Raw genomic sequence first — 121,896 nt, forward strand, 5'->3', positions numbered from 1 at the left:
GCTTAAGCTTGACAGACCCAGGGGTCTGTCAATTGTTTCTGATTTGTCATTTGCTAGCACATGTCTGTCATAGACCATCCTCCTAAATACTTAATCCTTAAGTATGGGTGTAGACATTCCTGTTTTTGTTAGACTAAGTAGGGTGGAGTAATCTAAAGTTCACAGTATACAGATGATGAAACTAAGGCAAAGAGAGGTAAGTGACTTGCCCAGGATCACTGGACAGATTTGAACTCAGGAAGATGAGTCTTCCTGACTCTAAACTCAGCACTATCCACTGAGCCACTTACTTGGCCTAATCCAAACGAACAAAATAAACATATAATTCACAAGGGATGGAAGTCATACCATCCCCCAGAGTCTTGGAGAAATGAAAGAATTTAATAACATAATCTTTCTCTACAAACTATAAATAATAGAAAAGAGGATCCGGGAGGCAGAGAGGTAGGCAAGATACCTACAGAAGACATGTAGTAGGGGACACAAGTGAACCCAGACCTTTCAGAAACATATGGAAGGAAGAAAGCAGGACTGTCCAAAAGCTGAAACTGAGAGCCCACCATGGGGGAGGCAGGCTAGCCTGAACTGGTTGGAAAAAACTGCAGTGGCAATATCTTGACAGAGGAAGATGCCAAGAGCAACAGTTATTATTTTGAGCAAAAAAAAAAAATCTGTTTTCAAAATAGCAAAGAGATCAGAACCAGGAGGGAGGCAAATACAGAAAAATTAGTTGATGATACAATAGCAAAAGGATCCCAAGACAGATCAGCTCAATAAACTTAAAATTTATATGAAGACTTTGCATGCAGTTCGACTCAACACAATCAATATAACTGCTTCTCAAGGACTAGTGGGTGGTCTTAATCCTGCTGTCCATGAAAAACTCCTGACAGCTTTGAGGGTTTTCCACACAAGAAAATAGCCATATTTGAGTATCAGCATACAATTTTATTTTCTCAATGGGCTGATCCAACTGAAAGTGTCAACAAAGTATTGAAAAATCATCCAAAAAAGATATTAAAAATAATACAGAAAGCCTTATAAATTCATACCTGGAATATGCTATTGCTAAAAAATGCTAACCATCATGTGAACCTTCAGCCAGTCTTCATCTTTTTGCTGGTGGAGGGTCTTGCTTTAATGCTAGTGGCTGCTGACTGATCTGGATGGTAGTTACTGAAGATTGGAGCATCTGGGGCAACTTGTTTTAAAAAAGACAACAGGGAAGTCTGCCACACTCAATGACATTTCCTTTTGCTTGAACAGTTAGAGACCATTAAGGGGTTAGTGGTTGGCCTAATTTCATTACTCTTGTGTCACAGAGAATAGGGAGACCTGAGAAGAGGGAGAGGGAAAGAAATGGGGGACAGGCTATTGTTGGAGCAGTCAGAACAAAAACAATATCAATTAAGTCTGCCTTTTATATGGGAAAAGTTCATATTGCCCCAAAACAATTAGAAAAGTAGCATCAAAGATCACTGATCACAGACAATCCAAACAGATATCATGATAATGAAAAAGTTTGAAATATTGCATGAATTACCAAAATGTGACACAGAGGTACAATGTGAACATAGGCTATTGAGAAAAGGGTGTAAAAATTGTTCCTACATGTAATCGGTCAAGGCCAGGGAGTATAAGAAAATATTATTGGGAGGAAAAAAGTGATGATAGATTTGCTCAATGCAGGGTTGCCATGAACCAATCTAGAAAAAAAAAGCAATATTTCTGAAGCACAATAAAATGAAGTATGCTTGTTCTACAAATAGAGATAATTCAAAGAAGTAAAAATGGATAGCTAGGTGGCCCAGGGGATAGAGCACAGGATTTGGGACAGGAACTACAAATCCTACCTTAGTCATTTACTAGCAATATGACCCTGGGTACATCATTAAACATCTACTTCAGTTTTCTCATCTGTAAATACCTTGCCTCCTCAAATCTTAAAATTATGGGTATATATGTATGCATGTATGTTAATTATGGTTATTATTAAAAATCAAGGGAAGTGAGGGAAAGACTTCTATATCAGGAAAAGGCTGACAGTCCATTATGGTAAAACAAAGGCAGAGATGTTATATGACCAGAATGATTAAATATTATGAACAGAATGGATAAGACAAACATTAACTTATTCACTAAATTCTGAAATAGTAGCACTATTTGGGTTCCTTTTAAAACTGAGTGAGTTAAATTTAAGGCAAAGCAAAAGAACACAACTTCTTACAGTAAGTATTAAACTTAGGGAGTTGATGATCTCCATAGAAGTAGTATAGGCAAAACATATAATGGATTCAAAAGAGTTTGGATAGATTTCTAACAATGAATGATCATTGACAGAAGCTGGACTACATATAATCTTTTAAGTTGATGTGAGCAAAGTCCTAGAACTATAAGACCATTAAAGCTGGTTGGGACCTTGGACAATATGGAGTTCAACCCAAAAAAGAGAATGAGGAAAATCAGTTAAAGAAAATTGTTTCCCATAGCCCATCTTTTGTGAAGAGAATATTGGACTGGGTAATCATGGGCCTGGCTCACTATAGTAATTGCTATGTTTTATGGCACAGTATATAGAGTTGGCCAGAGGTATTCTCAATCCTTAAGATCACAGGCAAATTTCACATTGATCACAAGTAGTGAAGATTTCCAGTAACCAGAAATCTTTAGTAATAGCCAGAGAAAACACAAGAACTTCTGTGACCTTGGCAAAGATGCTTGACACTTTTCCTTCTCAGCATCCTCGATTATTAAATGGGTGTAAGAATCCTGCCCCTAACCAATTCTTAGAGATTTCAGGAAAGGCTTTAAAATGCAAAAGCATTATGTTCTGTTTGGAAGCTGCCTATGTAAATCCAATGCATTAATATTAATATCATTACTCAGCTTGATAAACAGTTCCTCTCTTTAAGAAAACCCAAATTATAAACCTGATGAATTAGGGAATGATTTTTTTTCACATTACAAAAGAGTTCTTTTCTTTACAAAAGGATTCACCAGATGTTTCTTTTAAATAGTAAGATCCTCTACTATATTCAAAATTATATAGTGTTGTTACTTCATAACTTTAATTTTCCCACTTCAGCTCCCAAAAGTTATTCCCTTCTGGGGAAAAAAAAAACCTACAATTTAAAGACAGGAGGACTTCTGAATTCTTAAAGCATGATTTGTGCTTTTAAATATTCACAGTTTACCATGCAGATCCATACTCTTTCTCCACCAAGAGATGTGTTTGTTTTTTTTAAGTCCCATGTGTTCTAATTGTTAAGCACTGGAGAGGAAGATGGAGGAGTTAGAAGGGATTGGTTATTTGAATACTGAAATCAATCTGTAATCCTACAGATGTGGAAAATAATAAATGACATTTGTTAGTACTTTACTTACATGATCTAAGTTGATGTTCACAACTCTACTAGGTAAAGAATATAGTTGTTAATATGCCCATTTTACAAATGAAGAAACTGAGGCGTAGAGAAGTTAATGGCTTGTCCATGGTCAACTGACTAGGAAGTATCAGAAGCTGGCTTTGAATCTAGGTCTTTGCTAAGGGGGGAAAACCCTACACTTGAAATTCAAGAATACTTCTGAATTCATAAGCCATAATTTGTGCTTTTAAGTCTTTACAACTTACTATGCAAATCCATACATATGCAAATACAAGAGATGCATTCATTTTTATCAAGTCTTATGTGCTCTATTTTTAAAGTCATTGTTTGTCCTTCATTTTGAAAAGGACCAATTACATTTTGGGGTGATGTCCTGACTTTCAGTGAATTGGATTTTAGTGACTCAGAGCTGCACCATCATCAGCCTCTCTCTCTTTCAGTTATCAAAGTCGAGACACAAGACAAAAGTTGAGATGACTGCTGATGGCCTGGGATGCACCTTGGGACCTTTGATGTCTAACCAAGTTCTGAGCACTCCAAGTTCAGAAGCACCTGCTTCAGTCACCCTGGTGGCCTTTGGAACCAACCGTTCTCATCTGCTCATTCCACTGAGTGGAGTCTTCACATGCTTGGGGTAGGCATCCCCCTAACTCACTGGCAGATTTGAGGTCCATCTGTTGCATTTAACCTGGTTTAGCCTATCTGCCAATGAAGTTCCACTGAAGTGTGGCTGCTGTGCATGCAACAAATTCTTGGAACCACAGCTGAGACTTGGGTGAAAGGTAGACACCAAGGTACATGCGCAGCCCAAAAACGGTCTCAGCAAGCTCTCACACCAGAGGCACCAGTCTTCCCTGAATGACTCGTACATGTAAATATAGAGAGTATCAGAGGGATGGAAGGAAGGAGGTGTTTGAGGGGGTGATATTCAAATATTTAAATCTGTAATCCTACAGATATGAATAGTGATGAATGGCATTTTAGTGCTTTGTGTCCATGATTCTCACAGCAAACCTGTAAGGTAGGGACTATAGGGGTTAAAATGCATTTTACAAAGGAGAGAACTGAAGCCAAAAAAGGCTAAATGGCTTTACTCATGGAAACATATTTAGTATCAGGGACAAATTTTGAATCCAGGAAGCAATAGATATCCATTTTTTGGAACTAGATAAACAAAATGTGATACATAAATATAATGGCATATTATTGTGCTATGAAAAAAGTTGAATGTGATAGACATAGATAAGCATGGAAAGACGTACATGAACTGAATCACAGTGAACTAGGAAGGGCTGAGAAAATAATATCTATAATGGCTACAACAATGAAAATGGAAAAACAGCCACAAACCAATAAAGAATAAATGTTGCAAAATTACTACGAGCAAGTATATCTCTAGAAAAGAAACATGAGAAGGTATTCCCACTCTCATCCTTTGCAGAGGTGGGAAGTCCATAGCTGTGATGCATCTCACATGTTTTCAGACTTTTTCAGTCCATTTCTCTTTTACTGATTTTTCTCTTCTTTTTCTTTAAAATCTTATTTCTTACTGGGATAGAATGTGAAAAAGGTGTAGGGAAGAGATACTGGGTAAATTTTTCAGTGTGGAAACCAATAAATAGCAATAAAAATTTGATTTCAAACAAACCCTATGGATTATGATTAAGATTAAACTTGACAAAAAAAAAATTCACTTGGCAGGGTAGCTCAATAGCTCAGTGGATTAAGAGACAGGCTTAGAGATAGAAGATCCTAGGTTCAAATTTGACTTCAGATACTTCCTAGTTGTGTGACCCTGGGCAAGTCACTTAAACCCCTTACATCTAGCCTAGCCCTTACATCTCTTCTGCCTTGGAACCAACACAGTATTAATTCTCTGATGGAAGATAAGGGTTTGTTTTTTTTTTTAAGTAAAAAAGACTAAACTTGGAAAAATAAACTGTTGCATATACTAAGCAATGTAATAAAAATACACTGTAATTTCATGATGAAGAATTAAAGAATGTGTATCAAAATCTGGTGAAATACTACATTGTTTTAAAAGGAGTGATCTCAGTTAAAGAGACCATATTACATTTATATCAAATTATTTCTAAGGATATGAAAATGTATAAAAACCTATATGTTTAAGTCAATAAATTTAAGTCATTTTAAGGACAAAAGGAAAATGTATATAGCTGAAATGTCTTTTTCCAAGTATTTCTATATATTTACTGGTAAAGCGGCTGTGTATGAGATGGGGCCAAAATAGAAGAGGAAGAGAATTTGTTACAAATACGTACTTTCAATGAAAAATAATAATGCTATCATATCAAACTTTTCAAGTAAAAGTTAATCTGGAGGCTTATTGCCAGATTTTTAAGCATTTATCAGTAAAGAGAGAGGAAAGAAAAGGGGGGTTCAGCTTTTCTAACTTTCAGTAGAAATCCAGTCCTCCATTGTACATGGCAGAGGCAGTGGTATGTCAGAGATGGCCTGCTGAGATAAGAGAGGAGAGCCAGAGATGGGGCGGGGGGGGGGGAGGGAGGGAGAGAGAAAGAGAGAGAGAGAGAGAGAGAGAGAGAGAGAGAGAGAGAGAGAGACAGAGAGACAGAGAGACAGAGAGACAGAGAGACAGAAACAGAGACAGAGACAGAGACAGAGACAGAGACAGAGACAGAGACAGAGACAGAGAGAGACAGAAGAGAGAGACACAGGGAGAGAGACAAAGATCCAGCCCAGGGAGCCAGTTAATTCAGACTCATCTGCTTCTGCTTTTTGGGCTGGCTTTTCAAAAAGTCTGCCCTCCTCCCATCATCATAGGCGACCAGCTTTCAAACATCATGAGACATCATGCCTGAGCGCTGGCATTGACGCTGGGGGACACCCCGCAAGAGGCCAGGACACGTGATGCTCAGACTCCTATGTCCTGCCACTGGGGTGGGAGGGCTCAAAGCTGGGACGTAGGCATTTTACTTCAAACACTATGACTTCTATACAAAATCGCCTCCTTTTTACAGATGAGGAAATTAAGACATTACTTAAGAATGCTAAGGTCGCAGTTCTGTTCTCTAAGAGAAGTACTGAAATATTTTGCTTAAAACCATGTTATTTATCTATATTTATTGGGTCAGCTAAGTGGTACAATAGATAGAGCACCAAGCCTAGAATCAGGAAGTCCTGAATTCAAATCCAACCTTAGATAATTACTTGCTGTGTGACCTTGGACTTTTCACTTAACCCTGTTTGCCTTGGTTTCCTCATTTGTAAAATGAACTGGAGAAAAAAATAGCAAACCATTCTAGTATCTTTGCCAAGAAATCCCTTAATGGGGTCACAAAGAGTCAGGTGCAACTGAACAACAATGTTATTTCCTAAGAACTATACCAGGTATTCAAACATTAACCTGCCAATATTAGAGAATGGCACAGGTCAATGACATAATATTATATTTTATTACTTACCTAAAGGATGGATAATGGACTTCCAACACAATCCCTCTAGAAATGCAAATGGGTATCTTCCAGACATTCTAAAGTCTGAGAAAGTTACCTAGATCAGTGAGAAAGGAACCAACTTGCCTCCTATTACAGTCAACATTCATCAGAAGTGAAACTTGAGATGAGACCCTGGTTTTCCTGATTCTCAGAGTGACTCTCTATGAACCGCCGCTTGGTTGCCTTAATTTTCCCTTGGTCGATCTGTCCAGAATGTTTGTGGCTTAAAAGGGGAAAACACAACTTTTTTAGGTATGTCATGCTTGACCTTCAAGATTTTTCAATATCAAAATATCCCGCCACTTCTCTCAGTGATCAGCTATCTTCCTTTTGTCTCAGCCAAAGGTAATCTACTGAAATTATCTAGGCAGTTTCCATATGGAAGTTTCCTGTTGAAGACCTCAGTTTATCTTGCTGTATTCAAAGCCCATTTTTCATTTCACTAAACACAACAGAAAACTGAAGAGAAACAGAGCAGAAAAGAAAAAGCATGGGGAAACCAAAGCATGACACTTGTGGAAAATTAAGCTGTTTTTTCCTTAAAAAAGAGAAATGGATAATTTTTCTCTTTATGATGTTTTAAATGTTCTCTTTTCTCATCCACCATTAATTTTTAGCTGATCTCAATATAATCTATTTCTTTAATTCAGTTACTACTAGCAATGGCTTCAGACAGTAGCTTTGATTATAAACTGCTTCAGTTAAAAGATACATATATCCCTTAAGTGAAACACAAAATATGGAATAACAAATCTCTTTTTAGAAAATGTGTTTTGAATGGAGATTTATTTTCATCAGAGAATCAATTTTTAATATTTGATTTATACACTTTTCATAAACACATATATTATAGAAATTAAGACACAGCTATTTACATGATGTACCTGCTCACACAGTAACAATAATTAGTTTAAAAGTAGGTTTAATACAAAAAAAAGGGTTTTTTAGGTCATTAAAAAAATAGTAGATAGTGAAATATTTAACTTAGTCTCATTCATTTTGATAACGCTAAGATGAAATGAAAGATAAAAATCAGAAATCTCTAATTAAACACCAAAAATGAAAACATGAACTTAGAAGGAAAGAGTAATAAAACAGGCATGTAATAGACATGGCATTGGGTGACACATATATGCCACTGTGTGGTGTTTCTGTGCTGTATACATGTTATTGTGTGTTGTAGCATATTGTGCACATGTTATGTGACTAGGGTGTTGCCATGTGTTGTGTGGCATGATATACTATTGTCTGAGAGATATATCATTGAATGACACATGTGTTACATGGAAATGTGTATCAGAATCTCATTGTATGATATGTATGTCATTGTGTGACTGGCAAGTTCGTGTATGGCACCAGCTATCATGATATGTCTTTGTATGGCATTTCATGTCTTTGTATTGTACTGTTTGTCATGAGTATATCTTTGTATGACAAGACATGTTACAGAATGTTGTGCACCATCACATATAACTGCATGTCATTATGTGATATGGTGTGGTATATGCATGTCACAGCATGAAACAGCACATCACAGTCACATCATTGTGTGGCACTAGGTGCCATGGACATGTCATTTATGATAACTGTGTGTGGCGGTATGACATTTATGGCACTAGATCTTGTCTCATGTCATTGTGTGATAAAACATGTGACTTGCATGTCATGGTAGGATGATGTGTTATAGATGTGTTGTGGCATGGCACAGGTTTTCATATTGTGTCATTTTATGACATTGCCATAAGTGGGCATGTCATGTGACACTAGTGTGTCATCAGTGTGTTGTTCTATGGCATGACATGGCATCTGTGTGTCATAAATTAGAGAGGAGCTAATATGTATGTCCAAGGAGGAGTATCTGCACCATCATGCTTACAGATGCTTAAAATAATCAAAGGCATTTTATAGAAACTCAATAGTCAAGATGAGATTAAAGAAATGAATTAGAAGAATTTTTGCCTCAACTGAACATTTTGAGCCAACAATAGCCCTAACAAACCCCTAAACAACTATTATCAAATTAATCCAAACCATTAAAACTATCCTTGTACAAGTGATAGAACAGATATAATAGGTGCAATAATGACAGTGGCCAAATTTTTAAACTATGATCACCTCTGAGAAACCATCGTACACCTATAGATTGAATAAAATGATAAAGCAGCAAAATCATAAATGTTGGTAAGGATATGGAAAAATAGAGAAACTAAGACACTGTTAATGGGATTGTAAATTGATCCAACCAGGCTGAAGAACAATCTAGAACTAAGCCCTCTACAGACAGTAGGCATCTAATAAATGCTTATTTAATTATCACAGTTATTTATTGTATTTGCTAAAAATCTGTGCAATAAGAAATAATTTAGCTATTTTTATTATTTATTCATTATTATTTGGTTATTTATAATTTATTAAGAGAAATATCTATAAGATTCTTCCTATGTCCAGCAAGCAATAGTAGTACTGTAAGGGTTAAAAAAAATTAAGGTTGGACCAAATATATGAGTGTGGTCACCAAAATTAATATATTTCAAGTCAAAATTACTTTATAGCAGTATTTATTTACAAAATAGAGGGAAAGAGTAAGGTAGAGAAATGAGAAAGAGGGTCGACCAACACCCAGATCAATTTAGGATACATGTTTGAGTTATGGGGTATATGAGTCAATTACCAGAAGAAAAACCAAAAACATAAAAAGAAAAACAAATAGAAGAAAAAATTAAACTTTTGGAGAAAGAAAAAATCAGAATCAAAATATCAAAAATCTATGTATATAACAATTTCTGAGTAAATAAGAATAAATTCATAACAGTTTTAAGGTCTAATTAAAGTAATTTCTCTCCCACAAGTCTATAGGACAAAATGCAGCAATATTGCACTTAGGTGTTATCAGCCAGGACTACAAGAAGTTGACATACTATAAGAGAGAAAAATGGACTAGATTTTTGTGTGTAAAACGGAAGTATGTTTCCTTGGTCTGATTTTACCTTCACTCTCAGGGGTAGGGGAACCAGGATGATAGCCAAACTTTGGTACTTGTCTGAATGTGGCACAGGGAAGACCTGCACCTGATGTATGTCAAACAACCACAACCTTGAACCTCAAATAAGTCCTCTATCTTGGCAGAAAATCTCATCAATCCCACATACCAATGGTTGGTCTTCTTGACCTTGTGCTCATGGGCAGATTCTCATCAATCCCATCAGAATTGGTTGGTCTCCTTGACCTTTTGCTTCTTGGCACTTTATAATGGCTCTCCTGTTCCCTTCTCCTGGAATCAGACACAATCATTAATCACAGTCCCAAAACACTTATCAATAAATGGCAAGTTTCCATAGTCTAAAGCTTTGAGATATGCATTAGCATTACAGTACATATATATTTTAAATTTATATTACTGCAAAATCAAAAAAGATTAATATTGGTAATATGTGCTTCAAGTACAAAAAATGAGAGAAAAAAGAAAAATCAAATACTCTAATAAACATACAAGAAAAAGCAATAATAAATTTTTTAAATCAAAAAATATATAGTTCACAATCAGTGATACACTGTGTTTGCCCAAGGAGAGGCAGAATACAGTACTCATCTGAGATAGTTATACTCCAGTATTCAAATAGATCTACATTTTCATCAATATCAGTATTTCTCCAACAATTTGCCCTGCAATAAAGCCCTTAGTATAGTACCTGGTGTACATTACATTATATTGCACCACCCAAAAAAGGAAAATGTAAATAAATCATGAAAAAGAATAAATCCTTACCATTTGGTAAGGGAAATTTATCTTGTCACATAGAATCCAGAATCTCTTATTTCAGTTGTTCACAAAATGTTTTCATCGACAGATCAGTTAAGCAGAGGAAATAATTACACAGACCATAGGATCATAGTTCTAGAGCTAGAAGGGACTCATAGCCCATCTAGTCCTACTCCTTCATTTTACGCATGAAGTAGCCAAGACCCATGGAGATATAGTGACTTGTCAAAAAGTCACACGAGTAGTTAGTATCAAAGATGTGATTTGAAGGTCCTCCTGATTCAAAACCAGTGTTCTTTATGCTGTCACATGTTTTCACTACATTCTATTTAATTCCTCTTGCTACCCCAAAAAGATCTCAGGAGAATGAATAGGCCTCTCTTTTTGAATAATAATAATGAGTTATAAAAAGTTATTTTTATCCATACCAATAATAAAAATATTAATTATGTAATATAATAGACAGAGATAGATAGATAGATAGATAGATAGATAGATAGATAGATAGATAGATAGATAGATAGATAGATAGACGGACAGACTGACGGATAGATAGATAGATAGATAGATAGATAGATAGATAGATAGATAGATAGATAGATAGATAGATAAATAGATAGATAGATAGACGGACAGACTGACAGACAGATAGATAGATAGATAGATAGATAGATAGATAGATAGATAGATAGATAGATAGACGGACAGACTGACAGACAGATAGATAGATAGATAGATAGATAGATAGATAGATAGATAGATAGATAGATAGATAGATAGATAGACAGCATTGTGCTAGGAATAAATTAATTGATAACTTTAACCAAGCACTCTTAAGATTGTTAGGTGCTGAGACTTCCGGTTAAGATGGCGGCTTAGAGAAAGCTAAAGCTCAGATCTCCTGAAAACCCTTCCCGACCGATCTCAAACGATAAGCTCCTAAGGCGCCGAAATTCAAAACGATCAACAGCACAGACCCTGGGAACCCTCCTCCTGGACCTGGACCCGGTTCAAAAGGTACGGCTCCCCTTAAAAGCCAGAACCCGAGATCCCTCGGACCTCAGGGGTAGGAGCGCAGAGTCCAAGGCTCCCGGAAGCCGCAGCCCGGCCGGGCTCAGAGAGCAGAACCCTCAGGGCCTTCTACAGTCCCGGTGAAAGTTACTGCCTGGGGCTTCCGCTGCAGAGAGCTGGTCGAAACAACAGCAACCCTCAGGGCGGGCAAGACAGCCTCACGGGCTGGATCCTGCTATCCAAGTCTCAGTGAAAGTCCTCGCCCTCGGAGCTTGGGCTAGCTGCAGCCCATCCCCCGCAGGCCTACGAAACAGCCTCACAGCCAGCGATTCTGAAGGCAACTTCCGGAGGGGGGGGGGGGGGGGAGAGTGTGGCCTCGTGGTCCGACCCTTCCATTCCAGTTCCAGTGAGGCATATTCAGTTTAACCCAGGGAAAGCTCATAGAACCATCTGCCCAGGACTAAAGCCTCTGAACACCAGACAGAGACAAGAAAAACTAATCCTCCACATTCAGAAATGGCAAACTCCACAGAACCACAGAAGCCCCAAAATACCAAGAAAAATAAGAAGAAAGGGGCGACTTTGGACACATTCTATGGAGCCAAAATACAAAATACAGAGCAGACAGAAGATAATATAAAAGAAAATGCTCCAAAACCTTCCAAAGGAAATGGAAACTCTCCACAAACCTATGAAGAATTTGAATCAGAAATGACCAAAAAGATGGAAGCCTTCTGGGAGGAAAAGTTGGAAATAATGCAAAAGAAATTCACGCATCTACAAAACCAGTTTGACCAAACTGTAAAAGAAAACCAGGCTTTAAAGGCCAGAATCAGGCAGCTGGAAGACAACGATCGTGTAAAAGAGCAAGAATCAATAAAGCAAAGCCAAAATACCAAGAAATTAGAAGAGAACATAAAATATCTCACCGACAAGGTGATAGATCTGGAAAATAGGGGGAGAAGGGATAATTTAAGAATAATTGGACTCCCAGAAAAGCCAGAAATAAACACCAAACTGGACATGGTGATACAAGATATAATCAAAGAAAATTGCCCAGAGATTCTAGAACAAGGGGGCAATACAGCCACTGACAGAGCTCACAGAACACCTTCTACACTAAACCCCCAAAAGACAACTCCCAGGAATGTAATTGCCAAATTCCAAAGCTATCAAACAAAAGAAAAAATCCTACAGGAAGCCAGAAAAAGACAATTTAGATATAAAGGAATGCCAATCAGGGTCACCCAAGACCTTGCAAGTTCTACTCTGAATGATCGTAAGGCATGGAACATGATCTTCAGAAAGGCAAAAGAGCTGGGTCTCCAACCAAGAATCAGCTACCCAGCAAAACTGACTATATACTTCCAAGGGAAAGTATGGGCATTCAACAAAATAGAAGACTTCCAACTTTTTGCAAAGAAAAGACCAGAGCTCTGTGGAAAGTTTGATACCGAAAATCAAAGAGCAAGGAATACCTGAAAAGGTAAATATTAAGGAAAGGGGAAAAATGTTATCTTCTTCTTTTACTCAAACTCTCTTCTATAAGGACTACATTTATATCAACCTATGTATACTAACATGTGGGGAAAATGTAATGTATAAATAGGGGGTAAAGAAAGACCAAATAGAATAATCATTCTCACACAAAGATTCACATGGGAAGGGGAGGGGAAGAAAACTCCCATAAGAAGGAGAGGAAGAGGGGGGGGGGTTACTTAAACCTCAATCTCAGGGAAATCAGCTCTGAGAGGGAAAAACATCCAGATCCATTGGGATCTTGAATTCTATCTTACCCAACAAGGGTAAGGAGAAGGGAAAACCAAGGGGGGGAGGGGGAGAGGGAGAACAAAAAGGGAGGGAAAGAGAGGGGGGAGGGGGAGGGAACAAAAAGGGAGGGACTAAAAAGGGAAACATCAAGGGAGGGGACAAGGGGGACTGTTTCAAAGTAAATCACTGGACTAAAAGGTAGAGCCGAAGAAGAAAAGGTTAGAATTAGGGAAGGCAATCAAAATGCCAGGGAGTCCACAAATGACAATCATAACTTTGAACGTGAATGGGATGAACTCACCCATAAAACGTAGATGAATAGCAGAATGGATTAGAATCCAAAACCCTACCATATGTTGTCTTCAAGAAACACACATGAGGCGGGTTGACACCCACAAGGTCAGAATTAAAGGATGGAGTAAGACCTTCTGGGCTTCAACTGATAGAAAGAAGGCAGGAGTGGTAATCATGATATCTGATAAAGCCAATGCAAAAATAGACCTGATCAAAAGGGATAGGGAAGGTAATTATATTTTGTTAAAAGGGACTATAGACAATGAGGAAATATCATTAATCAATATGTATGCACCAAATAATATAGCACCCAAATTTCTAATGGAGAAACTAGGAGAATTGAAGGAAGAAATAGACAATAAAACCATACTAGTGGGAGACTTAAACCAACCATTATCAAATTTAGATAAATCAAATCAAAAAATAAATAAGAAAGAGGTAAAAGAAGTGAATGAAATCTTAGAAAAATTAGAATTAATAGACATATGGAGAAAAATAAATAGGGATAAAAAGGAATACACCTTCTTCTCAGCACCACATGGCACATTCACAAAAATTGACCATACATTAGGTCACAGAAACATAGCACACAAATGCAGAAAAGCAGAAATAATGAATGCAGCCTTCTCAGATCACAAGGCAATAAAAATAATGATTAGTAATGGTACATGGAAAACCAAATCTAAAACCAATTGGAAATTAAACAATATGATACTCCAAAACCGTTTAGTTAAAGAAGAAATCATAGAAACAATTAATAATTTCATCGAGGAAAATGACAATGGCGAAACATCCTTTCAAACCTTTTGGGATGCAGCCAAAGCAGTAATCAGAGGTAAATTCATATCCCTGAATGCTTATATTAACAAACAAGGGAGAGCAGAGATCAATCAATTGGAAATGCAAATGAAAAAACTGGAAAGCGATCAAATTAAAAACCCCCAGCAGAAAACCAAATTAGAAATCCTAAAAATTAAGGGAGAAATTAATAAAATCGAAAGTGATAGAACTATTGATTTAATAAATGAGACAAGAAGCTGGTACTTTGAAAAAACAAACAAAATAGACAAGGTACTGGTCAATCTAGTTAAAAAAAGGAAGGAAGAAAAGCAAATTCACAGCATTAAAGATGAAAAGGGGGACAGCACCTCCAATGAGGAGGAAATTAAGGCAATCAGAAATTACTTTGCCCAATTATATGGCAATAAATACACCAATTTAGGAGAAATGGATGAATATATACAAAAATACAAACTGCCTAGACTAACAGAAGAGGAAATAGAATTCCTAAATAATCCCATATCAGAAATTGAAATCCAACAAGCCATCAAAGAACTTCCTAAGAAAAAGTCCCCAGGGCCTGATGGATTCACCTGTGAATTCTATCAAACATTCAGAGAACAGCTAACCCCAATACTATACAAACTATTTGACATAATAAGCAAAGAGGGAGTTCTACCAAACTCCTTTTATGACACAAACATGGTACTAATTCCAAAACCAGGCAGGTCAAAAACAGAGAAAGAAAACTATAGGCCAATCTCCCTAATGAATATAGATGCAAAAATCTTAAATAGGATACTAGCAAAAAGACTCCAGCAAGTGATCAGAAGGATCATTCACCATGATCAAGTAGGATTCATACCAGGGATGCAGGGCTGGTTCAACATTAGGAAAACCATCCACATAATTGACCACATCAACAAGCAAACTAGCAAGAATCACATGATTATTTCAATAGATGCAGAAAAAGCCTTTGATAAAATACAACACCCATTCCTATTAAAAACACTAGAAAGCATAGGAATAGAAGGGTCATTCCTAAAAATGATAAACAGTATATATCTAAAACCAACAGCTAATATCATCTGCAATGGGGATAAACTAGATGCATTCCCAATAAGATCAGGAGTGAAACAAGGATGCCCATTATCACCTCTACTATTTGACATTGTACTAGAAACACTAGCAGTAGCAATTAGAGAAGATAAAGGAATTGAAGGCATCAAAATAGGCAAGGAGGAGACCAAGTTATCACTCTTTGCGGATGACATGATGGTCTACTTAAAGAATCCTAGAGATTCAACCAAAAAGCTAATTGAAATAATCAACAACTTTAGCAAAGTTGCAGGATACAAAATAAACCCACATAAGTCATCAGCTTTTCTATATATCTCCAACACAGCTCAGCAGCAAGAACTAGAAAGAGAAATCCCATTCAAAATCACCTTAGACAAAATAAAATACCTAGGAATCTACCTCCCAAGACAAACACAGGAACTATATGAACACAACTACAAAACACTCGCCACACAACTAAAACTAGACTTGAACAAATGGAAAAACATTAACTGCTCATGGATAGGACGAGCCAATATAATAAAAATGACCATCCTACCCAAACTTATTTATCTATTTAGTGCCATACCCATTGAACTACCAAAATACTTCTTCACTGATTTAGAAAAAACCATAACAAAGTTCATTTGGAAGAACAGAAGATCAAGGATATCCAGGGAAATAATGAAAAAAAACACATATGATGGGGGCCTTGCAGTCCCTGACCTAAAACTATATTACAAAGCAGCAGTCATCAAAACAATTTGGTACTGGCTAAGAAATAGAAAGGAAGATCAGTGGAATAGACTGGGGGAAAGCGACATCAGCAAGACAGTATACGATAAACCCAAAGATCCCAGCTTTTGGGACAAAAATCCACTATTCGATAAAAACTGCTGGGAAAATTGGAAGACAATGTGGGAGAGACTAGGAATAGATCAACACCTCACACCCTACACCAAGATAAATTCAAAATGGGTGAGTGACTTAAACATAAAGAAGGAAACCATAAGTAAATTGGGTAAACACAGAATAGTATACATGTCAGACCTTTGGGAGGGGAAAGGCTTTAAAACCAAGCAAGATATAGAAAGAATCACAAAATGTAAAATAAATAATTTTGACTACATCAAACTAAAAAGCTTTTGTACAAACAAAACCAATATAACTAAAATCAGAAGGGAAACAACAAATTGGGAAAAAATCTTCATAGAAACCTCTGACAAAGGTTTAATTACTCATATTTATAATGAGCTAAATCAATTGTACAAAAAATCAAGCCATTCTCCAATTGATAAATGGGCAAGGGAAATGGATAGGCAGTTCTCAGATAAAGAAATCAAAACTATTAACAAGCACATGAAGAAGTGTTCTACATCTCTTATAATCAGAGAGATGCAAATCAAAACAACTCTGAGGTATCACCTCACACCTAGCAGATTGGCTAACATTACAGCAAAGGAAAGTAATGAATGCTGGAGGGGATGTGGCAAAATAGGGACATTAATTCATTGCTGGTGGAGCTGTGAACTGATCCAACCATTCTGGAGGGCAATTTGGAACTATGCCCAAAGGGTGCTAAAAGAATATCTACCCTTTGACCCAGCCATAGCACTGCTGGGTCTGTACCCCAAAGAGATAATGGACACAAAGACTTGTACAAAAATATTCATAGCTGCGCTCTTTGTGGTGGCCCAAAACTGGAAAATGAGGGGATGCCCATCAATTGGGGAATGGCTGAACAAACTGTGGTATATGTTGGTGATGGAGTACTATTGTGCTAAAAGGAATAATAAAGTGGAGAAGTTCCATGGAGACTGGAACAACCTCCAGGAAGTGATGCAGAGCGAGAGGAGCAGAACCAGGAGAACATTGTACACAGAGACTAATACACTGTGGTATAATCGAACGTAATGGACTTCTCCATTAGTGGCGGTGTAATGTCCCTGAACAACTTTCAGGGATCCAGGAGAAAAAAACACCATTCATAAGCAAAGGATAAACTATGGGAGTGGAAACACCGAGAAAAAGCAACTGCCTGAATACAGCGGTTGAGGGGACATGACAGAGGAGAGACTCTAAATGAACACTCTAATGCAAATACTATCAACAAAGCAATGGGTTCAAATCAAGAAAACATCTAATGCCCAGTGGACTTACGCGTCGGCTATGGGGGGTGGGGGGGGAGGAAAAGAAAATGATCTATGTCTTTAACGAATAATGCTTGGAAATGATCAAATAAAATATATTTAAAAAAAAAAAAAAGATTGTTAGGTGCTTTGTTTTTATCTGCTCATTTGATTCTCACAACTACCTTTGAGGCAGGTACCGTAAGAATCATTAGCTACATTTTAGGAATGAGGAAACATTATTTAAATATACATTAAATCTATAACACATGTTGTTATATATTTAATACATAGCGTATATACATTTTCAATAAAAATTCAACCCTGAGCTACTTAACAATAAAAGTAGTTTCACAAACCACAAATCAAAATCAGTTTCCTTGTGTTCGTCATAATGCATAGTGTCACCATTCCAAAAAAAATAATGATTTAATGTGCCAGCTTACAATGATGTTCACAGAATGGCCAAATATAAGAGCTGGATAGGACCTTAGTCCTATGCATACATAAAGGGTGTGTTCTTAATTGACTTATTGATTACTCACCTAAGGAAAACCACCATTACCCAATAAAGAGTCAATTGCTGGAGGGTTTTCCATTTGTCTAATGACAAACATATTTAGAAAAATCATTTCTGCATGACCTTGAAAAAGACAGCATAAGCTATTAGATTACGTTCCTTGTGGAATCTTATAATGTCAGGGCTCAAAAGTCATTGAGTACCTGACAGCTTAAAAATAAATGGTTTCACAGATTCCGGTCGCTAAGGCAGACAGGCTGTTAAAGTGTGGAGGCATATCTCACCACGAGAGAAGTCAGATGCACCTCCAGGAGGGTATCAGATGACATTTTGGAGCAGCCAGTACCTAGCCTTCATTTGCTAATATATGTAAATGATCACAACCAGGGGACCAGCTGTTGTGTGTTGAAATCTGCTGATGAAACTAAATTGGGATTCTAGTGAACACAAATCAAATTGTAAGCAAAATTACTGAAATACACCAGTCTTCCTTTTAAGCCTTATAGGCCAAACCATGAAAAATGACTAATGCGTAATAATGCACAGACCTGACAGGAATCACAAGCTAGGAAGGAGGTTGCATGTAAAATAATAATAAAGAATATTAAATTGACACCAGACTCGGCTGCAGCAGTCATAGGTAAATGGAACTGCTTCTCATAACCAGCCTTTACCCACTCCCATTTTAATGTACCAGAACAGCAGAAAAAGAATATTTTCCATGTTCAATGTTCCCTTACCTCTGGAGTAGAAAGATTGAAATTTGCCTCTGCTTCTTATGATCTGGGTAACCTTCAGCAAGTCACTGAACATCCCCCGGTCTCAATTTCCTCACCTATAAAACAAAGGGATTGATCTAGATGACCTCTAAGGCCCTTACTGGCTCTAAATCCTATAATCCTGTGATCTAAGACTGTACAAGCAGAAATGATGTCCTTGGCTAATTTATGCTCTTTCTGCGATGGAAGCACGGCACATAATCTTCTGCAATGAGGATCTGATATGATCGTATTCATTTTTTGTGATACATGCAACATTCTGCCGTTGCTATTCCCTTATAGATATCACTCATTTTCCCCTCCAGTTCTAATAGCATTCTATCCCTGGTACCACATGAATAGAAGCATTTATCCTAAAAATGTTCTCCCTGAGATTTCCATGAAGAAATCTGAAAGCTAAATATGACTCTCTTTAATTTTACATTGAAGTTCTTATATTGACATTTTTTAAAGATAAAAAACATTTTTAAATATTAACCTGATTAGTAATGCTTCAGTTCTGGAACTCTCAGAAATGTAAATCCACATTTGAATTCATGCTGTCTTTTAGCATTCACGGAACCATACAATTTGCCATTCAAGACTCACCTGACATTTGTTATGTGTGGCTTCGTGCAAAACCTTCTGGGCCTTGATTTCCTCATCTGAAAAGTCAAAGAGTTGACCTACGTGGAAGATGAGGTCTCTTCCAGGACTATATCTGTGATACTATGAAGCTTTCTACAAAATGTTACCTATATCAATCCTTTCTTCTCTCTCCTGATTGCTGTCATTCCTGTTCAGAGACCTTGTCCTCTATCTCTACTTATAGCATAATCTAAATCATTTCTGGGCTCACCTCTGGGCATATGCCTCTAATTAGCTAGAAATACACACCTGTGAACTCTTAACCATTCACACAAAACAAAAAGGTAAACCAAAGCAGGAGGTAAACAGTTTTTACCCCAGGGTCATAAAGAAGAAGCCCCTTCAGGGTTCCTCTTTATCCACTTGTCCCTCTCTGCCTTTGTTGACTTCCTAGACTTTGGATTCTGTTCATCTACATGAATCTATGAACCTTGCCTGATTATTCCTGCCTGCACATGAAGGGTCATAGCACTAGAAGGAGAAAAAGCCTTAGATATCCCCAAAATGAGTAATCATCTGTTAACTGTATGGCTACCAATTCCATGCAACTGAAATCAAGACATTGCTTTAATAAATGTAGCATGTTTTATTTAGACATGAAATTTTCTGGATAAATGGAAAAATCCAAAGACAAAAGCCAGTTCTCCCACAGGACAAAAATAACTGTAACCAAAAACAGAACAAATCTCCTTTATTTTACTTAATAATTTTTTTCCTAATGGAGCCAAAACTCTAAAGGAGATTAAAAGCATGTCAAGATTTTTACAAATTAAATTTCTTTAATACAGTGTTCTTGAAAACAAGTAGGCAATGGGTTGTGTTCTGTGTAAATAATGCCAACTAATACCTGGGCTCAGATAAATGAACCTGTCAGAGTTTGCACTCTGTTCAAATAGTCTTTAGGAGGCTAAGGTCGTTTTTTATATAATGGTAAGGCTTCAGAGTAGAGAATTTCCAGGATGGGAGGGCAAGGGTGGGGGGTAGAGAAAGGCCTACATCATTTTGAATAGTTTTTCTATAGAGGCTTTATTAAGTTTTTCAGAGTAGGGCATTTTCTTTCTATTCTGATTCTAGTTCTTACAATTCAAGAAGCATTGTCTACTGTACAAGGACCAGCCTAACTATGTGCAGAGAGGCTCATTATCATTGGTCACAAGGCAATGAATGATTTCATCATGGTATATAAAAATATTTTGTCTGCATCAATTGAAACTGCTCAGGGATCATAGATAAGATTCATACACAAATGGAATTTCTTTAAAGTGTTCACTTTTTCTCAAGGATTAAATTTTATTTTAAATTATATTTAAAGTTTTTAAATTTGAAGTTACTTATTTGTTACATTAAAATACCCAGTTAACTCCCTTTCTCTCCTCCTCTCAAAGAAAGCATCATTTGACAAGATATATAGGAGATAGATATAGTTATAGATATGTAAAGCTATGATTTACTTATTTCTATTTATCAGTTCTTTCTCTGGATATAGGCATACGTAAGTCATTCTTGAAACAATATTTCTTTTGCTATATAGGATTCTACTAGTTTTACTCTTCATCATTCAAGTATTCATATTTTGAAAAATTAAACTAACCATGTCATTTTGTACAAAAAATCTGTTATCCTCCCTGCATTTAGCTGCAACTTCTTCATATCTTAAAGTAAACTCACTTATAGAAAAAAAAAATGCCAATATTGATGAGGTTCCTTTAACCTAGAAGTAATCACAAGTTGTTTATGGTCAGGCAAAGACCTTGCATTCAGAGTACAAATAATTAATCTTTTTAAAATGTAATTATTGGTTCTGTCATTCTTTTTTCCCTTTGTAAAAATATATATTTAATAACCACTAATAACAACATTTAACTACACAAGTACATAAAAATTATGTGTAAAACCACAGTCCATATTGTTTACAATTTGTTGAAAAATATGTAAATTATGTAAAAAAATGTATGTGTTCTAATATAAACATTCTCTGCTTTTGAGTTCCTTTGGATTTCTTTTACTTGCATATTTTTCTCTTAATATAATTATAGTGTGTATCATTCTTATTCTCTTTTCTTTTCATCTCATCATGTATTTCCCTTATTTTCTTTATATTTCTAATATTTTTCATTTTTAATAACAATGCAATCCTTTCATTCAAATAACATAATCTATTCAGGTATTTCTCCTATTTGTTGCATTTGTATTTTCCAATTATTTTGTCATTATGAAGCTTCCATAAGTATTTTTTATACATTTACAGCTTTTTTACTCTCTCAATAATGTCCTTCAGGCCTAATCCTAATGATGATCAATGAGCATGAAAATGAAAATGTATAATTCCATGTTTAAAAATTCAATTCACAGGTGTTCTAGCAATGTAATATTAAGCCTGTTTCTCCATGTTTCTATCATAATTTAATTTGATCACTTTAACCCATCTGGTCTTCAGTTAATATACATTAACAGGACTAGATATAGCTAGATGGATTTTTAGATCGCAGATACACTATTGTCAGGTCTATACTTTTTCCAAAACCAAGTCTTTCCAGCTTAGTCATACCAAGTAGAACTTTTGTTCAAATGTCACAACCCATCAGGAACACAGGGTTATCTCCATAGTATGATAAGTGTTAAAAATAAGCCTTTTGAAGAATATTTATGTCCTCATAACCATTGTTGTTCCATCAGAAACCATGTTTGGGTTATGTATATGCCCAGGCTTAGATCTACTACTAACCTCATTCAGGTAGGTGGGAGCTCTGCAAATATCTATCATATTTACCCTATATAAGGTTCTATTGATCTCCTTAACTGCTCTCTTTTTTATTTTTTGGTTAGATGCATTTAGTTCTAAGAGGTGAAAATTAAAGATTCTCACAAGTATTATTATGTAATCTATTTCCATTTGTATCTCATTTAGATTTTCCTTTCTGGATGCTATAACACTTTGTGCAGACAGGTCCAATATTGATAATGCTTCATTATCTACAATAACCTACCCCCAACATAATATAGTTACCCTGCTCATCCCTTCCAATTATATTCATTTTAACCCCAACTCTTTGGAGATCATGACTGCTACCCCTGTCTTCTCTAGATCAATTGAAGCATAATATATTCTGCTCTAGTCCCTCAACTTTATTCTAGGTGTGTGTCTCATTTTCATTGTGGTTCTCTCTTTCTATCTCCTTTTGACCATTCTGTCACCTGGGCTACATAGGCTGAAGAGCCATTTTGTATTTTTTGTCCATTTCTTGGGTTTTCCATGGCCTTAGAATTCATCATTCAATGGACAACCTACTGGGGATAAAGAATTTCTATTTTGCATGATTGTTTCTTGGATATTAGGTATTCTCTGTTTCCAAGTCTATTTGTCATGATAGAACCTATCAGAGGATATGTTCTAATGTCATAACCTCTAACTACATAAGATCATCTCTATGTCATGATTAAAGCATTACAATAGAGATTTTGTGAAGAAGCAAAATGTTTAAAGTCCAAGAGGAAGATCCTCTAAGGAAAGGGTTGTAAAGATAAATTTAACTCTCCCCTGATTGTGAAAATGAAATTAATTAACTCTCCCCTGATTGTGAAGATATTAACTCCTCTACCCATTTTTAGATTTAATCATAAAAAATGTAAACATTCCACTTAATCATTGAGTAGGGGAAGGTCTATGACACACATGTGCAATAGTGGATGATGAATCAGAATCAAGCTGATTGCCTCCTGGACAGTTCTAAGAAAAGCTTCAACAGTAATTGGTGGACAAAAATTGGAGGAAGGCACAGGAAGTGATGCAAAGGAAAGTGTCTTTAAAAGGGAATCACAACTTCCTGTGGGGGTGATTCGTCTGAGATTCCTCTGAGATCCATGGGAGAATCATCTGAGATCTTCAGAGATGGTAACTTCTTCTAGAGTTCTGAGTTTGAGTTGGAGGCTGGTGAAGAATTTGCTGTCTGGACCTGAGACCTGTACTTGGTGTGACTATTCTTAAATCTCTCCTTTTTGGAATGACACGTGGTGAGTGAAAACAGCTGACTCCTTTCCTGGATTTTCTGAAGAGACTAGATTCAGGAGAGACCTATCTTCTTGAGAGAGGCTCCTTGCATCCCCAGTTCCTCAGCTACAAGGGCCAAAGCCTCTCTGGCTAAGGATTAAACTCCCTTGCTTGTTTTTGAGCCAGGGGTTGAAGCAAAATACTTACTTAGTGCTTAGGCTAGATAGCTTACCTTATCCTCTCTCTGACTTTCTAACTTTGCTCTTTCCATATTTTGTAAATAAATTGTAAATAAATCACTTTGGAATTAATTAAATTCCTGGTGACCCTAATTTTGAATAATCCAGTCCAACCTTTTTATAATTAACCCCTTTTCCCCCTACAGGGTGTAAGTAAGCATAAACAAAAAATAATGGGATAAGATAAAAAGCTATGGATGAATTGCAATCTACAATCTCAGGAGAACTGATGCCATAAGGCAATGGGTTCAATCAAAATAACAAAACAAATGCTTTTTAATATGTATTTTCATTATTTCATATTGCTTATTTTATAACTATCATCTTATAGAAGCTCTACTATCAATCATACAAATAAATACCTTTCAAGTTCAAAACCAGTACCACTAAACTACATTGAGTTTTGGGTGAAAGATGAAAAAACAGGTTTGAGCTTCCAAGCATATTGATTTATTAAGCAATACATACCAATTGCTTAAGAAATTGGGACCAGCTCAACTTTGACACTGGACCCTGAATGTAAGAGGAAACAGATTTTTATATACTAAAAACAATCAAATATGGCCAATTAATTAAGAGAAAACAATTAACCTGGATACAATATTAGATCAACTGGTTTCTAATTGTAGATAAGATTAGAGACTTTCCAAGGTAGAAGATGGAAAGCAAACAGGTTCAAATTTTTCTGAAATCATAAAAAGAGGGACCCTACTCCCTGCAAGTGTCTATATTCAAAAGAACAGGGAGGCAATAATTAACTGACCAGAACTGAGCTAATATTATAATAAGATATATAGGTTGCTTATGTAAAAAATAATAGGCAGACTGTACAAAAAATATAGAAATGAATTAATTATTGAGTATAAACTGATTAGATACTTGCTGTGCTTACAAAATATCTTCAGTTTATATCAATGAAGTGAAGCTCATAAGTGAATTTCTCTTCAGGGCCAGGCACAAGGACACTAAAAAGACTCTTGTTATAAAAAATAAAATATTTATTGAAAATATAAGGATAAAAAAAGATTTCTAACTCTAAGGGATTCTAACTCCACCCAAATAAAACTCCCTGGTTCCATAAGGAACCACTTTGCCCATTTCCACAGGCTACACTGATCCTTCCTGATCTAACCCAAATTTTTACTATTCTAAATAAACTAACACTATTATCCTTATAATTTTAACTTCATCTGCAAGTTATAAAAATAACAAAGGCTAGCTGGCTGAGCCTCATCAAGAACCACATTAGAACTTTGAGCTTTAGCAGACTCAGAGTCAAACCAAAGACCAGGTCTTTCTTTGGTTTTCTTAGAGTTAAAACAATCTGTAAAAAACAGCAATAGATAGTCACTAGTGTTTCCTAAGTTGGAAAAGGAAAACACTTAGCTCCTTAAGGTCTTTCCCTCCTTTCCTTCTACCTCAGATAGTGAGAGAGAGAGAGAGAGAGAGAGAGAGAGAGAGAGAGAGAGAGAGAGAGAGAAATGTTTCCTCCTTCAAGCCTTCAGAGAGAGAGTCTGACTGCCAACTGCCAGAGACCAATTGCTACACCCTGAGAGAGTAACTGTCACAGAAAACCCATTAGACTTGAAACACTCTGTCCCAACTCTGCTTGAAACTCCAATTCTTTCTCAAACCAGTTTCTCTACTTCTTATCTCTAAACTAATATAACAAGAGTTAATTTCTAATATCATCCTTATACTTAAGGTGTATAACTCAGAAAACTCCTCATGCCAATCTTTGGATCTGACTGGGTTTCTGGTCACCATAACCCAAGTCCTTAATTGTCTCTAAGCAATAAGTAGAGGTAATCCAGCTTCCCAGACATGCAGTCTAGGTTTAAACAATGCAATAAAGTTTTCTCACAATTTGACCAATTGAATAAAGTTTTCTCAAAAGATAGAAATTGGACTCTACCTGTAATTTATTAGAAAAGGAACTGAGCTAGATCCAGAACTAAGTCACAAGATGGGAGTCAGTGCACTTCATTTAATTCCTACTACCATTTCCTATTCTAATTCCCTCAAGTGGAATTCCCTAAAACCTTATCAACATTATGAAAACTGGTTTTTGTGACTGGGTACTTAATCCTATCTGCAGTATAAGAGACAAAGCCTGAGGGTTATGGGACTTGCACTAACAAAATATGCTTACTTAACTCAAGTTGCAAGGTAGAAGAGCTTTGGGAAAATATACTTCATGAGATACTAGAATTTATGGAAAATGCTTTGAAAAATATTACTCTGCTATATAAGAAAACTTAACTCCTCTTTTTTTAATTTTAGATAACTAAAAAAATGCAATAGTCCAAGAAAATTGTTGGGGTTTTTTTCTTTTTCAAACAAAAAAAATCCTTTGGGTCTATTTAGTCAAAACAACTAGATTCATTGGCAAAGGTCAATCAACAGGTTCCATCATCCACAGGCTATTTCATTTTTGTAGCCTTAGATCTTAGTGGCTAGCACACAGAAGGCAGTTTAATAAATGTTTTATTGAATGAATAAATTCTTATCCTTTTAAATTTTCTTTCAGATATGCTCTTAGGAGAATCTGGGAGGAGGGAAAGGGAAAAGAGTGAATAAAGTCCATAGTATTCTAGATGTCAATCTTTTGGAACAGTAATACTCTGTTTTACCATTCTCTAGCCTCCTTTATCTATTACTTCTAGAGTAAAGAATACCCTCAGGATACTGGGGATACAGCAGGGAAAGTTTTTCCTGTGTATATTTATATTATAAACTGTGTTTATGCATAAAAAGTGAGACAGAGAATTATAACAAAAACATAGTTAATTTAAATAAACATAAAATATAAAAGTTCTTTCACCTGCTAATTCCAGATTATTCAGACAGAGACCTCAATTTGCCCAAACAGTCCCAATAACAACCTCAATGTCTTATTGAGAATTGTGTGTGAACATATCTCAAGAAAAAATTACTTTTAATTGGATAATATGTTGGTGATAATATGTAACTTTTTCATGGCATTTTCTAAGAGATTTGAAGGTTTTTAGGCATTCTGTGAATGTCAACTAACATGGACAAAGTTTCATTGTATTTTTGTTATTCATGCTTTAAAAGGGATACTCTCAAAGCTGGTGGGCCTAAACTTTGACCCAGCAGCTGTGTTTCAGATACTGGCTCATGTATAGAACTTAACTTTGAACAGACTGACCCAAATGGGAAAAATATCACGTGGTTAAGTCTGAGCCTCTCAGTAGAGAGAAAAACAGTACATTAGCTATGGTAAGGTCAAAACCCATTCAAAAAGATCCTTTTTTGTTGTTGTTTTTAAATAAAGAATGCAGCCTTTGGAGCCTTCATTTAATAAGCCCCCGGGTCTCAGCTGCTGGTTATGGGAATCACGTACCATAACTTTTTAGGTAGGTCAAGTTCCTTTCCTATGCCTTTTAATAATGTTTCTGTAAATTTTTTAGTTAAGATCATCAAAACCATAATCCAAGTAGTTGCCCCAGAGGAAAGCATATAACACGGTTGTCAGTGAGTTTGAGTTCTATCATAAAATGAAAATATTTTCAGCCAGAAATTCACATGAGACCTTGGAACAGTTGCCAACTAGCGAATCGTTATTCAGAAGAAAAAAAATCAAACTCATTTTGTCCGATCAAAACAAGTGATTTCCAAGTCAGATGGAAAAGTAATAATTTTATGAATCCATAGCTATAATTTCACAAAATATGGATTTGGAGGAAGCAATTGTGAATGAGTTTTGACTTATCAAGTGTATGTAGCACAAAGCAAAGTTGGTAAAAATTCACTGTTTAAAGCTTTCTCTAAAATTATATGTAGTACAGTATACACAATAAACCAAATTCTCCCCACTGCACAAGGAAAGTAGGTGGATGCACACAGGCAGCTGAACAAAACAAATAAGCCTCTAAAATATGCATAAAGTAGGTATTATTGTCCAAATCTGACATACAAAGAAATATATGTCAGGGCTAAGCTAAAATTGAGGTCATACAGGGAATTAGGAGCCTTGTAACAACATAATGGGTAGTCAAACTCCTGGTCTCTTGTTCTTGGCATTCTTCTCAAGTTGAAATGGCCTCTTCGTTGTGTCCTTTGAATTTTAAAGAAGGCTAATGACTTAGGAGGAATACCTTTCTTCTCCATATAAAACTAAATTAGGAATTAAATTTGCCTTGGCTTCCAGAAAATTAAAAAATGGAGGGCAGCTAAGTGACTCAGTGGATTGAGAGCCATGCCTAGAGACGAGATGTCCTAGATTCAAATCTTCTTAGTTGGATGACCCTGGGCAAGTCACTTAACCCTCATTGCCTAGCCCTTACCACTCTTCTGCCTTGGAACCAATACATAGTATTAATTCTAAAATGGAAGGGAAGATTTTAAAAAGAAAAGAAAATTTAAAAATACAAAGTTTATAATCAGAGAGATGCAAATCAAAACAACTCTGAGGTATCCCCTCACACCTAGCAGATTGGCTAACATGACAGCTATGGAAAGTAATGAATGCTGGAGGGGATGTGGCAAAGTGGGGACATTAATTCATTGCTGGTGGAGTTGTGAACTGATCCAACCATTCTGGAGGGCAATTTGGAACTATGCCCAAAGGGCAATAAAAGACTGTCTGCCCTTTGATCCAGCCATAGCACTGCTGGGTCTGTACCCCAAAGAGATAATAAGGAAAAAGACATGTACAAGAATATACATAGCTGCACTCTTTGTGGTGGCCAAAAATTGGAAAACGAGGGGATGCCCATCAATTGGGGAATGGCTGAACAAACTGTGGTATATGTTGGTGATGGAATATTATTGTGCTCAAAGGAATAATAAAGTGGAGGAATTCCATGGAGACGATGCATGGAGTGATGCAGAGTGAGAGGAGCAGAACCAGGAGAACATTGTACACAGAGACTGACACACTGGTACAAGAGAATGTAATGGACTTCTCCATTAGTGGCAATGCAATGTCTCTGAACAATCTGCAAGGATCTAGGAGAAAAAACACTATCCACAAGCAGAGGACAAATTGTGGGAGTAAAAACACTGAAGAAAAGCAATGGCTTACTACAGGTGTTGAGGGGAGATGATTGAGGAGAGACTCTAAATGAACACCCTAAGGCAAATACCAACAACATGGAAATGGGTTCGAATCAAGGACACATGTGATACCTAGTGGAATAGCACGTCTGCTATTGGAGGGGTGGTGGGAAGGTGGGAGGAAAAGAAAATGATCTTTGTTTCCAAGGAATAATGTTGGAAAATGTCCAAATAAAATAACGTCTAAATTTTTTTTAAAAAAGGGAGAAGGCACAGGAGGCAGTCTTGTGGGGCACCTAACAAGATGGAGTGGCTTTGTCCTGGAAAAAGAGCTGACAAGGGGGCAGCTAGGTGGTCCCGTAGATTGAGAGCCTAGAAATGGGAGGTCCTGGCTTCAAATGGGACCTCAGACACACTTCCTAGATGTGCAACCCTGGGCAGGTCACTCAATTCCAATTGAATACCCCTTATCACTCTTTTGCCTTAAAAAAAAAGTGAAAGATTGAGTTTTATGTTTGCTTTTCATTTTTATATTTTATTTCCCCCTACTCTATGTAAATAAAAATTTTAATATTAATTTTTTTTTAACTTTGAGTTCCAAATTCTCTCTTCTTCCCACCCACTCCCTGCCACATTCCCTCTCTGAGATGGTAAGCATGATTGCTTTTTAAAATGAGGAATAAAGTAAAAATGTGGCTAATTCCGAAGAATACATAGTTCTCATAAGAAAAAGTAGAAAGTAAGTTAGAGAATTTTCAAATGAGGAAACGCCCTCTACCAATGCAGAACTTAAGAAATTAAATGATTTGTCCAGGGTTCACCAGCCCATGTTAGACCTTCATTCACATCTTCCTAGCTAGTTTTCTATATATTATAAATCTAAAGTGCTCAGTCCAGTCCCTGGCACATAGCGGGTGCTACCCAACTGCTTATTCCCTCCCCATATTCCCACTATACCAGCATGCCTCTCTACAGATTTGGGATAACTACATTTAATCATCAATTCTTGCCTCAAATTCCTCATCCAAGAAAATGGAAAAGTGTCATTTTTAACACAGAAAACTTACCTAGTAGAATAATCATTAGTGTCTGCAAATTCCATTTTCTGCAATGTATTGGTATTGTTATTTTGTTGTGATGTATACATTTATTAATCAAACCCTTACCTTCCATCTTGGAATCAATAGTGTGTATTAGTCCCAAGGCACAAGAGTGTAAAGGGCTAGGCAATGGGGGTTAAGTGACTTGGCCAGGGTCACCCAGCTAGGAAGTATCTGAGGGCATATTTGAACCTCGGTTCTCTTCTCTCTAGGTCTGGTTCTCAAATCCCACGAGCCACCTTCTTGACACTCTGATATATATTTTTTGAAGTCCTTCATGTGCTTCATGTTGATGTGGAAATGACCCAGTGTTCTCAAAGTCTATGCCAATGGAACATGAGGAAGTCCCTACTAAGCTAGAATGGTTTCAGGTAGGAGCCTAGTGATCAATACACCACTCATTTACAAGTATTTAATGTATTCAAGGTCTGCTTTGTACGGAGCCTGGCACTAGGCACTAAGTGTACAAATAAATCATTTAAAAAACACAAAGTGGGGGGAAGGCAGAGAACCCTGATAGATAGTGATCCCAACATGACAGGCTCAAAAGGGATCATGATTAGCCTAAAGCAGGAAAAGGAACGGGATTGCTGCTATAAGTCTGCAATCCATCAACTCTAATAGTGGAAGTGTTGTAGAGAAGCAAATGCTGGGGTTGGAGGGGATATGCACCTCTCCTCTCTTTAAGCAGTCTGCTTTAGGCATAGGTTATTGGCCTGAACAGAAAGAGAATATAAGAGGAACATAGTGTAAGGGAGATGAGAATGGCCCATTTTGTAATGAAGGGGACATTTGGGGGACTTTTAGATAAGAGGCTTCATGTACATGCAGGAGAGATAAAAATCCATTAAGTTCCCCGAGAAATTTTTCCTACACTGTCAATCAGACTAGAATGAAAATTCATACAGGCAAAGAAGAAATGCAATTATCTGTACTTATATATGTGTGTGTTTGTGGGTGTGTGCACATGTGTATTCATGTATGTTTTAAACACATACATGTGATGTTCATATATGTGGATTTGTATTTGTATGACATGGCACATGAGAAAGGCAATATGATCGTAGATAGAAGGCCAGCTTTGGAGCCACAAAGATCTGAATTCAAGTCCTGCCTCAAAGGCAATGTGAACACTGGCAAGTTACTTAACTTCACAGTGCCATGGGCAATTTCCTTTATAGGAAAAACAGCCGTTTGCTTCAGCGGAGGGAGTATCCATCCTTGGAGCTGACTAATGAAACTGCACTAATGAACGGTAAAAAATATATATGCATATGCACATATCATACCTTGCTGGTCCTGTACCACTCTTCCTAGCTACCTGAGCTTACGCTTTGCTGGCATAGACTTGGATAACCCAGGCTCATATGGACACCATAATAAGGCAGCAGAGTAGGACTCCGATTGAGGATTATCTTTTCAAACTAATTCTTATATAAGTAAGGAAATAAGTGAAAGGGGTTACAGGAATAACAAATAGTCTCCCCCCCTTCAAAACATGAAAACCTAAAGCACTCTCTACAAAGAACTTTAAAAACTTGCCTCTCCCTGGTACAGGTTCAAGATTTTTTTTCATCCCAGTCCCACCATCTTACATGACTTCCACAAGCCACACGTTTACTCTAAATGCCAAAAGGTATCCAAAAGTCTTGTTTCCCCTCATGCAGCATTAAATACTAAAGGGAAAGAGATACAGGGAAAAGTTGGCTTATTCTCTTCAAAGACAATGGTTTGCTGCAATAATTCTGTAGCACACGTAGCTACTTGGCATTCTCTAGCAATAGCTTCTTTGAGTCTCCCAATCTGAAAAATGTTGATCTAGAATTCCTCCTGAGAGCAATGACCTCAGAGAATGAAGTTCAAGCAATAAAATCCCCCAGTATTAAAAATGGAGCTAACTACCTTCCTTGCCTCCCATCTTCACCTTTGTAAATATCAGTTTTAATTAAGACATATCTCACTGTTTATATTTCTCCTTTTCTTTACCAACTATAATCCACCGTTCTGCTGTCATCACCACCTACATTCCCCATGTTCCAAAAAAGGCACATATGCTACAGAGTACTGAGGTAAAGGAAAACATTTACCAACCAGCACTCTTCTTTCCATTCTGCACCATGTTGCCTGTGCCTTCTTGGGCACAGACTCATCAAAGGAAGGAGCCTATTCACTTCCTGGCACAGCTGGTCAATTACACAGTGAAAAGTTCATTTGATAGTACCAAACACATCATTATTTCTACAACAACTTGGGAAGCTTTCCCATGATTTAGGAAATTCTTTAGCTGAAATCAGACTAGTTTTTTAGTAAATTAAATACCCAGTAAGCAGGAGGAATAATTAAAGTAGTAAATGATTATTTCGCTTTTAGTATTTAATAGAATACATAACAAGTCACATAATCAAGGATTTATTACTCCACAGTACGAGGAGAAAGACACTATTGAGGATGTTAGTTATACAACTAGTTATGATTAGGGAAAATAAAAAGCTCTAGAACATTTAGGAGATAACTGAAGAATTTATCTCCTTTAGTAAATATAAATGAGAAGGGTTCATAATCAGCTCATTAAAAATGAAGTAGATTCCACCCCCCTTGGCTTCCTATTTACTTAATTCATAATGATGATTTAGATTTTTACATTAAATGACAAATACCAATGAACCATTTCCACAAAAGTTAGGAGAGAAAGGAAAAAAAGACATCAAAACCTGAAATAACCCACTGAAAGCTACAAAAATTGCTGTGTGGGAATTTTACATTCTTCAGCTGACAGTAGAATGGCAACTTTTATTCATAGAATCATAGTGATTTGGGAGCTAGAAGTTACCTTAGAGACCATTTAGTCTAATTTTTCAATAAAAGTGAGGAAACTGAGGCACCAGAGAGGTGAAATCATTTGCTCAAACTCATAGTTAGTTGATAAAGCAGTTCATATATGGCCAGTATACCTGAAAAATTGAAATATCATATGATTATTGAGAGCTTTCAAATTAACATCTATGAAAGAGCCTTGCATCTTTTTTTAAGTTAATGAGTTTTCATAATTTGTTTTCAAACAAGAATGAAGGAACTTTCACCTATTTTTAAAGTTAGAAAGGCAACAGTATTGTCTTTTATATTATAATGATTGTCCTTAAACCCTCATATATGTATATTTGAAGTAAAGAACCAGGTAGAGATCCAAGTTCACTTGGTCCATCTTCAACTTTCTCAAGACTACTCCATTCTTTAGAGTTTCCATTGAGGCAATGAAGTTATCAGGACACACCAGTGTAGAACCTAAATCCTCAATTTTTAATATGTAATTATTGGCAGTTGTTTTGCCCAGCAGTATCACTTTTGGAAACCAAACCAAAGAGGATTTTTGAACAGCCTTATTTTTTCAAAAATAAAGATTTAACAAGTCATCTAAGAAATTACATTCAATATTTGAGTGTCCTCACAGTGAATAAAAATAGCCATTTTAATAATCATTAATGATTAGCTACTCAAAATCCAGTACAAAGAATCTTCCCTAATAGGTTTTTTGTAGCCTATTATTAAAGCAACCCTTCAATCAATTGGGTAAATTTTATTATTTTGCCTGTGAAACAGACTCTTCGAGTTTCTAGTTCTCCCTCAAGATTCTTCTGTGACAATATTCTACTGAATTTTTCATTAACGATGTATTCATTTTTTAAGATAATAAAAATATTGTTATTCTCAGAGGAGAACTTTGTATGATCTGAGTGGTGTATGTGTATGGCACTATGCAAATAAAGTACTTTATCTAAGCTCCATAAAAATTCCTTGCATTAAAACCAATTGGAACATAAGCTATTTGCATTATGAGTTTGCCTCAAAATAAATCAAGTGAAAGCATTCCTCAACTAATAATGAACTTCTTTAGAAGTGGTCATGTACATAGCATGTTTTACAAGAATGTGGGATTGAGAAGCCTTTTCTTGATAGAGATAGAAACACAATAATGTAAAATACAATGTGTTCTAGATTTTTAACATTTTAATCAAAATACAAGCCATATAAAACACAAGAGTAAAGTTAGTATTGAAAAGAAAAGTTTTAATTTGGTCTCTAACATCCTCAAGGGATCTCTCCTACACCATTCAGTCTAAAAACTAGGATGAATATGGCTCATAATCTACATGTATAAAAATAGATATCCTGACAAACATATGGTTGCAAAAGAGAGAAAACAGTATTAATAATAATGGTACCTGTTTTTTTAAACCACTGGTGGACTTGAGATACCCCACCATCACCTTCTCATTTTTAAATGAAACCAATGTTTAAGCAATTGACAATTTCCTGTTGAGTTTCCAAATACCAAAGAATGCATGGATCAACACAGATAGGTTCCATCTAATTTAAATCAATACTATGATAGCTAAAATTACCTAGATAATTAGTGTCACTGCCTCCCTCTCCCTCCCTAATTTTCCCCAAGTTGTTTAGGCATAGGTATTTTTGCAGGGCCTAAACTACCCAAATTAATTCTCTACATTGTCAATATCCATCAAGAATTTGCCAATTTTCATTTTGTTTTGATCTGTAGAGACACAACTAAAGGCTCCATTTCAAAGTGAATAGAGGGTTTGGGAAGCAAATAATGCAGGTGTCAAAGTAGACTTCTGTACCTAAATTACTCAGACTATCAACATAGTCTAAATTCACAAAAAAAGTTACCAGTTTTTCACTAAAGGCAACACTCCAATTTAGGTCATCTCACTTCCAATTTGAGAAGTGAGGAATTCATCTCTTAAGCACAATTAACTCTCCTTAACCATTTAATCCATAGTCCTTCAACTAAAGGGTATACAAAAGATCTGATTTAACCCAAAGACATAATGGATTAAAAATTTGCAAAGTTTGTGAAGATTGCCAATGGAAACTACTTGCTAGATGGATTGGAAGGAATCTTTTGGGGATGTGGACATAAATAAGAATAATCACTGAAATTTTCAGTCATTAAGAACCACTAATTCTTTCAATTACTAAATATGTCTCTTTAGGTCTCCTCTATTGGGAGGCATTAGGTGAGTCAAAGGACCTCCACAAATTATTTCCCTTTTCTGGGCCTGTTTTCCTCATCTATAAAGTGAAAGAGTTGGACTCAATGATCTCTGAATTCCCTTTAAGATACAAATCTCTAAGACTAAATTGTTTATATACTTGTTGAATGAACTAATAACTAAATGTCATTTGGCCCTACTGATTTTTTAAGGTGTTCACATCTAGCCACTAAACACTGAACAAACAACACTAACTCACTTCAGACTTCAGTGAGATTAACATTTTAATAATTACCAAGCCTGAGATGGCATTTTAAAGACTACAAGAAATGAAATGATTCTCTTTACATTATCACTCATTCCTATCATCTAATGTCATTCAATGATTCTATTATAAAAATCATTTTTACTTTGGAAAAAAAACTGTTGCTAGGCAGGCACTGTAATAGAAAACTCTAATCTTCACCATCCCCATTTCAAAAAAGAAAGAAAGAAAAAGGTAGCAGATTAAAAATACAGGTACCTTAATTTTAAGATGCTATTGAACCGACAGAAATTTGAGTATAACTAATCCAAGCAATTAATAGTGGATCAAACTCAGTTGTACAATTGCATTTCTTTTATACTCAATTTTTTCATAGAAATGGGAGTAAGGAAACTGATCAGAACATGTTGCCTTAGTATGTACAGCACATAATATAAGGGATTAGGATCACTTATGACATTTCAGAGCACAAATGAAATCTAAAACTAAATGATGGATGTAAAATGTTCACATACTCTATATATACACTGGGTCATATGTCATTAAAGATTAAAATTGTTTCTATCCTTAATTCTGTTAATGAATATAATGAGATACAGTACAAGGCTCATTTTTTTTTAAAAAGAAATAAAGAAAAAGCACAAATTTAAATACTTTTCCTGAAAACTGTTTCTTACAAAATCTTTTCAAAGGATATTTCTGAGAAAAGTAGTGAAAGAAACAAAAAAATACAAAGACTTGTGGGCCAGGGAATCTCCAGAGAATGACATGTTACACACTCAGGAGCTAGGATCAGTTTCCTTTTACTTATGATATAGATAGGATATGCAAAAGGGGATTTATTTCATTTTAGAATAAAGGCATAAGGCAACCAGGTCTCATTCTGTATTCTGTTGCACAAGCCTCAAGTTACCATTTTATTGCTCAGCTAACTTTTAAGCATTTATTTGCCTTCTTTTAAAAGTACTCCATTTTATAACTCTCTACAACTGGATAGCACTTGGTGCTTAGATTTCTCTGCAAACGAATCACATGTATAGACTCCACCACACTTCTAACAAATTCCATGAAAGAACAATGCAAAAATACTGTTTTCAGATTTACTCAGCAGTCAGACAAGCATTTGGCTTTTAGAAATAACAATAACTGGTCTTAAACCTATGTATAACTAAAATTAAACATATTTTACTCAAGTAAAAAGAGGATTTTTTTTAATTGTCATTTAGAATTCCTCACCAGAATGAGGAAATAAAAGTTTAAAGACTAAATCCCTACTGGGCAGTTCTTTGGTTAGGTCATATAAGCACTAGTAAATTCTAAGTAAGAAATCAGAATAATGAACTTAATAATAATAATAAGCAATAATAAGTTGTTTTTTAGGATCTGTTGTTTCACTGTATATTATTTAAAAACTTCATAAATTGCTGAGCATGTGCTTTCCTGTGCTGTTTGGCATCAAAATCATGCATGTACTTAAATGGATGGTGAAAATGTTCAATTTTCAAACCAAGTGCCTCTTCTGCCTAATTCCCATGTACTTGCTAGGCAGAGCTAAGCAAGGACCAAATCTCATTCACTGTTAGAAAAAGAAACCCCTCCATCTACACCTGGTGCTTTTCTCATCTCCATGGCTCTTCTACTGAAAATACTGACTACCCTACTTTTTTTTTAAACTTACTGTCAAATTATTTCATGTAACACTGCAGACTTGGGCTTACTCATTGTCTTCTCTGGCAATAATATTTTTCCCTGTTGCCAATAATGGCTGCCATGTCAACTACAGTAGAGCAAAGTGCTCTTGGTGAAGGGCCAGAGTAGTCAGTCTCAGGAAGCAGAGTTGTCAACTAGCTCCCTTTCTGCAAGTTTGAATTGCTTGCAAAGTCTATTGTACATTAAAATGGAAAGAACGTAAAAATGTAGCCAGTTGTTCTTTTCTTACTTTAACCTTTAACATTTTAAAAGACCTTATTCATTTATAGTAATTCAATTGTACCACCCAAAGTGACTCAAATTCCAGAACAGTCTCTCACAGTCCCAGTCTATAACAGCCTTTGCACCCAATAAAAAATCTACCAATTAAAGGAAGTCCAAAAAGGCTGTAGTATAACCTTTTAAAATCATCAACTTTCCTCAGACTTTAGTATGACCAATTTAGAACCCTCTGACCACCTATGAGTCACAAGCACTTGAGAAGATTTCAAGGAATGTTATTTTCTCCAACACCCTGGATACTTTCCCATCGAGTTTGAACAGTTCCAGGCATTATCAAGTCCAAAGTATTTGGTGCGGTAGTTTTCTTTTTGTTGTTGTTTTGTTTTTTGACAACCTTGTCTTACTTAATCCAGGTTTAAGAAAAGCTAGAAAGAAGATAGAGGAGGGGGGAAGGAGAGGGTGAGACCTGGACAGAGGAGTCTGATAACCAGGCAGAAAGAGGGAAGGGTGCCTTTCAACCCTTCTCAATAGGAGCCAAAAGATCAGCAAAGAAAGGAATCAAACTTCAAGTTCAAGAGCTGGGATAAAAGTTAAAAGGTGAGGTGGGCTGTTTGGGACAAGGAGTCATAACAGAAGGCTTCTGCTGGAGTGGAGTAAAGGATGGTTGTGGAGGTGGGGAGTAGTGGGAAAAAATAATATCCCTCACAGATGCATGGAAGGGGCGGAGGGAATGGCTAAAAGAAAGAGGGTGTCCAAATGGCTCACTCCCGACAGAAGACGTACTCCGTGTAGCTGGTCCAAATCTTGTCTTCGCTCTGGTCTGTGCTGCTGGCGAAGGCGCAGGTGCCAGTGGAGCTGCAGGCCACCATGTGGAAGCCGGACTCAGAAAGCTTGTCAAAGGCCTGCTCCAGAAAGTTGAACTTGAGGTAGTAGCGAGAGGTGTAACGCTCTGGGGGCCGGTCAGGGTCTCGGCTCTCGTTCAGGGTCTCACCAAACACCTCCTTGGCCAGCGAGGTCTTGCCACAGACTGTGATCCTCGCCACCCGCCGAAACTTGGCATCCGCCTGCGCGTCTCGCCCGATGGTATAAGAGCCCCGGTAGCCGATGGTGATGTAGCCCGAGCGCCGGCTGCCGTCCAAGGACTGGGATGGGGTAAGCAACGGGCCCCCCGCGCCACCGGATGGACTGCGGCTAGCTAGGTCCAGGGTGGGTGAGGGCGCCCCTGCCGAGGCGCCCTCTTGCTGCTCCGGGTCCAGGTAACCCAGGGGCAGGAGCTCGTCGCCTCCGCCCCCCACTGAGCCCTCTTTGTATACCCCACGCCGAGAGTGGGGCGGCGGCGGGCCTGGCCCGGGCTGCTGGGGAGCCCCGAGGCGTCGCACGAGTTCGGGAAGCTGGAAGTACTCAGCCTCCCGCTGCAGCCGGCTGCGCTCCGGGAAGTAGTCAGGCAGCACAAGCTGCAAGTCCCGCAAGTAATCCAAGATGTAGCGGAAGAGAAAGCCGTCCCGGTCCAGAAAGAAGCGACCCTTGCTGTCCCGGGCCAGTTCCTGCGGCTGCTGCTGAGAGAACATACGCCAGAGCAGCGAGTCCGGCACGGACACCACGGTGCAGCGCCGGGTCACATACACCTGGCCCCCCACGTTCAGTTCCACGATCTCGGGGAACAGAGGAGGCTCCGACGAAGACGACGAGGAGCCGCTGCCGCCCCCGCCGCCGCCCCCATTGGGTAATCCACGTGTGCTGTCCGCCAGAGCCATGGAGAAGAGGAGAGTGGGATGGGGATGGAGGAGGAAGAGAAAGAAGAAATAGAAGATGAGAAGAGAACGGCAGTCACCTTTCCAGAGACAGGACTTGCTGCTGATGCCCCAGTTCAGCGCCTCTGCTCCGTACCGGGCAAAGAAGAGAGAGCCCTGGAGGCAAAGGACAGCGCTCCGCTAGTGCGCCCAGGCGTGGGCTACCGGGCGCGACTCCAGCGCACCGCCTCTCCCTGTGACTGCGGGAGAGTCCCGGGCAGCGACCGCTCGCTCTGTGTTTATGTAGAGCTGCCCGCGGTCTCCGCGACTCCCAGGAGGCGTGGGTGGATGCAACGCTGCGGAGCCAGTTGAAGGCAGCTGAGACTCGGGCTCCCTCCTCACTCCCAGGACAGGGGAGGGGGAACTAGAAGAGGAGGAGGCTGTCGCGGAGGAGGAGGGGGAGGATGGGGAATATATTTGCATGTTAAACGCTGACGTTGTGCCTTTCTCCAACCCCACCCGGCTCTCTGCTTCCAGTGGTGCTGTGTTGACCCTTCAATTTGCCCTTCTCCACCCCCGTCTCCTCCCCTGTTCCACACTCAAAACCCTGATAGAGCCGCACTCAGCCAACTTTCTTTCTCTTCTATAGTGAAGGGACAGAGGAGAAGTGGGAGAGGGAAATTGCATGGCTACAGCATTAAAGGGGCGTGGTCCTGTGATTGGATGGAGATCTCTGCATCTCTGGTTAATGCAGGAAAACCGTAAAGGATAGATAAACTTCCTAGAATTTACCCAGGAAAGTTGAAGCATCCGCTCTGATCAGTCAGAATCCTTAAGATGCCGGAAGTTCACAAGGGAAAATCAAAATTGACTAAAATATTCTCCACCCAGTGGCAGCGTGGTTTCTTAGGCATTAAGAAGTGGACTCAATTTTTTCATAAGCAAACTATCTCCATTCAGTATACTGTTGGAGGAGACTTCCATGGCATGTTTTATTTTCAGGTTAAAGAGATTCCTTAAGATTTCAAAATAGAGAAAACAAATTTTGAATTACATGAGTCATTTAGGTTAGTTATAAAGAAGAATTATTCCAAGTTGTACAGTAGGATAGATTATTTAGGGAGATTGAGACATCCTTTTGAAACATCATTAAGATCTGTCTCTGATTATTTCAATAAAATCTTGTCTGGTCTACTACAAGATCTGTCAAAGTCCTCCTGAGACCAAAGAGGCTTTTTTATTTCCAAGAAATTAAATGCCAAACACTTAGTAAAACTGGATTCATTTGGAAATTCTCTTCTTTAGCCTCTATTTCTCCTTTAAGAGCATGTCATGCCAGAGTCTTTCATGTCCTCAGATTTTTTTTTAAACAGGCAGTAGCTTGTGAGAGGGTAGTGTAGTGGAATGATCACTGACCCTAGGAGACCAGAGAACTGTGTTCTTTCTTCCTGGGTTCTAGTTAGTCTCTGCTCCATTACTCATTAGCTTAGTCGATTAACTTCCCTTGGCCTCCTTTGCTGCCCTGAGAATAAGGAAGGACTCAAATCTCCCCAAGCTGGTTTCAAAGCTCTGCAGTTCTTCTGACCCCCAGTGGTGACAGCAAGCAGCTCTGTATGTAAGCAATGCCAAGACCTCTCCTATAGTTCAATGAGAATGTTTCCTTTTACAGATAGTTTTTCTATAAGATGGAGTCAATATTCTATCTCTAGGGTAGATGACAAAAAAGTCACAATTATAGATGCTGCAAGAAATGTGTAGAGGAAAGAATTAAGGTCAAATAGATTATATGTGTCAAAGCAGCAAAATGATCCAGAGAGATGAATAATTAAACTGAGTATAGTGAAATGAACACTGATTTTAGAGTTGAAGGACAATAATGTTTACAAATTTAGAGACAGAAGAGACCTTAGTAATCATCTATTTCAACCAATAGCCTCACTATTAAAAAAATTCAACAACTTTCCCGAGGTCATACAGTTGATTAAGAGACAGAACTAGGATTCTAATCCTGGTTCTCAAACTACACATCAGCTGTACTTCTCAATTTGCCACGCTGCTTAGGACCTGAGTTCCTGTCCTGGCTTGGCTACTTATTTATTAGGTGATCACAAGCTGCTTCTCTCTGGACCTCATGTTCCTCCTCTGGAGTTCCAGCCAGCTCTAACACTCCGAGATGCAATAAACTTGCTCAGAATATGAATAATTATGATAATGCAGACCAAAAAAAAAATCCTTCAGTGATAGTTCTTTCCCCTTATAACTGTCTCATATCACTGCCTAAGATGAGCTTTCCAACTAATTTTCCCAATAAATGTCATCCTTGCTTTTAAATGTTGCCATCTGTGAGAATAATCATATCTGTGATTTGAGAAGTGATCAAGCTCTCAACTAGTTCACAAGTGTACTTCAATGCAAAGACCATTTTATATTAAATATATGTTGTCATTTTGCATGGCATTTTTCAAAACCTGGAAAAGAGGGGATTTGATTGTGTAGGAAGAGTAAAAGAGAATAGATAGTAGGATACTGGACAGGACAAGCAAACACCAAATATTAAAAGCCCTAGAGAAGACCTCTGGGTAAGATTTTCTATGGACGATCTTTGGAATGGAATAAGGGGACACAGTAATTAAGTGAGATGAGAAGGCATGGATATTACAATCTGCAATGGTAGAGGAAATACTCTATGATGAGAGCAGCCAAATATCTTTTCTCATGCTTTTTATTTATTTTTGATGACTAATAGATAACACAGAGTTCCAAATGAACCAATACCAAATTCAGGGGTTGGAGAGAAAGCATTTTTATCATTAGTGGCTATATTTGTACTAGAAAAGCAGCAGAATCTTCAGTTCTATAAAACCAGTAAAATTGTTCTTTACTCTTCATATTATGGAGATTTGGGAGTGTCTCATAGGCATAAACTCTCCAAGTTTTCTAACTGATATTCACTACTAAGGATAATGCCCTTTTCCAAATAGTTTGTGTTTTGTTAAAGGTAGCTAGGTAGTTCTGAGGAAAGAATGATGAACCTGGACATAAACAAACAAATAAATGAGTAAATTTAAATTTTAAAAAAGAGAGAAAGAATGCTGGACTTAGAGTCAGAAAGACCTCAAACCTAGCCTGAAGTACTTATAGTAGTAGCTGTGTAACTCCAGGCAAGTAAATTAGGGTATCTTCGCCTCTATTTCTCAACTTTAAAATGAAGTAACAGGAAGCAGATGGATAGCTCAGTGGATAGTCACACTTCCTAACTGTATGACTCTGGGCAAACTATTTAACCTCCATTGCCTAGCCCTTACCACTCTTCTGCCTTAGAATCCATACATAGTATTGATTTTTAAGGTGGAAGGGTTTTATTTTTTATTAATGGGGTAATAATAGCACTTGACTCCAGGGCTGTTGCAATAATGAAATGAGATAATATTCATAAAGCACATAACACAGTACCTGGCACATAGTAAACACTTAATAAATAATGGTTTCCTTCCTTCCTTCCCTCTGATTTGGAGTTTTGAATAAATTCCCCCATAGAAACAATACTGAAAACTGGGGACAGCTGGGTGGCTCAGTGGATTGAGAGTCAGTCCTAGAGACAGGAGGTCCTAGGTTCAAATCTGGCCTCAGCCACTTCCCAGCTGTGTGACCCTGAGCAAGTCACTTGACCCCCATTGCCTAGCCCTTACCACTCTTCTGCCTTGGAGCCAATACACAGTATTGACTACAAGACAGAAGGGTTTTTATAAAAAAAAAATAATAATAATAATAATAATACTGAAAACTAATAATTAGATATCCAGATTACAAAAGTTTATTCAATCCATAATGGGCTTGATGCATGATACTATACTCAAAGTACTATGGAACCCAAAAACTCCATATAACAATGTTTCTATGGAAAAGTGTGTTCAGAGTTTCCTGTAGGAAAACCAGGAATACAACTCTGATACCTGATCATGTAGAGCTGAATTCTTCTCCTTCAACCTGCCAATCCATTAGAATTGATTTATCAGCTTTACTTATCTACTTACCTGCTTTGTGTCTGCCCAGGTAGTAGGAGCAGGACTTCCCCCGACACCAATGGTGGTGGTTCTACCAGTCATATGACTAAAATCCCCAATTGGTCAAGTCTCAAAGTGGAGCTGGAGTCAAGGATTGAGACAGGATAAAGGATGGAGTTAGTTTCAAGTAGCAACAGGTTGAGGGAAGAGAACTACAAAGTGGGACAATAGAGAGGGAAAAGGCTAAGTCACTAACAAGACAGGAGATTCTGAGTAACAAATCCTCTCTTAAAGATCATGCTCAAACACCCAAATGCTGAAACAGATCTGTGGTATCATGGATGTAGATGGTCCTTTCAAGAGTACAAATTATAACCCATCTATCCTAGGCAATTCTTCAACATATCCTTCCATAAGTTTACCACATGTGGTCCATTTAACACACTAAAAGCTTTCTTTGCCTTCTTTAATGTCATTAGGATTTCAGTAGAGTTCAGGGGCTTTTCAGGGGTTAGGAATTATGTAAATCCTTTACCATAGAATGTTATGGATTTTTTTCAAAAATAAAAATTATTTATTCTACAAATGAGGAAACCGAAGCTCAGAAAAGTAATATGATCAGGGTCATATGGTCAACAAGTGACAGAGCTGGAATGTGTGTGTATATGTATGTATATAGAGATATAGATACAGAAATATGTTGCATTTGTCTCCAAAATCTCATCATATTCCCAGGGAAAGAGAATGGGAATCTTTAATTTGGTAAGTACTCTATTCCCAGAGGAAAGAGTGTATGGCAAATAACCCTTTTCCTGCCTACATACATAGATATATATATATGTGTATACACACACACACATATATATGTAAATATATACATATATATCAGTGTTATTGGCAGGAAAATCAATTTCAGGAGGATAGGCTGGGTGGAAAACATCTAATAATAAATTAAGTCGAATGGGTAGTTATATGATGTGGCTCTGGGAAATTGACTTGCTTGTGAATTCTTCTGGATTTTCTTTTATATCTATTAGTTTGTGTTATGAGTTTCTGGAATAAAAAACGTTCCAAGAACATTGGTGAAGTGAACCGAGGACACACTTGGCACTATGGATTTTAATTCTTTGGCATCCCAAGTGTGTTGTTAACTGCTTTCATCTCAGGGATGAGAACCAGCAAAGGAATAGCTAGGTGGTGAGGTACAAATCAAAACATTATATTATTTCCCTATCCAAATATTATCACATAAGGAAGGAATCACAGGAAAGGGATGAAGAACATAGAAAGAGGCATAAAATAAAGTGGAAGACAGAGAAAGGAAATCTAAAGAACTCTGAGTGCAATAGTAAAGGAAATGGAAACAATAAAATAAATGGGAGTGGGGAGACAAGAAGCAGCATCAGAAAATATTCTGTGCAAATATTTAGGCTATTTATCATCCTCCTTACATCTGTAAATCTCTTTTGCATGCAGACACTTTTGAAAGCTATTGACTTCAAAGGCTGCCCTGGTTATAGAAAAAGATAAGAATTGGACACACAGGGATTAAATAAAATGAAGATTAAATAAATCTGAAAGAAGACAGACACCAAAAGGCTCTTAGAAAAAGATATGCCAACATCTAAACGAAAAGGAGAAAGCTTTCTGTCCAGAGTGCTACAAAAGTGTTGTAACTAGGAAATAAAGCCTTAATATATAGTGACATATTTATTCTTCTACATATCTGTAGTATTGAAACTAATCAAAGAAACAAAAGTTCTCCATAAATATTTTGGGAATCTATTTGGAATGTTCTTTTTTTATCCTTATAAACATGAATTCCATTAGTCAGGTATTTATCATGAATTCCAAAGTGCTTCCCAGGAATGAACAATGATCCAGATGTATTTAATAAACCTCTGGCCCTAGTTCTTTGCTTCAGTCACTATTGGCACCATTGTATTGTCTCTAGTAGGAAGTTCTCTAACAGCATAATTCCCTGGGGCAAAATGTTGAGGCTGTCAACCAAGTGGTTCCTCTAACCCAATTCCCTACTCAGTTGTGTTCTCACAATAAATATGTATGGCATTTAGGAGGCTATTCTTAAAAAGCCAATATCATCTGTGAAGCAGTCATATTCTTAGTTTATTTCTTCATTTTTATCCTGATCTATTAGCTTTGGACAAATTCAAAGTGATCCCTTTAGAAAGTGTTGCGATATAGCTTCCAGAATTCAAAAAGACCAATAATACACAATTTGTCTTCTGGGATTCATTAAGTAGATGAACTCACTCTACTTGTGGCATTACTTAATCATCCAAAGCACATAAACAATTAGGTCACCTATATTGAGAGTCTTGATGGAGCCAGATTGCAATTGCAAAATACATGTCTGTAAGAATGTGAAGAGATGTTAAAAACTATCTGATGTTCATCCTGTGGTGTTTGATTGTGAATATCAATAACTACCATTTCACATGGTGCCTTAAATGCACTGGACATGCACGATCGCATGTGATCATAATACAGATCCCTTGAGGTAGGTATTATTTTTGTTATTATATAAATGAAGAAGCATTATAAATAGTATGATTCCCATCTTACAGATGAAGGAAGAAGGATGCATTGACTTGGCCAATGTTTCACAGATATTAAACATTTGAGTTGGGATTTAAACCTTGGCTTCTGGCTCTAGATCTTAGGTTCTTCCCTATATTCTATAGCCCCTTTCCTAATAAAGCAAAAGGACTGATTTTTATACCAAAAATATCCAAACATAGAGAGATCTAGATGAGTGTTTATTTTCAAAATAGTTACCACAGGATAAACTGATCACCTAAAGTCTCATCACCCTGATTTGACTTAGCTCTTGATGCCCAACATTTTCTCAACCCTCTAAATTGTCTCCCCACTCTGATTGGAAGACTAAAGGATGGAGTAATAAATCTCCACCCTCCCCCACCAAAAAAAAAAGTCTTCCTTTTATAGAACAGTTAGAACTTTCCAAGTAATTTTCCATTTTCTATCAGCATCTCTGCTTGGTTTTGATTCCATAGAATACCTCCCCCCTCCCCACCAGCCCATACTGGATACCCACCATGACCCCTCTCTCACTTTTCAGCTTCCTTTTGTGTGTTTTCTTCCCCCACTATATTTTACAGTCCTTGAAGACAAGAACTGCCTTTCTTTTTCTTATTTGTATCCCCAGGTCTTAGCCCAGTGTATGGTACATAGTAGGTATTTATTAGATGCTTATTGAATTGAAGCAAATTATTTTGGTGATGCTGCCATTCAAAATATTTCTGGGACTCCTCTTTGGAAACTTCCAAAGTTGCAAACCACAGTGGGAAACTAGTCTTGTTACTTCATATTCAAAGTTATAATTACTTTTGTGAGACTGTAAAAGAAAAATTCATCATCCATCATTGAAGTATCTCCCAACCCAAAAGCATGAGTCTAGAGTAGATCTAAGAATAATGGAAAATGGTTTAGACCAGGCCTCTAGGTCTTGGACAATTCTAAGAAGGACAAAACCCCCATATTGCAACTAAAAGCTCCCTGATATCCCCAGGATCACCTCAACTAAGTCCGACCTCCAGATTGGTTCCAAAGTCCCCTTATTCCTCTAAGTCCTAACCCACAAGGGTGAAATTATTTTGGAATGAGACCAGCATCTTTGAGAAGGTAGCTTCTGGTTGGAGTATTTTTTTTGACATTTTATTTGGAGTAGACAATAGGTTTTTAAGACCTCCCATGATAGAGTTCTCTAAGGAGCTGAATGATCCTGAGTTTAGGTTATAAAGAAGGAAGAAAGGCTGAATTGACTGATGAGATTTTAACATGTGGTTCCAGGATGTCTGCATATTTCACTATGAGGTTTAGGACTTCAAGCCAAGCCTCTGGCTAGACTGCCCTGGTCTGCTTCCCATATAATTATAAGATTGTTTGGTGTAATTGGAGGGGGCCAGGGAAGAAAATCTTCTGGCCATTTTATTTCCTAACTAGTTACAGAAAAATGAGCTGTTTTGAAGCAAAAGCACTGCCTCAAAATATGCTGAAACTTAAAATTATTAACTGTTCATTGAGCTTCTTTGCTGCTTTCCTACATTTCCATGACCAGAGAAGCCTTCTTTGGAGGGCTGTTCCCACCAGTTATAGGATTCCTTTCCTTCAGTAAGTGAATGATGATGGAATCCATAAAGCAAAGTGAGAAGTATAAATGGACTGAGGATAATACAGTGTCCTAAAATATGGGACACCCCACATTTTAAGCTTTAATAGTTTAAAATTGCACTAAGACTGTTGGTACACTCCAAATCAATTCCCATCTGTAATTTGTCATATATATTGCACATAAAATTTGCAAACCATTTTCCTTACAATAATACTGTAAGTTAAGTAGTGTACATATTATTATCATCCACATTCAATAAACAAACTGAGACTCTGAAAGGTTAAATCATGTGCTTATGATCACATACCAGGTCTGACTTCCAAGTCTTGAAATCTAATCACTACACCATGTTGTCTCTGGAAGGACTGATCCTCAACCCCACTGAAACTTTATCTGGTATATGAATTTCCCTGAAGAAAGTTGGAAAGTTTAGCCTTCAATTATTTTTAAATGTAGAATTTGTAACTAAAGACGTACATTGTTAAAGCAAACCAGTTACACTTCCTTTATCAAATGTCTAGCACTATATTTCACCACCCCACCAAAAAAAAAGTTTCTATAAATATTTTTGTTCATATGGACCTTTTCCTCTTAAGGAAAGTCTTGAGGGTATACTGTGATTAGGAATTTTTTATGTATAATTCCAAATTTTCTTGTGAATTGTTGCACCCATTTACCTGTAACCTGTTGCACCCATTTACCTGTAACCAGGTACATCAATAAGCCTATGTTCACACAACCCCTCCAATATTTATAATTTTCCTTTTTTACCATCTTTGCCACTTTGATGGGAATAGGACAGAATCTCAGAATTGTTTTAATTTGCATTTTTCTCATTTATAATGATGTGGAGCATTTTTTTTTCATATAGCTACACATAATCTGTGTTTTGTAAACCTCAAATTTCCTTAGACTTATAAATGTTGGAAATTTCACCATTGGGATATTTCATACTTAGAAAATTTCTTACTGATAGTCTATTGGAATGGGAACCCCATTGGCATGGGAGGTTCTTTCTCTTCCCTTCTTAAGATTACTTTAGGACAGAGACCCTTTGCTGAACAATGGAAAGGACTTTGACCTATGCTTAAGCATAGAACAGGAATTTCTTTGAGTCTTGATTGATTTTAGAATTGATACAATGGAGATACTTGGAATAAATCTCCACCCTATTCAGTCCTAATAGGATTGAGTAAGGGCTGCAGCCTAGATCAAAATTTAATTATTCCAATCTCTACCATACTCAAGTTAACAGGATTTAGAAAGGGCTGTAGCAAAGGAGTAAAGATTTAATCATTTGAAAAATATGACCTTCAACAGACATGTGCAAAAGCCAGAAACCTCTGGGCGGTCCTGGGTTAAGCGAGAGCCTCCATTGACAGGGAAATTGATGAAGAGTGATTGGTAGATGTGAGGACTGAGGGGAGGCAACTTGGATGGTTTCCTTAAAGATAGGAGGGTCTGGAGACTCGAGGAGGGGGTTTGAGTTTTTTGGTCGGTGTGGTTCCTGGGCTCTGAGGAAGCTTGCTCTGAAGGAAGCTGAAGGTGGGGGCCTCTGAGACTGTTTCTCCATTTTGGACACGTGAGTAATAGGGACTGATCTCTTTTCTTTGCCCCAGCTATCTAAGGGCTTGGGCCTTTTGGCCCAGCCTAAACAGAAGGGGTATTTAAGCCCTATTCCCTTCTCTCCCCTTTCTCTCTCTATATATATATATCTCTAATTCCTTTCTTGCTCCTATTGTAATTAAACTCCAAAAAAGGCTGACGGCTGACTTGAGTTTTTCATTTAGGAATTACATAGCTGATTCCTTGGCGACCTTAAATTAATATATATCAGTCTTTTAAAGTGATTCCCTTGTAATAGTTTCTTGAAAACAGTTTTATCAATTGGGGAATGGATCTTATTCTTATAGATTTGAATAAGTTCCTTATATATCTTAGAAATGAAACCTTTATCACAGAAACTTGCTTCAAAGTTTTTCCCCTATTATTTACCTTTTAATCTTTATTGGATTTGTTTGTGCAAAAACTTGATCATTTTATGTCTAGTCCCGATCAATCTGTATAAATAACAGAAATGGAATTGGTGAGTTTTTATAAGGCTACCTAAAGATGTCTTCAGTACATAAAGATGTCTTCGGTACTATCAACTGTAACAATCAATCTCTCTAGACCTAGCAGCAATGGAAGATAACAAAGGAGAAGTCTTTGTTAGTAAGAAAAAGAACAAGATGCACATTTTATGCATGTGGCATTGTTTTGGTTCTCAGAATACTATCTTCAGAAGCCAACATGTGGCAAATATAATGAATACCTTGCTAAATGCAAAAGGAATTATAATCTAAATTCTAAGGCTAAGAAATACAAACACTCCTAAAGATGGTAGATCAGGTAGTTCACCTATTCCCAAGTAGACCACTGTTGCAGAATTTCAGTTAGTTTTGAGAATTCGGATTCTGGTTAAAATAAATGTTCCAAGTCAAAATGTAATTGTAGGGGGCAGCTGGGTAGCTCAATGGATTGAGAGTCAGGCCTAGAGATGGGAAGTCCTAGGTTCAAATCTGGCCTCAGACACTTCCCAGCTGTGTGACCCTGGGCAAGTCACTTAACCCCCATTGCCTAGCCCTTAGCATTCTTCTGCCTAGGAGCCAATACACAGTATTGATTCTAAAGAGGAAGGTGAGGGTTTAAAATTTTTTTATTTATAAAATTATGTCAGTTTCATATGATTCACTGATCATCATCATCAAATATTGTTTTCTAGTTCTTTTTGATTAATAATCCATAATTTGTTCTCAGCTTAGCCCATTTTGCTTCCAGGTAACTGGGCTGTGCCCCTTTGTCCATTAAGCAATGAAGCAGCCTGGTTTAGAAGTTAGCTCGCTGGACTAGGAAGACTGGACAAATCCCACCTCTGACACTTACTAGCTTTGTTACTTGAAATCTCTGAACTTCAGTTTAGTCATCAGCAAAATATCATTTACATCCATAACACCTGCATCAATGCATGTGTTTGTGGGTTGTGAGCTGTGGGGCTTAAGTAACATGATGTATGTAAAGTGTGTTACAAATTTTGAATTGCTATATAAAAGACTGATTTTATTAGATAAGCCCCCGCGGGACCCAAGCCATTGTCCTGCGTAATAGAGATACAAAGGCAAAAACCAAATAGCCTTTTACCTGAAGGAGCTTTCGTCCTACTGGACATGCCCCCAAAGCTGATTGCCTCTCACGATGCCGTGCATGAGAATCTTCAGATTGTTCCCAGCGAGGGACCACCGTCAGTGATTATTTGCTTCTGCTGGAGGCCAGAGTATAGCCAGGGACCAACCAAGGTGGAAGAAATCACTGTAGCAATTCTGTTTCTTTGAAACTTACTTTCAATGGAGACTTCACAAGGGAGAGAAAACTTATGCCGAGCCTCAAGGTAAACACAGACTTTGCCAGTCTGTGGCAGATGATACTAGAGAGGGAAAAACAACAGAATGCAGGAGGAAGTGAATCTCTGGTTCATATGCTGGAGGTGCAAAACTCATCCTCAATAAGAGCTGGAAGAGGAATTGGAACTGATCTTAATATTAGATGTGGAAGAGAAACAGTCATCTCCTTTCCAGCCTACCTGCCACAGCGTAGTAGTTGCACATCAGATGGGAAAGACACCGTGAGTTACATAAACATAAACATCAAGAGATATATATTTTATATCTGTGCATATTTAAATATATACATATATCTCCATACACACAATCATAGAGGATTCAAGTTTCGGATCTGGAAGAGACCTCAGAGGTCATCTAGTTCAGCCTCCCATGGGAAGATTGTGTCTTACTCAAAATAGATGTTTAATAAATATTTATCAACAGACTGACCTTAGAGTGAAGGAATTAGAAAAGCCAAGAATCACATTGAGAGGTTCATTAGCAATTTGGACCCTGTATATGCACACTCATTCCCATTCCATAAGCCATTCTCCCTCTGAGTTTGGGGCTAGCATTTTTAGTTCATTAGAATCAAATAGAATAGTCAGGCCAAGAACTATCTTGGTTAGGCAGGTCGGTACCCCAAGCACTTGAAGACTTCTCCCCAGCAGAAGGCTCGAAGGAGAACAATTTGCTAAAGCAGGCACTGTGAAACAATTACAGCTTGGTCAGACATCACAGACACCAAGGTGCCTCCTCCAACCCCAGGCCATTACAAGTCATCTTTACTTTTGTCCTGGAGGTGGCTGGACTTTGATGAATCTGTGAGAGAGAACAAGGCTGACAATTCTGTGCAACTCTACCTCACTGAAATACATTTCATGAACATGTTAAGGCATCACCCCATAGCCACTATATTACCCCCAAAATAATGATGTCATTGGTCCTCTTCAACAAAAAACCTGATCAACCAAATTCATGAATTTCATAAAAAGAAGAAAAATACAGAGCTTGGAACTAGAGATAAACAAATTTCACATTAATGCCAGGTAGAATAGAAGAAAATAGTAATGACTGAAATAGTAAAGCGTTCACTAGAGCAAGTCTTGCCAAACTACCTTCATTTTCTTTTTTGATAAGATTGCTAGACTGTTATAGGCATAATGAATCCAGATATGAAGGCATTTGGAAAAATATCTCATGATGTCCTTACATACTACAATAGTCCCCTGGTGAACCAGGGCTTTGCTCACCCAGCATGTGAAGACTGCTTCAGCTGAACAGATGGAAGAAACCAATAAGAAGGTTCAACGGCTGAGAGGGCGACGCAGCAAAGCACTGTGGAGTGCTCAGGGCGTGTTGGAGCACAAAGGACAACACGGCCATCCAATGCAGCTGAGGAAGTCTCCAGGTGTAACGACTTTTCGTGCCACTGGACCCAGGCTTCCAACGCCAAGAGAGTGGGTCTGTCTCTGTGCATCAACTTTTCCACTTAAATCTTCCTCACACACAAGTGTCTTTGTGCACACTCATCTACATCACAGATGAAAGCGCCCAAAGACAATCGTCATCCTCGGTTACCGAGAGACTACTACTAGTCCAGTGAATCTGTGAACTCATTAATACTGGTATTCTCCCCTAGAGATAACAATCACATCTCATCCATGCTTATTCCTCCTTTGCAGCTCTCAACCATTTCCTTCCACAAATTCATTAGATGGAATTCACCGAGTACACTCAGTCTTCCCTGAATTTTTCTAACATTTCTTAGATATCAATAGAACATGGAGGCAATCCATCCATTATCCCTCGATGTAGGTGAGTGAGGAAAGTTTAGAGTAGTCCAACCACTCTTTGAAGACTCTCCATGAGGAGACATTCAGATTTGGGGGATTTTAGTGAGTGGGATTAGCATTAGGGTTTTCCTGATTTCCCTTAACCTTTTCCTATTAAATTAAATACTTTCCCTAAAAAAAAAAATACCACTTCATCTGTGCAACTCTTCATTCATAATTGAACCTCAACTTCAATTGGACCCCAGTGGACAAGACGGAGAAATATGGGCTGTTTGGAAGTACAATTAGGTTTTGAAGCTAGTTGAATGACTTTATCCAAAGAATACAATTAATAGAATGATGTCATACTGAATGAAGGTGTCTAGTGAAATACCTTGTCCTAGTCATTATTTTTATCAGTAACCTTGTTGACATGAAATATGTGATTATCAAATTTACAGATGTAAAACCTAGAAAAGAGAGTTCATGTAATGCATGAAGTCATTAATGTTCAAAAAGATTTCAACAAGCTGGAACAATAGAGACAAACTGACAAGAAGAGATGTTTTTAAAAATAAATATAAAAGCCTACATTTAGGTTCAAAAAATGAATTGAATAGATTTAAGACAAGTAACTGAGCTTTTCCACTTTTTGTTGTTCAGTCATTTTCAGTCATGTCCAACCCTTCATGGCTCCATTTGGGGTTTTCTTGGCAGACATACTGAGTGGTTTGCCATTTCCTTCTTTGGTTCATTTCATAGACAAGGAAACTGAGGCAAACAGGGTTAAGTGACCTGCCCAGAGTCATACAGTTAGTAAGTATCTGAGGTCAGATTTGAATTCAGGTTTTTCTGACCTCAGGTCTGGTGTTCTATCTACTGTGCCACAGAGCCCTTTACTACTAGATCATATGATAAAAGTCTCAGTGCCAGAATTAACAATAAGCTCGTTATCAGGCAATCTTGTGGCTTAGCAACAAATAAGGATAAAGCAACTCCAGATTGTGTTTGTAGAAGCATAATATCTAGGTCAAAAGGAAGTCATAGGGGGCAGCTATGAGGTTCAGGGATTGGAGAATTGGAGAACCAGACCTAGAGAATGGGAGGTCCTGGATTCAAATGTGGCACAAGACACTTCCTAGCTGAGTGACCCCTAGCAAGTTACTTAACCCCTATTACCTAACACTTACTGCTCTTCTGCCTTGGAACCAATACAAAGTACTGATTCTAAGACCAAAGGTAAGGGTTTAAAAAAGGGGGTGGGGGGAGATCATGATCCCAACAGACTCATCACCAATAAAGCCACATCTAGAATATTGTGCTTAATTCTGGACACTACTTTTTAAAATAAGGACATTGATGAACTAGAGGGAGCAACTCAATATTTATTGAGCTTTCCTTACAGCATCTATTAGTTCCTTTTTCTAAGTTTTGGGGTATTAGGTATTAACAAATGGCTTCTGAGACCACACCTATTTCTATTTCTAGGTATTGGGTATTTTCTAGGTATTATTCTAGATTTTTTAAAAGGAAACAGTTGCTGCCTTTCAGTAGCTTATAATCTATGGAGGCATCCAAAGAGTCATCAAAGGAACTGAAAATATTGAGCTAAGGGGAGAAATTAAATGAAAAAGTGTAAAGCTGTGTTCTAGTACTTGAAAGACCTGGAGCAGGGTTAGTCTATTTTGCTTCAGTGGTCAGAGGAAACCAGTGGTTAAAACTTTAAAAGAGGCAACTTTTAGCTTAATATTTTGCAGAATTTTTTAACAGTTAGAGCTTTCTATATATAATGGTCTCCTTCAAAAATCTAGTGAGCTTATCATCACCGAAAGGATTCGGGTAGTGATTAGATGACATACCATAAATGGAATTCCCTCTTTGGGAGAGAGGTTGAAGCAAATTACATCTAAATTCCCTTGTAACTCCAAGATGCTTTGATTATGAATAATAATTTGCTATTCAAGTTCTTGTCATGAGAATATATATTGCCTTTTTTATTAGCCCTTTCTCTAGACTGGCTGTGTTCTGATGGCAAGAACCTTACTTATTAAACTATGGTTGCTCTGCTTGAAAAAGGTGCTCAGTTCTTGATCAATGTCACATTTATCATTATGATTATTACACGTCTCAAAAATGCTTTCCAATCACTTTAATTTTTTCATTTAAACAAAGCCATCAATACCAATTTGGAAATCTGCTAACTTGGGGGCTAAACATTTACTACTTTTATGAGCATTTACCATAAATATGAAAACGTATTAATGTAATCTAGTTTTAGTGCTCCTAATGTTGGGGCATATTTATTACAGAAAATGATGTGAAAATTATATTTGCATCACATCCTCTCACCCTACAAAAATCGTATTACTTTCCAGGTTCATTTGTTAGTGTCTGCTGGATGATAATTGGAACTGATCAACCATTTCATGAGCTATCGAATTAATTGTCCCTGCCACTAAAATTAATGGAAAGAGATTCCATGAGGGCATCTAGTCTGTCACCCTGAATCTGAGCTCTGTTTCATCTCACCCATCCATACAGGTAAGTACCTACCCTCTTATTAAAGATTCCTGGAAAGAAAATTATGTGGTTCTCCGACAAAGCATACCCCATTGCCTCATGCTCTTATTCTCAGGAAGTTATTCCTTATATCAAAACAAAATCCCTCCTGCTTTAAATGAAGGCCATTTCTCTTGGTCTGCCCTCAGAAAAGGTTGAACATAATCCCCATCTAACAACTTTTCATGAATTTAGAGTCTATTGACTAATAATTTGTGAGAATTTCGTATGAGCAGGACTGATGCTTTTCTTTGTCCTTGTTAAATCAAAATAACATCATCAGTAAGCTTATTGGGGTGCATTTGTTCTGTTTATGCAAACATTGCTTTTATTAATTTTGGAACACCAAGTATGTGTACTTAAATGATTGTGCTTATTATAGATGAGTCATATTTACCTTCACGTTTCTCTTTCTTACACACAATATGAAGAAGACATGTTGAGCAAGTTACTTAACTCTATCTGCCTAGCCCTTGTGCTTCTGTCTTAGAGTTGTTACTAGGACAGAAATAAGCATTAAAAATAGTATTTTTATACGATTTATATTAGTAGTTATATATAAAAATAGTATCTCCCTCTCAACCTTCAGAGTGACCCATTAGAGGAAATAAACATTCCTAGCCACAGTAGGAACACCAGCAATTTACCCCCATAATGAGGAGACTCTGCTTATAAGGAAAGTAAATTAGAATGATATGGACATAGACAGATTATTAGATAGTAAGGTAGATAGTAGAAACACTTAGCAGTCACAGTGCTTGGCACATAGTAGGGGCTTAATAAAAACTTGTTTATTGATTATGGCTATTATTACATACATATATACACATGTATGTATATACATATATATATTTAGACATTTTTAACAATTTTAAATTCTTATAAAATACCATTTTAACTAATTCAATCTGGCTTTCCCCCAGAAACAGTTAAATGCTGAACAGTTACTCTCGGAGCAGCTAGGTGGCTCAGTAAATTGAGATCCAGGAGTGGAGAGGGAAGTTCCTGGGTTCAGATTTGGCCTCAGATGCTTTCCTAGCTATATGTCTCTGGCCAAGTCACTTAACCCCAATTGCCTATCCTTTACTGCTCTTATACCTTGGAACCAAGACTTGATATTGATTCCAAGACAGAAGATAAGGGTTAAAAAAGAAAAAAAAACTTCAGAAAAACAGTAGACAGGACACTCTTTAAAGTTTTGTCTACATCATTAACACCTTTTTCTCCATCACTTTAAGTCTAGACAATCAACAAAACAAGAAATCAATCTCTGCTTCGTAGCATTTGCCCATTTCAAAGGTGTGAATGCTTCCACCGAAAATTTAACAATTGGTTTCTGAGACCATACTAGAGACATTCTAACGATTTAATAACTTGGGAGGGATCATTGCTGGACTGCTTTTAGATTTTCCACAAAGAAAACTGAAATGAGAGCATTAATGACAAGAGCAGGAGAATTACTGCCAAGTATTCCCTCCTGTGTATCTAATAATGATAATAAGAGGAATAGTCATGATAATGATAAGTAATAGTTATATAGCACTTACTATATGCCAGGCACTATGCTAAATGCTATAGCTAATACTATTGATTTTTTACAATGGTATACATTTGACTCATGAAACTATTGTTGAACTCCAGGACTTCTACTTACAGGATCAATCAATAATTCCTTCCACTTGCCTCCATTTTGACTTTCCAAAGTATTCATTTGGAAGTGATTTCCCTTTTGTTTATGTGGAAAGGGGTAAATGCATTTTTTTCTCCTCTCCATATTTATTTTTTGTGCTTTTCCATTAGGAAATAACCCAAGGGGGTAGAATGATATACCACTTTCTTCCTTTCCATGCAAAATTGATTAGATTAGTAGCAACATCTTTAAAAGAAACAAAAACTACAAATCATGTTAATGCTGTTCTAATGAAAGTACATAGTTATAAAGTGAAATGTGGTCTTGCTAAATTCTCTGTCCTGATTGTGAAAAAAATAATTCAGTTCAACAAACATTTCATAAATGTCTATTATGGGTTAGGCACCGTAGGCCTTGGGGTTATTGAGGTAAAAAAAAAAATCAAACAGCCCTGCCTTTAGAAGCTTACATTTTACCAGGGGTATATAACATGTACAAAGATAAGCAAATATATAATAATTCAATTATATTATTATACTAATAAATAAATTTACAAGGGAGAAAATGCTAGCAAATAAGGGTCCAAAAAGCCTTGTATATAAATTGACACTTGAGTTTTGAAGAGAGTAAGGGGGCTGGGGGAGAGCAACTATGAAGAATATACCAGAAAAGTACATGTTCTAGGTATAGAGGGAAAGCCAGAGAAAAGATATTGGTGGAATGTTCTGTAAGAAGAGCTAGCAGCCAGTTTGATTAGAAACATTGATTTTCCCCTTTGGCATCTAGGATACTAGCTGTACATTTTCTGAGCATGAAGTATAGATATGTCCTATTTCTCACCTTCTCCTTTACTCCAGCAGCTCACAGTTTGGGGATAAGGAGAAATCTAGTTTTGCATTTAAAAAAGTAGTTGCGTCTTTTCGTAGAATCACAGAACTTCAGAACTGTAAAAGTCCTAAGAAATCATTTAGTCTAATTCCAGCAAAAAATATAAATTTAGCCTATAATATCTCTGATACATGCTTATATAGTCTCTACTAGAATATCACCAGTGACCAGAAGTTCTTTCTACTTACAGACATTAATTATATACAAATTTTTTTCCTTATAGTGAATTGAAATCTACCTTTCCATTTACAGACATTAATTATATATGAAGTTCTTTTTTCTTTATACTGAATTGAAATCTACCTTCCTACAGTTTCTACCCAATGATTCCAATTCCATCTTCCACGGCTAAGAAAAGCAAGGCTAATCCATCTTTGACGTGACAAACTTCCAAACACTAATATGGGTATTATTACTTTTAGGCGAAACAACCTGGTTCCTTTTAACTAATCCTTATAACATCATTCTGAGATCTCTTCCTGAGCTGGTCCCTGTCCTTAAGTAATATTCTTATTTGCTACCTTCCTTCCTAAAAAGCATTACATCCAGAACTGAAAATGATATGCCAAGGGAGGGCTGCCCAGTACAGAAAGACTATCACCTCCTTCATGTTAGAATTTAGAAACTGGAAATATTAATGCAACCTCTAATGCCATTTGCTTTTGTTCACTGCCATGTCACTTTGGGTTTATGTTGAGTCTACATTCAGCTAAAACTCCTAGATCTTTTTCCCATGAATTATTTTCTAGCCCAATCTCCCCAATCTCTTTATCCTGTACTTGTATACTTAAGTGATTGATTTTTTCTTATTGACTTTAAATAAATTTTGTTTATCTTTCTAGCTTCTTAAGATCATGTTGGATCCCAATTTTTTTTATTCTAGTATCTTGCAATGCATGTGTGTACATGGTTGCTTGCAAAGAGTCTCCCCTATCAGAATGTGAGATCCTTGAGGTCAAGGAGTATTTTGCACATAGCAAATCATAAAAAATGCTTATTGACTTGATAAAGCATTGTTCAGTCTATGACTAAGAATTGCTTGGCACATTCTAAGCATTCTATCTGTTTCTTTTTCTAATTACTGATTAATTTATTTAAAAAGTATAAAAGAACAAGATCAAGCACCAGTCTCTGTAGAACTCCACTAGAGACATCCTTTCGAATGTATACCAGTCTCTTAATCATCATCACCCTTTCTTTCAAACCTATCTAATTATATTGTATATCTTTTAAATTATATTATATTATTATTTTATTATATTATCATTTACATCAATGATATCGAAATGGACTAGCATTTTGACTCAGAAAACCACAAATTAACATTTACTTATTAACATTGGAGCCCATTCTGGTTCCAACTCCAAAGTGTGATGCTGTCCCAAGAAGTTTACTTGACACCTCTTATCGATATGCCTCTATCTTGTTCTATAGTGATATAATTAGAGAATTTGTCAAATGCCTCACCAAAATCGAGATGCCCTAATCTACCTGTCAAGTAATGTTGTCCAGAAGAAGAAAAAAAAAGAAGGAAATGAGATTAGTCGGTTAAGACTTATTCTCATTGATCCCATGCTGGTTCATAGTGATGGACCCTGCCTTGTTAAGTGGTACCAAACCAATCCTGTAAGGATTTGTTCCAAAATGTTGCCAGGAATTGATATCAAGTCCATTCACCTAGAGTTTAAAGAATCTACCTTGTACTTCTTTTTGAAAATCAAAATGTTAGTTCCTGCCCAAACCTGTGCAAAAGAATGTTAGTTTCTGCCCCTCTCTATTTTCCAAAGTTCTTTGAAGATCACCAACAGTAACTTAGAAAGTGCATCAATAAATTCTTTTAGTTCTGTAAATTGTAATTATCAGAACAGATGACTTGATCAAGTAGAAGACAGGAAGCCTGTTGTCATTTTTGTCATGTCAGATTCTTCATGACCCCATGTAGAGTTTTCTTAGCAAAGATACTAGTGTTTTGCCTTCTCCAGCTAATTTTCAGATGAGGAAACTGAAGCAAACAGGATTATATTCTTTGTCTAAGGTCACAAGTAAGTATCTGAGGTCATATTTGAACACAGGTCTGTCTTCCTGACTCCGAACTCAGATCACTATTCACTGGACCACTTAGCTAAGATATATCTATGGTTTAAAAAAATCACTATAGTCACCATCTGCAACCCCTATTCTCTACTATACTTCTCTTCTAAACTAACAATATTTTTAAAACTTTGTAGGCTAAGAAATGTAGAGATACTATTGAATGCTGGAGCAGAACTGATTTTGCTAATAAGCATCCTTCACCGATCTACAAAAATAAAGAAAAAAGATGCTTTAAAATGAAAATAAATGTTGACATATATTGAAATATGCCTTTTATAGGAATAAGAGGTGGTGTGTTTTTATTGTTTAGTTAAAGGTGTGTTTAGAATGACCCTTTATCTCAGCTTCCATGCCCAGAGGAAAAGTTAACATCAAGGCTAAGGAAAAAAGTTTAATTTCTGCTGGAGCCTTTTCAATTTCTTTAGCATAGTAAAATTCTCTTTCTCCCTCCATGAAGACTGGCAGCTAGCCACTTTTGGAGTTTTAGAGAGTTGTCTGAGCCTCTGGGAGACTAACTGATTTGCCCAGAGCAATCTAGCTGGTCTGTGCTGAAGTCAGAACTTGAATTTAAGACCTCTTGACTTTGAGGGCTTCTCTTTGGTCTCTACAACATGCAACGTCTTTGTTAAGATGTATTTATTTGTTTATCATTTTTATATTACAGCCCTTTTAGTTTTTAATTATTTCTTTGTCAAAAAGCATTATCTAAATGGCAACAAACAGCCAGAACTGTGACAAGCAAATTAAATAGGGTCCTGATTTCTTAGGATTATATAAACTAAATCCAAAAGAAAACTGACATGCAAATGACAAACATGCTTTAATTTTTTTTCTTCCATCAGAATAAATATTCCACAATTATGCTAGAGGTAACATTGGGTAGGAATTATATTTGTACTATATTGGAAAAAAATTGAAAGCACGTTTGTCTTTGGGGTGGCAATTTTTTTTAAAGTAAGGTTATTACCCTAGGGTGATTAATGACTGTAGCTTTAGAAGATCATAAAGAAATTTCTGCAAAAAGCCTGTATTGATAACATTGGACTATTTAAAATTTGGTACTTGTGGTGCTGAAAAAAGCAAAAACAACTCATAATTGATTGCTTAGAGGTCAAGCTAATAACATGTTTCCCAAATATTGCCCAGTTCTACTAATGATTAGAATCAAATATACAGAATAAAGTATTGTCTTGCATTTAACTAGAAGCCAGGGTGTGAAGATTTAAGTTTAGTTAACATCGACAATACTGTTTAATCTTGCAGAATCTTATGTGATAGAGAAAGAGTAGCATCTAGTGGTGTGAGGCATAAGCTACAGACCATCAGGCAGTTGACTAAGAGATCTTTTTGTTAAGAAACTCTTAACAATGGTAAACATCTTCTAAGGTCTCCTCCAGCTCTAAGATGGAGTATAAGCTCTGTTTAGCTTGAAGACCTTCACAAACTGGCCCTCACTTACCTTTTCAATCTTATTATTTATTACTCCCTTCTCTGTATTCTACAGTCCATCCAAGCTGGCCTTCTTCCTATTCCCCACACATGGCATTTCATTTCCCATCTCACCATGTTCCATCATGTTTAGAACGCATCCTACCTCTCACATCCATTGAACTAGAAAGAGAATTTGATGCAAAAAAAAATTTTTTTTACTTTGAAATAAAAATTTTCATCCTCTTAGGAGAGTCAATTGATGCAAACTTTTACTTTGAAATTGAAATTTTATCCTATTGCTATGTTCTTTGTTGATTTAAAAAAAATACCTTCTATCAGGTGATATTCTTAGTTGAGGTAGTCTTAAATTAGGTTACCTCTAAGTATTAAAATCCATGGTTTTAAGGGCCAACTAAGTGGTTCAATGGATTGAGAAAAGCCTGGAAATCAGAGGTCCTGAGTTCAAATGTGGCCTCAGACACTTCCCAGTTCTAGCCATTAGCCTTGGAACCAATGCATAATACTGATTCTAAGATGGAAGGTAAGAGTTTATATATATATATATATATATATATATATATATATATATATATATATGATAGAGATAGAGATAGAGATAGAGATAGAGATAGAGATAGAGATAGATGATATAGATATGTCTCAGTCTTTCAGAATCTGCTTTCATTAGCATTATAGATTTAGAACTGGGATGGTACTTTAGAACTTGTTTGGTCCAATTCTCTCATTCTACAGTTGAGGAAATTGAGACAAAAGGGGAGAAAATTTTTTTTAAAGATTAAATTGATTAAATCACAGGTCTGGACTATTTCCCATGGAGTAGTAAATCCTTAAACAATACTAATAGAAAGGACCCATGCTATTTCCATGGAGCAAAAATGGGAGGGAGAAAAATGTTTCAGTTTGCCCAAGATGATAAATTAATTGGCAGAGTTGTGATTCAAATTCTAGTCCTTTGAATCTACAAAACCAGAGCCCCTTGCTTTCCCCACCTCTCAAGCCCTGATGTGAGAAGCTAGAGCAGGAACCTCTCTCCAGTTGAGTTTCTCATCACAGGTTTTACAGCTGAGTTTTCTTCATTCTTGCCTTAGCAGCCATAAACCCTTAAATTCCCCTATGGAGAGTAAAGACAAAGGGCAACTGAACATGATGCTTTCAGAAGCACTGTTTGTACTCATTTGATTACTGTGTCTGAGCAAGAAGTAACAGGAAGTGTGGGAGGGAGGAGATATGGCACAAAAGTGGACCTAGAGGGGTGCCTGGGATTGGCTAAATAAGAAACAAGATAGGCACTAAAGATATAGTTATGGTCTCAGCAGAAGGAAAGAGAAAGGCAAGCTAACTTTCTTCTGACTACCTCTAGGTACCCAAATGCCTCTTTCCTGGAACCTCCATATATGATGTCTTCCTTGTTGAAAATTGCCAACTTCCTGGCTAATTGGTGTTTAATTCATTTTCTTCCTCTGTAAAATTATTAGACCAACTGATCTCTAAAGCCTCTCCCCCCAACTCTAATATTCTATGAATCTATAGTTCATTAAAGCTAATCTCTTCATCAGTGTTCACATAGTGAATAGCTACTCCTCAGCTTGAGAGTCATGAAGGCATAATGATTAGAGAACTGATATTGAGTTCAGGAAGTCATAGGTTCAAATCCTGTTTCTGACACATGCAGATTATGTTATTCTGAAAAAATAAGCAAACAAATAAACAACAACAATGTAACATTTCAGTGCTCCAGTCTAGGGACTGTATATTTGCTTGTTTTAAAATGTATTTTGATAATCATATTTCAAAATAATTTTTCTTTGTAGTCCTACTTTTTTGCTCTGTAGTCCTATTTTTTGCACTGAAAAACATTATTCTGAGAAGGAATCCATAGACTTTATCAGAATGCCAAAAGAGTGTAAGTCATACCAAAAGAAGCTTAAAATCCCTGTTCTAAAAATAATAAAGATCATAAAGTTGCAAAGGCTATATACCATTTGCATTGGAAAATAAAGTTCCTCACTGGAAACCCCTTACACAGATGAAATCATAAGCCCCTTTATAAATAAATCTTTACCAAAAAGTCCTGGAAAGAATTATATGAAGTGATGCAAAGTGGAATGAGCAGAACCAGGAGAATATCATACACATAACAGCAATAATTTATAATGATCATTTGTGACTGAATTAACTTTTATCAGTAATATAAGGATCCAGGACCTCTCTAAGAGACTCATGACAAAAAAGGCTATCCAATGCCCTAGAAGGAACTGAAAGAACCTGAAGGTAGATTGAAGCACACCATTCTTTGCTTTATTTCCTCCATGAATTTTTCTCTAGTGTAAATGATATATGTCTTATTTCACATGATGAATATGGAAATTTGTATTGTATTATAACAACTCTATAGCCTATATTATATTATGTGCTCTCTTGGTGGGCAAGAGTAGGAGAGAGAGAGAGACAGAGACACAGAAAGAGAGAGAAGACTGATCACAAAGTGTGTAATGATGGTAAGTATGGGGGCAAGGAGATGTGGAATTCTGAGATGAGGACTGAAAGAAGTTGAGTGGCAGTTGAGGAGCAAAGACTTCTGGGAGGAAAAATGGTTCTGAGGGGATTCAGAGGAACCTTTGGGTCATCTGACCTCTGACCTGAAGCTGTCAGGACCAGTTTTGGGGGGCTGAGGATATACTGAAGCCACCTGAGAAGATCCTGCTTCTTTCTTCAAGCTGATAGCTGACCTGCCTCCAACATGTCTACCACTTCCCTCAACGGGAAGAAGGATATCTCAGACCCCTAAGGGGGTGGGGGGGGCTGTTAGACTCTCAAAGGAGGGCACAGCTCCCTTGTCCCTCCCTGCCTCCCTGAACTTATTCCTATATATTTCTCTTAGACCAAACTAATAAAGTTAAATAAGTTAATAGAAAGAGTTTTCTCTGGGAAGGGATGGAGACATCTGTTGGGCATTATTACAAGCCCATCAGATCACAGACAGTGTAGGACCTTGGCAGGGCTACCTATTCCCTCTCCCCTCATCCTGTTTACCTGAACTCTAATAATAAACCACCTATAGCAGTCAGATTTGTTTATAGGCCTCTCAATTATATTAGAAAGGGTTACTTCAAGAAACTAGGGACAAATACCTCAAAGAGCTCCTGAGACCATCCCCTCTGTGGTAGGGCCCCTGACTAAGGCCTGTCTGAATCCTCTTTGAGGAAGAGCCATTGAAACCATCTACAAGGAGGGCTGACTGGGGAGAGAAACATCAAATCCCCTCAGCCGGTTCCTCTTGGGGCACTGAGTGATAACTGTCAGCCAGTTATCACAGGGAAAGGGAAGGGAGACAGTTGCATGACTTTCTAGCCTGGGCTTCCTCCTTCACACCTGTTCCTGTTCCTGGAACCCTCTCAATACTTTAGTGATATACCATTATATTCCGTGAACTGAACCTTTGATTAAAACATTGAGCAGATCCAATTTTACAATTATTAAATTATTAAACTAAATTATTAATTATTAAAAATTGTATCAACATGTAGTCTGGAAAAAATTAAAACTGTTAAAAATAAATTTCACCTTGACTTCAGTTAGCTCGCCCAAACCTTTCATATAGCTCCTTAAAATGGAGGAATTATCTTAAAGTAATGAACAATTTCTGGCTCATCAAGGTGCCATTCCCATCTCTCAACCCTTAGGCAGGGGGAGAAGAATTTTGCAAAGAGTCAATCTCCTTCCACATTCTGGTCCCCATTACCCATTTTTGGATGTGATCCTATGAAGAAATGGGGTAAGCCAGAACAAAGTAATAATTCTGGCTCTCTGCTCTTCTGAAACCCTATGAAGCCTGCTTCTCACAAAAAGAGGTACTCACCAAAAGGTACACTGATGTGGGTTTGGAAGCCCATTGCAATAGAAAGTTAAAGGAAAAATAAAATTTAGCTATTGAGTAAAAAACAGAGGGTGAAAAGAGTTAAAGGTGACTCAGAGGTGGTAGTAGTGGGGGGGGCATGACAATGATGAAGTACACTCAATATAGAGGAGCGCTGGGGGATTTCACGTTATACATACTAAATTAGAGGCTGCAGTCAAAAGGAGGGAAAAGAAAGAAGATAAATGAAGCTGTAAAGATAGTGCACTAAGTTATATAGAAAAATAAAGGTAAAAAGTAAGCTTTGAGAAGGTCAGGAAATGGGAATATAAAAACAAGTAGGGTGGGGGGATCAGAAGAATCAATAATCATAGGAGCAGCTAGATGGCTCTTTAATGGATAGAGAGTCAAGCTTGGAGTCAGGAGATTGTGGGTTCAAATTTGACATCACATACTTCCTAGCTGTGTGACCCTGGACAAATCTATTCACCACAATTGGTAACCCTCACTGCTTTTCTGCCTTGGAATCAATACTTAGTGTTGATTCTAAGACAGAAGGTCATGGTTTTTATTTTTTAAATCAACAAGCATTTAGTGAGCACCTATTAAGCACAGGGCACTTTGCTAGTATCTGAAGGATCCAAATACAAAAGTTAAACAGTGGAAATCTCAAGGAATTTACAATCAAGCTGAAGAAGATAAAATGAAGGGAAGGCAGGAATGAAAGAAGAAAGGAATAAAGAATGAAGGAAGAAAAGGAGGGAAGGAAACAGGTGAGGGAGAGTAGAGATATAAAATAATTGGGATATAAGGCACTCACAGTTGGGGGGAAGGCTTCCTATAGAAGGAAGCAATTGGGAGTAGGGATTCTAAGAGGGAAAAGCAGGGAGGTAATAAATTCTAAGCATGGGGGACAGCCAATGAAAAGAGACAGAGTTGAGAGATGGATTATTATATATGAGAAAGCAGAAGAAGTCCCGTTTGACTGGACTGGACCATAGAGTGCATGAAAGCTATTAATAGCCTTGTTGGAATCTGATTGTGAAGGCTTTTAAATACCAAGGAGAAATGTTTAAGTTTTATTCTAGAAGCAATAGGGAATCACTGGAATTCATTGGGTAACAGTAAATGGTTAGACGTGAACTTTAGAAAAGTCACTTTGGTAGCTGTATGGATTGGTGTAGGGAGAGAACTGAGGTTAAGAGATCAAATAGAAGGATATTTCAATAGTACAAGGAAGGAGTGATGGAGGACCTAAAATTGGGTAAAGGCGATGAGAGGGAAGAAAAGGGTATACGTACAAAAGGCATTAGAGCGATAGAAGCAGTAAGATTTGACAATTGATTTCCTAGGGGAGGGTCAAAGTTATGAAACTAGACAATTGGAAGAATGGTGATGTCCTCAATAAAAATGAAATTTCAGGAGAGTCGTGCCTTTGGTGAGGGGAAAGCTAAGTTCTTCTTTGGACATATTTAATTTAAGATGTCTAAAGAATAACCCATTTAAAAATACCTAATGAAGAACTAGGTGGTATAGGGGATAGAGGGACAGACCTAGAATCAAGAAAACTTATCTACCTCAGTTCAAATCCTCAGAGATTTACTAGCTGTGTGACCCTAGGCAAGTCTCTTAACCCTGTTTGACTCATTTTCCATGTCTATAAAATGAGCTGGAGATGGAAATGGAAAACCACTCTCGTATCTTTGCTAAGAAAACCCCAAATGGGGTCATGAAGAGTAAGACACAACTGAAACAAGTGACCAATAAGAATAATAGATATTTAGTAGACTACAGTAGAACTGAAGAAGGAATCTAAGTCTGGGACTCATCGGCATAGAGATGATAATTAAACCATGAGGGTTAATGAAGTTGCAAATAAGAAAATGTAGACAGAAGGGAAGAGATTCTGGAAGAGGAACGTTTCTCAGAAGGGAAAGTAGGTAAGAGTATCAAATGCTGAGAGGAAGTCAAGAAGGATGAGGATTGAGAAAGACCGTAAGATTTGGCAATAACAAGATCATTGGTAATTCTGATACCAGTTTTATAATAGTGGTGAAATCAATCATAAGCAGCACCAAAAAATCATTGCTAAGAGTTGAGAAATGAGTGGGAGGTGAAGTGAAGAAAACTAATGAAGCCAGCTTTCTCTAGGAGTTTAGCTGAGAAAGAGAAATATAAGGTTAGAGTTTAAGGAGATGGTAGGGTCTAGTAAGGGTTCATTTGGATTTTTTAAGGATGAGGGAAACAGTAATGTGTTTGTGTGTAACAGTGAAAGAGTCAAAAGAGAGGAATAAGGGCAAATTGAAGATTAAGGAAGGGAGGAATCATTGGGGGGAAGGAGAAAATATGCTAGAGAAGACAGGAGGGAATGGGATCAAAGGTACATATAGACAGGTTAGCTTCCCCAAGAGGAGCCTCTTCTCCATCAAAGACTAGAGAAAAGGAGGAGAGAATGGGAAATGAGATCAGAAGGTTTGAAATGTAAAGAGGATTTGAGGAAACTAACCTAAAATGGCTTGTCTTTTCTTACTATATTATGAGGCTTGGAGGGTCTTCAACTGTGAGGGTCACAGGGGGTGGTTTTTGGAGACTTGATAAGAGAATGGCTCAAAAAACCACTTTGGGAGTGGGATTAAGAACCAATTGGGAATGGTGGGGCAACTAAGTAGCTCAGTGGATTGAGAACCAGACCTAGAGACAGGAAGTCCTGGGTTCAAATAAGGCCTCAGATACTTCCTAGCTGTATAAGACCCTGGGCAAGTCATTTAAACCCCATTACCTAGCACTTGCCACTCTTCTGCCTTGGAACTAATATAATATTGATTAAAAGACTTGTGAAATAGAAAACCCACTGACTCAATATAAACAATTTAGGTAAATAAAGTCAAAAAGTCAAATTTCTCCAAGTCAAGGTAGAAAATTAGATTTTATTGGAAGAAGACCAAGTCCTCCAATAAAAGCATTTTATTGCATGTATTACATTGTCAGATCCCAACAAGAGATAATGCCCAGAGGCCAAGGCCTGGTTAATATAACAAAAGGAATATTTCCGTACAAGGTTGATGACATATCACAAGACAAAGCATCATGTGGACCTTACTTAGACACAGTTACTCAATTGCAAAGCTGATTGATTAGTTCATTTTGGAAAGTCCATATTAATCTAAAGGCCAAACCACAAGACAATACCCTTATTTAGGCAAATAGCAGTGACCATTACTTCACTCTCATCTGATCTGGTGGGGAGGATGGCTATTTTCAAACAGGGAATGGTGCATGGTCAGCATCTTATGATAAAGGGAAGCACAAACTTAGGGAGGGGTTAGAAATCTTCTTAGAAGCAGCTTTTATGCTTTAGTTAGAAATCCTAAAAATCATGAATTCTACTGCTTGTATTGAGATTATAATGGAATTTATACTAATCACTTTAGAATCACAATACTAATTATCTTAAACCTATCACTATCACTAAAATCCAATCAAGTAAAAGGGGTAGAGGGTCTTCTCCCATACACCCAAGACCAAAGGTAAAGAGTTTGTTTGGGTTGGGGTTTTTTTATCAGTTTGGGAATTTTTGGATCATGTAACCAACAAGATGGAGAATTATACATTTTCTGTAGTCCCCACTAGCTTGTGTACACACACACACACACACACACACACACACACACACACACACAAATAATTATGTACCAGAATTAGAACAATTATAGCTGAATCCACAGGATAAGAAAGCCAGAAACTCAACAATGTAACAGCCTTTTGAATAATACTGGAGAATATTAATCTCATAATAAACTAACTCAGCATCCCTGCTAAGCCACCCCCCTCCCATTATTTTCTATCCCATTGTCTAAAGCAGCAGAAATTGACTTTCAGAAACTTGGTAGAAAGAAGAAAATAGGTGATGAGAATCTGGGTGCCATCCCCAAGACTACTGACAGCAGGAGTTGCAGTCATGCTATCAGACAAAAGAAAAAGAAAAAGTCATGATACAGAGATAAACAAGGAAATTATATTTATACTTAAAGGAATCATAGGCGGGAGGGAGGGAGACAAAAGCTAACAAGTGGGACAAAGAAGAAAAGAATGAGAATCAAGAAGGGGAGGAGGCTGAAGCAGCTTTGGAGTTTAACTATGGTAGTATATGCCACCATCAAAGAAGCCTTCAAATGAGGGGCAAGGGAACACACACATATAAGATGTGTATATGTCTTCATGTGAATAAAGAGGTGGATAATGAACTAAAAGAAGGGTGAACAAAAGAAATAAAAATGAAGGAATTAAATAATTAAATAGAAGAGAGGAAAAGCCATAATTTGAGTAAAACTCCAAAACTAGGGAAAGGGTTGACAAAAAGGGCAGGAAGAAAAAGGGCAAAAGAACCTGGGGAAATAGAGTTGCATCAAAGTAGATTAACCAATACCAATCATAGGAACAAAATACAGATTTAAATGGGAAATGGAACAAAAAAGTCCTAACTAAAATAATTACTAGACAAAGGAAAATGTAATCCTATTTCTTATCACTTTAAGTGAAATGAATGAAACAAGAAAATAGAAAATCAAATAAACAGTCAAATTAAATGTCAGCCAGTCAACAAACATTTATTAAGTACCTACTTTGTGCCTGGCTCTTTCCTAAACACTAGTGATACAAAGAAAGGTAAGAAATAGTCCCTGCTCTCCAGGAGACCACAGTGTAATGAGATAACATAAAAAGTAAGCTATGTAGAAAATAACCTGGAAATTATAATCAATAGAGGGAAGACACTAGAATTAAGAAGGATAGGAAAAGGCTTTCTGTCAAAGATCGGATAGAGAGGATGCCATATTGGATTAGAAAGCAGAAGTTCATAATCTGTCACTTAGATGGAACACATCTAAAACAGAAAGAGTATATAGAATAAAACTGGCAGTCTAGAAGAAATATTACTTCAGGTGAATCCAAAAAAGCAGGATTTACAATCATGCTATCAGACAAAAGAAAAAGAAAAATTCATGATACAGAGATAAACAAGGAAATTATATTTATACTTAAAGGAACCATAATTAATTAACCAACTACAACATTAAATTCATATGTGCCAAACAGCATAATACCTCATTCATAAATGAAAATTTAAATAAATTTCAAAGATATAGATAAGAACTCAAGTACAAAAAAAAATGTAGAAGCTCTTTTTCTTAATGGCAAAAAACTGGAAACAAAGGGAGGACCCAACAAAAGGAGAATGGCTAAATAAATTGTGATATGTAAATGTAATGGAGTTTTATTGCTCTATAAGAAATGACAAAAAGAATAATTTCAGAGAAACCTGGGATGATTTGAGTTAACTGATATAGATTGAACTGAATAGAAACAGAACAATTTGTACAATATCAACATTGTAAAGAAAAACAATTTTGAAAGATTTAGGAATTCTGATTAATTCAAAGACTAAAGATAATTTTAGAGAAAAAGTATGATGAGAAAGTATGCTATTTCTGAACAGACAAGAAGCAGAATAAGATATAAACTTTCAGATATGACCAATATATGGATTTGTTTTTGTCAGCTATGACAGAGAGGAACTATAGGGAGAAGACACAGACAGACAGAGAGACAGAGACAGAGAGAAATGGGGGGAGACAGAGGAAGGGAGGGAGAGGGAGGAGAGGAGAGGGAGAGACAGAGATACAAGAAGGAATGGGGATGGAAACAGACAGATTAGAAATAGAGAAAAAAGGAAAAGGGGAGAGAAGGAGAGAGAGAGAGAGAGAGAGAGAGAGAGAGAGAGAGAGAGAGAGAGAGAGAGAGAGAGAGAGAATTAATCCAAAACAAAAAAAAGCAATATCTTTTTTCACATTATGACAAACAGGGAAATATCCATTATATTATAATACCAGTACAACCCATATCATATTACCTACCTTCTTGGAGAGGGGGACTGAGGGAGAAAACAAGGATTGCAAAATGTCAGAAGATAAATATTAAAAATTGTATAGACATGTACTCTGAAAAAAAGTAATTTTTTCAAAGGAAGTCTAGAAAGTTAGGAGAGAGAAATTAGAAAGCAAAAAAATATATAGAATTGATAAACGAAACTAGAAGCTGGATTTTTGATTGATAAGACTCTTAAAATTTATAAACTTTTAGCCAACCTGAATAAAAAGAATGTGGCAAAAAAATCAAATAAACTAAAAATAAAAAGAATATGGGAGAATCACAACAAAAACAAATAAGTAAAAAGGATTATGATAATCTACTCTACACAATTATTTGTCCATAAATAAAAAAAGAACACAAAAATATAAAATACTCAAATGGATATAATACCAAATAGAAAATATTAATAATCTAAACCCATATGAAGAAGTAGAACTATCTATAAAGGATCTACCAAAGAAAAATAGCTCCTTCCTAGCAAATTTATAGGAGAATATTATCAAAATCTTAAAGAATAATTAACACCCAAGCTATATATTTTCTCAAAAAATGGAGAAATTATTTTACCAAATTCTTTTTTATATAGCCCTAATATCTAAACTAGGGAATGATAAAGCAATTATATAGAATTATGACTGATATAATTAATAAATATTTATTTTAAATCTTTAATATAAAAAAATTGTTTAATTGTAATATCCTGGCAAAAAGACTATATTTGTTGGGGAAAGAAATGGGGGATTGGGAAAATGGGAGATAAGGGGAGGTTTGTAGCAGGGTATGGAGGAGTTATGGGGAGAAAGAGAAAATCACCCAGTGAGGCAAAGGAGAGAGATGCCCTCTGCTGAGAGGAAGTAGCAGGGGGTCCGATAAGGATTGTTTGGCGTTGAATGACTGAACTGAGGTTCAGCTCCCTCTATGCCCAGTAAAGATAGTCCACTTATCTGACTGTGAATTCAAATAATATAAAGTTTAATAACCAGTTGGGATTAGAGAGATATCAGGAAGGAGGGGCAAGGGTGGTCCCTAAATAAGGTTGGAGTCTGTCTCAGCTTTTGGAGCTGAGGCCAGGCCCCACAGGCTGGCGAAGGGTTTCTCCCACTTCTGTCCTATCCTCTGTGGTAGTTTTATCAATTTAAGAATCTTAGCAGTAGACAGAAAGCAAACAAGAACAGTTCTACCTTCAGAAGTCTGTGTCTTCAGGTTGAATGAAGTAGAGGCGCTCCACTCCAGACTGGGCTGAATGAGCCCCTCCCTCCTCCAACACCAGGAAGGAAGTCCAGTCTGGCAAGAAGAAAGTGCTAGTCACAAGACCCAACTGCCACTCCCAGTTGCCCCTTCCCTCACTGTCAGTCTTGTTTCCTTTCCACAATCGTCCCCTTTTTTTGTTGTGACCTTCCCAAGGTCACTTATTTATATTATAGTTACCAATTTACTAAATCTGCTCTAAGGAATTCTTAGCAGGAAAGTTTGGGTAAGGGTAGTTTTGGGTTTTACAATAAATTCAGTACAATAAATATTAGAACAAAACTATTACAAGAAATTTGAATCTTAGTGCTATTACTACTTACTCTAAGTTAACTAAAACTAATACTTTATTTTTAGAAATTATTTACATATAATACAATAATATACATTGTTCCACATCATGATGTCCATCAAATAGAAATATCTATTGATCTTTCTATTTGCTAAGACTTTATGGAATTAAATATATACATATTTACATTTTGCAATAAATACAATTTCAGACACTTGTTTATATAAACAAGGTCTCTCAATATGTCAGTTTGTGATTTTTGTGTTTTGTGTCTAATAGTGTTGTGTTGAATTAATACTTATCAAGTGTCTTCAGATTTCCATTTCTAATGTTGTCTGATGCATGCTATTTCCCTAATATGTGAAATTACTTTTGTTTTATTATTTCAACACACAGTCTTACATATCCATCTTGTTTTAGATCTGTCCTCTTTTTATATAAACAAATTTACAAAGTTCAAAGTCTTAGCTGTCCATTTCAGCTTTTTTCTTTGTTTCCTCTCTCTAGCAGTTTTTCTTGATGGTTTTCCTCTAGGCTGGTTTAAAACCTTTTCCTCTGGGTTGCTTTTCCTCTGTGTTGCTTTTCCTCTGGCATGCTTTTCCTCTGGGCTGGAAAGTTGTCTCAAACATTATGTGTCACTATTATTTCTTTGTGTTGTATCTTTTTATGTTAATGTTTTTGTTTTCATTTCTCAGCACTATCTTTTGTCTAATTATCTTCTATGTCTGTTACAATGATGTTGACTTTTTTCTGGTTTTACGTGGGAACAGTCAAACCATGAGTCTTTCCCTGCAACTTTTATAACTGTTGGGGTAGTAAGCAATACTTAATGTGGTATCCAGTCCATTTTATGTCTGTAGCCAATTTTCTATTGAAATTTTTTAAGTATACTACGTCTCCTGGTTTGATGTTGTGCAAATTGTAATCCAGGGGTACTGTTTGTTCTATCAATCCCGTGTCATGTAACTCTGCTATTCTTGTTTATAAAGCTTGTATATATTTTGTTAATTGACAGTCTAGTTTGTGAGAAGTTCTATATCAGAGAAAGGAAGATATGATAGGATCATTACATTGTTTGCTTCTTCTCTTTGTTTTCTATCTATCATTTCTATCAAAATCTATGATTTTGTTGTACTGTTAATGTAGTGTCTTTATCCACTTCCTCATACTTTTCACAAAGTTCTTGGTAATTCTTAACTCCCAATGCTGCCAGCATTTCTTCTAATGAGATTGTGTAGTTTATGTCCTTAACGAACTCTTCTGACTGGATCGTTTGTTCTTGATTTGAGTTGTTAATGAAATCTTCTTTCTCCCCCTCTTATAAAGCTTTGTGATCTTGATTGTAAAGTTTGATATATTCATAAGGTTCTTGGTCTTCTTCATTTTCTGAATCAAATATTATTGAATGTAGTGATTCTGTGTGATTTGTGGCTTGCACTGACTCTTGCTTGGTGATTTCTATATTCCCCAAGTCTTTTGCAAGCTCTTACCTATTAGTGTGCAGCAACTCTGTGTTATGTATTGATAAATTTGGTTCTTGTGTGTTTGTTCCTTCCTGTGGATCTGCTATCATACCCTAGTTTTGTTCTTCCACTACAGACTTTTCTTGTTGCTTTGAACTTTCATTTTGGAATCCATCATCAGCTTGCAATGAATTCTTGCAATTACAATCACAACATTTTGTATTTGTTTGTGTATTATTGCTGCTATACTTTACATTGCTTTTCCAGAACCTCTGTTTGTTATTAGATTGGACTAATTGTGCCTTTAAATAACAGTCTCAAACCATGTGACCCATTTTTCCACAGAGGAAGCATCTGGGTACATTTCTTCTTTGATTGCTTTGTGTGTAACTTCTTGTGGGTTTGTATGATTGCAGAATGGCTAGATTTTTTTATTTCTTCAATTTCTTTATGTTTAAATGAGCTATTTGCCTCCTTGAGCTTGGCTTTAAGCTCTTTTATTATTTCATCCTTTTCCTCTAGGATTTCTTTATGACCTGAAAATATGTAAGTTGCAGCTTTTCTTAAATCTTCCATTCTTAGTATTTCCCAATCTGGGCATTGAAGTTTAAAATACGATATAATAGGTGTGTTACTTCCTTTCACAAATTGTCTCCTTATGTGTTGGAGATTTTGTTCAGTTAAATTTTCAAATCCAAGCATATCCTCTGCTACTTCAATCACTCTATCGAGGAACTTTGATGGATGTTCTCCACTTTCCTGTCTCAATTTCTCAAATTGTCCCCAAGTATCTGGTCTTTCTGAAAAACTTTTCATTGCCTCTAATAGATCTTCTCTGGCCTTTCTTAGATAACAGAGATTTTCATTATTAGATAACTCTAAGTCTGTTCCTTCCTCTGGCCATGACGTTAAATTAGGATTGTTTCTTATTTCATCAATAAATTGTTGTTTTTCCCATCTTGAAAATAATTTTGAGAGAAGAATTTCACTGTCCTGGAAATCTGGATCATAAAGTATAATTGCTCTTTTAAATTCTTTTAAACATCTCGTTGTTCTGAAAACCAGGAAGGCATCTGTTTTTTCAGACTTTCAAGGTCAGCTATTGTAAATGGTTTATGTGTTTTAATATGAATTATGCCACTATCTGGTTGTAGGCTTGTTTGATCTCTTAGTGGCAAAATTGGTATTCCACCTTCAGTCCCATCTGTATTTTCTTGTTTAACTACATTGTTACTTTTTGGTATTTCATATTGTGTGTTAATACCCTTACCACATTGTTTCTCCTGTGGAAAGGAAACAAGACTGACAGTTTGTGGGGGAAGGGCCCAACTGGGAGTGGCAGTTGGGTCTTGTGACTAGCACTTCCTTCCTGCCGGGAGTGGCAGTGGGGTCTGGTGACTAGCTCTTCCTTCCTGCCAGCTGGGGACTGGCTTCCGGGTGTTGGAGGAGAAAGGAGCGTGTTCAGCCCAGTCTGGAGTGGCATGCTCTTCTTGGTTCAGCCCAAAGACATAGGCTTCTAAAGGTTAGAATTGTTCTGGTTTGCTTTCTGTGTACTGCTAAGATTCTGAATTAGAACAATGAGAATAGACGGGAGTGGGACAAACTCTCCGCCAGCCTCTGGGGCCTGGCCTCAGGTCTGAAACTTAGAAAAACTCCAATCCTAACTAGTTATTAAACTTTATATTATTTGAATTCGCAGTCAGATATGTGGACTATCTTTTCTAGTCATAGAGGAAACTGAACTTCAGTTTTAGTCATTCAAAGACAAACCGTCCTTATTGGACCCCTGCTGTTTCCTTTCAGCAGGGGGCATCTCCCTCCCTTGCCTCACCAAGCAGTGTTCCCTCTCTCCCCTTATCTCCTCCTTACCCCTATACAAACCTCCCATTATTCCCCATTTATCCCCTGTTTTCCAATCTTCCTATTTCCTTTCCCAAATAAATATTACACTCCTCAGTCAGTTGCTTAATCATTTGCTTTAGTTGCATCATCTCCTCCCTCATGGCTAAAATCATCACAGCCATTTCATTGTCTTTTGCTTTTTTCCTATAAATTAGATGCACACCTTTTTTTAGGGCATAGTATAATTGGATTAAGAAGAATAATGTTCCAGCATATGTAGGAATGAATGAAATCAAGCAATATATACTTATATTCAGCCATTGCAAACTTTCATAGATCCTAAGCAGAAAATAGATATAATCTAGAATCGTGACAAAAAATAAGTTGTAAAATATATAAAAGAAATATCCAATCCAGGCTAGGTAACCCGTGGCAAGTAATAGTTTCTTTGCTGTCTTGTATCTTGAAAAGCCTTTTGCAACAGAAAAAAAATTTTAAGTATGACCCTTTAAGAGCTGCCTCTTCGGGTTCGGGGGCAGCTGGGTAGCTCAGTGCATTGAGAGGTCCAGGCCCAGAGATGGGAGGTCCTGGGTTCAAATGTGGCCTCAGACACTTCCCAGCTGTGTGACCCTGGGCAAGTCAATTGACCCCCATTGCCTAACCTTTACCTCTCTTCTTCCTTGGAGCCAATACACAGTATTGACTCCAAGATGGAAGGTAAGGGTTAAAAAAAAAAAAGATTTGACTCCTCCCTTCAGAAGGAGTGGTTTCTTTTGGGTATGTTATCACTAGGCAGATTAGTTGCACTCAACACTGCTCTCAAAACAGTTACTTTTCACAGTCACACAGGTTTTTGAATTGTATGTAGGCCTGATCTTCTCAAATTCTTGACAAAATGGGTTGGAGAACCAAGCTGGCTCTGCCAAAAACTATAATATTTATTGGGAAAAAACTGGGAAAATGAAAAACTGGGGGATAATGGGAGGTTTGTAGCAGGGTATGAAGGAGTTGAGGGGAGAGAGAGAAAATCACCCAGTGGGGCAAAGGAGATGTCCCCTGCTGAGAGGAAGCAGCAGGGGTCTGATAAGGACTGTTTGTCGTTGAATGACTTAACTGAGGTTCAGCTCCCTCTATGCCCCAGAAAAGATAGTCCACTTATCTGACTGTAAATTCAAATAATATAAAGTTTAATAACCAGTTGGGATTGGAGAGATATCAGGAAGGAGGGGCAAGGGAGGTCCCTAAATAAGGTTGGAGTCTGTCTCAGCTTTTGGAGCTGAGGCCAGGCCCCACAGGCTGGTGGAGGGTTTCTCCTACTCCCATCCTGTCCTCTGTACTAGTTTTATCAATTTCAGAATCTTAGCAGTAGACAGAAAACAAACAAGAACAGTTCTAACCTTCAGAAGCCTGTGTCTTCAGGTTGAATGAAGTAGAGGCGCTCCACTCCAGACTGGGCTGAATGAGCCCCTCCCTCCTCCAACACCAGGAAGGAAGTCCAGTCTGGCAGGAAGGAAGTGCTAGTCACAAGACCCAACTGCCACTCCCAGCAGGAAGGAAGTGTTAGTCACAAGACCCAATTGTCACTTCCAGTTGTTCCTTCCCCCACCAACTGTCAGGCTTGTTTCCTTTCCACAAGACTAAGACAATTAACTTCCAAAAATCATTTGTTAACCAAGTTGGATTTACAAAGACAGATCAAACATTAGGAAATTAACCAACTTAATCATATTTTTTTACAAAATCCAAAAACCAAGTGTTTATCTTGATAGATACAGAGAAGACTTTTGAAAAAGTTCATTCATTCCTGTTATAAAATAAAATACCATATAGGTGAAGGGAAATACTTTTTTATGATTTTATATATATATATATATATATATATATATATATATATATATATATATTATATGTAATATACATCTATAATCTCATATTCAATGAGACTATACTAGAAGGTTTCCCAATAAATATAGTAATAACACAAGGATGTCTCCTTTCTTTGCTATTATCTGATATTTTCTAAAAATGTTAGCAATAGCAATGAAGCAAGTGAACAGGCTTAAAGGGATAAATATACACAAAAAGAAAATAAAATGATCTCTGTTTATGGACTTGATGAATATTTCCTCAGAAAACACTAAGAAATCATCATAGAAATGAATTAAGACAAAAATTTCAGCAAAGTTTCAGGCTACCTAATTAACCTATAAAAATCAACAGCCTTTCTATAGTATAATAATGACAAAATTCCAGAAGCAATATTAGCTAAGGAAATCTCATTCAAATTAACTACAAAATGCACACAATATTTTGGGATCAATCTTCCAAATCACGCTCAATATTTAGATTGTACTACAAAATATTCTTTAAAGAAATAAAGAATAACACATAGAGAAATATTCAGTGCACATAGCTGAGATTTATCAGTATAATAAAAATAGCAATACTACTAATGTTAAAATGCAAATTTATTACCGTAACAATCTAACTACCAATGAGACTTATTACAGAGCTAAATAAAATAATAACATTTCATTTAAAGGAACAAAAGACTTATTATGTCAAGAGAAATAATAAAAAGAGGAGGAATGAAGAGAAAATGAACTTCTAGACTTCAAACTATATGATAAAGCATTAGTCCTCCAAATAATTTGGTTAAAAATAGAAAAGTAGGGAGCAATTGGGTGACTCAGTGGATTGAGAGCCAGGCCTTGAGACAGAAGCTCCTGGGTTCAAATCTGGCTTCAAACACTTCCTAGCTATGTGACCCTGGGCAAGTCACTTAACACCCATTGCCTAGCACTTACAGCTCTTTTGCCTTGGAACCAATATACAATATTGATTCTAAGATGGAAGGTAAAGAGTTGTTGTTTTTTAATAGAAAAATAGATCAATGTAAGACAGCAGACAAAGAAAAATGAGAAATAGTTGTTCTCAACAACACCGTTTTCAGTAAACCTGGCAACATCAATTACATAAAAAAGAATTGCCTATTTCATGAGAACTACTGGGGAAACTGGAAAAACATTCTGGCCGAGATTTGGCTAAAACCAACATTTTATGCCATGTTGTGCCATAAATTAAAATTGTATGATGAACCAAAATGATTAAGATTAACGTCCTTAAAATATTAGAAGAGAAGCAGATAATATACATTTCACACCTAGAATACTAACTCTTTACAAGTCTTTATTTTAAAAAAGCAATAAAGACCATTGAGGAATTTTTTTAATTATTTTATCTAAACGACATTAAAAAGCTTTTGCAGAAATAGAATTAATGTAACTAGGACAAGGAAGAAATAAGTCAACTGAGAAAAATAATATATCAAATATCTCTAAGAGGATTTGATATCTAAGATATGTAGATAAATAGCAAAAACATATAAGACCAAAATCCATTCCTGAATTGAAAAGTGGTCAAAGGATGATCAAAAGTTCTAAGAAGAGTTACAAACTACTAGCAACAATATGAAAGAAAGCTCCAAATCATTAATAAGTGAAATCAAAATAAAAACAATCCTGAATTTTCACCTTTATTCAGCAAATTGGAACCACCAGTGTTGGAGGATTATGGAAAAAACAAACATACTAATGCATTATTGGTGGAGCTGGGAGTTGGTATGATAGCTCTAGGGAATGTGAATCTTAAAATTTCTCAGACTTGTGAATGTTAAAAATTCTCAGACTCCACCTTAGAACATTTGGTTAAGACCATTCCCCATTTTAAACAATGAAGGTACTTGATCAGGAATGTGAGAACTCTAACAATGCTCCACCCATACTTAAGCATAATTTAGGGGAAGATAAAGTTGTGAACTCCTTACTGAACAATGAAAAGTACTTACCCCGTACTTAAAGTGAAGCTAAAACCCTGGGTCTATTTTGGGATCTAATACAAAAAGGTGCTAAGTACCTATGAAGGTCAAATTAATCACTAAAAGTTCAAGCAAGCTTAGCAAGAGGTATGAGGTTTTAGTCTACCCAGAGAAGGTGATAACAAGATTAGTCTACTCAGGTGTGAATTACTCAAAAGTTTTAGTCTACTCAGGTGTGAATTAAGAATGGTCAGTCCTTTGGAAAACATCTACTGTGATTGGTAGATGTGAAAACTTAGGGGAGGTGACATAGGAGAAAATTCTCTTTAAAAGGAGGTCAGAAAGGCCTCTGAGGGAAAAAAAATCAGCTGTGGAGCTGAATTGGAGGCTGATCTCTGTCTTGGTGGCTGAAAGGGAATTCAGCCTTGGAAGCTGAAGTGGAGCTTCCTGAGCTATACTGGAGGGTCTCTCTGAACACTAGAGTTTTGCTTGGAAGGATCTCTTGGTGAGTTGATAAAAGACTGACTGGTCTCTCTTAGGGCTTAAGCTTAGGCAAATTTTTTTACATATACTTTGTCCCCTGGTCTTGTGTTATGTAATGAGAAATCTAGTGGGACCCTTTGCACTAGTAGTCCTAGCCTTCTCAGTTCTTCCAGCCTATTTTGTATCTGTGTCAGATAGATGTGTAACTGGCATTCCCCTCCCAGCATGGAAAGATAAGGTCTTTCTTATCCATACTGGCTGTCCATACAATATCTCAAATGGGGAAATATGTAAGTCTCCTCTGGGTTTCATCCTCAGATAGAACAGTGCAAGCGGAAGAACCTCTGTCCATTTAAGATGAATTTGGGCATAGAGTTTAGCTATCATGGTTTTTAACTCCTTATTCATTCTTTCCACCTGTGCTGAACGTTCTGGTCTATATGCATTATGGAAATTTCCCTTTATTCCCAGAGACTTATACACTTTTTGTAAAATGCTAGATGTAAAGTGACTTCCCCTGCCTGAGTCTTTGGCATCTGGAATGCTGTATCTAGGAACTATTTCTTTAAGCAATGTTTTCACTACCATGCCAGTGTTGTTTTTCTTTGATGGATATGCTTCTGTCCATTGAGTGAGTCTGTCCACTATAACTAAAACATATGTATAGCCTCAGTCCCCAGGAATGTTAATAAAATCAATCTGCAGACACTGAAAAGGAGTATAAGCTAAGGGCCACCCTCCCAATGCCTTGCATTTGAAATGACCTTGATTAAACTTTCTACAAATGTCACATGTCTTACACATTCTTATGGCAGTTGTTGATATCTCTGGAGCTTTTCAAAACTGGTGGACCTCATCCAGAATGCATTGCACTCTGTAATGACATCTGGAGTGAATCACATTGCATAGATGTTGGTACAGCCTTTTGGGCTTTCCTCCCAAGGGTAGGTCAGGGATTAATGTGGCTGGATTCAATGGTACACATCTATGTAAAAACAGATTGTCATTTGCCAGCAAAATGATTTAGTACTGAGATAGCCTTGCATATGTAAATGCATGCCTACTCAGTGATTTTAGCAATTTTTCTAGCTGGTGTGCAGAGTAAACATGGAGCTTGCATCCCAGCATTAATTCATTAGCTTTTTTAACCATGAGGGTAGCAGCAGCAATGTTGCACAGACAATGCACCAAGCCTTTTGCCACCAGGTCCAAAATTTCACTGTAATATGCAATAGGTCTTAAACTCTATCCTAGATATTGGGCTAGCACTCCAGAAGCTATACCCTTAGCCTCATGGACATATAGATGAAAATCTTTGTAATAATTTTGAATGCCAAGAGCTGGAGCTGTTAGGATAGCTTGTTTTAAAGTGGACAGAGCAGGTAGATATTCTTTTGTGAGCTTCAATGGCTCCTCAACCTCATCTTTTGTCAGATCTGTGAGACACTTGGAAATATGTAAATATCCTGAGATATAATGACATGAGAACCCAGTAGTGCCCAGGAATGCCCTAAGTTGTCTTTTTGTATGTGGAATACCTACTTTCTGTATATGTGCTATTCTCTTACTGGATATTTTCATGGTTCCCTTTTCCAGGATAAAACCTAGGTACTCAACTTTTGGGACTTTATTTTTGAGACCTTATGTCCTCTTTTGTACAATTTGATTAGTAGCCTCTTTGAGTCTTCTAGGCATGTTTTTGCATCAGGGAATGCCAGAAGCAGATCATCCACATAATGCACTAACTTGCTGTGTTTGAATTTTATATTTTCTAGGTCTCTTTTCAGAAGCTGGCAGAAAATTGATGCACTCTCACAACAGCCCTGCTCTAAACGAGTCCAGCAGAGCTAATTTTTCTTCCATGAGAATACAAATATATTTTGGCTATCGGGATGGAGAGGAATCATAAAATATGCATTGCTTAAGTCAATTATAATACACCATAATGTGTTGTTAGGAATCTCAGAAATAATGTCATTGGGAGATGTTGTGATGGTATGGGTTTTCTTGATTATATTATTGATTACTCTGAGATCCTGCACAAATCGCAATTTACTGTACCATCAGAATTTGGCTTGCTCTTTTTAATAGCTAGTATTGGGCTATTATATTCTGACACTGTGTGTCTCAATATGCCCTGCTCCAGCAAGCTGTTGATAATAGATGCTGTGCCTTCTTCAGCTTCTTTGCTGAGTTTATACTGAGGGATCTTGGGAGGTATACAATCTTTGACTTCTATCTTTACTGGTTGTACCGATTTATTCATTCCTACATCATTCTTATGTGCTGCCCATATACCCTGTGGAATGTCTGTAAGAATGTCATAAAAAGATGTAATAGCCTGCTGCTGATCAGTGGTCTCATCAAGCTGTCCCAAAAATATAGAGGATAATGTTTCAAGGATTGTTTTGTTAATAAAGTTGTCCCATCTGGGGTGCCTCTGTCACAGACTTGTCTCTCATCATAGCAAATCCCAGCCCACAGCAAAACATACACAAAACTTGTCTTTCACAACCCTATGAAACCAGAAATAGTAGAGGGCAACTCTGACACCTCAAAAAGATTCTCTTCTCTCTCTTCCTGTAGATGGCACTAGAGAGCAATAGATGCAAGCAATTGTGCGCATCAGGATTCAGCCCTCTTCCAATGATCTTCCATTCTGTCTCCAGAAAATCCGCAAAGTAATCCAACTGTTTCCATCAGGAAGCTGCAGAGTCCGCTGTCCCAGCTAGAAACCTACCTTGTCTTTTGCTTCTTGTGATACCTTCCATGCTCATCTCATCCTAGACTTGCTTCTTCCTCCTCTTCCCATAGCTTTTCTTGTTGATTGCCTAACAGCTTCATTGGAGTCAAAAGACTTTGGTTTCAAATCCCACCTTGTCACTTTGTAGCTATGTGACCATGACAAACCATTTGCCTTCTCTGAGAAATAATTTAACTATCTTAATATTACTTGTCATATCTCAGTTAATACATTGATAAATATTTATTAAGCACCTACTACGTGCCAGGCACTATGCTAAACACTGGGGATATAAAAAAGGTAAAAGACAGTACCTGTTCTCAAAGAGCTTGAAGTCTAATGGAGGAGAAAACATACAAACAACTATGTACATATAAGATATATACAGGATAGATGAAGGGTAATCTCAGAGGGAAGCCACTAGCATTAAGGGAACTTGCAGAAAGTATATTTTAATGGAGACTTTCAAAGAAGCAAGGAAGTCAATGTGAGGAGAGAGGTCATTGCAGACATGGGAAATAGCCAATGGAAATTCCCAGAGGTGGGAGATGAAGTGTCTTATATAAAAGACATCAAGGAGGCAAGTATTAATAGATTGTAGAGCACATGAATGATGGTAGGAAGGACACAAGTTGAATTCTAGAATTCTACGTATTTAAGTAAGTATTTATACAAAGTGTCCCAAAAATCTTAATGTAGTTCTAGATTCCAGAGGTCTTAGTGCAATTTTAAGTTATCAAAGTTTAAAAAGTGGGCAGATTTTTGGAATACTGCATATGTATAATCAATCCAATCAACATTTACTAAAAACCGACTATGTGCCCAGCACATTGCTAAAAACTAAGGATATGATTAATAAAAAGAAAAGTTGTCCCTGATCTTAAGGAGCTTACAGATTATTGGGGGAGACTCAAAAAAGGAGTGAGGAAAGAAGGGAAGTGAATAGGATATAGCAGGGGATTCCTACACCTTGTTCTGTGAAATTGAAACCAGACAGAGCTGCTGATACAAAAAGGAGTGAGTACAAGAGTCCAGTTTCTGCCCTCTATAAAAGAAGGCATTGGGAGGGGTTTGGTACTCCATCCTTTAGTCCTCTGATCAAAGGGGAGAGGAGGCTGAGAGGGATGATGTCAGTAGAGACTCTGCTTAGCATTAATGTGAAGAGATTAGAAGTCATGAGTTTAACCTTGGTGATAAAGTCTTTAAAAATTTTTTTTTTACTGAGTTGTTGTTCAGTTGTATCCAACTATTCATGACCCCATTTGAATTAGTCTTGGCAAAGATACTGGAGTGGTTTACCACTTCCTTCTCCAGGTCATTTTACACATAAGGAAACCGAGGCACATAGAGTTAAATGAATTGCCAGCTTTCTACAGCTAGTAAGTGTCTGAGGTTTGATTTGAACTCAGAAAGAGAAATCTTCTTGACTCAGGGCCAGTACTCTATCCACTGAGCCGCCTAGCTGCCTTTTGACTGATAGCTGTGCCCAAACAAGACAAAACCAAAAAAAAAAAAAAATTGGAGACCACTGGACTAAGTGACTTCTAACTCTAAGACTCTTATTTTGAATTAGAAAAAGTGAAGGGGGAAAAAAACTCTCCAACCATGGTGACCTTAATGCTTATTTCATATTGAAGAATGTTCCGTAGAACAGCAAGGAACAATAAAGTTTATTGAAATGTTTTCTGGGATGGAAATGGCCAAATGATTAAAAAAAAAATGCTTTGTGATCCAGGCACGCCACGACTGAAACTTTACTTCCAGGCTTGGCAAACTCTGGCTTTCCAGAGAAAAACACTACCCTCTTTTGTACAGTAGATGGCAGCCCTTCAATGGGCTTCAGACACAGTGTTGCAATGGCAGTAATGACAGTAACAACGTCTGCAAGACCTATCGGAAGAGTATTCTCTTACTGGCCTGAGAACCCTGACTGTTCCTCTTCTGTCCTCAGTTTTAATACTTTTCTTACTTCTTCTATCACTTTAATGTATTTGCTCTTAGTCTGAAGGCCAACGAGCAATTACAGGACTTTCATAATTGAGTTTTTCTTTTCCTCAGAAGTGAGCAAAAGTTATTTTCATTTACACAAATGAAGGCAAAGAATCTGTGCAGTGAACAAGAGTGCTGCGTTTAACTTCTGTTCATTGGTTAACACCCTAGGACTTACCTGATAAGTCATAGATGAATTGCCCACTTGGTGGAGGGAGTTTCCTCACTTTGGTGCAGATATAAATATTTCACATGGCCAATAAGTAAAATACATTTCAAGACAGTGAATCTTGTGGAAGGACTTAGAGATTGAAGACACCTCGTGGGTCATTTAATCCAACTCTCATTTTATAGCTAAAGAATATGAGGCCCTGGAGGTTATGTGAGTTGCACAAGTTCATCAGTATGCATCAAAATCAGAATTGGAACCCAGGTCCTCCTGTAGAATTCATGGGCTTTCCCCTCTATTGCTAATCCAACCTTCCACTGAATTAAGGAATCATTTCTAACAGGTTTCTAATAGAGATCATCTTGAACATAGTCATTGAGAGTGAATTCTCATCTTTCAAAGTATTCTGGTGCTTACCAACTGTATCTTTTATTTTCACTTTTATTGTCATGCAAAACACACTTCCATATTGGTCATTGTTGTAAGAGCAAAGTCATACATAGCCAAAACCCCAAATAAAACCAAAAATACACTGATGTGAAAGACGACTCCAACAATTCTTTCTCCAGAGGTGGATAACATTCCCTGTCTTGAGTCTTTCAGGATTATCCCATCAATTATATAACTTTTTAAGAAAGTTCTTTCTTGAATCAAACTGGACTATATTTTCCTACAATTTTATGATAGTGTCTTGTTTGCATAGCACTTTACAAAGTACATTATCTATTTTGATTCTTGCAAGAGTTCTTTGAAAGAGACAGAAAATATATTGTTAAAGCATTTTGAAGGAAAAAGAACCTGAATCTCATAGTAGTTAAGTGACTTGCCAAAGTCATATGAAAACCTAGATCAAATAAATGTAAACAGTTCTTTTTCTTCTCTACCATAATATCTCCCAGAAATATCACTATCACTCTTAATTCAGCCTTCAGAACCAATGAAAAATAACTGTAACCTGCCCTCTGGGCTACTCCTTCCAATTATCCTTCACACAGTTTTGGTTCCCAATGGACTAATAATATACTCCTAAATTTGCAGGTATGCTTTGGTTCTACATTCTTTTTTTTTTTTCTTAAACCCTTACCTTCCATCTTGGAATCAATACTGTGTATTGGTTCCAAGGCAGAAGAATGGTAAGGGCTAGGTAATGGGAGTTAAGTGACTTGTCCAGAGTAACACAGCTAGGAAGTATCTGAGGCCAGATTTGAACCCAGGACCTCCCATCTCTAGGCCTGACTCTCAATCCACTGAGCTACCCAGCTGCCCTCTGGTTCTATGTTCTTAAAACTATAGTTTACAAGGACAAAATTGGACTAGAAGATTATCATTGAGGTTCTTCAAACTCTAAAATTCTGTGATATTGATCAGATCAACTGATCAGAGAAATCTGTAGTTGCTATTCCTAGGTTTTTTTTTTTAAAGGAGGGGAATTATGCCACTGAAAAATACTATCCCTTTCATAGGAAGACAGTTTAGTTGCTGAAAAGTGGAAGTAAAAAACATTTGTATAAGGAAAACTGATCAAATCAACCTGTGTGGGGAAAAGCACAGCATCTCAGATAAAATGTTGGAGAGGTGTCATTTGGTTGAACCATTCTAGAAAATAATTTGTAACTATGCCCCCAAAGAAGTTACTTAGATTGTGGATATCCTCTGACTCAACAATATCATTCCTAAACTTATAGTCCAAAAATATCAAAGAAAAAATAAAAAAGAATCATATGTACTTTAAATCATATGCATTTAAAAATATTTAAAACTGTTCCTTTTGTGGTAGCAAAGAACTAGAAGCTAAGGGGTTTCCATTAATTGGGAAATGGCTAAACAAAATTTGATATATGCAGGTAAAGAAATATTATTGTGCTATAAGAAATGATGAAGGGGAGAGTTTGAAGATACTGATGATGAAATGATATAGAAAGAAGTGAATAGTAGCAACACATGATTAAAAGTAACCATTTTGAAAGACTTAAGATCTCTGATCAAATACAAAAACAAAGGATGATTCTAGAATTCTGATGATGAATGTTAACCATCTCTTGTGTAATGGAAAAAATGATTTGGGCTTGGTAAAAGGAAACAGGAATCTAGGAGAGACAGATGATGTTTAAGGTTGGCTCAGAGAGAGGAGAGGGGGTTTGAAGATTTTTCCCCTTCTGCCTTCCCTCCTTAGCTATGGCTCATCTCCCAGATTTTCTTTTGTCCCTCTTGTCCCCCCTCCACTACCAGAGACTAAATGTTTCTTCTTAGGAAGATGTCTCTTCCCTTCATCTGTTCATTCACACTTGATTCAAAGCTTGGGAAAACGATAACTACTTTAATATCAATTAACTCAATCAGGGTAATACAAACCGATAGGGAGAAGAATGAGAACAGATAGTGGGGGGAAAGAGGGGGTTCTGTCTCTAACTAAACCCTTTTCCCTCCCTCCTCAAGTTTGGGGGGAACTCGGGCTTTGGCAGCCTAAGCCCCCTGAGAGGTAGTCAGGTTGGCTGACCCTGGGTTTGGCCCCTTGGCCACAATTCAGACTCAAGATAAAGTTTGACAAAGATTCAAAACGCCTTTTCTCAGGTTTCTCCTCAATAGTCTTTTCAAATGGGAAATATTGGAAGGATTTCCAGTCACAAGCAGGAAAAGGTGGGAAACCCTCAGGAGAAAATCTTATTCACCCCTCCCTCTTCAGCTTCTCCAGACTGAGAGACCAACTTTTCTTCAGAAGGGACCTTCCTGGCTCCTCAGGATTCCAACCTTCTGGGGCCCTTCTCCCGACAAGGAGAAAGATTCACACACTCTTCAGCCTGGCACTTTTCTTATGTGCCAGCCTCTGTCACACTTGACAGAAAGGTGATAGACTCAATATGGAGAATGAGACATATATTTTAAGAAATGATTAATTTGGAAATTTGTTTTGCTTTATTCTTCATATTGTTAACAAGGATTTTTTTTTGGTTTTTTTTCCCCCTATGGAATGTAGTGAGGAAGAGAAAATAAATATTTGTTCATTTTAAAGTAAAATTTAATTTAAAAATATTTTGTGTGAACTACTTCTCAATTCTCCCTTTCCTTCCTCTCGGTGGTGATTAGGCATTAGTGCATCATATATTTATTTACATCATAGATTTCCACCACTTCAGTATCTTCTGATACAGAATCAGATATCTACAAAATCCTTTCTAAAAATAAAATAAGCATAGTTGAGCATAAATTTTTTCTAACTTGACATATCATTTTCTAGTGATTATTATTTAATTTTAAAAGTGATCTTAATCATCTATCTAGCAATCTAATAGTTTTGCATGGGCAATATTTGAAAGTCCAAATAATTAATGAAATGTACTTTTCTTTTTGAAAATTGGAACATTTATCTAACTGTAATCTGCTGACATCTTTCCAATTCTTCATGACATTCCATAGGTTATCAATAATCATTCCATGATCATTATGTGCAAGTTCCTTCAGAATTTGAGCAATAATTCTTCAGATGATTAAAGATTTTAAAACATTTAATTATTCTTCATGTTTGTATAGCACTTTGCATTTTATAAAGTCCTGTCTTCATGATTACTCTGTGATATAGATGACAGCTAAGGGGCACAGTATATGGAATGACAACTCTGGAGCCAGGAAGATTTATCTGCTTTTTAAAAAAAGCAGTTTTTTCCAGATTACAGGTTAGTACAAATTTTAATAACAATTTTCTGACATTTGTGATCTATATTCTCTCTCTCCTTCCTATACTTCCCTCCCCCCAAAACAGCATGTAATGTAAATTATAGATGTGTATCATACAATACATATTTCCATGCTCCTCATGTTGTGAAAGAAGACATATATCACTTACACTAGAGAAAAATTCATAGAGGAAATAAAGTGAAGAATGCTATGCTTAATTTGTATTCAAACTCTGTCAATGGATAGTCCTTTGAAGGTATCCTGGGTCCTTGTATTGTGGATAATATTAAGCAATTTACAATTGATCATAGCATTAATGTTATTGTGTACAATGTTGTCCTGGTTCTGTTCATTTCACTTTGCATCACTTTATATGAGTTTTTCCAGAATATTTTGTGATTGTCTTGTTCCATCATTCTAGCTCTTATGGCAATTCTGCCTTTGAATCGATACTTAGTATTGATTATAAGACAGAAGGTAAAGGGTTTATGTAATCATTTATTTTACAAATACATGTAACATGTAACATAATACCCTAACACATTATTTGTTATAAATATACAATAAATTATAATAAATCTGCTCATCTAAGAGAAAGAAGTTCTCATATTAGTAATCTCCAAAAACCTATGTCTCACTTTTTATTACACCTCTCCCTCCCTGTCACCTCTCCCCTAGAAGGCAGTTATTTTGATACAGGTTGTACAAATATTATCATATAACACATATATCCTTGTTCATTGTGTTGTGAAAGAAGACATATTGCTTATCCTAGAGAAAAATTCATGAAAGAAATAAAGTGAAGAATGGTTTGTTTTGATCTGCATTCAGACTCTATCTATTCCTTCTATAACAGTGGATAGACTTTTTCCTCATGAATCCCTTGGAATTATCCTGGATCTTTGCCTTGTTGGTAATAATTAAACCATTCACAGTTGATGATCATACATTATTGTTGTTACTGAGTACAACATTCTTCTGGTTCTGCTCACTTCACTTTGCATCACTTCATGTAAGCCTTTCCAGGGTTTTTTTTGCAATCATTTTGCTTGTTATTTCTTATGCAAAATTGTATTTCATTACAGTCACATAATACAACTTGTTCAGCCTTCCCCAATATTAATGGATATTAGGTTTCCAGTTCTTTGATACCACAAAAAGAGCTGCTATAAATATTCTTGTACAAGTAGGTAGGCAGACTTAATTAGTTCAAGTCTGGCCTCTGATGCTTACTATCTGTGTGAACCTGGGTAATTCATTTCATCCTGTTTGCCTCAGTTTCCTCATCTGTAAAATGAACTGGAAAAGGAAACAGCAAACCACTCCAGTATCTTTGCAAAAAAAAAAAAAAAACAGAGGGCAGCTGGGTAACTCAGTGGATTGAGAGCCAGGCCTAGTCTAACTCTCTCATTTTTTGGATAATAACCATTCACCTATCTTTTTCCCATTTAATTCTGAATCTTTTCTTCAAATTCATTATGATTTTTTTGTGTTATGGTCTATAAAGATGTATTTAATATTTCTGCCTTTCTGAATTTTTATGCTTTAACACATGATCATTTTTTGTAATACTCCCATATAAAGGTGAGCTATATATAAATATGTCTATATATACTCTTTACAATTCTCATTCAGTGCCTTGAATAAATCTCACTGTTCCATTTTAGAGATTATTATGTCCTAAAGCACTGAAACCATCAGTGTTTTTAAATTGCTATCTGATACCACATAAATAGTTCTCTGTAGCTGAATTTTGTTTTGCTTGTTATATATATATTTCTCTTCCTTCTCTCTTAAATCTTCCCCCTTCTCTCCTTGACTCAATCTACTACTCTGTTTAGTGAATTTCTAAATTCTCTTTAGGTGTGTTGTGTGTGTGTGTGTGTGTGTGTGTGTGTGTGTTTGTGTGTGTGTATGTGTGTGTACACTTATGTGTGTTCAACTTTCCTTTGCCTAGTGTGGATAAACATGAAGTTCATAAGGTGCCCATCTTATCTCTCTCACTTGCAATTATGAGAAATAAATTCCTCCCTTTTCTTCCTCATTTATAAGTTCCTCCCTTTTCTTCCTCATTTCTTCTCTAGGGTATTCCACCTTTTCTTTAATTCAAGAATTAAATTCTAAATCAAACAAAGCAAAAGAAAACCACCAAAGCTCAACATTTATTGCAGGATCATAAATAAAGAGCTGGAAAGAACCTTGGAGGCCAACTAGTCCTACCCAGTCATTTATGAAGAAATTGAGGGCCAGAGATTGTGACTAAGGTTCACAAAAAGTAGAAAAGAATAGGGTTCTGAAACAACAATGGTCTCTTCTTCCCATGTTGAGATGTAAACACGAAATCATTTAACCCTTTAAATTTGCTCAAATACATTTATCTTCATAGGTTTTATCTGTTTCTTAGGATAGTGTTCATAAAATCTACCCAGCACTGGGTTTTTTTTTTTTTTTCAACAGGAATACTTAAATATTGTTTTATAGAAGCTTTACTGTTTTCCTTATAGAATTAAATTCAGTTTTTCCAGATTAATTACTCTTGTTCATAAACTTTTTTTTTTACCGTTTGATGTATCATATTCTTAACTTTCCTGTATTTACTGCATAGTCTTTGCAATACTGATTGTAACTCCTTTTACTTGATTTCATTCTTCCTGGCTACCATCAACATTATTTCTTTGATCTGAAAACTCTAGTTTTTGGTTAAGATATTTTAGGGTATGGTATGTGGAATTTGGTGTTCCTTTGAGGAAACAACTAGTAAAATCTTTTTAATTTTCATTTTGCCATCTGGAACAACTAGACCTGGGCAGTTTTCTTTTATACTTTCTTGACATACAGATTTTAAGTTTTTGGTTTGGTCATTCATTTTAGAGAGCCCAAAGATTCTCAAATATCTCTCCTTGTCTTATTTTTCATTTATGGTTTTCTCATTTTAATTTTTTTTACCAATTACATGTAATAATAAATTTCCACCTAAGCTTTCTGAAGTTATAGGATTCAAACTGTGTCCCTTCCTCCTTCCTTCTCCCCTCCCTGAACTGACAAGCAATTCAATCTGGGTTATACATGTATTAGCATGCAAAATATATTTCCATACTGTTTGTTTTTGTAGGTGAATTATTTTCTAAAAACAAAACCTCAAAACATATACCCAAATAAACATTCTCTTATGTTTTTGAAAACAGTTCCATGTTTTAATTTTTCAGTCTTTTTATTTGGTTCTTTTTGTTGAACAAATGAACTTTTGGTTTCTGTTCATGTCATTCAATGTTGGGTAAGACTTCCCATCTTTTCTTCTAAATTATTTACTCTCCTTCAAAGTATTCTAATTTCTTCTTTATCTAAATTCTAAATTTTTCTTTATCTTTTGTTTCAGCTCTTTTCTCCTAGTCATTCTTGTAATCCTCCTTTTCAATCCAGAGTTTTTTTAATTGTTGTAGAATTATTGGCATAAAGGAAATAACCAGAGAGATATCAAAGGAAATAATAGTCATGGGACTAGAAGAGACCTCAAAGCCTGTCTACATCTTTAACAGATGAGGAAACAGGGTGAGGAAGACAAGTGATTTGTTCAAGGTTACAGAAGTCATAAGCATCAGAATCCAACTACTACATCACTGGATCTGTGTACTCACACAGATCAATGTCTTAGGGGAAAACTTTAAGCATGGTGGATAGAGTGCCAGGATCAAGTCTGGCATCAGATACTTCCCAGCTGTGTGACCTTGGGCAAATCACTGAACTGTGATTGCCTACCTTGTTGCTCTTGCCTTAGAAATTATATTAAGATAAAAGATGAGGTTTTTATCCGTAAATAAAAAAAAATAGAAGCCATGAAGCATCTCAAAGTTTCTCAACAGCCTCAAATTGCTACCTCATGTAGAAAAGGTGTTCATTCATGCCATCTCTTTAACTAACCTCTTACATTTTTTTTAAATTATTTTTTTTAATATATTTTATTTGATCATTTCCAAGCATTATTCGTTAAAGACATAGATCATTTTCTTTTCCTCCCCCCCACCCCCCATAGCCGACGCGTAAATCCCCTGGGCATTAGATGTTTTCTTGATTTGAACCCATTGCTTTGTTGATAGTATTTGCATTAGAGTGTTCATTTAGAGTCCATCCTCTGTCATGTCCCCTCAACCTCTGTATTCAGGTAGTTGCTTTTTCTCGGTGTTTCCACTCCCATAGTTTATCCTTTGCTTATGAATGGTGTTTTTTTTCTCCTGGATCCCTGCAAGTTGTTCAGGGACATTACACCGCCACTAATGGAGAAGTCCATTACGTTCGATTATACCACAGTGTATTAGTCTCTGTGTACAATGTTCTCCTGGTTCTGCTCCTCTCGCTCTGCATCACTTCCTGGAGGTTGTTCCAGTCTCCATGGAACTCCTCCACTTTATTATTCCTTTTAGCACAATAGTACTCCATCACCAACATATACCACAGTTTGTTCAGCCATTCCCCAATTGATGGGCATCCCCTCGTTTTCCAGTTTTGGGCCACCACAAAGAGCGCAGCTATGAATATTTTTGTACAAGTCTTTGTGTCCATTATCTCTTTGGGGTACAGACCCAGCAGTGCTATGGCTGGGTCAAAGGGTAGATATTCTTTTGTCGCCCTTTGGGCATAGTTCCAAATTGCCCTCCAGAATGGTTGGATCAGTTCACAACTCCACCAGCAATGAATTAATGTCCCTACTTTGCCACATCCCCTCCAGCATTCATTACTTTCCTTTGCTGTTATGTTAGCCAATCTGCTAGGTGTGAGGTGATACCTCAGAGTTGTTTTGATTTGCATCTCTCTGATTATAAGAGATTTAGAACACTTCTTCATGTGCTTGTTAATAGTTTTGATTTCTTTATCTGAGAACTGCCTATCCATTTCCCTTGCCCATTTATCAATTGGAGAATGGCTTGATTTTTTGTACAATTGTTTTAGCTCTTTATAAATATGAGTAATTAAACCTTTGTCAGAGGTTTCTATGAAGATTTTTTCCCAATTTGTTGTTTCCCTTCTGATTTTAGTTATATTGGTTTTGTTTGTACAAAAGCTTTTTACTTTGATGTAGTCAAAATTATTTATTTTACATTTTGTGATTCTTTCTATATCTTGCTTGGTTTTAAAGCCTTTCCCCTCCCAAAGGTCTGACATGTATACTATTCTGTGTTTACCCAATTTACTTATGGTTTCCTTCTTTATGTTTAAGTCACTCACCCATTTTGAATTTATCTTGGTGTAGGGTGTGAGGTGTTGATCTATTCCTAGTCTCTCCCACATTGTCTTCCAATTTTCCCAGCAGTTTTTATCGAATAGTGGATTTTTGTCCCAAAAGCTGGGATCTTTGGGTTTATCGTATACTGTCTTGCTGAGGTCGCTTTCCCCCAGTCTATTCCACTGATCTTCCTTTCTGTTTCTTAGCCAGTACCAAATTGTTTTGATGACTGCTGCTTTGTAATATAGTTTTAGGTCAGGGACTGCAAGGCCCCCATCATATGTGTTTTTTTTTCATTATTTCCCTGGATATCCTTGATCTTTTGTTCTTCCAAATGAACTTTGTTATGGTTTTTTCTAAATCAGTGAAGAAGTATTTTGGTAATTCAATGGGTATGGCACTAAATAGATAAATAAGTTTGGGTAGGATGGTCATTTTTATTATATTGGCTCGTCCTATCCATGAGCAGTTAATGTTTTTCCATTTGTTCAAGCCTAGTTTTAGTTATGTGGCGAGTGTTTTATAGTTGTGTTCATATAGTTCCTATGTTTGTCTTGGGAGGTAGATTCCTAGGTATTTTATTTTGTCTAAGGTGATTTTGAATGGGATTTCTCTTTCTAGTTCTTGCTGCTGAGCTGTATTGGAGATATATATAGAAAAGTTGATGATTTATGTGGGTTTATTTTGTATCCTGCAACTTTGCTAAAGTTGTTGATTATTTCAATTAGCTTTTTGGTTGAATCTCTAGGATTCTTTAAGTAGACCATCATGTCATCCACAAAGAGTGATAACTTGGTCTCCTCATTGCCTATTTTGATGCCTTCAATTTCTTTATCTTCTCTAATTGCTACTGCTAGTGTTTCTAGTACAATGTCAAATAGTAGAGGTGATAATGGGCATCCTTGTTTCACTCCTGATCTTATTGGGAATGCATCTAGTTTATCCCCATTGCAGATGATATTAGCTGATGGTTTTCGATACATACTGTTTATTATTTTTAGGAATGACTCTTCTATTCCTATGCTTTCTAGTGTTTTTAATAGGAATGGGTGTTGTATTTTATCAAAGGCTTTTTCTGCATCTATTGAGATAATCATGTGGTTCTTGCTAGTTTGCTTGTTGATGTGGTCAATTATGTGGATGGTTTTCCTAATGTTTAACCAGCCCTGCATCCCTGGTATGAATCCTACTTGATCATGGTGAATGATCCTTCTGATCACTTGCTGGAGTCTTTTTGCTAGTATCCTATTTAAGATTTTTGCATCTATATTCATTAGGGAGGTTGGCCTATAGTTTTCTTTCTCTGTTTTTGACCTGCCTGGTTTTGGAATCAGTACCATGTTTGTGTCGTAAAAGGAGTTTGGTAGAACTCCCTCTTTGTTTATTATGTCAAATAGTTTGTATAGTATTGGGATTAACTGTTCTCTGAATGTTTGATAGAATTCACAGGTGAATCCATCAGGCCCTGGGGATTTTTTCTTAGGAAGTTCTTTGATGGCTTGTTGGATTTCAATTTCTGATATGGGATTATTTAAGAATTCTATTTCCTCTTCTGTTAGACTAGGCAGTTTGTATTTTTGTATATATTCATCCATTTCTCCTAAATTGGTGTATTTATTGCCATATAATTGGGCAAAGTAATTTCTAATGATTGCCTTAATTTCATCTTCATCGGAGGTGCTGTCCCCCTTTTCATCTTTAATGCTGTGAATTTGCCTTTCTTCCTTCCTTTTTTTAATTAGATTGACCAGTACTTTGTCTATTTTGTTTGTTTTTTCAAAGTACCAGCTTCTTGTCTTATTTATTAAATCAATAGTTCTATCACTTTTGATTTTATTAATTTCTCCCTTAATTTTTAGGATTTCTAATTTGGTTTTCTGCTGGGGGTTTTTAATTTGATCGCTTTCGAGTTTTTTCATTTGCATTTCCAATTGATTGATCTCTGCTCTCCCTTGTTTGTTAATATAAGCATTCAGGGATATGAATTTACCTCTGATTACCGCTTTGGCTGCATCCCAAAAGGTTTGAAAGGATGTTTCGCCATTGTCATTTTCCTCGATGAAATTATTAATTGTTTCTATGATTTCTTCTTTAACTAAACGGTTTTGGAGTATCATATTGTTTAATTTCCAATTGGTTTTAGATTTGGTTTTCCATGTACCATTACTAATCATTATTTTTATTGCCTTGTGATCTGAGAAGGCTGCATTCATTATTTCTGCTTTTTTGCATTTGTGTGCTATGTTTCTGTGACCTAATGTATGGTCAATTTTTGTGAATGTGCCATGTGGTGCTGAGAAGAAGGTGTATTTCTTTTTATCCCTATTTATTTTTCTCCATATGTCTATTAATTCTAATTTTTCTAAGATTTCATTCACTTCTTTTACCTCTTTCTTATTTATTTTTTGATTTGATTTATCTAAATTTGATAATGGTTGGTTTAAGTCTCCCACTAGTATGGTTTTATTGTCTATTTCTTCCTTCAATTCTCCTAGTTTCTCCATTAGAAATTTGGGTGCTATATTATTTGGTGCATACATGTTGATTAATGATATTTCCTCATTGTCTAGAGTCCCTTTTAACAAAATATAATTACCTTCCCTATCCCTTTTGATCAGGTCTATTTTTGCATTGACTTTATTAGATATCATGATTACCACTCCTGCCTTCTTTCTATCAGTTGAGGCCCAGAAGGTCTTACTCCATCCTTTAATTCTGACCTTGTGGGTGTTAACCCGCCTCATGTGTGTTTCTTGAAGACAACATATGGTAGGGTTTTGGATTCTAATCCATTCTGCTATTCGTCTACGTTTTATGGGTGAGTTCATCCCATTCACGTTCAAAGTTATGATTGTCATTTGTGGACTCCCTGGCATTTTGATAGCCTTCCCTAATTCTAACCTTTTCTTCTTCGGCTCTACCTTTTAGTCCAGTGATTTACTTTGAATCAGTCCCCCTTGTCCCCTCCCTTGATGTTTCCCTTTTTAGTCCCTCCCTTTTTCTTCCCTCCCCCTCCCCCCTCTCTTTCCCTCCCTTTTTGTTCTCCCTCTCCCCCTCCCCCCCTTGGTTTTCCCTTCTCCCTACCCTTGTTGGGTAAGATAGAATTCAAGATCCCAATGGATCTGGATGTTTTTCCCTCTCAGAGTTGATTTCCCTGAGATTGAGGTTTAAGTAACCCCCCCTTCCTCTCCTTCTTATAGGAGTTTTCTTCCCCTCCCCTTCCCATGTGAATCTTTGTGTGAGAACCATTATTCTATTTGGTCTTTCTTTACCCCCTATTTATACATTACATTTTCCCCACATATTAGTATACATAGATTGATATAAATGTAGTCCTTATAGAAGAGAGTTTGAGTAAAAGAAGAAGATAACATTTTTCCCCTTTCCTTAATATTTACCTTTTCAGGTATTCCTTGCTCTTTGATTTTCGGTATCAAACTTTCCACAGAGCTCTGGTCTTTTCTTTGCAAAAAGTTGGAAGTCTTCTATTTTGTTGAATGCCCATACTTTCCCTTGGAAGTATATAGTCAGTTTTGCTGGGTAGCTGATTCTTGGTTGGAGACCCAGCTCTCTTGCCTTTCTGAAGATCATGTTCCATGCCTTACGATCATTCAGAGTAGAACTTGCAAGGTCTTGTGTGACCCTGATTGGCATTCCTTTATATCTAAATTGTCTTTTTCTGGCTTCCTGTAGGATTTTTTCTTTTGTTTGATAGCTTTGGAATTTGGCAATTACATTCCTGGGAGTTGTCTTTTGGGGGTTTAGTGTAGAAGGTGTTCTGTGAGCTCTGTCAGTGGCTGTATTGCCCCCTTGTTCTAGAATCTCTGGGCAATTTTCTTTGATTATATCTTGTATCACCATGTCCAGTTTGGTGTTTATTTCTGGCTTTTCTGGGAGTCCAATTATTCTTAAATTATCTCTTCTCCCTCTATTTTCCAGATCTATCACCTTGTCGGTGAGATATTTTATGTTCTCTTCTAATTTCTTGGTGTTTTGGCTTTGCTTTATTAGTTCTTGCTTTAAAGCCTGGTTTTCTTTTACAGTTTGGTCAAACTGGTTTTGTAGATGCGTGAATTTCTTTTGCATTATTTCCCACTTTTCCTCCCAGAAGGCTTCCATCTTTTTGGTCATTTCTGATTCAAATTCTTCATGGGTTTGTGGAGAGTTTCCATTTCCTTTGGAAGATTTTGGAGCATTTTCTTGTATATCTTCTTCTATCTGCTCTGTGTTTTGTATTTTGGCTCCATAGAATGTGTCCAAAGTTGCCCCTTTCTTCTTATTTTTCTTGGAATTTTGGGGCTTCTGTGCTTCTGTGGAGTTTGCTATCTCTGAATGTGGAGGATTAGCTTTTCTTATCTCTGTCTGGTGTTCATAGGCTTTAGTCCTGGGCAGATTGTCGGTTCTATGAGCTTTCCCTGGGTTAAACTGAATATGCCTCACTGGAACTGGAATGGAAGGGTCGGACCACGAGGCCACGCTCTCCCCCAGGCTCTCTGGGTCGGGTTGCTTTCCGGAATCGCTGGCCGTGAGGCTGTTTCGTCAGCCTGCGGGGGGATGGGCTGCAGCTTCCCCAAGCTCCGAGGGCAGGGACTTTCACTGAGACTTGGATAGCAGGATCCAGCCCATGAGGCTGTCTTTCCTGCCCTGAGGGTTGCTGTTGTTTAGACCCTGCTCTCTGCCGGGGGAGCTCCAGGCAGTGACTTTCACTGGGACTCGGATAGAAGGCCCTGAGGGTTGTTGTTCCAAGGACCCTGCTCTCTGAGCCGGGCCGGGCTGCGGCTTCCCGGAGCCTTGGGCTCTGCGCTCCTACCCCTTAGGTCCGAGTGATCTCGGGTTCTGGCTTTTGAGGGGAGCCGTACCTTTTGATCCGGGTCCAGGTCCAGGAGAAGGGTTCCCAGGGTCTGTGCTGTTGATAGTTTTGAATTTCGGCACCTTAGGAGCTTATAGTTTGAGATCGGTCGGGAAGGGTTTTCCAGAGATCTGAACTTTAGCTTTCTCTAAGCCGCCATCTTAACCGGAAGTCCTAACCTCTTACATTTTTAACAGTTCTAGTTGGCATTTATCTATAGCCCCTTTTATATAACTGAGCCCAATATGAGATACTGGCCTTCCTATTATAGAGAACTTTGTCATAGCCACTAATGCGGCAGATCTCTGACTCCATCCTCAATATCATCCACCTTTCCCTTTTTATAGTGCCTTCATCTAATTTTAATTGAGTTTGCTCCAAATAAAAATGTTTTGATATTTTTTTCCACTTTAACAAAGGTTTCTCTGTTAAAGGGCTTCTGGGAATTTTCTACACTGTGAGGTTATTGTTTAATATGAGTTTTTAAAAACTACTTTATTATTTTTGCTTATTATTTATGTCAAAACTGGACTGTCTTGCTATAGAAAAACAAAAATACCATGAAGGACATCATCAAAGAGATGTATGAGAGGAAAAAAGCAGACTGATCATGTAGTAAAATTGAGCACAGATATCTCACGTGACTTACTGGAATCCATGCAATAGCCACGAATAGTCCCAGTCTGCTGGATAGATTCCTGGGGGAAGGAAGATTTATAGGAGGGCATAGATAAGAGACATATGGGATGAGACAGCATAGATTGGTTACAGTAAGTCCCCAATGGAATATGGAATGGAATCATAAATATAGAAGCATAAATGAGATCAGAGATCCATTAAAATCTGAAAGCAAGGGTACTTTGTAGCAGATACCATTTTAAAATCCAAAAACATACCAAAGGCAATATATTTATATTGTAAGCATAAAATAAGTTGCAGCACAGTAACTTTCTCCTCTTCCAAAAACAAAAACCACATAGTTGTAGGCTTTCATGCTGTTCAAAAACCTAATATCTTTACACCATGAACACTCTTTCTGAGGAAAGAATTGGAAGGACCTGGCAAGAATAGGCTATAAAATATTGAATTGACTATATCTTAAACAGGAAAGGCCTTGTTATTAGCAAACAGTCATTTTTAGAATTAGCTGTTTATATATGATTTTAGATCAAATATCAAAATAAATGCCAAATTAGAAGACAAAAAATGAATGGAAAATAATGGTCCAAATTTGAATTATTTAAGCAAACTATGGATTGCAAATGAAAAAGAAGAAATGGAAAAATGTAAATACATCAGCTCTGGTTATCACAATCTTTGGACAGCTAGGTGGAATTGTTAACAAAGAACTGGATCTGGAGTCAAGAAGACCTGAATTCAAATTTGACCTCAGATACTTACTAGCTATGTGACCTTGAGCAAGTCATTTAACCTGTTTCCTTATCTGTAAAATGGGGATAATAATAGCGCCTATCTTCCAGGGTTGTTGAAAAAAAAGAAAATGAGATATGGGTAAAATGCTTTGCAAACCTTAATGCAGTATATATGTATACAAATATATAGTTATTTGTATAATCATATCATAAAGAATAATTGTATAATATGTTATTAATATTATCTCCCTTTATACTTAGCCATGATTATGCTTCCACTCCTCTTCCAGCAATACTTTAGGTCTTATTTTTAGTAAGGTAAAAATCACATACAAATTTTCTTTCCTACCTCTATTTTAACTTGCCTCAAACTTTGCACACTTGTCAGCCTGCCTGGTTTTTTCATTCACATACATCTCCTATATTTTCCCCTATATTATCATTTATCTTTTTCTAAATCCTTACTTTCTATCTCAGAATTATCACTGATAGATAGTATCTATTCCAAGACAGAAGAGGGGCAAGGGCAGCAATTTGGGTTCAGTGACTTGCCCAGGGTGTCACACAGCTAGGAAGTGCCAGAGGTCACATTTGAACCCAAGTTCTCTGGGTGCTCTAGCCACTGAATCACTTAGTTGTCCCTATTGGTTTCTTCACATGTATATCCTGCCTGCAGATCGTAAGCTTCCTTAAGAGATAGGGCCATGTCTTCCACTTGCTTATATCCCCAGACCTAGCATAATGCCTTATGCATCATATCCTAGAAGTTGTTGGGATCATATAGAGGATGGGGGAGGTGAAGGGAAGGAGATATAGTGAAGAGGGGAGAGAGATGACGGACTCTGGGAGAAAGTCTGTATGGCTCTCCCTCTCCCTCACTCCTACATCACACAAGAGGGATCTCCCTGTGAAGATGTTATGATGGGGATAGTAAGAAGTTGGCTTCTGGTATAGACTTTTCCCCAGGACGTTGCTGGTGCCCGGGACCCAAGAAGCCTCCTCTGAACACACAGTCCTGTTGGGCAGGCTGAATGCCTTTTGCTCTGGATTTTGCTTTACCAGAGGTGAATAGACAGCCTACCCCAGTTCCCTCTTCCTCTCCGATTAACTTTCTTTCTTAACTTCTATGACAACTTCGATCTGAGTGTGTTTTCCTCTGTGAAGGGGTGGTTTATTGATCAGGAAATAAAGGAGGGTTTTGTCAGAAGCATCAGGAAACCCTAAAAGACTATCCAAGTAGTTTGTCTCTGCTCCATACATAGAAGTCAAGTGGCTCAGGCTTCTGCATTTCTTCCTTTGTCTGCAATCTCTCTAAAAGCCTCTACTAAAACAGGAAACTTTGAGATGCCTCATAGCTTCTAGTTTTTTTATTTACGGATAAAAACCTCATCTTTTATCTTAATATAATTTCTAAGGCAAGAGCAACAAGGTAGGCAATCACAGTTCAGTGATTTGCCCAAGGTCACACAGCTGGGAAGTATCTGATGCCAGACTTGATCCTGGCACTCTATCCACCATGCTTAAAGTTTTCCCCTAAGACATTGATCTGTGTGAGTACACAGATCCAGTGATGTAGTAGTTGGATTCTGATGCTTATGACTTCTGTAACCTTGAACAAATCACTTCGTCTTCCTCACCCTGTTTCCTCATCTGTTAAAGATGTAGACAGGCTTTGAGGTCTCTTCTAGTCCCATGACTATTATTTCCTTTGATATCTCTCTGGTTATTTCCTTTATGCCAATAATTCTACAACAATTAAAAAAACTCTGGATTGATAAAGAGGATTACAAGAATGACTAGGAGAAAAGAGCTGAAACAAAAGATAAAGAAGAAAATTAGAATACTTTGAAGGAGAACAAATAGTTTAGAAGAAAAGATGGAAAGTCTTACCCAACATTGAATGACATGAACAGAAACCAAAAGTTCATTTGTTCAACAAAAAGAACCAAATATAAAGACTGAAAAATTAAAACATGGAACTGTTTTCAAAAACAAGGGAAGGCACGGGTGGGGACAGGTCTTTGGGGTGACCCCCATGAGGTTCAGGGGTTGGACACCCCTCAATAGCAGTTGATGTAATCTCTGGTTCCTTGTTCAATGATCCAATAATGCCAGGGATCTTTCTGTCTTCCAGGGCAAGGCAAGATTGAGGCAAAACTCCGGTACCACAGTTTTGGAGTCTCAACCTCAGGACCTTCGCTCCGGTCACTCTCGAGTCCTCAGAGCAAAAGGCAACCTCCAAAGTTCTATCTCCCACAAGCCCCTTCACTCCTCCAACTGCCACCCTTGTCCCTCCTCCCAACATTCCAAAATGGTTCCTCTGTGCCAGTTTCCTTCCTACAAAGTCTAGGGCAAGGAAAGATTTTCAGTTGTAAAGAGGCTAATACTGGCCCAGGAAATAAACCAGACTGGCTAAGTCCAAATGCCTTTGAAAGTACTTATTTCTGGATATAACACAAGTGTAGCAATAAGAAAAACAACACTAATTTTACATATCCTTGCGAAATTTTAAAGAAATCCTGAGATGTTGAAATTCATGCTCTAGCTATATTTTCCAATGCTTCGTTAATCAAATTTTCCATTTACAGGAATTTCCTTGCTAGGTCTGAAATGAAAATTTAAAAAAATACTATTCAGGAAGTAATCAAAGGCTGTGGCTTTCTGTAGGTTTCAGTTTCCAGTCCTGCTTTCTCATAAATGAAGTTGATGGATAAATTGAAAATATGAAATTAAAAACCTGAGCATATTGAATTGCACTCTGCTAAGAAATAGGATTGTATTTTTATAATACAAAGGCTCAACGACTCTTTGAGTAATTGATTGAATTCCTAATACTTGTAATAAAATAATTGCAAGTTCATTGGAAACTTCTCTATTGTTTCTCTTTATTTATCATGAACCAATTAGTTGTCTATGGGTAAAGAAAATAATACCATCTTGTTCCAAGAAGCATTTTCTTAGAATTTTTCCAACATTTACTCCTTGATTTTAAATAAAGAGGATCTTTTTCTGAAATTAATCTCGTCTGTAATTAATAGGATAAAATTTTATTTAAACAGATCTTTCCTGTTAGACATTGTATGCTACCTTATATCATTATATGTTTTGTTTATTGTAACCTTAAAGCCAGTTAAGAACATTAAAGCTGATGAGACGCTATTTCTACATCAAGAAACAAACTCCAAAACTATGTCAGACCTTCTAGGATCATACTGTTCTTTATCTCCAAACTACACACACACACACACACACACACACACACACACACACACACACACACCACAACTAAATAAATGGCTTTGTTTCCCTCCCACATCCTTCTCTCACTTTCTTGTCTTCTAGACACTTAGTACTAGATGCTGCCCTTAGGTTAGCCACACTATCCTAACTTTTCCAGTTTTTTTTATTCCTTCAGTTCTACCTTAATCAAAATACTTGGTCAAACAGGTATGTGATTAGGTGACTACATTATTGGAGCAATTTACCAGTGAGAGATGAGTAAGGATTTGTATTTTTATAAAGAGAAACTTCCAGAAAAACTAGGTAGCACAGTTGTTAAAGCACCAGGTCAGGAGTTAGAAGACCTGGGTTCAAGTCTGACCTCAAATGCTTCCTAGCTGTGTGACCCTGAGAAAGTCACTTAAACCCATTTGCCTAACCCTTACCCTCTTCATTACATGTATCATTTCTTACAGCCTAGTAATATCCCATTACATTCATATCCCACAGTTTGTTTGGACATTACCTAATTTATGGGTGCCATCTACTTTACTTCCAAATCTTAGCAATCACAAAAAGTGCTACTATAAATATTTTAGTGCATAACGGGGATTTTCTTCTTGTCTATGGCTTCTAGTAATGGAGTCTCTGGTTCAAAGGGTATGGACAGTTTTAATCACTTTATTTGCGTAATCCCAAATTGCTACCCAAAATTGTTGTGCCTTTTCATAGCTCTACCAACAATGCATTCCTGTGCCTGTCCTTCCACAATCCCTCCAATACTGGCTATTACCATGTTTTGGTTTTTCACCAATTTTCAGGGTATGAGATAAAACTTTGTTTCAATTTGCATTTCTCTTATTATTAGTGATTTGAAGCATTCTTTTTATGTGGCTGTGAATATGGGGCCCCTGACTCTCTTTTCTTCTTTGCATTTTCTTCCCTGATCATAGTTGACTAAATAGCAACCCTGAGATAGATAAACATGTCTAGTTCAATAGGTTGGGAGTTTCTAGGTCTTTTGGAGTTCACTGGAAGCCAGAGTTTTGTATCAGAGAGGATGTGTTAAGATTAAAATTGCCAAACTGTGGCAGCTAAAAATTAGTTTCTCTGCTAGAAGTATTATATTTTATGAGGTTTATTAAGATTAAGAATTTAAGAAAGTACAAGAAAGCACGTGCCTAGGAAGGCACAGAGGCCCATTCAATTTCACTTACATCATGAGAGATGTACGTGTCTGCTTGGAAGCAGAAGTAGGAAGAGAGTGAGCCATTGGCAGAGACCCTTTAAATAGTAATTTGTTCTCGGCCCAGGTGGGAACTCAGGTGAGGTTAGAAAGCATCTCAGGAACTAGAGCAAAGACTTCTAGGGACTGAAGTCCAGGGTTCAAATCTCCATTTTTATAGATGACCACTGACAGGAAGATGGGTACAAAGTTTCACCTGACTTACAGAACATTCTAGACACGAGACAAAATGTGAAGATCTAAAACTGAGAAAGGGCCTTTATTAAAGGAGATAGTGGAGAGACTCCTGACTCTCAGGCCCAGGAGTGACTTGACTTATTATACATAAAATTGCCATGCAACTGATAATGTGGGTATCAAGCCTAGAAACAATATCTAATCAGTGACTATATGGACTCTATGTGTATATATATGTATGCTATGATACATAATCAATATATACTCAATTACTTATACAATCTTAAATCTTGATGTTAAAACCCTAGTGCCTACGAGACCCATTTGTGGCAAGCTACCTTTCCTTTGAATACTTTGGATATTGAACCTATCTTTCTGCCTAATATCCCTACCTTGAAATTTTATAAACATCTCCATATCCAATGCTTAAATTTCATTTCCTAGGTAACTCCCATAACCAGATATGCCTGAATGAGAATTCTTTTCCTATAAAAACCCATCACCTTCCACCACATTTGGGAGCTGATATGGTGTGGAAGTGGTGTAAACCCACATTCTTTCATACCTTGAGTGCCTTAGAGTTTGGTATGCAAAGCCTGGAGAACCCTCACTGACCCTCTTTCTTTCTCATTGGCTTGAAAAATAACACATAAGTTCTGGGGACTTTCCTAGTATTATTTATTGAATGTTCATCAATATTTTCTCTTTCTTACAGAAAATGCCTTCACCCACCCTCTGAACCGCTGCTTCCAATTATTTCATTTTAGGCCTTTGCCTTCCTTTGCATGAATGAAAACATGGCTTGATGAAGATTTATTGCTTTACTCATTACTGCTCTGTCTTATTCTTTTGTGAAACTTCCTCTAAGTCCTATAAATGCTCTGATGAACCAGAACAAACATTGATTAACAGAGGCATTGACATAAAGTATTGAAATCTTATTTTTATAATCTTTTTGACTAGGTAAGCTAAGTAGTCACAGCTGAATGAGCAATATTATTAATTTGTAAACTATACCTTTGAATCTGATCTGTGGAAGACAGGAATTGGGAAGCATGCAAGAGGCAGAAGTGGAGGCTGATGACCTGTCAATTGAATGAAGGTTCCATTTGGAAGGTTACTGGGAGAAGCAGTTCAAAGAAGGAACTGACCAACTGGAGGATTATGTCTTTTAACCTTGAAAGACAGAAAGGAGGTGGTTCTCTTGATCTTGGAAATTGAAAAGGAAGGACAATAGTCCAGAGTCATCTCTTTGACTTGCTCTGTTTATGATAGTAACTGAACTGCCAGACCTCTCAATCATTCTCAATCATTCCTCTCAACCTAAGGTTTACTGTAGTGTTAGGGAAATCCCCAACCCTCTTACCTCCATTCTCTATCTTTTCTTGTCTTCCCCAAATAAACCCCTTACTTAAGATAAAAGAAGATAGAGAGTATTTCATTTGAAACATCCTCGCTCACCCTGAATGACTTAAAAAAGAAGAAGAAGGAAGGGGGAGGGGAAGTTGAAGAGGCTGAAGAAGAGGGAGCCTGGAAGAGGAAGGAAACGAGAGGAAGGGAAGGTAGGTAAAAAAAAAAGACAAAGATAACTTTCTGATCTATTAGTTATGTGAATCTTGAAATTTCTCAGACTTGTGAATGTTAAAAAAATTCCCCATTGAGGAATTCTCCATTGGGACAATTCCCTATTGGGACCACTCCCCATTTGGATAGTGAGAACTCTACTTAGATCAGAAATGTGAAGACCTCTACTCCACCCATACTTAAGCCTGCTTTAAGGGGAAAAAACTCCTTGCTGAACAATGAAAAGTACTTAAACCCATACTTAAACCATGCCTATTTTTAAGACTAATACAAAAGGTTGCTAAGTACCTACGAAGGTCAGGCAACTTGTGAATTTACAAGGAACAAAGAACTGGGAAACTTACTCAGAGCTTTCCTGGTGTGAATTACTCAAAAATCCACACCTTCTTAGGTGTGGACTAAGAATGGTCTGTCCTTTGAAAAATGTCTACTGTGATTGGTAGATGTAAGAATTTAGGGGAGGTGACAAAGGAAAATTTCCCTTCATAAGGAAAGGAAAAGGTGAAAAAAAGGATCTCTGAGTCTCTTGAGAGAGAGCCTCTAAGGAGGTTGTTGAGAGAAGGACAATCTCTAAGGAGATCTCTCAAGGGAGGCTGACTCTGGCTGGAACTCCCTCTGGGGAGACTTTGTCCCCCTGAATCCTCCCTTGAACAGATCTTATGGTGAGTGATTAAGGACTGACTGATCTTTTCTTTTAGGGCTTAGGCCTGGGTTGGCCAGGGCTGCCTGGGCCAGCCTATTCTTTTCTCATTTATTTCCTTTTTCTCTCTCTCTCTCTTTCTTTAATTCCTCATTGTATTATTAATTAAATTCTCTATAAACCCAGTTGACTTGGGTATATTCATAATTGGGAGTATTTCCCTGGCAACCACCTTATATTTGATTTAAAAACAAGACACTGTAGTGAAAACATATTTTCTGCAGTCACAACTTACTCACCCACCCTTATATTTATCACAATTTATATCTTCAACCATTTTAACTCTTACAGTTTATGGCTCCCACTCTTTTAAATGCCACAGTTATCAATTAACAATCAAATATAGTCCCCATTATTATCTATTACAGATCCTGCCTTGAAATCATATAATAACAAGCAAAACTGCTTACAACATGTCTTTGGTTTGTGTTCCCAAAAAAAGAGGAACTCTAAAGAGGAAGTAGCCATCCATACTCTTCTGTTCTTGAATGTGGGAATGACTTCAGTGAAAAGATTGAGGAAGGGAGGAGAAAAGACTCACATGTCCTTCTATGACTTTTCATTAATGCCACAGAAAAAAACATAAGGTAGGTGTGACTCCCAATCTAGAATTGGAAAAATACCCCCATTGAAGTCCAGTGATGATAGGAAATGTGTCAAAATACCTAGCAAGCCATCAGGACTCTGACTAGTTCCAATGAGGAACAAATATTTTTAAAACCTCTGCAGCAACTGATCCTGAACCAGTGATGTGTCAGAGCCAATTTTAATTGGCTTAAATTTAAAAAGTTATTTCATCTTAGAAATTCAAAAAAGCTACAAACCAGGGATTGATTCATTTCATTGTCTAAACTTAAGAAAGTGATGGAAAAAATGTTAATAATGCAAATTAAACTTAAGTGTGTATTCGGAGTACAATTCTTTTCAGAGAGCCAGTGAAACATCTACCATAAATCCCATAAAATATTAGGACTAGAAGAGACTTCAGGGGTCATATAATCTAACATCTCATTTTAAGGGCAAGTAAACCAAGAACAAAAGGTAAATAGATTGCCCAAGGTCACAGAGCAAGGACTGTAACTCATGTTTTCAGGGTCCCAATATTCTTTCCATTCCATCACTCAGGGAGTAAATATTCATTAGCATCAGGGCCACACGACAAGAGCCAATACTTTGATCAGCTTAGTGAAAATTATACTGATGTCTGCATACCATGGTTTAGTAAAATTTGCTTGTCAATCAACTAATCCACAAACATTTATGAAGGGCTTCCAATGCCTAATGCTGCAGACACAAAGACAAGTGAGAAATCCTTGCGTCTCAAGGAGCTTACATTCTACTGGAAGAATGCAACATGTTCATAGATAAGGAAATATTCTGTGTGTGTGTGTGTGTGTGTGTGTGTGTGTGTGTGTGTGTGTGTGTGTGTGGTAAGCACCAATTCCATAGCTATTCTCCCCATCTGTATTTGCATTGGCAAGCTGGCCACCAAAGGATGTGGCCAAAACCCTCAGCCAATGCAACCACCCTTCTGTTGTTCCAAGACATGTTCAAACCTAGTGAACCGTCAAAGTGCATACTCACCTGATACATTTATCAGGACTTGATGTCTTATCGCTTACTCTAAGTGGAGTCAATCAATCGCTCCCTCCTCACAAAAGTTATAAATACAAAATGATTTCATTGGGATATTTATGGAAGGGAGAGACTTGCAACTGTAAGAACCAAGAAAGGCTTCTTGGCTGAGCATTGGAGCCAGAAGGTCAAAAAGTTGGAAGGAGAAAAAGCATTCCAGGCATATTGTGGGGATGGTGGCTTAGTACATGCAATGGCATGGAGATGATAGATGGAATGTCTTATATAGGGAATAGCAAGTAGACCATTACATACCATGAAGATGCCTCAACCCAGACTCTTTACCATAATTACCTAAATAAAGCACTCACCCAATATGGAAGAAATAAAATACATTTCAAATGGTGGTTTATCCTCAGACATCACTTTTTTAAAAATCTTTACCTTTTTTCTCAGAATCAATATAGTTTCAAAAAAGAAGAATGGTAAGAGCTAGGCAATGAGGGGTTAAGTGACTTGCCCAGGGTCACACAGCTAGGAAATATCTGAGGTCAAATCTGAACTCAGGACCACCTGTCTCTTGGCCTGGCTCTCAATCCACTGAACCACCTAACTGTCCCCAAAGATACCACTTTTAACTAAGCCATGAGTCAGGGCATGGGTCAGAGCCTCTGAAGCTCTCCTAGGATCACTGGTTGGTGATTTGTACTAAGGAAAAGAAACACAAAGTAAAAAAGGCAACTGAGAATTTGAGACCCTGTCTCTGGCTCAGGCAGAGATTCAATCAGCATTCATGAAGTGCCTGTTTTCCAGGATCTGTGTTCAATGATGGGGATACAGAGAAAGGCTCACTCAAGTCCATTGCTGTGTGTATAGCTGGTGAAAGGGAGGAGGAAGGGAGAAAAATCCCTCCCTACCTGTTACTAGAAGAGGACTAACATTTGACTATGGTGAGAGAGATGGGGGAGAATAGAGAATGAGGGAGAGAGGGAGAGAGAGGAAGAAAAACAGAGACAAAGACAAAGAGCACTAGTGGGGTGCAGAAAAAGAGGAGAGCCAGAGAGAGCTTTTCTCTTTGATCTTTTATCTGGCCTACTAAAACTGTAGCTCTTACTGCATCAGTCACTGATATTCTTTCTTCTTAAAATATAGTTCACTTTACCAAAGGACCAAAGAAGCAACCAGGAACCACTAGATTCACATATTCCTTACAGGGTGGTCCACAGAAAGGGGCCAAGGCACAGTTCCATCCCCACACATACTCCATAGGAAATACTCCAAACTAATTCCCTGCTACCTTGTAAAGAGCCAAAGAGATACAGCTCATGATGGAAGCAATTGAAATTAAAATAATGGGGAAATGGGGAAATTCCTGGGGTTAGAGAAGGAAGTGACAGAGCAATGAGAGGGGCGAGGCAGAGATAGGTGGGGGAAACTGCTTCTATAAAAGAAGATTGGTGCCTGTGCAAGTCACTGCTCAACTTCCCTGAGATTGACCTTCCTCTTTAATTCAGAATGATTCGCAAGGTATGATTATATTATAGTTTATTTCCTTTGCTTTGATTTTCATCTCTTTATTCTTTTTTTCCTATTCTAGAGATGGCTTTGCTTCAAAAAATGGCATTTTATCCTTTTTAAATAGAAACTAATTTATAGCTCACTCCCAAATACTAATGTCTCCCCTCAAAAAATTTTCCCTGGATTTATTTATTTACATATACTTATGTATTTCTCTGCTTTCTCCCCTAATAAAGTAAGTTCCTTGAGGAGGTAGAATGATTTCATTTTTTTCCTTTGTGTATTTTGGTCAAGCACAACAGGACACATAGTGAGTACATAATAAACACTTGTTGATTGATTGAAAAAGCAAATGCATTTTTTCTTCAACTAGTGTCACAAATATAAGGGGCATGGTTAGTTCTTTTATAAATTGAAAAGATGACTTGCTCTGAAGAAATTAGTTAACATATATACATATGCAAAGGGTATCATATTTCTTGTCTTCTCAATGGAGGGAAAGAATTCAAAACTGGAAATATAAATTTTAAATTAAAAGATTAGTCAACATTCTATTACTTATTTTATACTTTGAGCATAGTTTTTGGTTGGAACCTTAGAAAGTCTTTCATTCAACCCCTCTCCTTTGACATCTGTTGTAACTGAAGTCTAAGGAACTTAAGTGATTTGCCTAAGCTCAGACAAGTAATGAATAAGAGCCAAGATCAGAGCGAGAATCTTTGACTCAGAACCAATGATATTCCATTTCACCATACTGCCTTCTCAACTGCTAAGAAAAAAAAAATCAATCAGTCAGATCCAAATAGTTCTTTTTAAGATAAGTAGGAGAATGTACAGCTTATGGACTGTTGAGTAATCGCGTTTCTTTCTCTTCATCTCATTTTCCTTACATTCCTGGTCTTCCTCTTTAGGACCAATGTGAGGATATTTGTCCTTTGGGAGCATGAGATGTCTCCTAGCATAGTGGAAAGTGAACTCGTCTTGGAGTTGAGGGGCCTGGGTTTTAATTCTGCCTCTTTCTTAGGATACCTGTGTGACCTTACACAAGTCATTTAGCTCTTGTTTCCACATCTGTAAGATATAGGTAATAATACTTAATAAATCTTCTCCACAGCATTCTGAATTAAAAAACACTTCACGAACTGCCAAGTGCTATGTAAATATGAATGACTGATTATTTAAAGGATTCTAGATAGACTTCTCTCTATGGAGTGGTGCCTACGCTGTTCAAGTCAGTGCAGGGTTAGAATAAGCACATAGTAGCCTACTCCAGGATTCCACTTTTGCACCCACTCTTCCATTGTTTTCCAAATGTAATGGACTTTTCACAAGATAGTGAGTCATCACATCCCTGGAAGTCTCCCACTATACCTCTTTTGAGGCAGTTTGTAGAGTAATGGATGGGTCACAGGGCCTGGAATCAAGAAGACTTAAGTTTAAACCCATTCTCAAGCTAGCTGTGTGACCCTGGGCAAGTCACTTCATCACTATTTGCTCCAGTTTCCTCAACTGTATAATAGGGATAATAATAGCTCCTATCTCACAGGATTATTGTGAGGCTCAGATGTTTACTGTTGTCATTCAGTCATTTTTCAGTTGTGTCTAATTCTTTGTGACTTCATTTGGGATTTTCCTGTTGAGATACTAGAGTGGTTTGGTATTTCTTTTTCCAGCATATTTTACAGATGAGGAAACTGAGGCAGTGTTCAGTGACTTTTCCAGGGTCATATAGCTAATAAGTGTCTGAGGCCAGATTTTAACTCATGAAGATGAGTCTTCCTGACTCCAGGAAGGGGAGGAGGAAGGGAGAAAAATCCCTCCCTACCTGTTACTAGAAAAGGACTAACATTTGACTATGGTGAGAGAGATGGGGGAGAATAGAAAATGAACCATTGTACAACTTTGTTGCCCTCAACTCAAATGAGATACCTGTAAAACAGTGATTAAAATAGTATAGTGTCTGGAACAAAGTAGGCATTATATAAATGTTCACTCCCTCTCTCCCATCCCTGGGTGTAGTGAAAGAACATCAGCTCAGGAATCTGAGGACCTGAATTTAAATCCCAACTTTAATATTTACAAGACGACCTTGAATAAGTCTCTAAACTCCCTTCAGCCTCAGTTTCTTCATCTGTAAAATAAGAGGTCTGTAAAATGAGGTGACCTCTGAGTCCTTTCCTACTCTTGAGCTTTTAAACTACTGTTAAACCTGTTGGCACTGTTCCCTATCTCCTTAGGGGCTTCTGCGAAAATCCCAATAGTCCAGCCTCCATTAATATATCAAGGCTTCAAAAAAAAGAAAATAATTCACAACATAACAACAAAAGGCACAGTGCCCTTTATATAGTACCTGATTTTAAAATGCCTCTTTAATGACACCTGTATTAGATTTGGAGGATCTGGAGTTGAGACAAGTTGGAGGACTTGACACTTGGGTCAAAAAAGTCAATCATTGAAACTTGGGCCATTTGTAGTGGTGTTCCCTTCATTGGCTTCAAAGATGGGACAGTGTTGGGAAGTGGGGGTTGGCATAGAATAGTCAGTAATGCAGGTAAGCCTTGGTATTAAACAAATGGTATGTTCTTAGAGCTACATACAACTAAAAGAAAGTTAACTGAATAATTATACAAACTTATCCTGGTCTCAGGGAATAGATAATAAAGCAAACATCCCCTCCTGGCAGGGAGGTAGGAGAGATGGGCCATATCCAAAAATGGTTGTGATTTAAAAACCAAAGGTATAAATAAACTTTGCTTTTGAAAACAACACAAACTATATCCAATTTCAAATTCTTTTTTAAAAGGAAGTTTACATTAAAAATTCTTTTGGTTCATTTTTTTTTTGTAAAGCAAAAGGATGCTTGTGAAATAGTGATAATTATTCCTCACTTAATATGTTTTGTAAAGATTCAATAGCTTGGTGAAGTAGGAAATATATGATTAGATGATTCCTTCCAGCACGCAGATTCTGGATCTACAATTTGGTATTTTTGTATAGTAGATTTGCTATGGAGGGGAATAGGTCTACAAGTTAAAAATTCTAAGTCTTCTTGTAGGAAGTAAATATGCAAGCATAAATGCCCACCATCGCCTGCTCACTAAAAAAATCTTTCCTTTTAAGTCTGTCACAGAAAGCTTTGCCAGTATCATCCAGGGTCTAAAGGTACAGCATTTAACAGACCGAGTTATTCAGAGAAGCAAAAGGATGATCCTGGACACTCTGGGTGTTGGCCTACTAGGAACCAACACAGAAGTCTTCCACAAAACTCTACAATATAGTAAGGTAAGAAGCCAGATGTATATATGATAGCTACAATTATATCTGACGATCGCTGTAATTATAATCAATGTTACATATGGATTATATTTCTATAATCAATGTTAATATAACATAATGGAATATGGTATAATGTAATGTGATGTGATATGTTAACGTAATATAACATGACATAATATAGAGAGGCAGGACAGGGTTTAGAGTCGGGAAGATCTATGGTCATGGCACATTTCTGATGCATACTGTATGGCCATTGGCAAACCACTACCTCCTGGTGCCAAAGCAAATTTTCTAGATTTCCCCCCAAATCCTCCCATGTTTCTAACTTACTTATTATCATAGGCACCATATTCAAGTAGCCATCCAGGCTTTCAAGCAAGCTGTCATCCTAGACTGCTCACTCATTTCTCAATCCAATCTGTTGCCAAGTTCTATAGACTCCATCTTTATAACATCTCTCCTACATGGGTCACTTCTCCCCCATCACTACCATTACCCTGTGATGTCTCTCATCCCGTCATGCCAGGACTACTGAAACAGCCTTTTGATTGGTCTCCTAACTTCAAGTCTCCCCCCCCACTCTAGCCCATCCTCTATCTGACTTTTGTAGGAATAAAAATGAATAAATACTCCTAGTCTTTAAATATATAGGATTTTTCATAATAAACCCAAAGAGAGGGAAAAGAAAAAGGATTCTTTCAGTCAAGTGAGCAGAGCAAAGAGAGCCAGAGACTCACACCTGCAGTACTTTATCAAAAGCGCAAGCTCAGAAAGAAGAGCCCCACAGCGTGGGTCTCGGCCAAATTTATCTCCCAAGCTTCCGTACCTAAAATGAGGACGTAATTTAAAAGGATGCTGGGAGTGTAGCTTGGGTGTAGCAAATTTTCCCCCTGCACACTTTCAAAATAATCTTCTCAGTGTAAGTCTTGTCATGTCAATCTCTTAATTCAGCAAACTCCAGTAGTTTCTATTACTCTAGGCTCAAATACAAAATCCTCAGTTTTAAAACCTGGACCCTTTCTAGCTTTCTAGTCTTCTTAATGTATTCCCATCTATGTACTCTATGATCCAATGGCACTGGCCTCCTTGCTGTTACTTAAACAAGACACTCCCTCCTGCTGTCTTTTGTTTTATTGCTTTTGTTTTATTGCATTTTTACTGCTATGCTGTCTGCTCTGCCTGAACTGCTCGCCTTCTCTCTGTCTCCTGGCTTTCCTGACTTCCTTAGAGTCTCAACTAAAATCTCACCTTCAGCAAAAAGCCTTTCCCAATCCCCCTCAATGAAGAAGGGGAAAGAAACAAGCCTTGATATAGCATCTTCTGTGTGCGAATTGCTCTTATAATTAATATCTGATTTGTCCCTGCAAGGTGGGTGATATTATTATCCACATAAGAGGTTAAGTGGCTTGTTCAGGTTCACTTAGCTAGAGTCTGAAGGCACATCGGAACTCAGGTCCAGACCAGCCTTCTGTCTACTGCACCACTAGGTGACTCCCCATGCTTCCCAATGCTTAATGTCTTCCCTCTGCTGATTGTGTTCCCATCATCAGTGTATGTCTGGTTTACCCATTGTCTCTCCCCATTAAACTTGAGAGCAGAGACTGTCTCTGCTGAGCACTTATCACAGTGTCTGACGCATAGTTGCCTTTCAAAAATACTAGTTTCCAAGAGCAGAAAAAGTTCCTCCCCAGGAGCTCTATACACTGATAAGATCACAGGTCTAGTACATCTATGGACATATTTGTACACACACGCACATATTACATGTAATAAAGACATTTACAATTTAGAGCTGCATGTGTTTTTTAATGTGCAGATAAATCAATCTCTGAGCCTCAAAGCCCTTCTACATCAGGAACTTGTATGAGAAGCTGACATCTCCTCTGATCCCCATGTGAAGGAGAAGCTGGACAATCCTCTGGGCCACAGAAGCCATTTATTTTCGGGCTATGACTTCCTCTCCTCATCAAAACTTGTTAGATTAGTGGCGCCAATCATTAAAGAGGAAGGAGGAGCTGGGGTCCCAGGTCCCAATCTGACCCGTCTCCTTTTGTTCCAGATTTTCAGTACTGATGTGTCCAGTTGCGTCTGGGGACAGCCAGACCTCCGGCTCCCGCCCGTCTATGCAGCTTTCGTCAATGGAGTAGCTGTAAGGATCTGGATGAAGTTGTTCAAATCTCAAACCTTCAGTGTGACCGTTTGTCTCTGTGTTGGTCCTAAAGCTGGCTGATGCCTTTAAAACAAGCCCTTTTAAAGAAGCTTCATAGGGTCAAACTATCTATTAGCAGATGCAGCCAAGGAGACCTTCACCAAGTAAAGGCCATCCCTAAGATGCCCCAACCAGTAGCCTTGACTCTCTTGTCTGCGGCAGAAGACAGACTCAATGCCAAAGGACCTTCAGCTAGTGGGAAACATGAGGCAGGCCCGCACAAAGCAGGGCCATAAGAGGAAAAATCAGAGGAGCATACTTTGAGTGAGAGTGATACCCTTGGAGGTTTTCAGACTGGGGAGAGAGCATCTTTGGCAGGGGGAGGCAGAAAGCCACAGGAAAGAGACTTTCGAGAGTTTTACTAAGTAGGAACTTAGAGGAGTGGGCAGGGTGAAGGAACAGGAGGAGAGTAAGAAGGTAGCAAGAGGCAGCATCACAATCTGAAAATCTTGATACTGTTTCATATACAAGTTATACAGCCATGAGCAAGTCTTTTAATTTCTCAAAACCTATCTTCTCATCTGTAAAATGGGAATAACAATACTTGTGCTCCCTCACTTTGGGGACAACAATTCAGGGTTGTTATGTAGAAAACACTTCAAACAAAACATTATATAAATGTGATGTATCATATTACATTATTATACACATTATATATAAATATGATTTATTACACCCCAACAGCAGGGGGTCAGGACCATAAACTGAGGGCCTCTAAAAATTCTGCCTGTTTCATCATTGATTTTGAGCAGCCAGGGCTGGTCATCAGCCTTGAAGTCCTTGAGAATGATGCTAGACTTCTCCCTCCTGACCCTATCCTGGAGATTAAACTCACTGCCAGCCCTAGATTTAGGCATCTCTTCTTCTCAATAGATCTTCTTGTTGCTCTCCTTTCCATCTTGTCCTGACATGTAGGAAGCAACCTTATCCCATAGCCCCTTGCAAGGATTGTTGGGGCACATCTTGCCTCATCTCCCCCAGACCCTAGTTGAAGTGATTTCTCCATCATCACCTCTATTTCCCAAAATTCTGCCCTTTCCTCTTCAGAAGGTCTTTCCTAAGAACTGACCCTCCTGGTCATGACTGATTTGGGCAACCTAGTATTAATTAGACTCTGTGGTGGGGGACCTTTCTGTCTTTCTTATGTCCTCTAAGATAACAGTGAAAATAGAGAGAACCTAGGCTAAAATCTCGTCTCTGACAAAGTTATCTTCTTCTCTGTTGTTTTTCATTCACTGAGCCCAAATTAACTAGGTCTGGAGGAAACTGAATTTGTATATGTGTGTATTTTTTTCCCTACCCTACATAGGTTCACTCAATGGACTTTGATGACACATGGCACCCAGCTACACATCCTTCAGGGCCGGTACTTCCTGTCCTCTTGGCTTTATCAGAAGCCTTTCCTCAAAATCCCAGGTTCTCCGGACTTGACCTGCTGCTGGCTTTCAATGTTGGGATTGAAGTACAAGGCCGATTAATGCATTTCTCCAAGCAGGCCAGTGACATACCAAAGAGGTATGGAGAGAATTTGTCCCAGAGTTAGGCGGAGTTGCCTCCTTTGTAAAAACAGTTGGTGCTTTTAGGGCTCTGGAAGGGAAGAGTCTGGCTTAGGCAAGAGATCACATCTATCTAATACTAAAGACTAATTTTAACCACCAGATGGCATTGCTAGCTACTAGTTGGTCTTATTTACCAAAAAGAGATCAGCTCTTAACAAATGCTGACACATAGTATGCTTATTGACCACTCGGCTGGGGAAATGCCTGGTTTTCTTTTGATTCTTCAAGAGGGCATAATGCCAGGGTTCACTTCCCTCTGGGTGGCTACACTCTTCTCATTAACCAAAGAGTGAGATTACTGAAGATTTTCCCAATCATAATAGCTCTGAGATTTCCTACCTACGAGAAAATTTGCTTTCTTTCTGAATCTGCTATATTTCACTAAGCCCTACTTACATGGTATGGGCATAATGGAATCAGCTCCTATTATACACAAATGTGTAGATACTGTATATGGTGTTTTGTCTCTTTTGCATAGGAATCTATAGGAGAAATTAATATTCCATAATAGAAAATCAGTCATACAGCTGGAGACCTATAGCTCCTCCTAAGTCCAATATTCTCCCAATTTCTATTCAGGAGTTGCAAGAAAGACACCGTTTAGTTTATTTAGCCTCCTCACAATTATACCTCCTGCATTCAAGGAAAGAAGTAAAGTGAATAAAACACAGTTTGTGTCTGTCGACTTACAGCATCTAGTAGGACCAATCTTTAGATGAAAGAATGCTGGATCTGAGTTTCAGCTCTTCTCATGGTACAATGGATAATGTCAGGGGAGCCCTGGTGCAGAATGAAACTCCTACATCCAGTGCTTTTCCATTTAATGTCTCGTCCTCAGCAAAGACCTCCATCTAAGTTTTGCCATGGCTAACTGTGGAGTGCTACAGGGATAGGCAATGGCAGACCAGACTAAAAAACCATCATCCTCAGGCTCCCACTGTTCCTCTGTCTCTTTGACCTTACCTGTACTACTTCCTCATTTCCTTCTGAGAAGTTCCCTGGGCCCTGGTTGCTAGAGCTGATTCTGAAATCCCAAGCCAAATTCCCCCAAAAATGTTTATTTCACCATCTATTTCAACACCCAACACCCAACAGGCCACTGCCTGCCCTGTGTTTTGACAATCCCCTGCAAGAGGCTTTAGCCACCAGTATAACATGAACCCCGCTAATGCACCACAACTAACTGCCCTATTCTGTGTTATGCTTTCCAGATTCCATCCACCAGCAATCGTGGGCACTTTGGGCAGTGCTGCTGCCGCAGCCAAGTTTTTAGGGCTTGACCAGACAAAGTGCAGAGAGGCCATAGCTATTGCTGTTTCCTATGCGGGGGCACCCCTGGCAAATGCTGCCACACAGACCAAACCCCTCCATGTTGGCAATGCAGCCAGGCATGGCTTAGAAGCTGCTCTCCTGGCTTTGCTGGGTCTTCAGGGGAACCAGAAGATCTTGGACACAGAGGCAGGGTTTGGAGCCTTCTATTCCAAGTATGCCCCACAAGCCCTCCCAGCTTTGGAATCTTACACTTTTCTGTTGGACCAGCAAGGCATAGCCATCAAGCGCTTCCCTTCCCACTTAGGAACACACTGGGTTGCAGATGCCGCTGCTTCTGTGAGGAAGTACTTGCTCCCCAACGATAGGATCAAAAGAATTGTGCTCAGAATCCCTGATGTCAAATATGTGAATAGGCCTTTCCCAGTTTCAGAGCATGAAGCCCGGCACTCCTTCCAGTTCATTGCCTGTACCATGTTGCTCGATGGTGGCATCTCAGTCCACTCATTCCACGACAGCCAGATTGGCAGGCTTCAACTAAGGGAACTCCTCAATAAAGTAGAGCTGGAGTACCCTCCTGACAATCACCCTAGCTTTGATACCCTCTACTGTGAGGTGAGTGTTACCCTTGAGAATGGAAATTGCTTCACAGAGCGCTGCGATACTTTCTACGGTCACTGGAGGAAACCACTGCACCAAGAAGATTTAGAAGAAAAATTCCGAGTCAATTCTTCCACTGTGCTCTCCTCTGAGGCAGTAGAAGGTATTATAAGGACAGTGGATAGGTTGGAAGACTTAGAGGATTGTTCTTTGTTAACCACATTTTTAAAGGGGTCTTGTCTCCCAAAGAAGACTTCACAATGTACTCGGCATGTACTTTCTACCCATAGCCATGCCTGAGACTTCCAAAGGTTGAATGGTTTGGGTACTTTCAGGATTTATAGGATCATAGATTTAGAACTCTTGAAGAGCTGTTGGAGGCCATTAAGTATAACCCTCTCATTTTACAAATGAGGAAATTGAGGCACAAAGAGGCTATTTGCCAGGGGTTATACAACTTGTCAGTATCTGAGATAGGATTTGAACTTGGATCTTTTTTACTCCGTCTAGCATTCTATCTACTCTATGTCCTGACTGCCATGATTAGGCAGGCAATTGCTTTCAAAAGGCAAGCACTTGAAACTTGGATTTCCTATCAACCAACAAATTCAGTAAATAGTGTTAAATCAGTGTTAAATCCCAATTCAGATACAGTCTCACTAGACATATCTGGAAATGGCAAAGTTGTCCTGTTCTGCCAAAGTTAGTAGACATAATTCTTAAGGCAACATGAAAAATCCATAAGGTAACACATTACTCAAGACAACAGGAGAAAGTCGCAAGACACTCATAAGATGCCATGATCATAAGTCATAAATGAAGGGACTTCAGAGCCCTTTGAAGCCAAATTCCTAATTTTACACCGGAGGAAGCTGAAAATCTGACAGAACGTTACTTACCTAAGGTCTCACACAGGTGGTGAGCAGAGTATCAGAGGCAGGAAGGCTACACATAACTCAGTCCAAGAGTACCTTGCCAGCAAATTTAGCCAATTCAACAGTTGCCAATGGACTTTCAGGAGCTCCATCTCTAGGGGGAAATTCCAATACACTAAATTACTTCTACACCCTTAGGAAGAGCTCTACACCTTCCTCTACCGAGAGATTTCTTAATCAGTACTGAGCCCCTCCTCCCCAGAATTCTGTGATGGCATAAATCCCAGGGAGAAAAATTCAGCTTTACTATTGAGCTTGTGCAAGGTACAGGTTCATAAATATATTTCAAAATTAACTTATTTTAAAAACTTTGTTTGAAATAAGGGTCTTTATTTCTATATTATTTAAAAATTTTAATGAGGTTCATAAATAAACTTCTATTTGTTTGGTGAATAATAATAAAGGGATCCAGGTAGCCAGATACAGAGTTATGCCTGCTTAGAACTAATGAGTCTGGGAATAAATTATGAAGGACAGATGAGATGAGACTGCTTAGTCAGGAACTGGCAACTCTGGAGGAACTTTGGAAAAAATTAGTTAATTTTTTGTTCTCTTCCTCTTCTACAGGTTTGACATTTGATTACTCTAAAGAGTAGTTATTGGGCAGCTAGATGACTTGCAGGCTGGAGAGCCAGACCTGGAGACAGGAGGTCTTGGGTTCAAATTCCATCTCAGATATGTCCTAGCTGTGTGACTTCAGGCAAGTCACTTAACCCCAACTGCCTAGCCCTTACCACTCTTCTGCCTTGGAACAGATTCTTATTATCTGTTCTAAGAAAGAAGATAAGGGTTTAAAAAAAAAGAGTACTCATGCTTTTAGCCTGATTTTGTCCAAAAAAAAGTTTTTATAAAATACCCTTTGTAGATACTCTAAGCACATTTTCACCATCAATATTTAATATTCTCTTTGCATGTTCATTGATACTTGATTTATATTTAATTTTTCCTCAATTAGATTATACACTCGTCAAGAGCAGGAATTTTATATAGTATTATGTGTTATTTATGTATTCTTCCTCCTATTGCCTCCATCACCCAAACCCCAGATCCAAAGCCTGAAATATCTAGTAGGTGCTATTAATTGTCACTATCTACATCTTCTCAAAACGCATTCTAAACATTCCTACCCAGAAAAAGAAGCAAGGAAGCAAGGCTATAAAATATACTGTAATTGATTAGCCAGAACACTCTGAGCTAACAAGTAAGGGAGAGGGAGGAATTAGAACGCCAAGAAATAACAGAAATTGAGTGAACCCCACCATCGCAATCTTATGACTCAATTCTGGAGCTAACTCAGTTCCTTTTCTGTTCAGTTATGGGTCTAGTCCAATTTCTGTCTTATGAGAAAATGTTCTTCAATCGTGGGAATTGGGAGAAACCCTTATTACACTGTTTGAACCTAGGTCTTTGTGGCTGGGAAGCTGGGCCACTTCTACTCGCTCGTATAGACCCTTAACTAAGGAACTGGGTTATGCTCACCAGACACCCAGACACCAGACACCAGACACCAGATCTGAAGATTGATGAAAGAAATTTTCTCAGTCACATGTCTCAAGCAGCCCAATATGTCTTGTCTGAAAACTGGCCCTGTACTGGTCACGCAAACATTCTTTCCACATTCCTTTGAATACAGACATGAGGGGAGAAAGACATCTCTTTTTCTGATCTCAGAGAATTGCACCCATTTGTTCTCCCGCTCCCAACTTGGAAAGTCCCTGATGTTTCCTCCAATTAGCGATCAGATTGCCTAATTTCATATCCTGGTTAATTGTTTTCTTATAATTAACTGGTCTTATTTGATTTATTGTTTTTAATACATCAAGATCTGTCTCCCCCCGTATTCCGGGTCCAGTGCCAAAGCTGAGGATGACTTGGAACCAATTTGTTAGACAACTGGCATGCCTTACTCAATAAATCAATCTGTTTTGAAGCTTGGTTTCCTTGGTCATTTCATCTTCCGCCCACCACACAAAATTGCCAGTTACTCCTGCAAACAAAATATGCCTTGCACATTTAGCAGCACAGGTCAATAGAGCCACATGAAAACAGTGACAGCCATGCTCAGCCCTCAACCATAGCCAAAAGCAATAATAACACAAATTCAAGGGGAACATTGCCAGCAATTTAAGAGTACTGTGCCTTCAATTATGAGTATGGGCTGGAGTAGCATGTAGAAGTTCATGAGCACTTCAGTGATGTTTGTGTTTGTTGATACTAGCCACTATATT

At 37.4% G+C, this 121,896-nt stretch overlaps 2 protein-coding genes across 2 annotated transcripts; one reads left to right on the plus strand and one right to left on the minus strand.

Annotated features, from left to right (window-relative positions):
* Positions 1-32,298: 32,298 nt before the first annotated feature.
* On the minus strand, positions 32,299-43,979 carry KCTD12 (potassium channel tetramerization domain containing 12). The gene has a single exon (XM_007507932.3). It carries the CDS (start codon positions 38,904-38,906, stop codon positions 37,914-37,916), a length of 993 nt encoding a protein of 330 aa, XP_007507994.2. The 5' UTR covers positions 38,907-43,979; the 3' UTR covers positions 32,299-37,913.
* Positions 43,980-50,248: 6,269 nt separating this feature from the next.
* ACOD1 (aconitate decarboxylase 1) lies at positions 50,249-121,598 on the plus strand. Its single transcript, XM_056808497.1, has 5 exons — positions 50,249-50,392; positions 112,941-113,102; positions 115,156-115,245; positions 116,615-116,820; positions 118,076-121,598. The coding sequence occupies exons 1-5, from the start codon at positions 50,249-50,251 to the stop codon at positions 119,031-119,033; spliced, it is 1,560 nt and encodes a 519-aa protein (XP_056664475.1). The 3' UTR covers positions 119,034-121,598.
* The last annotated feature ends 298 nt before the right edge of the window (positions 121,599-121,896 follow it).

The sequence above is a fragment of the Monodelphis domestica genome, chromosome 8, assembly GCF_027887165.1.
Source record: "Monodelphis domestica isolate mMonDom1 chromosome 8, mMonDom1.pri, whole genome shotgun sequence".
NCBI classification, from domain to species: Eukaryota; Metazoa; Chordata; class Mammalia; order Didelphimorphia; family Didelphidae; genus Monodelphis; species Monodelphis domestica.

What these genes read in the sequence shown, in the direction of transcription:
- KCTD12 (XM_007507932.3), bottom strand. Translation starts at nt 38,906, where the DNA reads ATGGCTCTGGCGGACAGCACACGTGGATTACCCAATGGGGGCGGCGGC.
- ACOD1 (XM_056808497.1), top strand. Translation starts at nt 50,249, where the DNA reads ATGCCCCCAAAGCTGATTGCCTCTCACGATGCCGTGCATGAGAATCTT. An exon ending in CCAAGGTGGAAGAAATCACT is followed by an intron (nt 50,393 to 112,940) that starts GTAGCAATTCTG and finishes TTTCCTTTTAAG; the next exon opens with TCTGTCACAGAAAGCTTTGC. An exon ending in AAACTCTACAATATAGTAAG is followed by an intron (nt 113,103 to 115,155) that starts GTAAGAAGCCAG and finishes CTTTTGTTCCAG; the next exon opens with ATTTTCAGTACTGATGTGTC.